The 131,158-nt window shown below is 39.4% G+C and overlaps 3 protein-coding genes and 1 pseudogene across 4 annotated transcripts; 3 read left to right on the top strand and 1 right to left on the bottom strand.

The window, feature by feature from the left end:
- The first annotated feature begins 3,648 nt into the window (after window positions 1–3,648).
- Window positions 3,649–13,692, top strand: LOC121854778 (CUE domain-containing protein 1-like). Its single transcript, XM_042349555.1, has 5 exons — window positions 3,649–4,202; window positions 4,813–5,008; window positions 8,516–8,629; window positions 8,912–9,063; window positions 13,081–13,692. The coding sequence occupies exons 1-5, from the start codon at window positions 3,915–3,917 to the stop codon at window positions 13,123–13,125; spliced, it is 795 nt and encodes a 264-aa protein (XP_042205489.1). The 5' UTR covers window positions 3,649–3,914; the 3' UTR covers window positions 13,126–13,692.
- Window positions 13,693–27,021: 13,329 nt separating this feature from the next.
- LOC121854807 (superoxide dismutase [Mn], mitochondrial-like) lies at window positions 27,022–42,042 on the bottom strand. The gene is made up of 5 exons (XM_042349599.1): window positions 41,936–42,042; window positions 40,301–40,485; window positions 38,482–38,595; window positions 37,613–37,770; window positions 27,022–29,347 (listed from the first exon to the last, which is right to left on the bottom strand). Exons 1-5 carry the CDS (start codon window positions 41,968–41,970, stop codon window positions 29,183–29,185), a joined length of 657 nt encoding a protein of 218 aa, XP_042205533.1. The 5' UTR covers window positions 41,971–42,042; the 3' UTR covers window positions 27,022–29,182.
- A 308-nt stretch (window positions 42,043–42,350) lies between these two features.
- Window positions 42,351–93,824, top strand: LOC121854805 (pre-mRNA-splicing regulator WTAP-like). Of its 2 annotated transcripts, none has more exons than XM_042349598.1 (6): window positions 42,351–42,620; window positions 53,026–53,535; window positions 54,545–54,674; window positions 71,517–71,692; window positions 87,863–88,017; window positions 90,811–93,824. In XM_042349598.1, exons 2-6 carry the CDS (start codon window positions 53,027–53,029, stop codon window positions 91,350–91,352), a joined length of 1,512 nt encoding a protein of 503 aa, XP_042205532.1. In that variant the 5' UTR covers window positions 42,351–42,620; window position 53,026; the 3' UTR covers window positions 91,353–93,824. The 2 variants fall into 2 exon arrangements, with proteins under 2 accessions (XP_042205532.1, XP_042205531.1); XM_042349597.1 differs by having other exon boundaries at window positions 53,026–53,540; window positions 54,547–54,674.
- A 31,950-nt stretch (window positions 93,825–125,774) lies between these two features.
- LOC121854819 lies at window positions 125,775–125,854 on the top strand (annotated as a pseudogene).
- The last annotated feature ends 5,304 nt before the right edge of the window (window positions 125,855–131,158 follow it).

Here is a 131,158-nt window from a genome sequence, read left to right as displayed (position 1 = left end):
TATATGCTGATAACCACAAGGAAAGAAGAAAACACGAAGTTCCCAAGCGCTTTCGTGTAATTCACATCTTCAGGGGTGAGTACAGACTAGAGAGAGTAATACAAATCAAGGTGTATATATACAGAGGAGGGTGAGACCAGGTCCACAATGGTCAGGTATTAGGTAATGACCCTACTAATCTTAAAATAGCACACAACGGTTGGTGGTCAGGTCAGATGGTCAAGTGACCCGGCCTTCTCACCTGATCACAAATCTTCTTAATTACAAAATTGTCCAGCTTGTACATGCCGTTACTCAAATTCATGTTGAATGTTTCGGTATGTTTAATAAGACTAGATTCTATGATGTTCCTACTGTCAATTGACTTACATGGTAATATTGAGGAGGCATTATCCCAGTCAATGCAATGCTTGTTATCCCTCAAATGAACAAACAGAGCATTGGATTCCTGGCCTGTCCTAACACTGTATTTGTGTTGTTTAATTCTAGTTGCAAGATCTTTACCTGTCTGGCCTAAGTAAAACATATTACATTCCTTGCAAGGAACTTTATAAATGCAACCAATTGTGTTGTTGGGGGAGTTCTTGATTAACATTTGTTTAACAGTGCATGAGTTTTTAAATGCCACATTGACGTTCCAGGTTTTTAGCAGTGCAGGAATGTGAGAGAAATTTTTGTGAAATGGTAATATTAAGATATTCTTATGGTCATGGGTGGGCTTGGGATCAGTTCTATAAAAAGTTTTCTTAGTAATGTTTAAGCATTTGTCTATGAAAGATCTAGGGTATTTAAGGTTTGAGCCAATATTATATATATATTTGTATTTCTCATCGATGAATTCCGGACTGCAAATTCTCAAGGCACGTAAAAACATTGTTGAAAATACTGACTGTTTGACTTTATTATGGTGGGCAGAATAATAATGAATGTATGAACACACATTAGTTGGTTTTCTATAAATACTGAACTTAAAAGTGTTACCTATTTTGTGTATCAGACAGTCTAGGAATGGCAATTTACAGTCTTGCTCTAATTCCACAGTGAATTTGATCGAGGGGGCTAAGTTGTTAAGTTGTGGCAGGAAAGCTTTTAGGTCCTCATTACATGGCCAGAGACATAATACATCATCAACATACAGTGATTTACTTGCATATATATATATATATATATATATATATATATATATATATATATATATATATATATATATATATATATATATATATATATATATATATATATATATATATATATATATATACACATATATATACACTTAGAGTTTTGTGAAAGCATGTATCAAACTGAGTGGTGTGGGATATCTTTCTCTCTCTCGTTCGTTGCGTTCATTAGTGTGGATGGACATGAGCTGCCTAACATATGAACGAGGGCAAGGTAGGGTACCTAACACCACCACCACCACAACTACCACCAGCATCATCACCACCACCACCACAACTACTACCATCATCACCACCACAACCACCACCACCACCACCATCATCACCACAACTACCACCATCATTATCACCACCAACTACCACCATCATCATCACCACCACAACTACCACCATCATCATCACCACCACAACTACCACCATCATCATCATCACCACCACCACCACAACTACCACCATCATCACCACCATCACAACAACTACCATCATCACCACGGTCAAAGTGGATATTTCATCATGAACTTTTCCAGGAATGAAAATCAAGTGTCTGTTTTTTTCTCTCATAAGAATATATTAACCACAACCTATTTTTATTTTTTCTTACAAACAAACAAACATTAAAAAAAAACCTTCGTGTTGACTGATTGACTGATAGATGTATTAGACCCATTATTGCGTTTTCAGTTGCAGGACTTCACTAAGTGTGTGTGTGTGTGTGTGTGTGTGTGTGTGTGTGTGTGTGTGTGTGTGTGTGTGTGTGTGTCTAACCTTCATGCTGGGGGTTCATAACAGCTTTTGCTGCTTCCATATTTTTCCTTTCTCATCCTTGTCGTCGTAAGCTTTTTTTTTGGTATTGGTGTGTATTAGTCAGCACTATGTCTGCCTTATAGGGCCTGGCTTTTGTGAAGGTTTGAGGTTGTGAGAGGTTGTTTTTTTTTAAGGGCAGTTGAAGGTATTTAGTGTTGGTTGTGTTTTGTTTATATTTTTGTGTGTATGAGAGAGAGAGAGAGAGAGAGAGAGAGAGAGAGAGAGAGAGTCCACAACACAGCCTTCATTAGGTTAACGAGAGAATTAATTTAGTTCTCAGTTTATTACTGCAACACACACACACACACACACACACACACAACAAAATAGGCTTTATATATGCCAACAATATGATCCAAATAATAGAAATATCCCACATGAATATGACTTTTATTATAATTTTTTTTTTGCTCGTGTGAATGTCGGGGATTTAACTTTAATTGTATATATAAATAAGGACCTGTGTGTGTGTGTGTGTGTGTGTGTGACGCTGCTTTATAAGGGAGGTGGGGAGGTCTTCTCTTCTGGGTACAGGTCTCGTGGTCACTATTTCCGGGTGTCCTGTTTACTTTGTGTTCCACCCCCCGCCCCCTTCCACGTACTTCCTGCCTCCCAACAACCGCTCTCACCCTTCCCATCACGAGGGAACGGGGCCGAGTTGCTTTTACTTTGTGTGTGTGTGGGGGGTGGTGATATGCCTGTCTCCTCCGCACTTATGCACTTGGGGTGATGTAATAATAATAAATAACAATAATAACTATTAACGGTTTATTGAAAAGGTTTTGCAGCCCGACGGCTGAATATATGCATCGGACAAAAATGACTTATTACATATAAAGACAAGGGGTAGGTGGGTCGTTTAACAAAAGCTTTCATGACTGAAAGAAGGAACAATGGTGTGTGTGTATTATATACTTCTGACTACTGAGACTAGGATACAGAAACAGTTACTTTTACGCCATTGCTTTCATCACTATCACCCTCACCATAACTCGCCTGCACCATCATCACTACCATTACTAAAACCACCATCAATACCTTCACCTTTCACCATCATCACCCTCACCTTTCACCATCATCACCCTCACCTATCACCATCATCACCCTCACCTATCACCATCACCCTCACCTATCACCATCACCCTCACTTATCACCATCATCACCCTCACCTATCACCATCATCACCCTCACCTATCACCATCATCACCCTCACCTATCACCATCATCACCCTCACCTATCACCATCATCACCCTCACCTATTACCATCATCACCCTCACCTATCACCATCATCACCCTCACTTATCACCATCATCACCCTCACCTATCACCATCATCACCCTCACCTATCACCATCATCACCCTCACTTATCACCATCATCACCCTCACCAGCACCACCTACAGTAGGGGAGGAATATCCACCTGATTTAGTAGGTGTGTGCTTTCAGTGGAATCTTTAATCTGCTCATATATTAGAACATGTTTGTAATATATCTGTTGTTATCTGTTCTTATAACAGGGGGGGTCTCTCTGAACCATTTAAGTATGCCTTATGGTTGCAGTAGTGCGAGGATGATAATATTTTTGTTTTTACATTTTATTTCCAAAGTGAAACAGTTATGGGAAAAATTGACCATTGTGGGATAGTATTCTTTGCTGGTTATGAGTGAGAAACTATAAAATGGATGTTAAATATACATATATCCTCAATGCAATATAATTTTTTGCTCATTTAAAATCTTTGCATAAATTATACAGGGATACTCAGGTATGGTTAAATTACTAAAAGAAAAACAAAATCTAAAAGAAAATTGTGTATTGAGAGATGAGAAAGTGTTGTAGACTGTAAAGTGACCCCTAAAACCATGTAAAAAAAAGTAATTCACAAAAAGAACTTGAGTTTGATACACAGTTGCTAACACCGGTGAATGATGTGTGTCGGAGCTGTGTGTTCTTGGCTGCAGGCGTGGCTGAAGCAGGCTAAGGCCAGATTCCGTCACCGCATTGAAAAGCTGCGCGCACATCATGCCAGGAAACAATGGATCAAGAGGGAATTTGGAACCATTTCCTCAAAGCACAACTATCGCGAGTATGATTTCTATACATACAGCCCCTCCGCCCTTAACATCCAGCAGCCCCGGCACCCATACATGCCCACGACCTACCACGATGATGACACTGTCGATGAAGGCACTAGTCACTCAGATACGGAACAGGTGAATCACTGGTTTGTGTGATTATAAATAATTTTATAATACTGTACTTTAATGATGAATGTGTATTAAATATTAAATATTCTGGTTATAATGTTTATATATAATTAGATAATATTTGTTGAGTAGTGATATGGAGAGGTGCGAGTTGAGGATATGTGCCACCAATTTTGTTAGATACCACACAAAGACTTTATTGCTCACTGAATGATTATTACCTTAATTCATTCTTAGGAGGTCCTCTGGTAGTACAGTACTACATGTTGTATGACACACACATGCACACACACACACACACACACACACACACACACACACACACACACACATAGTATACAGTACAGTACTGTTAACAGCAGTCTTCAGTATACAGGTGTAAAATACTGATCACTCGAGTTCAGAAGTGCTGCATGTCAAGTTTTTTATCTAGTTCTGTACTGAGTTACCTAATAGAAAAGTGGTTGAAGGCCTCAAGCTCCAGCTCTTCAACTGCTTCTCCAACATAAGTTAATGCTCATGGGGATAAGCCAGAAACTGTAGGAGTTAGTGAGCAACATCAGGTACTGTACAAATAAATATATGTTGCCTGAGTAATAGTATAAATTGTTTACAGGGTGTTGGGGTGCTGTCTCCTCAACGATTAAGTCAACGACTGAATGAGAATGCTCTGGCACGAGAGGCTGTGGGAGAGAGTGATGCTGAACTTGCCCAGTACCTGAAAGATGAGAGAATTGCTCTCTTCCTCCAAAATGATGAGTTTATGGATGAACTCCGAACCAATCGTGAATTCATGACAGCTTTACAAGAAGGTTTGTAACTGTGTGCATAAAGAGATGAGCAATGTTCAAATTTACCAGTACAGTGCAGTACTTAACATTCTGAGAGCACTCAGACCATTGAAGATTTTTATTTTCTGACATTATTATACCCCCTGTTATTGATTAAGGGGGGGCGGGTATGTAGCAGTCTTATTTTAATTGGTCCATCTGTCTGTCTGTTCATTCATTCATTCATTCATTTCATCATTTAGTTATTCATTCCATCATGTACAAGAGATCTCGTAACTGGTTGGATGGACATAGTCCAGACATACACATGCACAATAGACACTACGGTACAGTACTGTACTTATAAAGGCCTACTAGACCTTGTCTGGTGGTCATAGATCAAATAGAAAGGTCAAGGTGTAGAGTACTGTATCTAGAAATATTTGTGTACATATAAGGTATCATAAGATAGAAGGTTCGATATTGACCTGACTTTGAATAGAGTTTATTTATGGTAGTGGGATGTGTGTTTGGTTTTGGTGTGTGTGTTTGTGTGATAACTAGACTTAGGGTTTGACAGGTATGAGCAGAATAGAAAAGGGCTGTTAATATTGAGCAGTGTTTTTTGTAGGTTTTCGTCAGTATAGTAGCTGGTTAGGTTACATTCAACATTGTATGGTTTACTTGATAGACATAGTTCATGAGAATGTTGAAGTGAATGGGGCCAAGTAAGGTGTATCTAAATCAATGGATTTAACAGTTGAGTAGTGGCACCAAAAAAGACTTCCAGGTAATCAGAAATATATGTAACAGGGTTACCTGTAATGTCATTATGCATGAAACCCTTATGGGTTATATCACCATTGGCTTGGTTGAAGGCATCATGGGAGAGAGATTTGTAGGGTTTTGTATTTTCTGAGATAATGGGTCATGCAGTGAGAAGTACTTTTCCTTAAGTAGAAGAAGTAGAAGTCAGTGTGCAGACGAGGTTCATCTTTCCAATTAATTCAAATGAAGAATCATTCACTACATCGTCTTGGAGAAGCAGCAGAAGAGTGATGTTGTGTGATATTTCTTGTCCTCACCTGGCACGGGATTGGGATAATAGCAGTTTTTCTTACCAGGAGAGATCACAAGTGCACACAGGATGTTGTACATTTCCGACAAGGGTGTCTGCTGGGGGTGCCTGCTGTGGTGTCTGCTGGAGTGTTTGCTGGGGTGCCTTCTGGGGTGTTTACTGAGGTGTCTGCTGGAGTGGTTGCTGGGTGTTTGGGGACGTCTGCTGGGGTGACTATGGTGCATGAAGTGCATGGTACAGGGGGCTGGTTGGGCACTACAGTTCAATATACAGTACATTATTAATATACTGTATACAGTACAGTACTTAAACATATGCTGCAATGTTCACTGCTTAATGAACTTTGGGTCTTCACTTAATTTGTTTTTATTGGACTAACTCTTTACAGTACATGCTTATAAAATGCCATGTGCAATTATTAAATTGTTTTGCTCTACACCAGAAACTAGTTCATTAATCATAGTCCTGTCAACAGACACTGTTTCTCATTGATCAACATCATTATTATTATCACTTTTTATTATTTTCTTTCTTTGGATTCATCACCACTTGTATGATATCACCATCTGTTAGGTGGGGAATAACAGAGCATCACTCTCTACATTTAAACACTCATTAATATCGTTTGTCTTCAACCTTCTTGCATCATCAGAGGACATGGTTGTAATATATTATGACAAGGCAGACACTAAATTAATTAAAAAACAAAAACCAAAAACCAATCAAAATCAGTTTTATCTAGTTGGAATTTTGTTACAGTACTGACCGTGAGTTATGCCACCAGTTTTTCAGAATGTCTTGATCAGTGTTGTTCTAAGCATGAGTCACACCCCAAACTCTGTCCTTCACATTGAATTCCTTTGTGTTCTCTTAATTCCAAGGCTGCAGTTGTAGGTATTCAGCAAAGCCTTCCTGAACTTTTCTTAATATTTATGCATCATGGAATGCCAGATATTTTGCCCAATCATTCAATCAATCTCACAGGAAATCATATGACTCCCTTAAAAGCCTTCAGATTTAAACTTTTCCTAATAATAATCCATTCCTGTCGTATCAGAATAAGTGGATGTACTTAGCCTATCCTTGGGTCCTTGATTCCCAGTGGTGGCATCACACCTGGTGTTTGTAGTGTTTCTCTGGCAACATAATTAAAAAAAATATGTCTCAAGACCACCATATACAATACACCTGTATTGTCTGTAGATATGTTGAAGCATATACTGTACTGTACCTGCATTGCCAATATGCATGCAGAACTGTACATCTACATTGTTTATGTATATGCTGAAGTACTGTACAGCTACTCCCCGACTTACGACCTACTCAACTTACGACCACCCGGACATACGACTGCCTCAGTCGTACCAAAATTTTGTCAAATTACGTATTTTCGAGCCCCAACGTCGGTGATTGCGCTTGTTACTGACAAACTTTTCGTTTGTAATTCACTTTAAAATAGCTGGCAAGCTTAAAAGTGAGAGTTTTGTTGTGCTGAGAAGAAAAAGAGACACCCATTTTAGATTTTCTATGTACCGTATTATTTAAGCATTTTCGACTTACGACCATTTAGACTTACGACCTGGATTTGGGTTCCTAACCCCGACGTAAGTCAGGGAGCAGCTGTATATACAAGTACAGGTACCTGCATTGTTTATATACATGCTAAACTGTATACAATAACTGCATTCTCTATACAGGTATACATGCTGAATTAATGTTTTATGATGATTTGACTCAATAAATATATAACTTATCCATCTACAGTTAACCCTCACTTTACGCGGTTAATGTAACCCGGAGGATCCCGCGTAAAGTGAATAACATAACATATGGGATTAATTGAAATGGAGTCCGGGCCGATCCCCAAACTCCACTTTTTGACGACACACAACTATGTTGTAGTAAAAATATTATCTTAACTTTATGATGGTATGCACACACAATTAATAATAAAGAGAAATATAAATAATATTAGGTTTTTTAACACTTACATTAGTAGAAAAAATGGCTGGGCACACGGGGATGGGCGGTTGGTTCCGAGGCAGAGGGCAGATTATTGGCCCTCACCTGTGTCACTTGTATCAATTGTATCACTATCCACCACAGAGGCTTGCAGGGCCTCTTTGTCAAACTCCCCAAAGTCCATATAAGTCCATATCCTCACCATAATTATCACTATCACTGACTTGGGCCGGCTGTGGTGGGTGGCGGGTGAAGAACTGGTAATGTTTTGATGACTGGGCGACCTTGTGCGCACCATGTTCGCGCAGCTTACACAACATGGCGGATGGCGGGAGGTTTGGATCCAAAAATGGCGCGGCTCGCCAGCCGCTCTCCGCGTAAAGGGGTACACGCACCACGGAATGTGAGCATCCTGGGTTCCGGCAGGGCACCGCGTAAACGTGGAAACGCGGAATGTGGGACCGCGTACAGTGAGGGTTAACTGTATTTAATACTATGATATATTTCAGATTATGAAAGTGAGGCTGGAGATGATGATGAAATAGAAGGAGCAGAGGGTAAAGGGCAGCTGGCTCAGCTTGATGATGCAACACTCAGAGAAAGAATTGCTACTATGGGAAAAGGTGAGTTAGAGAGTCTTTGATGGTATAGAACAAAGACTACCATGGCAGAACACAGTGTTACAGCAGGAAGCAGCGGTTAATGAAGAGAGAGTCTATGAATGCTTATTATTCTCACCACCTTGCTTCATAGAGATAGAGTTTGCAGCTTAAAGATATACACTAAACACCTGCACTGTATAATGATAACACAATAAGGTTTCCAGATTAACATAAGGTGGTGGGTATGTCGAGGATATATTGGAACTTATTGATAACACATCTAATTTAAATTGAAAATTTCAGCTTCAAGAAAGAAATTTGCACAGATAGCGAAAGTTTTTTCACGTCGTAAACGCACGAGTGGTCGTAGTCTACTGCCAAGTGCTGGACGAGATCAGTTGCTTATATCTGCGGATCCACTAATTGAGGATGAAGATGATGACAGACAACCACAGGTAAAACAGTATCTTTATAAACAAACGTCTGGAATTTAAAGAAAGGCATGATAGTAGAGAGTGAACTTCCTCTCTAGTCAGTGACCTTGGAGGGAACAAGCACCTTGGCATTTAAATCTTGGCTTTCACTTAACAATCACAAAATTTACATAACAATTTATTAGTTTAAAAATTTTTATTTATTTATTTATATTTATTTATTTATTTATTTATTTATTTATTTATTTTTATCAAATAGAGTAATATTGTTGTAATAACTATCATTACCATCAGCTATTGCCAGCCCAGTTTTCAAGACAAGATATAGGAATTATCAGGCAACAACCAACCCATCACTTTAACTTTATGTACAATATTTGCAAGAATTGATCATATGTAACAGACTGACTCCTCAGGCTAATATTTTTCACCAGGTTGTGTTGTACTGTATATAGATTTCTCAAAGGATGATTAGCCATGAAAATGCATTCCCATGAAATCACCATTGCAATGTTTGAATAGTATAAGCCGCAGGTAAAAGACACATTAGATGTTCAGTGGCAATATGTTCAGAGTGGAACAGCCTTGTTAGTCATACTGTATGTATTTACACCTTTGAATAAAAAATCTGTATGGTTGCAGTTGATTAAAAAAAAACTAAAAAGGGTAGCAACAGAAAAGGTCATAGCATCAATATATTGTAGAACAATTTGTAAAACTTTTCAAGAAGCTTAATGGTTGTGTTATATAACAGTTGCACACTTTTCAGGAGAGGCATGATAATCTCATACAGAGAAACAGACAATAAATTTATTTGATAAGAATACGCAGTACTGTACGTACTTGGTTGTATTTTTGTCTGTTTAACCTGATTTGAACAAAGTTACATTTGTTTGAATTATCTGAAATTCAAATAAGTCAGGTTTTACCATAATTTTATTAAAAAAGCAACTTTGTGTTTTACTACTCAGTGGTCCCTCGGTTAACGAACACAATTCGTTCCAGAAGGTTGTTCGTTAACCGAAAATTTCTTTAACCGAAACCATTGTTTCAATGGGATTTTGGATAATTGGTTCCAGCTCACCGAAAATTACATAAAGTAAAAAAAAAATGCAGTAAAGTACACTTACTTTGAGATGTGTATGTAGAAGGCTCCTGGTTGATGATGCTGATGTGAATTTGAAGTGGGAGGTGGAGGAGGAGAAGGGAGATGAGAAGGAAGTGGGGGTGGAGGAGAAGCATTTTACTGCTTCTTGGTAGGCGAGTCACCTTCCATGAAAATGTCAGGAACCTCTGGACTGACAGATTCTCCAGCAGGAAAATCCTCTCTCCTTTTTGAAGTGGAAGGCTGAGGGGTAGCATCTTTCTCCCGCTGCCTCTTAGAGAAGAAACTGTCGATTTTTGTTTGTGGGGCATTTCTCCTCCTGATCATTAACTGATTTTTGAAGAAGGAGACCACTCTGTCCTCAACATTACACAAAATAGCTTCTGTTGTTTCCACATCAGGGTGCCTTGAAGCCAGTTTCCTGAACATCTCCCAGTGGTAAACAACATCCTTCAAATTTGAAGAAGACATATGGTCATCACTTTCCCTTTCCTCCTCACCACTGTCAGCTTCCAACATCTCATCCAGTTGCTGCAAGTCTTCAGGAGTAAGTTCCTGCTCATGAGACATCACAAGCTCTTCCACATCATCCTTCTCCACTTCGAGGCCCCATGACTGACTAATGGACATAATCTCCTTGTCCAACTCCGCTTCTTCCTCAAATCTCCCAAAATCATGGACTGCTGATGGCCACAGTGCTTTCCATGCAGAATTGAGGGATCTAGTGGAGACTTCTCGCCATGATGACACAATCAATTTTACAGCCTCCAGGATGTTAAATTGTGTCTTCCAGAACTGTACCAGTGTTAGATCAGGATCAGTGGAAGTTGCCTGATGACATATCCTGAACATTTTCTTCATGTACAGCTTCTTAAAGTTGCTGATCACATTCTGGTCCATTGACTGTATAATTGATGTAGTGTTAGGAGGCAAAAACAACAATTTGACAAAGTCAAATCGAGCCTCCAAAGTTCTGGCAAGTTCAGGGTCATGACCAGGGGCATTATCCATAAGGAGAATAGCCTTTAAAGGGAGTTTATTGGTGGTTAGGTAGCTCTTCACAGAAAGGCAAAACACCTCAACAGCCCATTCATTAAAGAGCTGTCTTGTCACCCATGCCTTACGGTTGGACTTCCAATAAACTCCAAGCTGTCCTCTTACCACTTTTTGTTGCTTGAACACCCTGGGGTTCTCAAAGTGGTAGACAAGCATAGGCTTCAGTCGGAAATCCCCTGAAACATTGGCACCAAGCAATAGAGTGAGACGGTCTTTCGTTGGTTTATGCCCAGGTAAAGCGGCTTCATCTCTGGTGATGAATGTCCTTTTGGGCATTTTCTTCCAGAACAGCCCAGTTTCATCCACATTGAACACTTGCTGTGGAAGATAATTTTCTTCCTCCACCAGTTCTTTAAATTCCACTACAAATTTTGCTGCTCCTTCTTTATCTGCATTGGCAGCCTCACCATGCCTAATAACACTGAAAATGTCACTTCTTTTCTTAAATTTTTCAAACCAGCCCTTGCTGGCCCTAAACTCTTCAAACTCTGTGCCAGAAGAACCAGGTTGATCTTCCTTCAAATGTTCGTAAATTTCCTGGCTCTTTCACAAATAAATTCTTTCGAAATTGAATCACCTTTCATTTGTTTTTCCTCAATTCAAATGAGAAGTAACCTCTCTGTTTCTGCAATTAAGGATCTACCTTTAAACACTCTGGTAGATTTGTCTCTCACTTTCACTTCCTTGAACTTGTCTTTCTGTGCAAGAATTGTCGACACAGTTGATGCCGACATACCATAGTCTTTACTAAGCACATTTGTTCTAATGCCTGTTCATGTTTCTTTATTATTTCCTGTTTTACCTGGATTGAAATCGCCTTTCTAGATTTCTTTGGACCCATGCTGGATTCAATTTCAACACTAAAGTTTTAAGTTTAATTGCTGTAAATAAAGATTATTTTCTTTAAATCAACACTGCACTGCGCTATATATTATCAATATGTTAAAAAATTTCAGAATGACCAATAATTGGTACTGTAAAAATAGTTTATTCAAGAGAGCCACAAGCAAGATGTTACCTCCACTGACCAGAGATACAAACTGACGCCTTTGTGGGTGAGTCAAGTGGCTGTTGGGCACACCAAAAACTAGTTTCCTGTACTCCAATTATGTTAAATAACTGTTAAAATGACTAAAAATGTTAATATAAAACTTGGAAAATTATTGGATAGTACAACCTTCTTGATATTTACTCAAATGGGAACGAATTTAAGCCCTAGAACCGATTACTGTATTGGCGGACTAATATTCCAGCTGGTGAGCAAGCGAAAACATGTTGACACGATTTTGTAAGAATTTCGTTAACCGAAATGAAGATTCTTATGGAAGGTAATTTGTTAACCGAGGCGTTCGTTAACCAAGGGACCACTGTATTTAGTTTTTCAGGTGAATTGTGACTGATTTATGAAGGGAGAGAAAGAATGATGTGTAACATCAGTATAAAGTGGATGCGAGGGTTGAACATTTGTTCTTTCCTTTGGTCAACTACCAGTTACACATTGGAAAAAATTGACAAAGATTTTAAATAAAAATGTCGAAACACAAATATAAGTTGTTTAAATTGGGAATTTTTATTGATGATACAATAGTTGTTTACTTGCCTCTTATTACTGCACCCAGGTTCAACCCCTGGGTCGGATATGAGAAGGGTGTTTTCCTTATCCAGTGTAACTCTACCTGGTATAGTACCAAACATTGCAGGTTTATCTTGGTACAATACTCCAGTTTCTCCTGCACAAACACTGGACAGTAAAGGTAGAACAGTAACAGAGAATAGACCAACTGCCAGATTGGCTAGTAAGCTGACTACAGTATACGTGAAAATGAATAATTAAATTGAATTAAATTAAAAAAATATATTTTCTTTTGATTCCTCAGCAAATGGAAGGAGGACTGTCATCATCACCAAGACACTTACGGTAGAAAAAGGCAACTTGACACCTGTGATGCGGCTTAAGGATTTTTTTTTAATTATGAATATGCAACTGTTTATCAGTTGAGGCACAGGAGGTTCACATAGTGTATATTTGTACGTGTGTGAATTACTTGGCATATTATTTAAGTAATGTATCCCAGACTAGCAGCAGCAGGTAGTCTTGTCTGTTGTTTTTTTTTAGGTGTGATCATTATCAACACAAATGAAAATTGATGCACTGTATAAAAAGAACTTATTCAGCAAGTGTGTTTCTCAGATCTGTGAAGACAAATGCTAATTGTTTAGAAGAACTCATTACTTGTTAAGTCAGCTAATACTTATTTTCCTCAAGCTTTATTCATCAATCTTAATACATGTACAGTACTTAAGACACATAGTATATAATGTTTATGAGTTTAGTTTGTATAGTGTAGTATATTTTATACTCTCTTTATATTATCTTTATCATGATTTAGATACCTTGAGGCAGAATATTTTTGCTCATATAAATCCTACTGTAGCTTTTGTTTATACTGACTGTGTATTCAACCAAGAAAGACAGTTTAACATGTACAGTATATGTTTTTTAAAAACCCTATTGTTTTACTGGTTGTTGAATACTACTTCATGTAGCCATATGCTGTTCATTTCATAGAAAAACTTATCAGCTAAGAAATCTCACATTGTAAAAATAATGTTACCTATTTGTATAGGTGTTAATAAAACCCACAGTATACTGTAAGTTGAAGGTCAAATTGCCTAAATATTCTATCCTGGAAATATCTAATTGATTATTTTTCATAGCAAAAGTAGTACCGTAATTATGAAGGGTGATGCAGTATGACATTTTGCACAGCTCTGTAAAGGAAGACTGATTCTTAGGTAGTGATAATTAATTCACAGTTTGATCCAGTATTTTTGTTTCACCCCTGCAGGCTCTTTACCACTACAGGTTGTACCTCTCTAGTCCGGCATTCTGTGGTCCGGAACGATTTTAGTTTGTCCAATAGGTAGTTAGGCATTTTTTTTTTTTTTTTTTTTTTTTTTACTTATCTGAATTATTATTATTATTACAGGAGTATTAAATTTTTGCCCCTCAGGCCCCAATGTGGGTCAGTGACCTATGCCCGGGTGGGCTAATCCCCTTAAAAAAAAAAAAGCCGCGGGAAATTAAGGTTTGTTTACATCCGGCAGTTCGGCTGCTCTCTCTCTCTCTGCTTGTCTATACAGAGTACAACATTTAACCCTTCAATATATATGAGCAGTAAATAAGTGTTGCTTTCATATTCTTATGTAGAGTAATGACGATATATTTTCACATGTGCGCACTTACATACGAGCAGTCTCACTTTTTTTTTTACCATTAATGGTTAGCTACTTATATTGTTCCATTTATTAACATTAAATAACATTACAGGTACTTCAAGCAACCATATTCATTTTTTACATTAATTTTACTACAGCTAAACTCAGGGTCTTATTTTCTTCAGTTTTATATGTAGAACCAATCAGTCACTGGTTTCGTAAGCTTTAACATAAACAATGCCGGCAGCCGTCTCGTCTCCTCTAATATTCCACGTATTATTAATAAATTGTATTGTTAATTTTGCACACACGTACATTAATTCAATAAAAACAAATTCAGAAACATTAATTAAAATATATATGAACAGTAAATAAGTGTTGCTTTCATATTCTTATGTAAAGTAATGACGATATGTTTTCACGTGTGCGCATGCGCACTTACATATGCGATCTCTCTTTTTCTTTACCATTATCGTTAGCTACTTCTATTGTTCCATTTATTAACATTAAATAACATTACTTAAAACAACCATATTAATTTTACTACAGCTACAACCAAGGTCTTATTTTCTTCAGTTTTATATGTAGAACCAGTCAGTCACTGGTTTTGTAATCAACGAAAACAATGCTGTGTCATTTCCTCGTGTGTTTTAATATTCTACGTATTATTAATGAATTGTATTGCTCATTTTGCACACATAAACATTAATTCAATAAAAAAGACATTCAGTAATAAACAATAATGAATCTTTTGTACATAAGAGAAATGACGCTGTTTACACGATTATGCACGTCGTCTGCACGTTGGCGGGCCGTTCAAACCCGTCGAAATTCAAGTTTCCGCCGTCAAAATTTTTATTTATTTATTTTTTTTGTGTTCCAATAAAATACGTTAAGAATTAAAAACTCGCGAAATTTGAGAAGCTACTATACGACATTTAACCCTTCAATATGTCTTCAAAGAGACCATGACGCAGAGAAAGTGGTGCTAGTGCTTCCAGGCATAAGCACAAGTCACTATCTATCCAGGAAAAGGGTGAATTTCCATGGTCCGGCACCGGTCAGGTCCCGAGGTTGCCGGACTAGAGAGGTACAACACAAGATGGTCAGTACCAAAGGCAACAGAGTCCCTTCCATTACTGTCATTTCTTTATCCTAATTGCCTTACCAGATATATTATGTTATCATGCTCCTAGTAAATAATGATGCTAAGTAATGAAGCCAAAGTAAGCTATTGTGATCATGTTGCATAGGAAAGACATTTTCACACTATTAATGCACCTATAATATCATATCACAAAAGAGACATACCGGTATATGTTAGAGTAAGAAAATAAAAGTAGATTATGTATTTAAGAAAAAAAAATATTTAACAAATTCCTACCATAAAAATTTGATAAGATGCTCATTAAAATATACATTATATAAATAGTTATAATTCTATAAGATTGTGTGTAGCTAAGATGATGACCAGTCATTTACACTATACTGTGTCTTTAAACCCTTTAAGCTTGTGGCTGTATAGTGAGCAAAAATGGCCTTCCTTACCATGTTAATGATATTGAATTTTTTTTGTGATTTCCTTTATACGAGTGACCGTATGATATGCCAAAAAGCTTTGGTTAATTTATGACCTGATACCCTACTGTTTCTTGGCTCTTGTAATGTGTCAAACATGCCATTGGGTCAGAATCCAAGAGACCCTTAACAAAAGTGAATGAGGACTAAACACTGTGTATCCTTATTGACAATTTTTTTTCATTAGAAGGGAGATTGGAAGCATTAGTTGCTCTAGAGAGGCAGAATGTCTAATCAAAGCCACACTAGCATGATGCACTTTTTGCCTTGGCTGATAGGGCCACCATCTTGAATTCTAGGATTAACCTCCATTTCATTCATTGCCTAATTTCTTGGCTACTCCCACAATGAGTGTCATTTTGGGGTTAGTTGAGTGAATTACAGAGTTTTTGGTGTTGTAATTATGGTATGGTGTATGACTGGCCTTTATTTATGTCATTTTGATAAGGTTGTATATGTGCTAGCAACCCATCTGGAGGTTTGGGTTGTTTATCATTGCTGTTGGAGCGTTCTTTGGCTTACCTGTGTCATGAGGAAAACATCTAATGCACTTAGAGGTGTGTTATTCTGCATGCTGTCAGTGTCTAACTCTGGGTATGGTTCTCAACTCATAGGATGCAGGAGAGTTACCGGTGTATGGTTCTCAGCTCATAGGATGCTGGAGAGTTACAAGTGTATGGTTCTCAGCTCATAGGACACAGGAGAGTTACTGGTGTATAGTTCTCAGCTCATAGGATGCTGGAGAGTTACAAGTGTATGGTTCTCAGCTCATAGGACACAGGAGAGTTACTGGTGTATAGTTCTCAGCTCATAGGATGCTGGAGAGTTACCAGTGTATGGTTCTCGGCTCATAAGACACGAGAGTTACTGGTGTATAGTTCTCAGCTCATAGGATGCTGGAGAGTTACCAGTGTATGGTTCTCAGCTCATAGGACACAGGAGAGTTACCTGTGTATGGTTCTCAGTTCATAAGATACAAGAGAGTTACTGACTTATGGTTCTCAGCTCACTCAGTGACTAAACAGGCCTCCATCCTATATATATCTCCAGGGGATATTGTATAATAGTTCTATGGCCTTGCATGACTAACTGTGGATAAATCCTTAGGGGGCCATCTCAGCTAAAATCCCATATTATGACTGTACCCAGTACTAGGTTATGCAGATACTCCCTCTCCAGTTGGGTTGTGAGGCAGCTTGTTAAAAACTGAATGATGAGTGATATGTAGTGTTAAGGTATTTAAATACAAATCTGTACAGTATTTGTTTTCATCATATACCTATGCATGTGTCCAACCTCATCACTGATCTTATGTAATGTGCACTTACTTGTATCTCTTTCAGCACATTTCAATTAAAAAAAAAATTAATAAATTTTTTAAATTACTATTTTTGTTCAGTATAATATATATTTACTATTGGATAACCTGAGTATTTTGTTGTTCCTGGACACACATGTGTAGAGTCTCACCACTGTGTTCACATATACTTCCAGTACTCTGTTGTTATTATTCCTGTGGTAACTTTGCTACTGTATAATTGCCATAGAATCTCCGATCTAGTCTTGTGACATTCTGGATGTGCAGGTATCAAGTGATTTTATGTACTACTGCATTTGCTTCTCTCAAAGAACAAGGTTGTTCCAGGTCTTTTTCCTTGTGCATTTTCCAAGGTTATGTTCCATCTCATACCAGAGCTTTCCTGTTTGATCAGTGATGCATATTGCTAGGTCACTGACTGTTAATGATGATGCTTTATTTAGAGGTTAAGGGTTTTCATCTGAATTGATGTTAGACAAATACTCTTTCTCTGGGTTTTAATCCTACGGTTGATTAATTTAATCACCAGCCCAGAGTCCTTGGCCCCTATCCCCCGAGACTTCCAGAGGAGTAGATGAATTCTCTTTGGGGATGGGATTATTCTGACCCCTTCCTTCCCATGAGTATTTCAAGATCATCCTCTCTTGTTGCATCTTTTTCTGAACCATAATCCAGTTTTCTCACTGATTTTCTGCTCTTTTCTGCTTAATGAGCGTCTTGTGTGGATTTTAGTCTTAACATGATGGCCCTTTGGTCTCTGCTGAATTTTGGGTTATTGTACCCTCTCTCCCCAACTGATGTGCATGGTAGTAGGTCTGAATTTCCTTGGATTTGGTTTCACAATGACCTGTTCTGAGAGGTCTTGTGATGCTGGAGAGTGATTTCCCTAATATTCAGGATATCACAGGAGAAATTTGTGACAAGGGAGTTTGTGAACCTATCCTACCTGTGTATCTGGATTAACTCCCCTGTTAAGGTGCAGGTCTCATTAGCACTTGGAGTACTTATAGTATTGTATCTGTGCCTCCTTTTTCTAGCTGGCTGCAGATACATGAACCATGTGTAGTAGTATTAGGGCATCAGGTCATAAATGGAGGACTGATCCTGATATCCCGTCTTATAACTGAGCCCATAGCTAGGTAACTCTGACATCCTCCCTCCTCCAGGTGGCTTGCTGAAAACATTGATAATGAGTGAAATGTAGGGATGAGCCTTGTCAGGTGAGACATGAAGTTCATCATATTAATAAGGCATGGTTTTAATTAGCTTCCTGCCTCTTGAGAGCATCTGTTTCTTCTAATATCCCAATTTTAGGTGATAGATATGATGGGGAGGGATGGAGAATTACAAGAATAGCCCCAGTCACCAATAAACAAGTCTCCTGGGTCCCAACCTAGTGATGCAGTTGCCAGTACAAGAGACAGCCAGCTATGGACTTGATCATAAAATGGGATTTCAGGATCAATCCTCCATGTATCATTATCATTACAGTGTTCATTATTGCTACATGATGCAGACTTATAGAATACCGTACAATGTTGTCTTACATAAGCCCACCGAATGCGCATGCGAATGATTCTTTTTAAAGGAGAATGTGATCCAGTTAAATCACTTGTTTTTATTTGAAGTACTGCATTGTCAAACTGGAGGTGTATTATTTCATTTGCAAGATGGCAATTATTTATGTACAATGAATGTACTGGCATAGATAAGACATGGTGCAACTGCAGTGTTATCCATTGTTGTAATCCAGTGTGCTGTATGCAACATTTAGTATAGGATGGCACCTACTGATTCTTGCCAAAACATATTGGTCACTATACTTGATGTGTTCTCTAGTGAAGATGTAACTGCAGTAATTGAAACACATGGAAGAGAAGCATGGGCATCCATCACTGGGAACAGGGGATTGTTTACCATAGCTCACCATGGAGGAGCTAGAATAACATCTTACCTATCTTCCCCTACTTGTCTACTTATGCTCTTCCATACTCACACCTGGGATAACATATATTACCTCTTAACTTGTACAGTATGTATTATGTTTTCATTCTTATACTGCAATCATGTTTTTATCAGATATTAAAGTGCATCTACATTGTCAAAATACAATAATGAATCCCAAGAATATCTATTATAATTTTGGTTATAAAGCTCTCCTCCTCCTCTTTCACTGGGGGTGGATGCCCGTGCATAGAAATAAGCGTAATTGTTTGAGTGAAGCAGTTACCATCTGTTTTCATAATGGAATAGGAAACAAAATTATTCATCCCTTGTGCAGGAAGTAAATATAGTATTGTAGTGAGATCAAACCCAAGATGCTTTAAAAAGAAGTACAAGATCAAGACAATAATGTTAACTACTTCATTAATGATATAAGACCAACAGTAGAAATTATTACTAAGTACTGTACCAATTTTTCATTAGATTTTCAGAACTAAATCCCCCTGAAGTTATGATATCATAAAGGAATATTTTTTTTAATTATTTTGTATGACTATAGCTAGTCATAGATGATATAGTTGTGTGGTTAGAATAAAATTTGTGGGAATACAAATAATACATATTTTATCTAGATAAGGGAGCCAGTGGTAGACCATTTAGCTTGGTGGGTTAATTACTTACTATTTACTGTACTGCACTTATATATTGAAAATGTTGCTATGCTAGTTTGAAAAGGACTGCCTAGTGTTAGCTCGAAATATCTCAAAACAGTTTCAGCATAATTATTAATATATTCACACACAGCCTGTAAGATACTGTATTAATTTTTGAGTGTGAGAAAATATCAGTTTTGGCATTAATAGATAACAAACACCTTGGAAATGTTATCACATACATTATATCCAGGAAGTGTAGTTTGTGTTCATGTAGGATTACGGGTCATGAATATTATTCACACTGACACCGAAGCTTTAAGACTGTACTGTATACATTATCAGGCCAGGCGACAGTGACATTTATAAAGGAACATTTATCAAAATTAATCTGTATTGTTTCATGTGACTCACTTTTACATCTGAGGTTTTATATAAATATTTTTTCATATACAGTGAGTGTGTACATATATACAGTATATAGCATATGCCATGTTAACTGGGGATACCAATTGTCCAATTAAGCTTTAGAAAGCAACTGGCATTTTTACCAAACAGGGATGATTTCATGTTAATATCACTGTACTTTATTATCACTTGATAGAAATTAATTTACAATTGATAAAATATACTGTTTCATTACAGACTTCATTTACAATCATAAAATAGGCAAATTATACTTAAAGTAGGTTAGTTTAGGTTAGATTAAAATAAGTTATTTTAGGCTAAGTTAGGGTTTGTATGAAGTTATTCATTTATATATATTTTCATAGTCTGTATGATCATTTGTAGTCAGTCAGACTACAGGGGGGGCCCCCCAAGTTCACGGATTTTTATTTCACTGTCCGCTATTATTCACGGATGACACCCTGGATGCACCCAAGAATGTCTGTGGCTAGTTTTAAATATGTCTACATTTTTGCAGCTGGGACAGGGAGCCATTCATTCTAGAGACAGTAATATCCTTTACCTGTATTGTAAATATATATATGCGCGCACGTGTGTGTGTGTGTGTGTGTGTGCGTGCAAGCAAAACACATACAAATAGATAATAATTGGAAAATCCTCTCACAAATAATCAGAAACAAATTTATTAAAAATGTGAGTCTACCCTCAAGTTTGTGCTTTATTGCTTTATTAATAAAGCACCGACTTGAGGGTAGACTCATATTTTTAATAAATTTGTTTCTGATTATATTTGTGAGAGAATTTTCCCATTAGTATTTATTTGTATGTGTTTTGTGTGTGTGTGTGTCTACACACACACACACCTGTATACAATACTGTACAGATAAAAGAAATAATTGTCCTAAGGGCAAACACAAAAAAGGAATATACATTTCTTCTTTGTACATAAGAAAAAATGTACGCCCCCCCCCCAAATGTTGTTCGCGGATTTGGCGAATCGCGGCCATTTTGAGAACCTAACCCCCGCGAATTTGGGGGACCCCTGTACATTGAAGTTACCCATTAATTGGCAATTATCCCTATTCAGTGTAATAATAATAATAATAATAATAATAATAATAATAATAATAAACTGTTTATTGAAAGAGCATAGCAGCCAGAAGGCTGAAAATATACAGTTACATAATTGGGGGTTTCGATTTACAAATAATATACAAGTATCATAAGTGATACAAATAAGATATACTGTATAATAACTAGATGAGGAAAAGCTCAAACTACAGGGCATTTCAACATAGTGACAGTGCAAGTAGTAGTATTTACTGGGAGTGAATACACTGGTTTATTACAAGTTACTGATAATTTTTACAATGGTTGGGACTGGGCTGTTCTTATAGTGATCAGTTCGTGCACGTATTGGCTGGATGCGGTTGTGGTGTTTGTGTGCCTTCATTCTCAATAAGTTCTCCACTATCCAGAAAGTTTTCTTTTAACCAGAAATATCTTAACAGAATGTGCCTGCATGTATTCTGTTATATTGGATCTTCTAGTAATAAGATGGTGGACTGGCAGCATTGGTTGGCTGCTGACACAACTCCCCCAGGGGCTACAGGTATGTTGTTAATGGCTTCTTCTTTCCTTTTCCTCTTAGCTATGTCCCCTCTAGATGAAGAGTGACCATTGATGATGTGAGCTATGGTAAGGAAAAGCTGAAACAGCAGTCATTAAAGTCTTTACAAAGACAGTTGAAACAAGTTAGTTTAAATTAGGACAGGAGAATTAAAGTTTGAGAAGCTAACATTGCAGTCTGTGGCTAGTGGTATACCACTGGCCGGTGTTGATGCCTAACCACACTCAAAGACTTGCCGAGACAGTGGATGTGGTCGGCTGTACGAGTTCTAATGGTGAGTATGACACTTTACTGTACAGTACACTGAACCTTCACTAATTTCTTATTATTAGAGCTCTGGGTCGATCAAATTAGACCAAAATATCTAACTATCCCAATACTCTGTATAATGAAATTACCCAGGACCTCAATTTTGGATATTTGCTACAAGTTGCCTTACAATTCGAGAGAAATTCGTTATTTTTACAGGACATGTGTTTTGATGTTTGATACTGGGTAGCCTGGCATGACAAAAACCTATCACTGTTTTAAGACTACTGTATACTCTACAGATCAAACTAACTTTGATAATGATGTGAATATATAAAATACAGTACCCTGTATAAGAATAGTTGACTTGCATGTTAATTGTCACCTTGGAGTGAAGAGTTGTGCTGTGATGCTGACCCCAGTGATGTAATTTTCTTTAAACTAAAACTTTGTATACTTTTTGAGGTGCTGAGGCTCTTGGGGGTTCTTGGAAGCCATGGCTAACAGACAGAATGAGTTTTAACACAGGTAGGGTCGGTAGATTGTTCAAACGCTATGCCTGCGGTATTGCTACTGATGCCACGTGGGTGTCTGATTGCTTTGTGTAATGGGTGCACAGTAATATAATACAGTATAGTACTTCTCTATTGTGTTAAATTATTATACTGTACAATACTGTATATTATTAAAATACCCTTTCAACAAAATCAAAGTTTCGTGGAAAGTGACTGTTTCGTTACCTTGTGTTTATTATTGTTTCCATGGTGCATTTTATTTATCATCAATTGAATCATTTCCTTATAAATACAAGTTCCGCGTTTTGTCTTCAAGTGCACCCCGCTCTTTTTAATCTTGTTTCGTTGGCACCAGTGAATTGTTCATGTCTTTCGCTTTTGAACCCTTAAAGAACTGAAACATATGCAAGATGAGTGGAAGTCACACTGGTTATTTAGAGATTTTTTCACTACATCAACATTTTATCCAAAATTGTTAAATCTTCTCGTTAATTCTATCTTCACAAAAAGTATTGAATTATCCCGAAATGTGTCATTTTAAAAAGCAAGTTATTGATGGTTCAGTGTGTTGTGGTTATCCTTGAGTCCACTACTTGTAATTTTCTTCTTTATTTACCATCATGTTTGCTTAATATTGTATATTTTCTACTTTGTTTATTTTCCAGTTCTGGATTATTATTTTGATGAATGTTTAATTAAAGTCTGGAAACTTGCATGAGTAACCTGAAAATCTTCTGGTTTAGTGAGAACTTTGTCTGGTCAAGATATTCATGACTACAGTACAGTACTGTAATGGGAGTTGTCTGTTGCCAAGAATGACTGCACAACCATTAATCTAGTTAAGGGAGAACTATACTGTGTGTATAAACTGTTAAGTATTGTACTGTATATATGTACAGACCACTATACTGTATACTGGTACTGTACCTATATACTTTACTTCAACTTAAATTTAAGATTTTTTTCTGTCTTAAAATCGGAAGCTTATATATCTCTAATACAGTAGGTGTCTGTTATGTAGTAGTTGGGAATGTTTTTGCAAATGTTGAATATTATTTTAAAATTTTATACCTTGTATTATTAAATGTTTATTTCTTTATTTTTTTTAGTAGTACTATTATACTTAAGATGAATTTGGCTGTGGTTATATTGATATCTGTAAGGCAGACAAATTTTATTATGGAGTGAACCACTTAAGAGATAAGGTAAAGTTTGTGACAAAATCAATTTGGTTCTGTTAGAGGAAGGTAAAACTGTAGATTTCTTATGGCACTGAAAGACTTGAGACATAAAGAAACATGTTTACTCATAACAGGGAAATATCATGGTGATTGTCTGCAACAGTGAGCTAGTTTTTGAGTAATTTTTGCTACAACTGCTGTAGATCATGATAGTTATCACCAAGTTAACAGGTTACTGTACAACCTTTGAAAATATATACATATGATATCCTTCCAGTGGAAAGATTTTAGAATCTAGTATATTTACCAAGCAAGTTTTTTTTTTTTTTTTCCACTGTGAAGAAAAATAATTTTTTTTATTATATTGTTTGTATGTTAGTAGAATTTTATGATAAATATACTGTACAGTGGTACAGTTTACAAATTCGCTATAAACTTAGTACAGTATGCCAGAAGAAACAATACAGTAGTAACTTCCTTTTTCTGGGAGAAGGTCTTGTGGACTCCCACAGTCAACAAGACCCAGTGTGTGGGTGTGAATGGAATTACTCTAAAATTGTAATGACATCATTTTGCTAGCAATTGTATTCTCTGTAATGAATTTTATTGTGTGGGAAAGCATTACAATAGTTCCCCTTCCAGTTAATGGTAAATAGATTTAGAGTTTGTTGGTTGAAATATGCTGTATGTTACAGTAGTTATAGCTCCTCCTGCATACATGTATACATATACAGTACCACAACTTTCAGTTGTGTTTCACCCAAAGATATGAAAATAGAAGAATAAGATTTTCTACAGTGGCATTAATAAGGAAAGAAATTTGTTATTTTACTTTTTATCATATATTTTATTGATGCTTTATTGGTTTATTGTCTCATGTCTGAAACTTTCCTCCCATGGGGAGCTGCCCTTTATTCCCTCCCATGTTTTCACCATAATGTATTGCTTCACTTTCCCTCCACACAATACTGTGAGGCATTCTTCTTTAACCTGACTCTCTTACATTACTTCAACTCATCCATCTTAGAGTACCTCTCCCACAGTTCACACCCTCAGCCATTCCAAACCTTCCATGCAATTTACTCTTTCTGTCACTGCCTCCATTCAGTTAACACCAGATGCAGCCCTGAGGTAGTTCATTTCTTTAGCTTGACTTTTAGATTAGAGTAGACTGGTGTGCTTCCTTCATTCCAGGTCCATGTTTCACTGCCATCTGTCAAGGTAGGAAGGATTAAACTATCCCTGTTCCTTCTTCACCTCTAAGCTTACATTCCTTCCCATAACAATACAGTACTAATCAACTCCTCATTCACTCTCTTCCTTCATATTATCCTCTCCTAAGTTTCACTTCCATTGTACTGTGTTTAATTTAAATACTGTACAGTAAAGGAAAATGTTTAGTCTTAAAAAACTACTTTAGCTATCGTGTTCATTAACATTAAGCAAGCAAAGCTTGTGATTACAGTACAGGTAATACAGAAAATGTGTTAGTCTGTATAAGAGTTTATTCTAATACAGTACTTTAAAAATGTTATGTAAGTACAGTAATAGGTTATGAAGAATTTACTTTTGAACTGTGATCAAGCTAAATGTAAATTAAATTATAGAATATATTATGAACACTGATTATTTATAGTCTGACCTTGTTGCAATCAAAAATGTAAATTTTAAATGCAAATGTAGCAGTTTTCATTTTGTGCATATTTAAAATGATGTATCTCATACCAAATACAGATTGTAATTCAATTGTATTTGCATTTATAATTTTCTTAAATAAAATGAGACTGACTAATTAAGATATCATAAGACAGATCATCGAGTTTTTGCATCTACTGTACTGGCTGACAGCCGATTGGGTCATTGTGGCCAAAATCATATACTGTAGCTCTGTACAGTAATGTAAAGAAGTAATGATACTGTATCTTTACATACCGGTAAGTTCAATTAAATTTCTGATGTCTGCTGCAAGCACATCAGGCTATGACTTTAATACTGTACAAATCTGTGTATATATATATATATATATATATATATATATATATATATATATATATATATATATATATATATATATATATATATATATATATATATATATATATATATATATATATATATATATATATATTCCTCGCTTAACGTCGGAGTTACGTTCCTAAAAACACGACGTTAAACGAAACAACGTTTAGCGGATCAATTTTCCCCATAAGAAAGATAAAATATGGGAGTTATGTTCCTGAGCCTCCCTTTGCCCCATGAAATACATTACATATATACAGAAAATCATTGCCATTTCTATAAAAAATAATGAATACATATACAACTGCTAAGTTTGTATTGGTACTCACCGATGGGCGGATGTGGTAGAGCAAGTGTGTGGTGGGTAGTGAAGCAGAGGAGGCGGATGGCGGGAGCGGAGGAGGGCGGGGAGTCACTGAGACTGCGCCAAGCCGAGAGAGCATAGTGCAGCCAGACGAGAGAGGGGTGATGCACCATAAAATGTAGTCCGTGACGACGCAAAACGACGTAGTATCGGATCACTGGAACGTTAAACAAATTTTTTGGTCTCTAAAGTTTAGCGACGTAGTACCGTAACAAGGTTAAGTGCTGACTTACTGTACAGCCACACCTCGACTTACGACCGCCTCAGTTGTACCAAAGTTTTTTCAAATTACGTATTTTTGAGTCCTGACATTAGTGATTGAGCTGTGTACCGACAAAATTTTTGTTTGTAATTCCCTTTAAAATGGCTCGCAAGCTTAAAAGTGAGAGTTTTGTGGTGCTGAGAAAAAAAAGACACCCATTTTAGATTTTCTAGTTATTATTTTCGTATTACGACCTGGAATTGGATCCCTAACCCCGTCGTAAGTCGGGGACTGCCTGTATATATATATATATATATTGATTGCTGAAGACGGGTGCAAGATTATATAGGTAAGATATTGCAATTTCAGCTCCATGTCATGCTTTATTGATGGTTAATAAGTGAACTGAATGTGAAGGATTTTATCAACACACAGAGCTTTGAAGGATTACAGTATATATAACATTCTTACACAGCACATTTATTATGATGGTGATATGTAGAGATAGTGTGAGGGTAAGGTGAATGAACAAAGTATAAATAATGAAAAGATTTATTCAATACTTGTAGTACATCATCCTAGCTAATTCTATTGAATAATGTCACTAATGTATGAGCAAAGCAGGAATCATAAAATTTGGGCATGACACATATGTATTGACTGGATGTTATTCACATCAAGCTTCAGTAAATTTTTGTCAAAGAGCCACCAAAGGGTGAAGTGTTATCCAGTGTAAGGCCTACAGTTAGCTCTTCACTTATTAGGTGATAAACATCATGAATGCTTTATGAAATGCACCCTTACTATTTTTCATTAGACCTATCAATTCTTTGTTAACCTAATTCACTCTACATCACTATGTACTCATGACTTATGTATAATTCCATAAATTTCATTTGTAGTTTACATAAATTCTGTTTTCTATCCTTCAGTGTTATACAGTATACTGTACAAGAATCCTTACTTGAATTTTTATGAAGTTGTAAAAAGTTTCTGCTGCATTACTCTACTTGTATTTGCAATGAAAATAGTTGTCAGCATTTTAAGAACAAAAACCAAAACTCATAAATGTATGTTAAGGCCACATAACATACACTGTATAATATTATCCTTCATGCTACAAAACAGTGTCAACATATATTTTCAATATACAAATGAGAAAGCATTAAATGTCTTGAATTGTTTTAAAAAAAGATTACAGTACAGCATGAAATGGAGATACAGGTCATAATTATTGTAGAAGGAGAAATCGAACTCTTGGAAACTGTCTCAAGAGGAATTTTACTGCCTTTTAAAGTTACTGTAACATAAATGTTGAAATTCATGTAAATTCTTAATGATATTTTTTAAACTACTGTTATGTTTAAATTGTTTATCTTTCATTACTATTAATCATTTTACCACACTCATCAAGCAGAGGAATGCAGAATATGTATACATGTACAGTCAAAGACAAAAGTCGTGTCGTGAAATTTGGTGAAAACATATGCCGAGGGCTAAAACTTTTGGTGCGCTCTGTGTTGTGGTAGGGCTCTCATAATGTTTCACGAGTTATATTTAATCTTCGGTCAAAACCGCGACATGACTTTTGTCTTTGACTGTACATGCATGCATTTCTCTACTTGATGAGTGTGGTAAAATGATTAATAGTAATGAAAGATAAACAATTTAAACAAAACAGTAGATTAAAAAACATCATTAAGAATTGACATGAATTTCATGTGCTCCCTTGCAGATGTTCTAGGTAAGGTATGAAATGGGGCCACACAAGAGCAAAGTTGTATACAGTACAGTATGAGCAAAGGTAACTTCTTATGTGAAATAGAGTTAAGTTCAGGTTCTTCAAAAACATGATCCCACTCAAAATACAGTTTTGAACAACAGTATTGTACAGGTATATATGTTTTTAATGTACTGCATATACATTTCAGTTTTATATTTCAAACTAAAATCAAATATATTCACCTAATAAATATTGTACAGTACTTTTGAAGACAGCAATTGAGGCAGAACATTGGCATTGTGTGACAGCCAGCCGTGGTGGGCAGGCACGCTCTTAGTGTAGTGAGATTCATTATGAATGAAGCTTTCTCATTTCCAGGGTGCTGGTTGGCTGTGGCTGTTTCTTTCTAAACTGAAATCTTCTTTAATGGCTACAGTATCACTGAAAGGCTGTACAGGGCACTTGAGAGCCAATATCATAATGTGTACACAGAACTAGTACACTTCACTATAAACTGTCCTGTGTAACATGTGATATAGGGAAACATGGCTGGTGACTGGGAGAGAACTCTGCCTGATAACACATACTGTACAGATAATGCCTAATTGAATTACTACCGAGTAGCACATTAGTGGGGGATCACTGTACGTGTAGCATTGTAAGTTACTCTTAACTTACTTGTAAAAGACCTGTTATAACAGTTATATACTGTACTGTACAATAGTGAAGTACAATTGAAGGATCATTGAAAAAATACATGAGCATTAAAGCATTTTTATTCGAATGAAAATAAATTTTTCAGAAATTTCCATCTTATAATGAAGCACAGCCAGATGACTTTAAACAGCCAACAGAATATTTGTTTTTTTCAATAATTTGAATGTAAACTACTATGTACTACAAAAGGGATTGATAGAATTTGTGGCATAATATATACAGTATTGGAACATATGTACCAAACCTTCACAGCACAAAATTATTTGGCTGAATTGAACCTGGCAGAGATGTCTTTCCAGTCTGCAACTTTCCAGATGGCATTCACATAATCAGGCCGAACATTTTTGTACTGTAAGTAGTATGCGTGTTCCCACACATCTATACCAAAGAGAGGAACAAGGCCAGTAGTTGCTTCCAAGGGATCCTGAAATTTTTTATTCTAGTTAGTACACAAAACAATACTGTACAGTATTCAGTTTAGTCAGTGTTATGCCCACTGACAGATATAAGTGACTTTCTAGATTAATTTTAGAGCATAAATTTATGAAACATTTTAGGTTAAGGAAATGTGGACATTTGAAAAGTAATTGTAAATGCAGTAAAATGGAGAAATGATTCTAAAATCAATCTTTATAAATAAGTGAAGGATGACAACTCATAAATAGTAACAAAAGGTTAAGGGGTGAAATCTTATGTCTCTGGACTCAATTTGCTGATAAAATTAAGTTTAACGAAAAAAAAAGTTTATCCTCCCAAAACACGTCCTACTCCTCATAACAACAGGTTTGACATTCTTCCTATGTGGGGGAGAAAGGTTTTTGCCACCACACACATAAAAAAACAAAAAACGGGTGTGTGCTCTGGAACCTTAATTTATTTAGTTATAAGAGCAGATATCAGGATGAAGACCTTGGTTCCAGCTTACTTCAGCGCCCAAAAGGAATAAGAAAATCTGAGTTGCCCAATTCTTTGGTCAGTTATGAAATTGTATTTTTCAAATAATATTCCATCTATAACCTGATAATGTAAGGGAAAAGGCAGCTTGTGTACAGTATATAAAAGACAGCAAGAAAAGGGAGGTAGGAGACAAATAAATCGGTGTTATGCATAGCCCACGCCACATTGCATGGCTCCCCGGGAAGTAACGACAGAAGTGCAGCTCTGGTAGGTCCCAAGGGGCCACAGTCAGCACTTTCACTGGGATGAAGGGTAAATCTATGGTCTATGGACCTATCAGATATGGCCTCCCATGTTGGAGATCTAAGGCGATGCTGTACTCAGTACCAGCAGCGAGCCATTAAGGACTGCCAATGCATATCCAGCACAAGACTGTAGTATTGGGGAGGATCTAAAGACCCATGTGGCCAAATGGATGTCAGCGTGACCTAAGGCGGGGAATCCAGATCATTCTCCTATCTACCATCAGGCCTAGGAAGCGTGTCTCTTCCACCACCGGAATGCGGGCACCATATAATATTAATTCGGTGTCAGGGCGGAGACCCTGGAGCTGGCAGAAATGCATGACTACAGTCTTCGAAGTTAAGAACCTGAAGCCACACTCCTCTGCCCACCAGAACACCCGATTCACTGCTAATTAAAGTTGTTGCTCAGAAACACACAGATGGCATTACCACTTTCAAAATTAATGGCAAAATGCTTTATACAGGTTGACAATCCTTTATCCGAAATCCTTGGGGCCAGAGGCATTTCGGTTTTCGGAATTCAGAATGGTTAGGTTTTTTTTTTTAATGTGTATAAGCCCACCCGGGCATAGATAACTGGTGCAGACGACACTTGGGGTGGTTGGACAGAGGTGAGAACGGCAGCGACTATCTGCGTCACCGGCAGATTCAACCCAGCAGTCATAGTCAGTATCTAGCTACCCTGCTGTCCGTCAAATTCTGGCTGTGATCTCATCATAGGTCCTGGACTCGTGGGCTGTGTTCCCAGACCTTCACCTATCAACTGCCAACTCTCTGGTCATCTACCACTACCGCATACCACGACCATCAGTTCATCACATTCCGTCTGTGCCCCGGTGTTCTCCTGCCATTACAAGACGTAGCTCGAGTGTGGAGTTGAAGGACGCTTCCCTACCCTGAGTGTGCATCACCGTGTTCCAGAACCTTCCCCCAGGGCCACTGCCGTAGGAAATATTTGTTCATGGTTTGATTCTATAATTGTTTGATTCCATTAATTGCTGACTCCCCTTTATTGTTCGATTCTATCAATTGTTGACTCCATTTAATTGTTTGAATCCATTAATTGCTGACTCCCATTATTTGTTTGATTCCTTTAATTGTTTGCTTCCATTAATTGTTTGACCCCATTATCTGTTGACTGCCTTAATTGTTTGACTCCCGTAATTATTTGATGTTTGTTGAGTGGTGTCAGAGTTTTGTGTTATATTTTTATAGTAAAGAGATGCCAATCTCAAACGGTTGTTTGTTATTCCTCGGAAAACCATGGTCCTTGACTTTCCTTTATTAAGATCCTGATTAGCCTGGTAAGGGATTTCTATCCCTAAGTCCCAGGCCTTTACAAGTGGCGACCTTGCCAGGATTGTCTCTGACCTTTGGTTTCTGAGGTTTAACATTCGTTCCGGTGTTGTTGTAAGTCGCCGTGAGCGCGCCATCTTGCTGTCTGTGGCCCGGAAGCAAGTGTTGTTCAGTGGTTATCCCTTCCTTCTGTGTGCTAATTTTGTTGCTCTCCCTTGTACTTGGGGAAGTTAATTAGTATTGGTTGGGGTGCACTGTGGATGCTGTCATAGCATTTTTGTTGTTGTTTCACCTGGTGCGGTTTCGTTACCCTGAGGTGATTCAGCTGGGTTGGGTGCGGAACGAGGTTCCCTCCAGTCGGATCAAATCATTTACTGGTCTGATTGAGCCACTAGGTGAGTTACCTTTGGCTATTTGCGGGGTAAGTCGTTCGTTTTTTTTCCTTTGTTCTTGGCCTTTCGGATCATTATGTCTGCTTTTGAGGTGTGGAAAGGTCAAGCGGTGGCCCTGGGTCTGACAGGTAATGACATTGGTCAGTATGTGGTCACCCAACAGAATGCCGGGAGAGAGGAACGTCAGAGAGAGAGAGAGAGAGAGGCACGTCAGAGAGAAAGCGAGTTCGAATTAGCTAAGTTGCAGGCAGAAAAGGACCTAGAACTGGCTAGGATTAATGCTTCAAGTAGACCAGAATCCTCTGGCCATATACAAGACAATGTGGTAAAACCCAGCTTGCCTGTGTACCGTGAAGGAGAAGACATCGCCTCCTACCTTGTTAGGTTTGAACGGGTAGCTGAGCTGCTTAGTGTAGAGCCAAATAGCTATGCTGTAAGGTTGGGTAGCCTACTGAGTGGTAAGCCGGTAGAAATTTACACGTCCCTGTCTGCCGACATCACCCGAGATTACCTCCTGTTGAAGCAAGCTCTCTTGCGAGGATTTTGCAAGACTTCTGACGGTTATCGTGCTGATTTCCGCAGAACGAAGATTAGAGCGGGAGAAACGTACCAGCAGTTTTCGATTCACCTGGGTCGTTTATTTCAACAATGGCTGGAGACATCAGGGGTTGAAGAAACCTTTGAGTCTCTCTCTAACTTCATGATATTAGATCAGTTTTTGTCTTCTCTACCTCCAGACTTGAGAATTTTCATCAAAGAACACCAGCCAGCGACGCTTGGAGAAGCTGTGCATCTTGTCGACAACTGGGCGTCTGCTCGCAACGCCTACCCCAAGTCTTCCCCTCCTGTGGTCAAGAACTGGAAGCCTCCGACCTCCAAGGAACCTTCCCCAGGAGTACAGGAAAAGTTCACCAGCAGTGCGGTGCCACAACTGCGGAGAAATGGGGCTCATTCGTTCTCGGTGTCCCAAGAATCCACACGCCTACAAATCTACGGGCATTCATCCGCCCAGCTTCGAGGTCGGGTTCTGTTTCGAAGACCGGAGCTGTCCCAGCTATTGTGTCAGTGGAACTATAAATGGGTCATGGGCATCTACGATCATCAGGGACACCGGTTGCTCATGTATTGTTGTCTCTGAGGAAGCCCTGCCTGATGCTGATCTCTCCAGCTGCTCGAAGGTTAGTGTCACCGATTATTTGGGTCGCGTTGACCAGTTCCCTGTTGTTGGGTGCTACCTGCGTTGCCCCTATTTTACTGGTTGGTCTAATGCGGTAAGAGCTCCCATTAAATTTGCCAGTGTTCTCATTGGTAATGTTCCCGGTGTTCGTGACCCTAACGACCTGGAACCTTTAAAACTCTCCTCACCACCAGCACCAGTCTCTTCGCCACCTGCTGACGTCGCCTCGCCACCCTCTCATGCCACCTCCCCTCCAGCAAAGATCCTAGCTGTGGAGACACGGTCGGCGAAGGTGAAGCGCCTGCATCCCCTGGTTCTGCCGAAATTGCAGCCGCTGACTGTGACTCCCAAGGAATTTGCCAAGCTTCAAGACTCGTGTACCACTCTGAAGCGGGTAAGAGAGAGGGTAACTTGCAGGGAGGAGGATCAGGCTAGAGATGGGTCTGTATTCAAGTTCGCACGTGTTAACGGTCTGTTACTTCGATCGTGTGTGTCATCCAAGCAACCAGCCAAAGTAGGTCAGTTTTTCCTTGTTGTTCCGGCTGATTGTCATAACATCATTCTCTCTGTAGTTCACGAGAGCCCCCCTAGCAGGGCACTTCTCTCATAGAAAGACATATATGAAGATTTCTGATCAATTTTACTGGCCAGGAATGGGAGCGGATATTAGAGCCTTTTGTAGGAGTTGTGATCGGTGTCAGCATATGTCCGCCAAAGGTAGAGTCCGTCCTGTTCCTCTTAAACCCTTACCCATTATTACTGAACCATTTTCTCGGGTAGCCATAGATTTGGTTGGACCACATTCACCCACTTCCTCTGCGGGGCACAGGTATGTACTCACGTTAATTGATTTCGCCACCGGGTTTCCAGAAGCCTTGCCCTTGAAGGAAATTGATTCTATTTCTGTGGCCGAAGCATTGCTTGTGATCTTCTCTCGCGTAGGCATACCACGGGAAATTCTGTCAGATAGGGGGACTCAGTTTACCTCTCAGTTGATGGCGGAGCTTCACAAGTTGCTAGGAGTTAAGCCTTTATTACCACCCCTTTTCACCCTAGTGGTAATGGACGAATTGAGAGAATGCATGGGCCCCTGAAAGCGTCGCTGCGGAAATTGTGTGCCGACAAACCCAGGGAGTGGCACCGGTATCTTGTCCCCACTTTATTTGCGCTGAGAGAAATTCCTAGCGACCGGACCGGGTTCTCGGCATTCGAGTTATTATACAGCCGAGCCGTGAGGGGCCCGCTCTCGGTGTTAAGGGAGCTGTGGGAGGACACCAGTATAGAAGACGACGAGCGGACTCACTACCAGTATGTCCTTGAATTACTGGACAAACTTTCACAGTGTGCCAAGATCGCCGCGCAGAATGCTAACATTAGTAACACCAAATATAAGGCCTATTTCGACGTCAAATCACAAGATCGTCAATTTATTCCGGGGGATGAAGTGTTAGTGCTCTTGCCTGATAAGAAGAGCAAGTTGCTTGTTTCCTGGAATGGGCCTTACAAAGTCCTAGAGAAGCGGAGTAGGGTAAATTACGTCAATGACGAACCTAAGGGGCCTAAGTTATATCATGCTAATTTATTAAAGAAATATCATCGCAGGGCCCACCTTAACTTTGCTCATGTCCTAGATAACGATTCTAAGCTAGAGTCAGTCGAGGCACTACCCTGCGAGGGGTCGGGAATAATTCCGGCACCAGACTCGGATGATCTCGGTTGCCAGCTACCGATAACACCAGATGGTATAGTAGAATCCCCTTCGACTGATGATGGGCTCGCACTTAAACCTGGATTGGAGAGGAACCAACGTGCTGACATTGAGGACCTGATTACTAACTTTGAGGATGTATTCTCAAACGTCCCGGGATGCACGTCCACTGTACACCATGACATCCTCCTTACAACCACTCAGCGAGTGCAGGCCAAAGTTTATCCTGTCCCTATTCATCTCCAGAGTTATTTTGAAGAAGAGGTCGACAGTCTACTTGAGCAGGGAATCATCCAATTGTCGTCGTCCCCTCACTGCTCTCCGGTGGTTATGGTGCGTAAGCAGGATGGTACTTTTAGGATGGCCATTGACTACAGGGCGTTAAATGCGATAACTGTCTTTCATGCCGAGCCCGCCTGTTCTATGGAAGAAGACTTGCATAAGTTCTCAGGGGCGAAGTACTTTTCGGAGTTGGATCTATGTAAAGCTTACTACCAGGTACCCTTAACTGAACGCGCAAAACCACTAACTGCATTTCCTACTCGTAGAGGATTGATGGAATTCTGCCGACTTCCATTTGGGCTGGTGACTGCCTATGCCACGTACATCAGGCTGATGCACCTCGTCCTTGCCGGTTTGCCTAGAGTTTCTTTTTATTTTGACAACATTTTCATATATTCCTCAGATTGGCAAGAACATCTTGGCAACGTTAAAGCTGTCCTGGAGAGGTTAAGGGAACATATTTTGACGACAAAGCCATCTAAATGCCGGTTTGGATTTGAGTCTATTCATTATCTTGAATTCTTGCTAGATGGTCGGCATCTTCGTCCCCAACCTGAGAAAATACAAGCCCTTTGTGAGGTGTGTCCTCCTACTACTAAGAAACTCCTCCATAGTTTTCTCGGTATGATCTCTTTTTATAAAGCTTTCATTCCCCAGGCATCTGAGTATACCGGACCCTAATCTGACCTGCTAAGGAAAGGCCACCGGGAGCCTCTTGTCTGGAACAACGACCTGCTGGCCAGATTTAATCGTCTCAAGAATTCGCTATCCACGCAGCCTATCCTCAAACTGCCTGATCAACACTTGACCTTCGTTCTTAGGACAGACGCCTCCAGTCATGGCTTAGGAGCTGTCCTCCTCCAATATGTTCAGGCATGTCCTCACCCAGTGGCCTATGCCAGTAGGAAGTTACTAGATAGGGAGAGGAGGTACTCCACCATTGAACGTGAGTGTCTAGCCATTTTGTTTGGGGTTTTGAAATTTGATTATTATCTGAGAGGAAAAGAATTTATCCTAGAGGTAGACCACAAACCCTTGTTGTATTTAAATACATTCAAGGGGGCAAATGACAGATTGTTACGGTGGGCTCTAAGTCTGCAGGGGTAGAGGTTTCGTGTGGTCCACGTCGCCGGAAAAGACAACCTTGGGGCAGACCTTTTGAGCAGATCCACTGTATAGCATTTGTTGTAAGATGATTATGCTTTGTGTACTAATCTTAAGTTTTAATCTACCTTACAGTAGATTTTTGTTGGGGGAGCTGTGTAAGGGCGGAAATGATCCTCCAGCTGGTTACCGCTGCTAACTCGCTCGTTTGCTGGTGCAGACGACACTTGGGGTGGTTGGACAGAGGTGAGAATGGCAGCGACTATCTGCGTCACCGGCAGATTCAACCCAGCAGTCATACAGTCAGTATCTAGCTACCCTGCTGTCCGTCAAATTCTGGCTGTGATCTCATCATAGGTCCTGGACTCGTGGGCTGTGTTCCCAGACCTTCACCTATCAACTGCCAACTCTCTGGTCATCTACCACTACTGCATACCACGACCATCAGTTCATCACATTCCGTCTGTGCCCCGGTGTTCTCCTGCCATTACAAGACGTAGCTCGAGTGTGGAGTTGAAGGACGCTTCCCTACCCTGAGTGTGCATCACCGTGTTCCAGAACCTTCCCCCAGGGCCACTGCCGTAGGAAATATTTGTTCATGGTTTGATTCTATAATTGTTTGATTCCATTAATTGCTGACTCCCCTTTATTGTTCGATTCTATCAATTGTTGACTCCATTTAATTGTTTGAATCCATTAATTGCTGACTCCCATTATTTGTTTGATTCCTTTAATTGTTTGCTTCCATTAATTGTTTGACCCCATTATCTGTTGACTGCCTTAATTGTTTGACTCCCGTAATTATTTGATGTTTGTTGAGTGGTGTCAGAGTTTTGTGTTATATTTTTATAGTAAAGAGATGCCAATCTCTAACGGTTGTTTGTTATTCCTCGGAAAACCATGGTCCTTGACTTTCCTTTATTAAGATCCTGATTAGCCTGGTAAGGGATTTCTATCCCCAAGTCCCAGGCCTTTACACCCGGGCATAGATCACTGACCCACATTGAGGCTTAGGGGTCGAAAATATAATACAAATTATAATAATAATAATAATTCATAGGTCTAGGTCGTGTTTCTCACTTTTGATCTTTTTTCATTCTTGTATTTCTTTACTGTGTTATTATTTTATTATTACAGTATTATTGTTGTTATTATTATTATTATTATTAATTTTATTATTGTATTTTACTATTATTATTATTATTGTAATCATTATTATTTTATTTTGGTGTATTATTACAATTTTATTTACTATGAATAATTATTATTATTATTATAATTATTATTACTATTAAATTTTTGCCCCCCAGGCCCCGATGTGGGTCAGTGATCTGTGCCTGGGTGGGCTAATAATCCCTGAAAAAAAAAAAAAAAAAAAAAAAAAAAAAAAAAAAAAAAAAAAGCTGCCCCACAAAAAACTTTCGGTTTTTAGAGCTTTTCGGAATTAAGGATAAAGGGTTATCAACCTGTATATACAGTACAAGAATATAACTTAAACCATAATCCTATAATTAATCGTTCTTCTCACCTGATTGGGACATGTAGCAATCTGCAGAGCCCCCTTCTGTTTGTTATATCCTAGCCAGCCCCAACCCGAACCCTGTACAGCTACTGTTGCTGCTGAAAGCTGACTCTTCAAGGCATCAAGGCTTCCAAAGTCACGGTTGATGGCTGCCAGCAATTCCCCTGTAGTAAGAAATTCTTTAAAGCATATACAAACACAATACAGGGTACTGTACTGTACAAAGAAAAATCAGAGAAAAATGAAATCCTATTTCGTGGTAAAAAATAAGAAACAAATGATCGATGGGCCAACCATGTTCTGGAGAGATTTTCTCGGAAAATGCCCTGGTTTTCAACCTCGGAAACTCGTTCACAGACCCGGAATTGAGAGAAATTTTCCAGAATAATTCCGAGCCAATTTTATTTCCGGGTAATGGAGAGCTCCAGCTAACGGATATTACTGCACTGTATATCAAAGTTCATACTTTATGGCCTAAGGATAATTTATCGTCAGTGAACCAAATACAGTAGACATCCTTAATTAAGACTGTTCTCACCTCAAAAAGTAAGGAGCCATTTCCCAGTGTTCCACAGAATGAGAGAAAGTTCTTCCAACATTTTATGAAATTCTTCAAATGCTGTACAGTACGAACTCCCTTAAAGTTAGTTTCTCTCTCTTTTGTTTGGTTATAGAGATAAGGGGTTACCCCCATGACTGGGGTCTGGTAACAGGAATCTACAACTGCTAAAGAAGGTTTGTTTAATAATTTTTTTATGCTTATTTCTTTTGCCACTGTATACGATTAATTTATGGATATAAATTTATTTCTTATGCTGAAAGGCCAGTACTGTAGTGAGAGGGTTCAACAATACTTATGGGCTATTTTGCCATACCTTCGGGTTCTCCGCCATCTGGTGACAAGTTCTTCCAAAAAATTGTGTGGTTTATGTGGCCACCACCATTAAATTTCAGGGCTGCTGCAAGTGATATTACCGTGCTCACATCACCTGTGAAAATAAAAATAAAATATATACTGTATTTGGATTTCTAACAAAATACAATATGCGTATGTTACACTCTGATTGTGAAATTGCCTAGTTCACGAACTGGACAATCATTTTGCCTAGCTCATGAAATGGGAAACTGATTACCCAGTTCATTACCTGGGCAAGTTGTATGCAGGAAAAATTAAATGAAATTGATGTACACGAATGTATTAGGTTCCTGAAAAACCATATAAGGACATATGCTACAAAATAGATATACAATAGACACTGACCTAGATTCCTTACCATCTGCTGTACTTGTGTATTTGAAAACAATGACGGGGAAAAAATATAGGTTACCGAGCTTGATTTTTTGTAAACATGTTAAAAATATTGCCCTTTTGTCCATTTTCGTTTACACCCAGTACACCAAAGCGTGCATTTATTTTGTATTTTTGACTTGAAAAGGTTACCCGGTACCACTATGGTAGCAAATGAGGGGTATAGGCCTATGTGATATCTGCTATAATAAAGCTGCTGGTGAATAAGCTTACATTTGTTTACATCTTTGTCAGTATATTAACACCTAAGTTTAATTAAGCATGTACAGTGGTTCCTCAGTTAACAAACGGTTTGATTAACGAAATTTCGGTTAATGAATTACCTCCCATAAGGATCTTCCATTCGGTTAACGGACAAAACTTTGAATAACGAAATCTTACGAACAACATGTTTTGTTGTGAGCATCAGCTGATGGTCTAGTCTGCCAATTCAGTAATCTGTTCTATGTTCACATTCATTTCCAGTGGAGTTAATATCAAGAAAGTTGTGCTCTTTAATATTTTTGCATTTCTTATATTAAAATTATTAGTCATTTTAAAATTTAGTTAACATATTGATATTATATGCAGTACAGGGAACTAGTGTTTTGTGCGCCCATCAGCAACTTGACTCAGCCACCAGGCGTCAGTGTGGCTTTTGTTGACAGTAGAGTGAACATCTATTTTGTTGGTGTCTTGAACATTTTTGCATTTTTACATTGAAATTATTGGTCATTATGAAATTTAGTTAACACATTGATAATATATAGCGCAGTGTTGATTTAAATAAAATAATCTTGAATTACAGCTAGTGAACTTAAAAATGTATTGGTGAAATGACGGCATCAAGCATGGGTCCCCTGAAAGGTGATTTCTCCTCCATCCCCGCTTCCTTCTATTCTCCCTTCTCCTCCACCCCCACTTCTAATTCCCGTCATCATCATCATCAACCAGGAACCCTCTACATACACACCCCAAAGTAAGTGTACTTTACTGCATTTTTTTTACTTTGTATGTACTTTTCTGTGAGGTGGAACCAATTACCCAATATCCCACTGAAACAATGAATTCGGTTAACGAACGACTCTGTGGAACGAATTGTGTTCGTTAACCGAGGAACCACTGTATTAGTAATGACCAAATACCTTACCAAACTGATGTAAGTAAATAATATATAATTTTTCATTATATTATTGTGGGAAATGCTGACGGATGCAATACAAAATAAGCAAATTAAAAAAAAAACAAAAAAGGCCCGCCCACTAAAATATTCTTCGGGGTAGGCCTTTGTATTAGACTTGCCAAACATTTCTGTAAAATATCTACAGTGAACTTTATAATGTGCGAGGAGATCGTACTAGTACGTACCGTAGTACAATTTACAAACTGCCTGACTTACTATTCACCTTTAGCAGTGGCTTCTGCTAATTTCTCTTCAGCAACATTAAGATTGTTGACATAGGTTTGGTGATGCTTGGAATGATGGAGTTGCATAATATCAGCACTAATAACTGGTTCAAGGGCATTGTAGTCATAGGGCAGGTCAGGTAGTGTGTGCTTCTGACAGCATCTTACACCAACGCCAGCCAATCTGGGAAAAGATATGCAAGTTGAAAAGGTAATAATTTATGAGAGTGCCCATTTAAAAGGAGCTACTTCAGGAAAAGAAACCTATGGCAGAGAAGGACCTAGTAGTTGACATAATAAATTTACAGTTGAGACACATAACTAGGAAGAAAATAAAATTGCAAATGAGATGATGGGATTGATCACATCTTTCCAGAATTTTAATAAGAACAATGTCAGGTGTTTATATAATACACTAGTGAAACCACATTTGGAGTAACTGCCTGTACTCACAATCATTTTGGAGTCCATTAAGGAAAAAGGACTTAATAGTGTTAGAAAATATGCAGACTATCAGCAAAACTGGCACCAAATGTGCTGTGATGAATGACCCAGACATCTTAAAACACCAACCCTCAGCTATAGGAGACTTCACAGTGATGTAACTGAAGACTATAAGATTACATTGTATATGGACTCCAGGGCAAAGAAGTAACACTAAACTTACTAAAGCCACCACACCAAGTTAGTCATCTGAGAGGGCATGACAATACCAGCTTACCAAGGACTGTTGATATCTGGAATAGCTTACTAAGAAATGTTGTGAAATCCCATTTGGAAGAAATCTTTGAGAGTAGTTAAACATTGGGGTAAAAGTAAGAACATGAAGCCAAGTACATACTGTACAATGTATGTACCAGGGTATTGCTTCACCCAAGGACTATAAATTAGAACAAACTAAAGATCTGGTACCAGATTTGGATATAGTATAGGAATCATGTGTCCAGACAACCTTTAATTAAAAGTAAATCCGTAAGAAACATATTTCCGGACCTATTTGACCAACATTCATTCATTGGTGATAACATGATCTCGATTATAGTCTTTGTGACCAACAATAGACCAGGTTCAGAACTGTGCCCGATATATAACAACCTTTACATTAGTAGCCTGTATTACAATCCTTTTCTCCATTTTGTATTAAGAGTAAAATACTGAAAGGGAGGTAAAAAATGGTTATTCCTCATAACAAATTCCAGTTATAAATTAGCTAGAGTTGATGTCCTCAGCCTTCACCAATCAGTACATAAACAAGACAAACAGTGTAAGGATCCGTGAAGGGACAAATGTACACTATTTCTCTACAGCCAAGCAGAGGATTCCAGAAAAAACCTGCCCCTGGGCCTGAGGTTGATACACTGGCCACTAAAGGAAACTGACATTTCATGAAAACGATTCTTAAGAAATGTCTTCAATACTCGTATGTCAAATACGGTAACAGTCCACTATAAATAACGACAAGCATAATGAGTTATTGTGGGGGAACAAATACGGCACCGTCATCCTCCTTCACCACTATGCAGTATATCACAAGTACACTCAACAAATTTCAAACAGAGTGAATACTGCACGATAGACTTATTCATAAAGTGCACTACACCCTGTAACAAGAGGCGTGACAGTTTAAATCATACCGGCGAGTGATGAGAGCCCTGTGTAGGAGGAACATGGCAGACGACGGTGGACCACAGCACAACACCCCGGGAGGAGGCGCTCGTTCCAACACTTCCCCACCATCATGTATCACCTGATGCACTCTCATTCTTTAATTTTTTTCAGTCTCTTCATAGTAAAACTCATAATAATTAGCGTTTAAAGCCTTTTAGTGTGTTAAATTCGTTACTACATGAGTTTGAATACCCGGAAAATGAAAAGCATATTTTTTTAAATTTAATTTATCTGGTTCATTATTACAGTAAATATAATATAAAATAGGTTTATAAAACTAAATATAGTAAATCCTTAATTTTATTATATATCAAATATCAAGAATGAATTAAATAAATGTAAATTAATTTTTTTAAAGACTTAAGATAGTGCAGAGTTAAAATTAGTAAAGTTTGGTTAGTGGTAATATGTGGTTAAGGAGTCATTAATTATTATTTTACCACTTTATGATACATTATAACGGAAGACTTTAGTCATTGCCATAAAATTAGGAACTTATGGATTTTAGTGAGTGCTAGAAGTCGAGTGTAGTGCCAATAGAAATAAAAATATATTGGAGATGACATATTGAGTCCGGCGGTGAGGGAACATGGCGTCTCTGTGTACATGGATATCGATATAACCGACGATAAGGTCCGACTGTGAGCTCAGGTGAGGCACCAGCGCACTCTGCCATAACCGCTAAGGTTTTATCTAACTATTTATTAAATGTCGTGGGAGAGTTGTCACGGTGAGCATCGATAACGCAAATGGCAGGGATGGTGTAATGAGGGCAGCTGTTGCCGCCCCCACAGCTGACCTGACCTCCCTCCCTTACACACACTCTTACATATTGATGGGTTACATGTAAAGCTGCCACTATAAATTATACCCATGTTAATTTTTTTGTCCGTGGTGAGGAAATATTTATGAATGGTTTTGCATCAACTGTGTTGACAAAATTTATATTGTTCCAAGTCAGAGCATTCAAGTTATTATATGGGCTGACATCCTGATGATAAATCTGTTCATGTATTACTGATCACAGTTCAAATAATGAAACTAACCCAACATGATACAGGGGTATTACTTTTATTAGAACATAAGAAAATAAGGAGTCTGCAATAGGCCGGTTGGCCTGTGCATGGCAGCTCCTGTCGAGAGTTACTACCACTCTCTATCATCCATGAATCTATCCAGTCTCCTTTTAAAACTTTCCAGCATTCCAGCACTTACTACAAAGTTGCTAAGCTTGTTCCACTCGTCCACCACCCTATTTGTGAACCAGTTCCTTCCTATCTCCCTCCTAAACCTAAACTTATCCAACTTGAATCCGTTGCTCCGAGTCCTATCCTGCTCGGATATTATAAGAACTTTATCTATATCCCCTTTATTGATTCCTTTCACCCACTTAAATACTTCTATCATATCTCCCCGCACTCTTCGTCTTTCTAGGGAATGCAAGTTTAGTTCTTTAACCTATCTTGATATGGAAGGTTTCTATGTCCCGGAATCATTTTCGTCATTCTTCGCTGCATCGACTCTAGTGAATTGATATCCATTCTATAATAGGGGCACCAGAGCTGAACAGCATAATCGAGGTGCGGCCTGACTAGCGCAAGATATAGTTGCAATAAGACCTCTGCACTCTTATTACTTATACTTCTAGATATAAAACCTAATAATCTGTTTGCCTTATTTTGAACATTAACGCACTGTTTTCTAGGCCGTAAGTCCGGGCTTACAAGTACCCCTAAGTCTCTTTCACAAGTCGACTTCTCTAGGTTGATGTTGTTAAGTCTGTTATGTTACTAGTGGTCCCAAACTACTAACTGTGGGATATGTCAGTGTCACCATAGAAGATAAGTGGATAGTTCTTGACGAGAGAGGTCCAGCCAACTAGTCTGTGTTTACAGATGAACTCTTGTAGACGGTCTTCATCCTCCACAAGGATAATTAACTTTCAGTATGACAGTGAGCAGCCATCACAAGACGGTTTTGGACATGAAACTTATGTGTTTCCAATGGTTTTTGATGTGATTTGAATGGTTCTGACCTTCATTTCTGTCGCAAATGGGTAATTATATAAGACTAACCTGCAAGTGAAATTGATTGAAAAAATTATTAAAACGCCAGATTTTCCCTGTTATATTAGTGGACACTATTATAGTTTGTGGAAATATGTGAAAAATTGAATACTGTACCTATTTTGAAAATAAACTTTTAACTTAATATTTGTGGGTATGAAAAACAGACCTAACCAAACAAACCTACCTAACCTTACCTAACTTCCTTACCAGGGGGATCTGCCCCCGAACCCCTTGGTATATTAAACAGAGAGAACTTACTATAATATGGTGAAATTTGTGTCATTTTCTGGACGTGAGATGATACGGCCCGCATGGGCGCTATGCACCCTAGGCGGCAGAGTGATTTACCGTGGTGGCGGGTTCCACAATAAATGATTATCATATCAGAACTCACTGATCAAAATAATGTTACAAAATATACAGGAATAAACCAGAAAATAAACCAGGAATGGTTACCGGGTATGCACTTAACTTCTAACATATTATTTTTTAATTATTACTAACACTGCAGTAGACTGTACTGTAGACTACAGTAGACTGTACAGTAGACTGTACTGTAGACTACAGTAGACTGTACAGTAGACTGTACTGCAGACTGTACAGTAGACTACTGTAGACTGTGCAGTAGACTACAGTCTACTGTACTGTAGACTGTACAGTAGACTACTGTAGACTGTACAGTAGACTACAGTCTACTGTACTGTAGACTGTACAGTAGACTACTGTAGACTGTACAGTAGACTGTACTGTAGACTGTACAGTAGACTACTGTAGACTGTACAGTAGACTACAGTCTACTGTACCATAGACTGTACAGTAGACTACTGTAGACTGTACAGTGTTCTACTGTAGACTGTACAGTAGATTGTACAGTAGACTACAGTAGACTACAGTAGACTGTACAGTAGACTACAGTCTACTGTACTGTAGACTGTACAGTAGACTGTACTGTAGACTGTACAGTAGACTACAGTAGACTGTACTGTAGACTGTACAGTAGACTGTACTGTAGACTGTACAGTAGACTGTACTGTAGACTGTACTGTAGACTGTACTGTAGACTGTACAGTAGACTGTACTGTAGACTGTACAGTAGACTACAGTAGACTGTACTGTAGACTGTACTGTAGACTGTACTGTAGACTGTACAGTAGACTGTACAGTAGACTGTACTGTAGACTGTACAGTAGACTGTACTGTAGACTACAGTAGACTGTACAGTAGACTGTACTGTAGACTACAGTAGACTGTACAGTAGACTGTACTGCAGACTGTACAGTAGACTACTGTAGACTGTGCAGTAGACTACAGTCTACTGTACTGTAGACTGTACAGTAGACTACTGTAGACTGTACAGTAGACTACAGTCTACTGTACTGTAGACTGTACAGTAGACTACTGTAGACTGTACAGTAGACTGTACTGTAGACTGTACAGTAGACTACTGTAGACTGTACAGTAGACTACAGTCTACTGTACCATAGACTGTACAGTAGACTACTGTAGACTGTACAGTGTTCTACTGTAGACTGTACAGTAGACTGTACAGTAGACTACAGTAGACTGTACAGTAGACTACAGTAGACTGTACAGTAGACTACAGTCTACTGTACTGAAGACTGTACAGTAGACTGTACTGTAGACTGTACAGTAGACTACAGTAGACTGTACTGTAGACTGTACAGTAGACTGTACTGTAGACTGTACAGTAGACTGTACTGTAGACTGTACTGTAGACTGTACAGTAGACTGTACTGTAGACTGTACAGTAGACTACAGTAGACTGTACTGTAGACTGTACTGTAGACTGTACAGTAGACTGTACAGTAGACTGTACTGTAGACTGTACAGTAGACTGTACAGTAGACTGTACTGTAGACTACAGTAGACTGTACTGTAGACTGTACAGTAGACTACTGTAGACTGTACAGTAGACTACAGTGGACTGTACTGTAGACTGTACAGTAGACTGTAGTAGACTGTACAGTAGACTGTACTGTAGACTACAGTAGACTGTACTGTAGACTGTACAGTAGACAACTGTAGACTGTACAGTAGACTACAGTGGACTGTACAGTAGACTGTACTGTAGACTGTACAGTAGACTGTACAGTAGACTGTACTGTAGACTGTACAGTAGACTACTGTAGACTGTACAGTAGACTACAGTAGACTGTACAGTAGACTACTGTAGACTACAGTAGACTGTACTGTAGACTGTACAGTAGACTACTGTAGACTACTGTAGACTACAGTAGACTGTACAGTAGACTGTACTGTAGACTGTACTGTATTTACGGAGTGGATATTTTGCCGTGACCGGCCAAATTTCTACTATTGCTATTTTACCATGGCTAAGTGCTTTCTGTTTAATGTGATGGGGGTCCACACTACGGCTAGGAAGTTAGGTAAGGTTAGGTGGGTTTCTTTGGTTGGTTAGGTTAGGGTCTATTAGGTTCAAGTACATGTCACCTCTTATAATGATAAGTTTCTATGCACAAAAGAAATATGGTTAGGTATGCTTACAGTTACACATCTATTGACTCATGGCTAAATAAATGCCAAATGCCGGCAGTCACGGTCAAATAAAGTTCGCGCGTTGTTTGCCGGTAATGGACGATTAGCCAGTCAGAGCACACTCACAGTAAAATAGCATTAGTGGGAACGTAGCCAGTCATGGCAAAATATCCACTGCCTATTATTTAAGGTTAGGTTTGGAACTGTAGGATAATTTGCATTAGATTATATAGTTTTAGTTTGGTACTGTATATAATGTATGGTAAGATCAGTGGGAAGTGTTTGTCAACATTTGAAGTGCAAACGCGGTATCCTCAGTTGACGAAACGTAAGGTACTGTAAGATGGGGTGACTTCTAACATTAGTGTTTGAGGGTTTTTTAAACTGCAGTTTAAGTTTGAAGGCTAAAAGCATATGTTAAGTATGCTATCGGTGCATAAACTAATGGGCTATACAGTACTGTAAACACATACATGTTAACAGAAATTCAGGAGCAGCATACGTTTTTTATGAAGAGAAGATTTATAAGAGTCTGAAGTCACTCCAGAGATTGACATAATTTTCACTAGATACCTTAACAGGTCCCCTTTCTACCAAACTATTAGTTGTCCTAGTGTCCAGTAAATGTAGCCAGTTTGCCATAGATCTTCATCAGCCTGCCCGTAAGTGCCGATAGAACTGTCCATTTTAAAAATCTTAGTAACAGTGGGGTATGCTATAATGAATCTAATTGGTTCTAGAACCTCGTTTGTTATAGCATTCGTTCGTTGTAGGATTAATCCGTCCCAGGCCCCCAAATACAACCACTTAACACTGAAAATTTTCTGTGGAAAATGTAAAAAATACGGTACTTTATCTTACTTAAGTGTTGTTCAGGAGGCAGAGGGGGAGGAGAGAATTATGGAGAGGAGGTGGAAGGAGAGGAGTCATCCTTCCTCGCCCTCTTTGGTGACTGTCTTACAGGCACTTTGTCTGTAGGGTCTTTTGCTACTTTTTTAACGAAGGAATCCAGGGTTGGCTGCTTCAACCTTGATTTCTGGACCTTCCAAAAGTAGTTCATCACATTGTCATTAAACACACTGATGGCCTTTTCCACAGAACCAACATCAGGATAATAATCCTGAGCAAGCTTAGACAGTTTGCTCCAGCAAAAGAACACATCCTTGAGATATTTGGCTGGAATGATGCAGCTTTCCTCCTCGTCCTCATCCTCCCTTGACTCCTCAGAAGTTAAGCTCCGCTTCAGTGTCTCATTTTCTTCTTTGTGAAGCTCAAGCAGCTCCTCAGTGGACAACTCCTTACTGTGCTCTTCCACCAACTCCTCAACATCATCATCATTCACTTCCAGGCCCATGGAATTGCCCAGAGACACAATTTCATGTACAACAGCCTCTTCCTCTAACTCTTCGAAGCCTTCAAAGTCTCTTTGAAGCACACATTCAGGCCACAATGGCCTCCAAGCAGCACAAAGACACCTCATAGTAACCTCTTTCTAGGCTGACGCAATTAAAAACACAGCGTCTGCTATATTGAAGTGTCTCTTCCAAAATTCCTTCAAACTAACATCACTGGAAGAAGTGGATGCAAAACATTTTCTAAACAGTGCCTTTGTGTACAGCTTCTTAAAGTTAGAAATTACCTGTTGATCCATGGGCTGGATGAGAGGTGTTGTGTTGGGTGGCAAGAAGTGCACAGTGATGGAGGGTGGGCTGGTGCATTGTCCATCACCAACAAAGCTTTCAGTGGAAGATTATTCTCCCTGAGGTATTCCCGAACACTGGGTCCAAACACCTCAATCACCCACTCAGAGAAAAGACTCCTGGTCACCCAAGCCTTTGGGTTTGACTGCCACATAACACCAAGGTGGTTCTTCCTAATGTTTTTGAAAGCTCTGGGGTTTTCTGCATGGTACACAAGGAGTGGTTTTATTTTGCAGTCACCAGAAGCATTAGCACAAAGAAGGAGGGTAAGTCTGTCTTTCATTGGCTTATGGCCAGGGACAGAAGTTTCCTCCCTGGTAATGTATGTACGGCGAGGCATTTTTTTCCAAAAAAGTCCAGTTTCATCACAGTTGAATACCTGCTGAGAAACAAAGCCTCCCTCTTTAATCACATTCAAAAAAATGTCATGGTGTTCCTTAGCTGCTTCCTTATCTGCACTAGCAGCATCACCATGTCTCACAACACTATGTAATTTATTTCTCCTTCTGAAACCAGTAAACCATCCCTTGGTATCCCTAAACACTGGCACATAACTATCACTTCCACTGGAAGTTTTGGCTTTTAAGATCCTCAAACAATTGTCTGGCCTTCTCACAAATTATAGCTTCACTAATGCTATCACCTGCCATTTCTTTCTCCTTTATCCACACTAAGAGTAAATTTTCCATCTCCTCAATCACATTACACCTTGCTTTGCTAAGTCTAGAGATTCCCCTAGCCACTTGCACACTTTTCAACTCCTCTTTATTCTTCAAAATCGTACATATAGTCGATTTAGCCATCCCATACTCATCACTAAGTTTCGCAATGCTTGTTCCATCCTCATGTTTCTTTATGATTTCTTTCTTAGTTTCAAGAGTTATGAGCTTTCTCACTTGCTTTGGACAATTCATTGTTACAATTGTACACTTGTATAACAAAATATTTATACAAATAACTCGTATTTCCACATCAAAAGACGAAATTTCAACAATAACAGTGGTGCACTGGCTAGACAATGATGGCACCTGACGCTCTTGTTGTGGGTCGCGGTACAACAATATTCATGCGCCAGACGAAATAGTCCCGCATTCATCCGCGTTTGTTGTAGGAGTTGTGTTCGTTATAGCATTCTCAATTTTATAGGTAAAACCGTTCGTTATAGGAATATTCGTAATAGGATCCGTTCGTTATAGCATACCCCACTGTAGCTATTTTTGTTTTGTTTTTGTACTCTGTAATGTCCTCTATCTTAGCTTGAACATGACTATCACATTTGCTCAGATCTTTTTTGCACTAGTTTCTGAAGTTTTGAAGAACAAAATTTACATTTCAATTTCTTCACTCTTCCTTTTCTTCTGCTTTTCTCTGCACCTGTGATGTATTTAATGTATCTGTCTAACCCTGCTGGTATGAGGACTGTGTATGATAGTAAAAGAATGTACTGTATATCCTAATTTCACAAAACACAAATCATGGATAACTGGATATTCAGAGAGCACACTAAAGAATGACGTTTTCAGTCTGGACTTTCTATTTTTGTAAAGAGGCTGTGTAAACCGGGGACTCCCTGTATACAGTAACTACCATATGTGATAGTTTGTAAAAAGAAAATACATGGGTACAGTTGTGAATTTTATTACAATAGCCACATTCCAGCAAGTTTTAGTTTTATACGGAGATTCTAGGTTACTCTTGATCATTGAAGATGGGCCAACGGTACCTTTGCTATCAGGCGACCTATGGTGTAAGGGTCAGCATGCTCGCCTAGCTAGCGAGCGGACCCCGGTTCGATCCCGGGCAGGGTGAGACCATGGACAAGTTTCTTTGTGCCATTTGCCTCTGTCCACCCAGCAGTAATTGGGAACCTGGATCTTAATCGATTTGCGGATCGTGTTCCGGGGTAATGGTTAACCAGTGGAGTTGGCGAGTTGTCAGGAATTCTCGGACTATTCCTTGACGCTGGGTGTTGCAGCTCATTAACTTAGGGTGTGGTTGATGTGTTGGCGACAGCTGCTACACCTTAAACAAATTCACAGCCTAGGTGGCCCTTGGGACGGCCATCCTCGTTACACGTGGGGCAACCATTATTACCTTTGCTATAAACACTTTCTAGATTAAATATGATAGAAAAATGTGGGAGGTTCTGCAAAGTTTTGTTTAAACAATTTGGTCCAAAATAAGTAAAATAGGATCAGTGTATTAATTATGTTGAGTGAGGGAATGTCTTGTTGCCGGGGTAATGCCGTATTTTTCTGTTTCATTTGCACGTTTGGTTCTGTAGTTTGTGTAATCAACGCCTTTATTTTTCATAAACATCTATTCCTGAAATTTTAAGAATTTTTACAGACAGAAGATGTACCGTATAGTCAACAAAAATTTTTTTGCACCTTTGCAGTGTTAGCTATACAGTATGACACAATGAACCAATAATTCTGAACAACACAGGTTTAAAATGAATTCCTGTTAATTTTTCTGGAATAACTATACTGTACAGTGCATGATATTATATGGAATTCATTGTATTGGTTACACAATGTATCACACAATCAGAAGTACCAACCTTACCAAATGAACATGGCCTCAGTCAGTGATCGTTGCACAAAGCTACAGTATCAGACCCAGGGGTGCAGAAAATATTTTGGTTGGCTCTACATGGAGTTGTATATATGTCCCCCATAAAAAAAAATCATAAAATTTGAGGTTGTGACCTGTGCAGATGATACTGCTCTTATTGCAGATAGTGAAGAGGCATTGGAAAAACTCATTATAGGTTAGGTATCCCTTATCCGAAATTCCCAAGTCCGAAATTCTCTGAAATCTGAAAGTCTATTTCATTATATTTATGGTAGATAATACACTGAATATGGCATATGCAGTATCATAATTTTTACTAGGGTAAGTCTGCTGCAGAATATAATATGTATCCATAAGCTACCCCATTATACAGGTTCTGTATACAGGATATAGGTATTCCCAAATCCAAAAAAAAATATTCCAAATCCGAGACCCTTAAGGCCCCAAGCATTTTGGATAATGGATACCATACCCAACCTGTAATAGATTAGCTAGTGAAAAAACGTGAAAGAAATATGGTAGAAGAGTTAATGCTGTCAAGATAAAAATAGGGGTAGTTTCCAAATTGGGAATAAATCCTAAAATGCAAATTATGGTACCGTAGGCAGCAGGAAACTTACACAAGTGGATAATTTTGTGTACAGAGTATTTGGGAAGTAACATTATGCTGTGATGATAGATGAATAGAACATATCAAAAGAAGAATAGGGCGAATAAAAATGGCAATTAATAATCTTAAAGACCTTACGAAAATGGACTTTAACTTCAATTTGAGAAAAAAGCTGCCGATATGCTTTAGAAACAGTACAGTGGGCCCTCGGTTAACAAACGCCTCGGTAAACGAAATTTCGGTTAACGAATTACCTCCCATAAGAATCTTCATTTCGGTTCATGAAAAAAAATTCGGTTTACGAAATTTTTACGAAAATGTTTCGACATGCTTTGGTTTGCTCACCAGCTGGAAGATTAGTCCACTAATACAGAAATCAGTTCTTGGGCTTACATTCTTTAAAATTGGAGTAAATATCAAGAAGGTTGTACTATTCAATAATTTTCAAGTTTTATATTAAGTTTTTTAGTAATTTTAACACTTATTTAACATAATTGCAGTACAGAGAACTAGTTTTTGGTCTGCCCATATGCCACTTCACTCACCCACCAAGGCCTCAGTTTGTATCTCTATTCAGTGGAGGAAACATCTTGCTTGTGGGTCTCTTGAACACAGAGTATTTTTACATTTTTACAGTACAATTATTGGTCATTCTGAAATTTATTTAACATATTAACAATATATAGTGCAGTGCAGTGTTGATTTAAAGAAAATAATTTTGAATTACACCAAGTGAACTTAAAATTTTATGGGTGAAATGACGGCATCAAGCATGGGGTGATTTCTCTTCCACCCCCACTTCCTTCTCTTCTCCCTTCTCCTCCTTCCCACTTCTAATTCCCATCATCATCATCATCATCAACCAGGAGCCTTCTACATACACACCTCAAAGTAAGTGTACTTTACTGCATTTTTTCAGTTTTTTACTTTGTATGTAATTTTCAGTGAGCTGGAACCAATTACCCAAAATCCCATTGAAACAATGGTTTCGGTTAACGAACGACTTTCTGGAACGAATTGTGTTCGTTAACCGAGGGACCACTGTACCGGTATATGGCAAAGACTATTGTATGGGTTACATGCATGGACAATTTCAGAAGACACCAGAAAGAGGTTGGAGGCCTTTGAAATGTGGTGTTATAAGCAAATGCTAAGAAAATGTGACACTGACAGGAACACAAATGTATTAAGATTAACAAAAACTTTATAAGAAATTCTTGAAATGCACAGAAAAAGAAAAATGAGATGCATTGATCATATAATTAGTGATGAGGGGATAATAACAGAAATATTAAGTTGAGGGTAGTTGGGCCAGGGGAAGGCAGAGACTGAGATGGATGAATAAAATTCAAAACTGAGTCTCCAGAGAGATTCAAAACATTGGAGGACTGTGGTCGCCAACCCTCAGATATAAGGATACTGTAGTACTCTGATTGATTGAACATAGTTTATCATCAGTCTTTTTTTTCCCCACATGTTGCAGCTTTAATTTTCTAAAACATTTAATGCTTTGATTATAGAACATAGTTGTCTTCCTGACTGTTAGTACAGTAAAGTACAGTACAGTACTTGGTTTCTTCCAGTATGAGTGGAGACGGGGTAGAGGAGGACCAAGTGGTGAAAGTGGAGGCCACGACTCCTGCCTCTACCAGTACAACCACAGCCACTGTGACTACCATCACCAACAGTACCTCCAGCACGCGAGCATCAACACCACCAGTAGATTCTGTTATCCCATTAACACCACCACATTCAACCACTACACCAACACCAACCATCACCACTAGCACCACTGATACACCAATATCAGTGTCAGCAACATCAATAGCAACACAGTCAACAACAGTTACAACTATAGCAACTACAGCAGTGGTAACACCTGTAGCAGCAACTTTAGCTAGCAAGGAAAAAACTGAGGAGGAAGAAGTGGAAGAGGAAGAGAGCACAGCAGATGAACCCAGTAGTTCTCCAGAACAAGTTCACATCACTACAGAGCAGTTAGCTTCTCTGTCAAAGGAAGAGTTGGTAGAAAAATGGTTTCAGCAAGAGAAATTTGTGGAGAGTCTACAGAGCAGGATGGAAGCAATGGAAAGAGAAGGTCAGTGGACTGTTGATAGTAGTTACATGGTATTTGCTATTTTAATAATTTCAGCATTAATGTTTAATTATTTCAGCATTAATGTCTTTGTATGCACTGACATGAGGTTGATATTGATTAGTGAACACTGAGATGATGTTTAAAATTTTCTACCTGTAGCTCTACTGTCTGTCTTTCTACACTTCTATTTACATATCCATCAAAATCTTATGATCTTTGTTTTGATAGCTTGGGGGTAATCACCCAGTTTCTTTTCTTTCTGAAAGTTGGATTTTCTTTTCAGTGTTAAGGATTTTGTTTCATTTAGCTGACTTATTTCCTTGTTATAAATGAATTTTTACTCGTATGTCTAGTTGGCTTGGCAAACATACGATATCATCTTGGAACCCTCCCCTACCTTTGGGCTGGTGTGAAACTATGCTAGAACTGTATGGTAATTGGCACCTTGCAAACCAATTTTGTAGGTAGGTGGGTAGTCTATGATTACCTCTAGGAGTTGTAACCCTGCCATGCCAGCTGTTTCCACTTTTGGTTTGGGATTCGGAAGGGCATCCAGCCATAGAACTTTGCCGCAACATGTCTGAAGGCAGGCGGGTCACCAGAGCTGTGTCCATCTCCTGGTCTCTGCTGCATTTTCTGGGCTGGCTCCCTGGGTTTGCAGTGGCGAGTGGGTGGGACAAGTCATTTTGGTTTTACCCAGCAGCTGCCATCAGGTAATTGTGCCTGATCTGCACACCAGCTGATGTGGTATCATGTGCTCATTCAAGCCTTCTTCCACTGATGTTTGTGAGGGAGAACCTCTTCCTTTAGGGGTAGCTAACTTCAGGTTTCTGGGGTCCAGACCATTGGCTTAGTCTTGCACTTATTCTAGAGCTGCCCAGTTTCAGGTTTGACCATAAAATAGGATTTCAGTATCATTCCTTCATTTCTTCTTCATTTTCTAATTGTTATTGCATTCTTGAACTGTTAACTTCTTGTTTAAATAGCTGTTATCTTGGGCTTGCAGTGGAAGAACTACGTAGCGCAAGAGAAAATGAAGAGCGATTGAAGGGGCAGCTAGCAGAATTGCAGCGCAAGGAGCAATACCACATTATGAGACTCTCCTGTAAGGAACATGAACTACAGGATATGGGGGTAAGTACCATGTTCATGATATCTCATGTATTGCTGCACCATCATCAGCTACATGTTCCTGCTCTCTCAGACAAGATTTCTATAGAATAGTGTACAAATTAAAAAGAACAATGCATTTGTGCCCACCTGAGTGCATACTTGTGCACCTGCATGTGTGGGCTAACATTGGGCTGTGTGCAGTAAGTTAGGCAGCTGGCAGGTAATTAAAGTGCTTTGATATTTTTGTATTTATTCTAGTTATGGTTATATTCTATAAACACAAAGGAAAGCTAGTAAGTCCTGTGATTTGGGTATACTGATCTCTGTTGCTGTACTTACGAGTTTTATAGATTTCATAGCTTTTGGGTAGGCATAATACAGCATGTGACAACCCTTGTGCCTAAACACTATGGTTTGAATTTTATTGGTGTGAATGTATGTGTGTGTACAGTACTGATGTGTGTGTCTGTGACTTGTATGTTTGCATGCCCAGGCACAAGACTGTGGGTGTATGCTCATTCAACTGTATGTACCCATTTGTCTCTATACAGTATAACTTTAGTTTCATACGGAGTAATGGATTTGCAATACAACTTTGTGTTTGTTCTCTAAATTAAGGATTTCTTATTTTTTATTTCTCTAGGTCTTGAATATCCCATACTGTACTGTATGTAGTTTTATGAGAGTTGCTAGAATGTTCATGAAGTTTGCAAAGTGAGACCACAACTTAATAGAATTAATGTGTTTTGATGTGTAATGTTTAATGATGGGGTAGAATATTGTCTTCTTATCAATTTATCTTCTCTTGTATTATAATTGATATGCTCACCAAAATTGGGGGAGCAAAAGTGTTGCCATTTTATCCTTCTGTATACCATGCGTCTTTGTTCAGACTATAACTTTGAAGCGTTATAATAGATATTGACATTTTATGTACCCGGTAAATAAAAAGAATCGCCGATGATGTGTAACACAAAGGATCCATATTACTTTTGTGAAGGTCAGGATCAGAGGAAGGGGTTAGAGGTTACATTGTTAGATGAAAAAATCCCAAGTTTTTCAGACAATAGCCGTTATGTCAATGGAAGACACCATACAACTATAAGCTGATCATTATGTAATTTTCACAACCAATCGGCATTGGTAACAGGTCAGCGTTGAATTTTATTTTTTTGTTTTTTTATTTTTTTATTGGACATACAGTAAGTCAAGGGCCGAGGGCACATTCCTGATTTAACATCCACAGTACAGTACAGTACTGTATTACAAGATATACTGTAGTATAGAACACGATTTACACCGGTGTAGTGAACAAATACACGACTTTTCTTCTTTTTATACGGGTTTCTATACATCAGCACAGATTCTGAGCCAAAACTTATGCAGTATACTACAGCTGTTACAGTACTGTAACACAACCAAATTCATTATTGATGGATTCCATGGGGGAGTGAGTGAACGTTAATCACAGAGAGGATGTTTTTGGTGTGGCACACTGCTGGACGGTCCCTTGTGTCATGTTTTAACATAGTTTACTGTATTTATATGCTGATAATTTTTGGAGGGCTATGTTAATAATTTATTTAGTCTTTTATATATTCATATACAGTTCTGTATACATTAGTGTTGAGGACACCTGGTAAGCCCAGAACAACTGTGGAGAGTGTTGGGTTGTGGGGCATCACACTGTCCGTATTTATAAAGTGTTTGATTTGTCAAGTAGTAAATCCTTTTCTGTCGAATTCTGCATTTTAATGTGTAATGATTACATAAAAGTTCTAGTCATGGATGGTCACAGTGGTTCTTTGACCATGATTTTTATTTTCTCATTACATAATGTATTCTCAATTATGTAATCTTGGGATACCTTTAGGAACACAAGTTTACTGTACATATGTTTTTATGACACTATACTGTACTGTAATGGAGTAAATGTCACCAATGGTTAAAGATTAGAATGTAAAGTTTAAAGATCTCATGTATGTCATAACCTTGTCTAGAGGATATTGTTGATACAGTATATATTTTGAAGAAGCCTCTCACATATTGGCATTGTGTAGAACACTAGCTTTCAAAGGTTAAGGTCAATGCTGAAGGTCAAATGTCATTAAAACCTTTTCTAGAGTATAACTTTTACATTCATATAGCCAGTTAAGATGTTGTTTTGAAATTATGATGAATATTTGTCATCACTAGAGAAAGTGCAAAGTATACATTACTAAATTCTGGTGTTTGTTGAAATATCACCTTATTGAAGTCCTCATACACCTGTATCAGCCACCTCCATTGATAGCTGCATTTCCCATTTAACCTTGACTTGACCTTAATCTAACCTTGACCTAATTTTGATGCCATACATCCAACTTAGTCACAAGGGACCATAAACAGAGCTCACTGAAAAAGAGCATCAGAGGAAGCATATGCCAAGTGTCATTGTTGTATGTCCTGAACTTTTTACATTAAACAGCAGTTTTCTGCCACTTTTTATTTTCTGGGAGTGTTTGACTGTTCCAACATCTCTGGTAATGATGTTATTCATAACCATGACTTTGTATTCACCTTTAGAGTCATAGTGTGCCAATGTTGTGTATGTTTTGAAAAGTGTTAGTAGATGTTTGGTGCCACAAATTAGTTTGAGTGAAGGGAATACATGCTGAGTTTAGTTTACCTGAATTTAATGTACAATATTAAGTACTTTCACTATGTAGTACAAAAGTATATTCCTGCAATATTTTTTTATGTGATTGTGAGAAATGGAAGATTTTTTGTTTTCTTTCATTTTGCATATGATCGTAAAGGAGTCTCCATTTGTATTATTTAACGTATGAGTCAACAGTTTGAAAATTAAATGAAGAACTATACAATACGTACAGTACATATAAAAGAATACTGTATACATAAGGATCTGAAACATGAGAATAATATTGTGGTTACAAAATGTGGTGACCCAAGATAAGGGTGTACCGTACATACAGTATATAATGTCTATTTCTGATGTGAAAGGAATGAGCCAGTTGAAAATACTAAGTGAAACAAGATAAATACAGTATGTATGTTTGATCTTTCAAAGAACTTTGATGTGATAATCAAAATAACTAGTGAACTAAATTGAAAATAGAAGTGAAGTAATTTTCATTTAAGGCAATTTTTACCCTACTGTACAGTACTGTACTAAGGCAGTGAAAATGTCTTCTTGCAATGAAGTCGTCTTGAAAGCAAAGCTGAAGTACTGTACTAATACCTCTCATATGAAGTCCTTGGATGGGACACAAAAAAGAACGATGGAAACATATGGCCATATGGTTCATCAGGCTCACTGCTGCAAGGATTAATGTTTCACAAATTTCTGTCCCACTTTGATGGTGGGTAGTTCAGTGAAATGGAAACCTTAGCAAAAATGAAGGAAAGGATCAGTGAGATTATTATGAAACAAATTTATAAAGAGACAGGGAAGGGCTAAGACAATAAGTAGAAATACCCACACTTACTTAATGATGTAATTTAGCTTTCATATGTAAGGCACCATTTGCCTCCATTCTGTATCAAAACATAGTACTGCACTGTACCTGTGCTGTGCATACCAACTTTATTATTTAGGTTGTCCTTTGCCATGTTTTTTTTTTAGTACCTTTCATATACAGTTATTCAAATACCTTACATGAATTTACCATTCCTTAATACTGTTTCCCTGTAGGTTATGTCTCCCGTCACCATCGTCTGTCCTCTTGCAATTCCTCTTCAGAAATTGTTAACATCTTTGTGAAGCATTTTATGAGCTTTATTTTCTCCAAATTGCCTTTATTCCCATACCCATTTTCAGTTAAATTTCGCTTGTGATCCAATCATATTTAATTTGATTCTGTTTGTATCGACTCCAGTACAATTTACTGTATTTGAATTCATTCCATTAGTGCAGGGATGCACAACCTGCGGCCCTTCAGTAGCTCTGTTGCGGCCCTCGGTGTCTTATATAATCAAGACTGGAAATACAAAATTAATATGAAATAAAACTGGGACTTGAGGCAATGGGAACAATCTCTACCTTCATTCAGTTTACCGTACACTTACAATTTATACCAGCTATACTGTAAAGCTTATTTGTCTTAAATTTTTTTGCATTGCATTTTACTGAAAGGTAATACAAATTTTAAATTGACTAACAGTTTGGAGATCAAAGTCAGCAGCAGGTCCAAGCTGGACGAGAAGTGAACGTGTCGATCGGAGAGCCAGGCTGTCTAGGCGGGAGCACTGTTGCCGCTAAGCCAGTTATGTTGATTTGATCTCAGTATTATGTCTTCCTCAACATATCTAACTTTTATCCATGAGAAACCTATAGAAATGAACGAGAAAACTATATGGTTCATATTTTACGAAAATAAATGATTACTGTCATGGTTTTGGTTTTTCGTGGTTGTGTATGAGTGGATTATATTATACTGTATAGATTATAATATGTCGTATTTCTTATTTTTTACCGTAGAGTTTGATACCTTCACACTGATTACTTACAGGGGATTATAGCGTATCTACGTAAAAGTTCACTCCACCACTCGACATTCCATGATTTATACTTGATAAATGATGACTTAATGAATTCCATTAATTTTCCAACATCCATCTAAGTTATTGGTTATACTTTGTCATAACCAATCAGTCATTACCTTGAGTAATAGTAAGATAGGATCACAGATACGTGCAGATAATTGCACTTACATTTGTTTGTCAAGCTTCCATACAATGATTTACAATTTGCATGGATATATGAATCACTCACGTTCATGCTGTGATAAAATTAATCTTCTAAAAGAGAATTTTCAACTTGGGGACACATGTGATTACTCTACTATGGGTATGACTTAACAGAGCCTTAATTCTTCTAGTGTTACATTTACTGTCAGCCTGGATTGCTTTTGTTGCAACCAGGCTTCCGCACAAGAACTTCTTTCTACGGGCAATAACAACAAAAAGTACTCTTGGGTTACCACACATTGTCCCGCATCACTGACAGTCACTGTAGACGGTTGTCGCAGCCAGGAGAACTGGTAAGCGTGACTTGAATTAACCACTTAGGTGCAATAGACCAGCCTGGATTACTTTTGTCGCAACCAGGCTTCCACACGTGATATTTCCACGGGGATAACAAACCTAGGTTAACACGCTTAGTCTCGTGTCGATCACAGTCACTGTAGACGGATGTCGTGCAGGAGAACTCTAAGCGTGAATTGATTAACCATTTACTGTAGGTTTGATAGACCAGCCTGGATTGCTCTTGTTGCAACCAGGCATCCACACGTGATATTTCCACGGGATAACAACCTAGGTTAACACACTTAGTCTCGTGTCGACGACGGTCCACAGGGCGGAGTGGAGGTGGAGGACTCTGTGTGGTGTGTTGTCCTGCTCCCTTTCAGGAGGGAGAGGATGGAAACGACGTCTTAACTAACCCATGGCCAAGGGGATACTCCTTAAAATGAGATTTTGGGGTGTGAAGCGATGAACAGTACAACACTGTCTACTGCCCCCCCAAAGGCTGGCTAACATAACACTAATGGGAAATATATGTCCCAGTTATGCTTCGCCGGGTGCCTTATCTCTAGTAAAACAAACTTTGGAGTTGGTTGCATGGGTAAGCCTAACGCAACCCATGACAATCGCCCCTACTAAGAAAAATATTTCTTTGGAGAATAAAAATTTCAGCACCTGTATACAATCAAGAGAATGCCTAGCCTAGGCACACAATTCGACATTCACACTGTGGGGTGCGTGTGACACTAACACTGCAACGGAATGTAGTCTCCAATCGCCACTGAGGGAAAACCTCAACATTTACTTTAGATTTTCAGGCTGGAGGAAAACTCCGAGGCGAGGGTGATAATTCCCGAGCAATAGTTCATGCTAAGCGTAAACACGCTACATTTATGTTACAGCAACGTGTTGTGTAGTGTAGGGTATGTAGACATTGTTTAGGTGGTACAGGTGTCGTGTTATGTTCTCAAGTGTAGAGAGGTGTGAAAAGGTTTACATAACATTTGAAGAGTCGTCAGATGCATGGAGGTTCGAGTTGACCGGAACATATGGACACTCCCACACATAGGTCAGGTCCTAGACACGCTCTGCAATGTCGAATGAACTTCCCCTGGTGGGTGAAGAGAAGGATTCCTTCAGCCGGCTGATGTGGAACTGGGTCCCTCTGTTGCTGAGGACCCCCAAGGTGAGGGTGTACTCTGCCCATCACTCACCCTTGGGTCTACTGTCCACCGCCTCACGCTGAAGTCCACCAAGATGAGGATGTAAATCTGTCCATTACTCGTCCTTGGGTTTACTGTCCACCGCCTCGTAGTGAATCGGGAGGCTGAGGTTGAACTGGGTCCCTCCGTTGATGAGGACCCCCAAAGGTGTGGAGGTACTCTTCCCGTCACTCACCCTTGGGTGTGTAGTCCACCGCCTCGTACTGAATCAGCTGGCTGATGTGGAACTGGGTTTACTGACCACAATGTCCGCCGCCACCCTCTCAAGGGTTCGGGGATCACTGTGAGAGGCCACAGGGGTGCAGGTAGAACTCGCCCTCCGTTGCTGGTTCTGGCAAACATCACAAGTCCTCTTCTGTTTCTTTATTTTCCACCTTTAACTTCAGATTCAAAATTTCTTAGGGTCCCCTCAAATGTACTAGTAATCATTTCGTTGTACAATACAGGTGCTCCCCGACTTACGACGGGGTTAGGGACCCAAATCCAGGTCGTAAGTCCGACATGGTCATAAGTTCGACATAGATAAAAAAAATAAAATTAAAAAAAAAAAATAAAATCTACAATGAAATACAGTACAATACAGTAAAAGTAATAAATAATGAGGAATGGATACAGTGTGACTGAGCACTTACCTTTGATGTAGTCAGCTGAATGCACATGGGGCCCCCATAATTTTCTATTTACAGGATACATGGAGACTATATTAATTGGATAAAGCAGAGGAGGAGACAGGGCTGGGTGGGTCATCAATGTCACTTCAGACAGGTTTATGTACTGTGGAAACTTGCTGGTTGAAGGTATTGGATCATGTTGAGGGAGTGAAGAGGCAGCACTGGTGGGGCGTGAGGAGACAGCACTGGGGGACTTCTTAAAATAGATATCCAATTTAGACTGCACAGTTTTTTTTACTTTTCATTATAAATTTCTCTGTAGCAAGCAAGTGCATCTTGGATCATTCTGTCAACTTTGGCATAACGCTCATAATTTTGATCCATGCCATCAAACATTTGCATTCCTTTATTGATTGTAGCAAATGCCTCTGTCATTTGTGTCATTGAAAACTTTTTGGGGGGTGCAGGTTCTTCTACATTTTGTCTCTCTTCTTCCTCTGCAATTTTCTGTGCATCTAGTTCAATAAGATCCTCGTTACTGAGCTCTTCTGCTACACTTTCAACCAACTGTTCAACATCTTCATTATCAATTTGTAACTCCAGCTGTTTACCTAACTCCACTATCTTGTAACTAATATCCGAAATAACTTAATTTTCATTAACTCCTTTGAAACTGTATGTCCGCTCAGGCATGCGCTTCCACAATAATCCAGTCTCATCCACATTGAATATTTGCTTAGGCAAATAATTCCCTTCCACAATCACTTCATATAACTCCTCCTTAAAAGCTTCGGCAGCACCAACATCGGCACTAGCTGCCTCTCCACTCACCTTAACATTGTGTAGACTGTCGCGTTTTTTAAATCTATCAAACCACCCATGACTTCCTGTAAAGGTTTGATCACATTCATCTCCTGCCTGCTCCTTCAGGCTTTGGAACAGGCCTCTTGCTTTAGCCTGTATGGTTAGAAGGCTTAAGGGTACACGCTTCTGTATCTGGTCTTCTATCCATATCACCAATAATTTTTCCATATCGTGAATAGGACCTTGTCTTTTCTTTGAAATTATAGTTCCCTTTATTGGTGTTGTTCCTTTCACTACATCACGAATACGTTCCTTGTCCTTCAGAATACAGGTAGTTCTGCTATAACGCGATAATTGTGTTCTTGTAAAATATCGTGTTATAGAAAATCGCGTAATAGAAATAACAGGGCTTATGGAGAAAATAGGGTTAGGTGCAGATTACTCGAAATCGAAAAAATTTAGTAGTTAGCCTAACACAAAGGATAACACAGTCTAAATAAATGTTACATTCATATCTAATAATGAAATCATACAGTAAATGTAACACTTTACTTGATGGGGGAGAAGGGTGATTTTGAAGTTGATAAAATCGAGCTTCTCTTCAAGTGTTATATCCTTTCTTTTACGATCATCACCGGGAATTCTATCACCAGAACGCTTCTTGTTGATATTCTTCTTTACTATATTCACAGTTAATATACCACAAAATTGGAGAAATAGTAAGCAAAAATCGCGTTATAGCAAACAAGCGTTCACGTTATACAAATATCGTTCCTAATTCATAAATCGCGTTAGAGCAAATTCGCGTTATCAAAACACGCGTTATAGCAGAACTCACTGTAGTGGATATGGTCGAGTGTGAGAAACCCAGGTCACGTGAGATTGTTGCTACAGTCTTTCCATTCTCATGCTGAGTTATTATCTTCATTTTCATCTCAAAAGTAATTGCCTGTCTCCTTTTCTTTGGAGCACCACCAGCACTCTCACTTTTACGCTCTCCAGTCATTATAAAGTCAATTACTGTGGTCTCTCGGTTAACGAGCACAATCCGTTGTAGAAGGTTGCTCGTTAACCGAAAAACTCGTTAACCGAAACCATTGTTTCAATGGGTTTTTGGGTAATTGGTTCCAGCTCACCGAAAATTGCCTGAATTAAACAAAAAAGGTAGAAAAGTACACTTACTTTGAGGTGTGTATGTAGAAGGCTCCTGGATGATGATGTTGGGAATTAGAATAGGGGTGGAGAAGGGAGAAGAGAAGGCATTGGGGTGGAAGAGAAGTCACCCCATGGCGCCATTTCACCCATAAAATTTTAGTTCTCTTGGTGCAATTCAAGACTTTCTTTAAATCAACACTGCACTGCATTGCATATTGTCAATATGTAAAATAAATTTCAAAATGACCAATAATTTGCTTGCAAAAACAGAAAAAAGGCATTTAGTTGAAGAGAGTCTCAAGCAAGATGTTACCTCCACTGAAAAGATACAAAGACTGACGCCTGTATGGTGTGTTGAGAGGCTGGATGGCACGCATTAAACTAGTTTCATTACCTTCAATTATGTTCAATAATTGTTAAAATGAATATAAAATTTAATATTAAACTTTTAAAATTATTGAATAGTATAAGCTTCTTGATATTTGCTAAAATGGTAAGGAATTTAAGCCCTAGAACCGATTACTGTATTGGCGGACTAATACTACAGCTGGTGGACCGCCAAATGCAAGCGAAATCATGTTCAGGTTGGCTCGTAAGAAACTCGTTAATCGAAGTTAGAATCTTATGGAAGGTAACTCGTTAACCGAAATCTCGTTAACTGAGGCGCTCGTTAACCGAGGGACCACTGTAAATACGATTTTAACGAAAGTTCACAGCGCGATCAGTATATAGGATACGAGAGCCAAACACCAACTAAGCGCTCTACTGAGTGAGTGCACCCACGCTCTCGCCCGGGACAGAAACGTTTCGGTATAGAAAATGCGCACGTCATTTGAAAATATTTTTGGTCACGACTGCCGCGGTTGTATATCCCGACGGTTGTAAGGTCAGAGCAGGTCGTAAGTACCGATGGATGTAAGTCCAAGCAGTCGTAAATCGGGGACTACCTGTATACGCGTTTGCACAAACTGCTGACAAGAGTGCAATTATCCGCGGTCTGTGTCCCTGTTCGGGCGCCAATTGTCATGGTTTTGGTTTTTCGTGGTTGTGTATGAGTGGATTATATTATATAAAGATTATAATATGTCGTATTTCTTATTTCTTACTGTAGAGTTTGATACCTTCACACTGATTACTTACAGAGGATTATGGCGTATCTACGTAGAAGTTCACTCCACCACTCGACATTCCATGATTTATTCTTGATAAATGATGATTTAATGAATTCCATTAATTTCCAACATCCATCTAAGTTATTGGTTATACTTTGTCATAACCAATCAGTCATTTCCTTGAGTAATAATAAGATAGGATCACAGATATGGGCAGATAATTGCACTTACTTTGTCAAGCTTCCATACAATGATTTACAATTTGCATGGACATATGAATCACTCACGTTCACGCTGTGATAAAATTAATCTTCTAAAAGAGAATTTTCAACTTGGGGACACATGTGATTACTCTACTATGGGTATGACTTAACAGAGCCTTAATTCTTCAAGTGATACATTTACTGTCAGCCTGGATTGCTTTTGTTGCAACCAGGCTTCCGCACAAGAACTTCTTTTTACGGGCAATAACAACAAAAAGTACTCTTGGGTTACCACACATAGTCCCGCGTCACTGACAGTCACTGTAGACGGTTGTCGCAGCCAGGAGAACTGGTAAGCGTGACTTGAATTAACCACTTAGGTGCAATAGACCAGCCTGGATTACTTTTGTCGCAACCAGGCTTCCACACGTGATATTTCCACGGGATAACAACCTAGGTTAACACACTTAGTCTCGTGTCGATCACAGTCACTGTAGACGGATGTCGTGCAGGAGAACTCTAAGCGTGAATTGATTAACCATTTACTGTAGGTTTGATAGGCCCGCCTGGATTGCTCTTGTTGCAACCAGGCTTCCACACGTGATATTTCCACGGGATAACAACCTAGGTTAACACACTTAATATCGTGTCGACGACGGTCCACAGGGCGGAGTGGCGGTGGAGGACTCTGTGTGGTGTGGTGTCTTAACTAACCCATGGCCAAGGGGATACTCCTTAAAATGAGGTTTTGGGGGTGTGAAGCGATGAACAGTACAACACTGTCTACCCCCAGGCTGGCTAACATACCACTAATGGGAAATATATGTCCCAGTTATGCCTCGCCGGGTGCTTTATCTCTAGTAAAACAAACTCTGGAGTTGGTTGCGCGGGTAAGCCTAACGCAACCCATGACAATTAATAATAAAAATAAGAAGAGAATTATGGCATCACTACCACTCATCCCGTACTTGCGATGAACTCCAGTACCTGTAGTTTTGGCTGAGGCTCAGTTGAGGTGATTGATTGATTGGCTGAAACAATATCCCCTGGCACTCGGTTGAGACAGTTACCGTTATTGGAGCGTTATTGAATATTTTTCACCCCTCACAATGGCTAGTAAGTCGACTGGAAAAAACACATTACGGAAGAGAAAACTTGATGACGAGAACAGAATTTATGTGGGAAAGAACTGAACTTTGAAAGTGTAATGAAAATTGTAGTTTTAACAGTCAACTTCATAAAGTCACAAGCTTTGAACCATCGCCAAGTATGGTGATATAGTGTTTTTTACTGAAGTCAGGTGATTAAGTTGGGGAAATACACTGCAAAGATTCATCAACCTCCTGGATGAAATACTGTAGTGATATTTCTTAATGAAAAGGGTAAAGTGGTTCCACAGCTTGAAAATTTAGTGTGGCTTTGCGATCTGGCATTTCTTGTTGATATCACCAGTCATTTAAATAACTTGAATGCCAAACTTCAGGGGAGTAGCCAACTTGTTTCACAAGTGCAAACCATGTGTCAGCTTTTGAACAAAACTTAAGCTGTTTCAGTCACAACCCATTAAAGGAGAGTTGGGACACTTTCCAACATATCAAACTATGCTTGAAAAGCACAATGTACATTACAAAGCTGAAAGCTATGGAACAACAATTGGAAATCTCTGGGAAGTGTTTGATAGGCGATTTGGAGACATCAAGAAAGAGCAGAAAAATTTGCAACTGTTCAGCAATCCCTTCTCTCTATTACATGAAGATGTCGAACTAGAGGCCCAGTTAGAACTGACTGATCTCCAGAATAGTGACAGTCATCGTGCAAAGTTTATGGAAGGGAACTTACTCAATTTTTACATGTGCTTGCCTAAAGATCAGTATCCATATTTGAGAAATAAGGCTGCTATTTATGCATTCTTATTTGGCTCCACGTACATCTGTGAGCAAACATTTAGTCTGTTGAATCTTAACAAGTCGAAGCCACAAAGTTTGACCCAAACATCAAGAAACTCATCTCAGAGTCACAATGTCAAACATCACATTAAGAAAAACTTGTCACGTGATATGCCAGGTAAACACATTTTTTTTAATCATTATTTTTTATGGTATAGGTAATTGGCCTTTTTATAAAGTTACAGATTAAAATTAATTATGTGTGACAACAAATTCGTGGTTATCTCCAGTGTAAGTAAAAGCATTATAGTTGATTTAAAAAATAATAATATATGTGCATTTGAGTAAAGAATTTGAATATGTAATTCAAACATTTAATTATGGTGACTCATAAATCTTGCAGCCCTCGCTTACGAGTTAGTTTGGTGATGTGGCCCCGGAAGCGAAAAGGTTGTGCATCTATGCGACTCGTATTTTAATTTTTTCTCTTCAAGTCTTCACTCCAACAATATTAAAATATTATTTTATTCCTATCTTTGGTTTTACTACAGTACTGTACCCTAAATCAAATTGAATTTATCCAACTGTTCTTGATTTCCAAAGTTTCATCCTGACTACCAGATTAAAATGTAATTCCTGTACTCACTTACTGACAGTACTATTTACACTAACCTAAGGGTGATTCCATATGTAATGGTAACTAGTGTGTTTTTGAAACCTTGTATACTCTACTGCTGTACAATATTTGCTATAATCATCTTGATTTCTTTACAGAAGTCAACTAACCTTTCTCCTTTTTTATTTCTATTACCCAAACCTTGTGGTCCTACCAGTTTAGCAATAAACTTGACAAACACTTTGACACTGCCTAATATCTTTTTACACAACTACCCAATGTCTGGTTTACAAGAATACTAACACCTCTAGCTTTTCACCACCTTTATGTATAAAGTAATATTCTTCTTCATCATTGGCATTTGAACCTGTCCATCTTACTTATCACAATCCAAGTATGTCTTCAGCAGCATTCTGAAGGTCTCTAGCATCCTAGGGCAAAATGTATTTGTAGTTTATGCATTCTCAATTGATAAGTTTTGAATTTTCATGTACCATAGTTTCCAAGACTTAGTTTTGCACAATGCCTGAAAATGCAGTAAGCAACGCTGTTTGACCTTCAGTTAAAATGAGTCCAGTAATAATGCTTGAAAATTGTATGTATTGTCCATCCATGGTTGTTGAAAGGCCATACTGTACTGTATATGTCTTCAGTAAGGATGGAAGCCTCTGGCCATACCTCAGCAGAAGAATGCTGTACTGTATAGTGAAATAGATAAAGGTAGTACTGAGTTATAGTGGGCAGAAATCACTTATACCTCACTCTGATAAAGGACAAGGTCAGCACATGTTTGATTTTAAAGGAAGAAAACTACTAAAACCTTGAAGGTATGGTAAGAATTATGTATGACAGACCTGTCCCTCTATAACTGTGGTTGATAGTTATAGATAAGGGAAACTATAAAGTCCTGAAGATATGGAACAAGAAATAAGAATTCATCTTGGCTCCAAAACTGAAGACAGAGAACATCTTTTTATCTTGACTCCTGAGTAATATCCTTAGGATGCCATGTGAATGCAATGCAAGTAAACACAATACCAAGTGCATGGCATCCGCTGAGGCAGTTGACATCTTGCATAATGAATGGCAGCCATCAGACCAAACCAGTACAGTATACTGTATTATTTGTATGTGTTGTTATATTTAATAATCTAGTAATCTTAGAATTTTTTGGGTAGAGTCTGAATGCATCATGTGGTACTGATGTAAGCAAGTGTAGCTTGGGCTGATTTTTGAAAAATCATAATATTTCAGAAATTTCTGATATTTCCCCTAAAAAGTATGAATGGATCAGACAAGGGTCCAGTTTATCCAGGATTCTGGTGAACTGAGAGGGTTACTGTGCCTTAAAATTCAAGAGTTAAAGAGAGATGTTGTGTTGCCGCAGTTGATATTGATTGTTGTCACTGATGAAGAAATCAGCAGTTGCACAACTAAATACTCATAGAATGGTTGTTGTTGTGTACACTAAATTACTGTTGAAGCTAATTAGCCATCATTGTAGTGTAGAGAATAAGTTACCGTACTGTATATGATATATAATGTTAATGAGATGGTGTATCAGTGCGTCAGTGAGGTCATGCCAGAGCACTTAAAGCTTGAAAGTTCATCCATCCATCCCCTAATTACTGTGTCATTGTTAGATTTGAGCATACATTACTTATCACTTAATATATTGAGATTATAATGCTGTACTATACATTGTGAATTTCTGCCATATTAATGAGGATGACTAGTGCAGTGTTTAAGCAAGTCTTAGTGCTTTTGACTCAGCAGTGCTTTCTCTTACTCACCATATACAGTGTGGGACTCAGTCTTTTGTGTCATTGATATGAGTAAGTTGATGAATCTTTCATCTCACAAAAAAACTGATGACTAACTACCTACAGAAAACACAGGTATGTTAAAATAAAGTGAAACAAAGTATAAATTCTGGACCACTTTTTAGACAGAAAGAAAAATGCATTGAATTTGGTCATAGATGTTTACAGTGTTGGCTGGAAAATGTTTGTTGTCCGCATCGTAACGCTTTTCTTCTGTGGAACCGATCCTGTAGGTTACTCGTATTATATTATAAATTAAATTCATTTGCTCAAAGCTTTGTCCTTTTGTCTTTGAGATGAACTCCGTATATATTATATAGAAAACTCAGGTTGTAAGAAAATGAAGTTTTATTCTGGATAGCATTTAACTACGTATACAGAAAAATAAAGTGCGTGGATAATTGATTCAGAAAATTCATTTAATCATTGGAAGCATGAGCTTGAAATTTATGGAACAAGTGTTTGTAAGAAACCTGAAAATGAAGCTGACAAGATCTCCTTGGAAATATTGATGGACAAAGCTTCAGTAGCTGTGTGGGCATCCAAGTCTCATACGGCTTGAGGACTAGGTATCGTACGTAATATAATGCAGCACTGCTATATGGTGTATTTGAACCTAGTCCTCACGAATGAAGACCATTAACCTTGGAACCCACTTCTTTAATGAAACAGGTAAGATTTCATCTCTGAAAACAATTTTTTTCTAACAGTTCCCAATAAATGGACTAAATCACAAAAGCTTTGGGAAATTCAGTGTACCGTCCCAAGTCATCTACTGGTAATTTGTTGGGAGCATTTTTGTAGTATCTAAAGGCCACAGGATTAGAGGGCATGTGCAACAGACCCTTTCCTTATCGAGTTGGCAGTATTCCCAGAATTAAACAATAGTTAAGCAGATACAAATTGTCTAAAGAGTTTAAAAAGAGTAGACTTCCCAGATTACAAAGGAAATATCCAATGAGGCCCTGTACTTGCATTTTGTCTTGTAACATGTACGCTTGACTGTAATTGCTTATGCAATGCCTTTGATTAAAATAAAGTTCAAGCTACGTGGTTGAGGGTACTGTATTCAGTATATTAAGCGGAAAATTCACTCCTTGACTTTTAATAGAAATTGCATAAATGTTACTAAATATATGTAATATTGCAGATGTGTAAAGTAAGTGAAAGTGTCATGAATATGTTATAGAAACAATCTATAGTACAGTACAGTATACAGGTACTCCCCGACTTATGACGGGGTTAGGGACCAACATCCAGGTCGTAAGTCGAAATGGTCGTAAGTCGGAAATGCTTAAATAACACATAGAAAATCGAAAATTTGGGTGTCTTTTTCTTCTCAGCACCACAAAACACTCACTTTTAAGCTTGCCAGCCAATTTAAAGTGAATTACAGATGAAAATTTTGTCTGTGTACTGACTTTGGGACTCAAAAATACATAATTTGACCACATTTTGGTACGACTGAGGCAGGTCGTAAGTGCGGGTGGACGAAAGTCGAGTCGGTCGTAAGTCGGGGAGTACCTGTATTACAAAAGACAGACTTAATATTTTACCTGAAAGTGTAAAGAGCACCCAAGGTTAACCAGTGGATGTATTCTGCAATGGGTATTACTGTAATTGTTTTACAAATTGCGCAGGATAAGCCTGACTGTAGTTCACATGCTGGCACTGCCAGTAATAACACCACCAAGGAAAAACACAATTGGAATATAACCCAAGGAGTAAATTTGAAAATGCAGAAGTGGTAAAAGTGCATTTAAAAAAACCTCGCAGTGTATTATATATAAATATTTTTACAAGTTTTAAGTGGTTTCTTAAAGGAGATGTATAGTATCATTATGATGTTAATGTACTTAGATAAGAGGTGTGGAAGATTTGAGTGAAACGTGAGTGCAAAATATTGGAATCTGGTCCTCGCGAGAAGGTTAAAAAAAAACGTACTGTATGAGAAATATTTGTAAACAATAATACTGTATGTATGAAAGTGTTTATGAAAATGGATATTTGTGGTGAGGGTTTGTGATAATAGAACTGACTGGTGTAGTTGTTTTATGGTTTGTTTTTCATGTATACCTGTACCAATTGGATTAGAGATTATGAAAGTTAATTAGATTTACTCTTTACGTTTTTGCTTATTGGCAATTTAGTGTTTTTGAATGATTGTGCAATACTGTATATCATATGTTGATTCTTGTTGTAGATTATCTAGAATGATATGTAAAATGAGTAGTACTTGTTTGATGTTTACTGAATTATATGGTCATTTTTAATCTATTTGTCTTTCTTTTCCATGTATCTGAAACTAGTAAGAATGAAACTCTACTGCATTGTATTATGCAATAATCATACCATAGAAGATGATGAATTTTAAACACTAATACTGTACTGTTTCTGTTGTTCAGGCGCAGGTACAGGAGCTGAAGACTATGTCTGCGGGTGTAGGAGGCCTTAAACACTGCCTGCTGGACCCAGCCGTCAACTTGCTGTTTGAGAGGCTCAAACGTGACCTGGACTCAGCTCGCACCAAGATGGAGGAGACCCAGAATGAACTGTCGGCCTGGAAGTTCACCCCCGATAGGTGTGCCCCCCGTGCTTAGTTTATTCGGCCACACTCGCCTGCTCCCAAATATCTTACTCTGGCAACTATCATAAACAAAACAGTGACTGTTTATTGGATATTGGGGCTGAGCATTCCCCCGTAATCAGGCTCTTAACACTAAATACCCCCAAAACAGTGACTGTTTTATCAGTCAAGGAGCCGATTGCTCCAATATCAGATGGTAGCAATTTTAGAAAGTGACTGATACAGTAGTTGGTGAATCAGCCACACACTTCCTATTACCTGACTCTTGTGACTATTTACCATGTGCTTCAGGCTGTCTGAGAAACATGCCTCTTTCATTAGCGGTCAAGGGGCTGAGCATTCTTCATTACTAGACTTAAATTTTGCAGTGACATATCATGGGACATAAGCTCCATACAGTACTTAAAAAATATTGTAAATTTTAAGACAGTGGCTGTTGGATTTCAAAAGGATGCAAAGGACCAACCCAATCATTATGGCCTTTATTCAGATGCGTTAAAAAGTGACAGTCGCCGTCTTTTGGAACACATAAAAGACCATTGGCCTCCTATTCCCCAAATTGACTTGTATGTGGATTGGAAAAGTAATCCTTGGTGGGGCTGAGACTGGTTAATAGACTAATGAAAACAAGATAAACACATGGGCAGTAGAAACACTTTTGGGTTATAGACAGACAGACAGTTCTTGTGGCCGATGCTTAGTGTCTGTGTTGTCAGAAGAAGGAGAAACATGGGTGGCACAAGTCGGAAATGGCCCTGACTGTAGACATTCCGTTGAACTTTTATCATAAATGCAGAGACTTTAAAATAGGTTTCGTCATTCCAAGTAATACTTCTAGTCCTCTTCCTTTGGAAAGTAAGTGGAAGGTTTTTAATTACTTTTTCAGTGTGTGCCGGGAAGGTTACTACTAATATTTATCCTTCCTGGTGGTCAGCAGTCAGAAATTAAGCACTTGCTAAACTGGGCATCCTCAGCGGGGTTCCTTCAACTCTAACAATGTCACTGGTCTGTAAATTATCCAAAAGATCCCAACAGTTATAAGAATAATGTTAATATGGACAGTATTATGATTCATCTTACTCTATAGTCTTACCCTAAACAACACCATCTGGTGGACTTGGCTGTCGAGGATTATATTAAAAAGATGTCCAGTACAGTAATATGATAGTGGTAGGTAACTAACATAAGATTTTGAATGGGATCTTAATACAGGAATTACATTCAAAATGACAAGGATTGGGTATTTTAGAATTGTTCGTTGAAAATTAAGATTGGTGTAAAAATCTAGCATTCATACAAGTGAAAACTCCTTCAGGTGAGTCCTGAGACACACTTTCTTATTTGGTTCATCTTTATAGTTGTATCTTGAATGAAACAATTTATTTAATAATTTAGATTTTAATAGATATATTGTTTTTATATGAAAAGCATGATGCATAACAGGTCTTCTGCATCAGTGTACTAGGTATAATATGCACCTAAACAAGCATATTTTATATATTCTTGATAACTGTGTTGTACTTAATGAAATTTCTTCCCAAACAGGTTCAGGTCTTCCCAGTTTGAGCATTTTGTTGGTAACTTTAGTTTTGTAATTCAGTCGATTTTTGTTTTAGTTTGTAAAATGCCACATTGGGTGGACACATACTGAGATGTAGCTTCTACATCCACAGTAGATCGCTCGTATATATTAACCTGTTTTATATACTTGAGTTCAGTATTGTGGTTTGCTGTTTATGAAGTATTAAGAAAAATTTGTGACTGTATTGAGGAAACTTTTGAATGGTGCTGCACTCCTCTTTTATATTTTTATTTTATTATCTAAGCATCTTTTGTTATCTTAGTCTGTTATTGATTTGTAATTATTGCTCACATCATGAAAGGAAATCCCTTCTTCAATTGTGATTGTTTTTATTTTATTTATTTATTTTTTTAGATTATAATATGTCACTGCAATGTGTGATGTTATAGTAGCTGGTAGCTATTGCTCTATAAAGGTAAGTTATAGATCTAATTTACCTCTTGATTAATTGCTACATTTCATGGTGTAGATACATACTTATTATGAGATGATGTTTATGTTTTTTTCTGGCTTTAAAAACTTTTGGTACTGATAGCATGAAAATATTTTATTTATACTTTCTCATTAAGTTATTCTCAGTGGGTGTTTGTACTCTTTAAGGAATACACACACTAAAAACTTCTTAACTTTTTCTCACTTAATGCAAGGTTGCTGGAGACAAGTAAAAAAGTACTTGCACATATCCCATTTATTTCCTGCCATTATTTCATTTTCACCTGTTGCTTCACACAAGCCAGCATCACCCATCAGTTGCATGCCCTTCCCCCCAAAAAATACTTGGTCATCATGCTTTCTGCTTATTCATTCACACTGCTGCTTCCTGGATATCCATCTCACTCACTTCTAACTAGTACATCTTAGCCCTAACCTTCCATCTCCTAAGTTCCCCTCTTCCTTCTACCATACATAACTGAATTTTTCACTCTTTATATAACCTTACATCTGGATCTAGCACCTTGACAGGCAGCAAATTTTATGTAAGGGGTGAAAACCAAAACTCCAAGGTTCTAACTTGAGTGTGACCTTAGAAAGTCAAACAAGTTATTTAATTAGATTACTCACCAACTGCACACAGGGTTGCCAGTGTGAAGATTCCCTAAATAAGGAGAAAGATTAAGAGAATGGTTATCAAGAATAAACAAAGGTGCTCCAATCACCTCCTTTATTGGTATTATTTATGCAGTACTTTATAAAGCCTCTGGTATCCAAAGTTTGTCTTTCAAATTTTGTGATAGATATTGTCTTGTGTTGAAATTGATCTTCTGTTCTGTGTTGAAACACATTAGTACATTATAATAATTTTTTTCGTATTCTGTACATGTAATGCTCTTTTGTATTATTTTTATGGTATTGTAGTTATTTTATTGCATTATATGGAGTGTACCTATATATTGAAGAATATGTTGCTATAAAATAAGAAATATGAAGAGTGTGTGTGTGTGTGTGTGTGGGTGTGTGCGTGCGTGCTTGTGCGTGCGTGCGCGTCGCCTAGTTAGATTATCCCTGTAGTTACATCCCCCGAGTTCTTCTCCCAGACAAAGCTGTGTTATTGTTATTTTTCAACTCATAATTTCGAGTAGATATGCATATTTTTATTGTTACATGCATACACAATCGTTTATACAGAATGTGCAAAAAATAAAAGAAATTATTATCATAAGGTCAAAAACATAAAGAGAATAATAATTTCTTACGACCGTGTGTGTACGTGTATGACCATGTGACATATCTTGTCACATGGACTGCACAGAGGGTTACGGGAGAGATACCTTTCTATTTAAAAATTTTCATTATGTGAGAAGATTGTATTATTTAAAGTGCTATTGTCAAGGTCAAGGCCAATGTCACAGCTGTAGGACATGGAGACAAGTCATTCCACTGAGGGTTCAGTATGTAGTTGGTATAATTTTTGTGTTACTTATTGAAGTCGGGTTTCCATTATACCAGTTTGCTGGAGTTCAAAAGTAAGTGTTGACTAAACCATGACAAGTTGTCAGTACAATGTACAGTAAAACCACCATAATGTGTATCACTCAAATTCGGAATCACTCATAATTCGTAATGTTTTTTAGTTATTACAAATTTTGTAATGCTTGGTAAAATTTTGAAATATGAGGTATTTCCAAATATTACAATATACAAGTGATATCTCTTTTAGCGGGAACAATTGGTGCAGAGCACTTCCTGGAATGAGAGATTTCTGGGCAACAAGATGACTCTTTTTAAAGGGGTCATCTGGCTTAGATCGATGAAAAATAAAAATAAAAATCATAAAATATGAAAAAAAATTCATGAGGAAAGGTATTGTCTATGGCCGTGTGTGGAAGGAGTTTTATGGCAATATTCATAATATTTATGCAGTTTTGTGTGGGTCCCCCAACGCCCCCAACCTTCCTACGTCCCCTTCGGTAGACATGAATGATCGTGGTAAAGTATTTTTCCCCGAAAATATGGAATAAATAGCACAAAAAAACCTTAGAAATTCATTTCAGGCAACTCTCTTCTTCTCTGGCAAGTATAGGGAGGTAGAAACAAGTGTCATCAGTTGGTCCTGGAGCTTGTGAAGGAGAGGTGTGTACTCTGCTGCACCTCACTTGTACTGCTGTACCAGGCTTCTCTCCTCGAATATCAGGATGGCATGTAATTCAAAACATAAAAGACAACTAAAGGAAGCACGTGCCAACATTGCTAAATCCAATCGGATGAAAGAAGAAAATATTTGCTAAAACAAACGATGGTAACAGCTGTCTCGGGGACGCCTGAGCCCCAGCCTTCCAACCCTCCCCTCTACCTTACATAAAGAATATAACTGGAGCTTAGTTAGAGATGTAGAAATACACACACACACACAAAAAAATGTAAAATTGGCTCAAAATGAGCACTTACATAGGGGAGAAAGGTTGAGAAACCTTTTTGGCCTATATCTCAAAATGAATTTTTCCAACACTCAGATTAAGTTCTCTGCCAGTTTCTGACCGATTTCAATGAAACAAACACTCAGCACAGGAAGAACCTTTCCTCAACATAACAACAGATTCTAATTTGTTCTATCTTGTAATATTTATTTTTGGTTGAATATTTAATTTCGATATTTTGACAAAAATTTCAACCAAATTTGAAATTTTTTTATCTTTAAAACCAAAGACAAAAACAAACATATCCACTTGTAATATTCAATGACAATACTAGATCTCATTGTACTATCAATTTCAAGGCAAGATAGAAAGAGGTAATGGTGAAATTTTACCTTGAAAATTTAGAAAAATGTGTAAAGGATTGAAAATTTTGAAAGGGCAGAAGGGGGTTATGGGGCTAGAATTGAAGTACATATTATCCTTGAATGATGACAGGAATATCATAACAATCGACAAAAATTAAAAGCACCTACACCAAGAACCAGACTCTCCCCTTAAAGCTGGGAAAAAATCCCCCATCCACATAACTTTCCGTACACCGGAAAAATTTTCGCGGAATTTCCGGAAAATGCTCTTAATTTTTTATCTCATGTCCAGAAAAAAATCCTCCCTCCCCAAAATTTTCTGGGAAAAATTTCTCGTAATTTCCAGAAAATGTGCCCTTCGGAAAATCGTTCCCAAAGCTGTAATTTTCTGGAAAATTCTGGCTTTGAGAACGATTTTCTGAGAAAATTTAAATTCAGGCTGTCAGAGAGTTCCGATTAAGGGGATTCTAGCTACCGGAGATTTTACTATTACAATTTTCATAATACAGTTCAGTATTTGGTAAAATTTTGGATTATGAGAGATGCATATGTTACCCTGCTAGCCTTGTTTCAAGCAAATATGCATTGCTATCTTGGTTTAAGGTTCCTACTTATTAGTACCCTTAAATCTTTCTTGCAGTCGGATTTATGTATATACTGTATCAAAGTTGTTCATCTGATATCTGATTTCCCTATTTACATGACCTATGCTAAGTTCTTGACAGTTTTCCCACATTAAATTTCATCTGCTATTTTTCAGACCCTGAGAAAAGTTTGCTTAGACTTTCCTGTAAATTTTTGGAGTTCTCATCAGATTTAATTACATGCCCTATTTTTGTCATCAGCAAATTTCCTTATGTTGCTGTCTATGCTTATATCTATGTAATTAATATACTAGAGTCATAGAGATGATAATAGATATACTGTACGAGTGTATTGACCATTATTGGGAGGTTGGGTCATGTGATGATAACTGAAAAATTCCATTATCGGAAACACCAATGGTCCCACCCATTTAAAATAAAATGTGAAAGATTGGCTAAAACAAGTGTCTAGTTCAGAGATATATATGGCATCATCAAACAGGAAGTTCTGCACCTGAATTGTAGTTCTAAGGTTCTAAGACATGCCTAAGTGTCTGCTCCTAATTTTGAAATGATAGAGAGAGGGGGATGAACTTTGATTTGTTTGTGAATTTTGAGGAGCTGATCATCAACGGGTGATGAGTCACATACCAAAGTTAGGGATGTATTGTCTCTAGTTCAACTTTATCTGTGACGTTTGAGCAGATTTTGTGTGTGATTCATATCTAGGGAAACATTAAATGGCCCTTTATGTGGTAAGTTAGAAGATGGGGGGGAGGAGGGGGGGTGTCTTGAGCAAGGCATTATCATCATCAAAAAATATTTACTGTCTGTACGTTCTTTAACCGTCAGATCCAGAGCTACAGTATATAGTGGTTGTGTAACTTTTATAAATACTGTATTCTGATATTTTGTCAGAAGGCTTTTATTTTCAGTATTTATTTACTTAAATTTTATCATCAGTGTTGCAAGCCTTTTATTGCTTTGTTGGAGGGCTCGTCCTTCAGTCACCCTCATTCTCTCACTAACAGCAGTTTTGTCCCCCAAATCCCACTTGATGCTATGGTCTCATATCATTCATATGTGCTACTGCCTCCTGGATGTCTGTCCTTCTGACTTCTATCTACATATTGCTTGTTTTATGTCATTTGCAAAGGTGTCCTGAAAATTTCTTCTGTACGGTATTGAACATTAGCTAACTCGATTATCCATTATATTTCCTCACCATTAAAAAAATTGCCATTGTTTTATTATATTAAATTAATATCACTGGCAAATTAGAACAACAACACATTCTACCTCTTGCATTTAATGCATGTTTATTACCATATTTAAACACAATTATCCATTTGTAAAATAAAATCTTGTTTTTGAGGAAAAAAAATTTCCGGGAAGCTTTTTTTTTTTCTTTTTTCTTTTTTTATGAGAAATTTTAACTTGATCAGGAAAAAAGCAGAATTTCTTCACCCAAAATGGTATATTTGTTCATGTTTCAAATTAGAAAAGTTGTGATGAACACACTTTGTCAAGCCAGCAGTCACAGACATACATGGCCTGCTACAAATTTTTCATTAGCCGTTTGTTCGCTACCCACGAAAAGTATTACAGCTCAAAGTTTGTGAAACATTGCTCTGTACTGTACTTTTTTGTTGTCTGAAGTGTAAAAGTGGAGTGATATTATTCAGTGTTTCTTCAAGTAGTGGCAAAGGATGCAAGGGATTGTCAGCTCCAAAGAAAAAGGGCAAATCCTGTAGCATTCAGCTGAAACTCAAAGTGATTTCTTCATCCAACATACTCCAGAAAGCTGGTGAGTACAGAACATGGTTGATTTGACTGATTATTAACTGGTTTATTTTTAAGGTTTTATATTTAATTTCAAGATTTTAATATGATGAAATTACCCAGAACCTTTGAGCATTAAGAAATTGGTTACCTACTGTATATGGAATAACAAGAAAGTTTATTTTCAAGGAAAAATAATTGTTGTTTGAGCAGATCTTCCCACCAATTAGTTCTTAAAAACAGGATTTTATATATCAATTATATAATAATAATAATTTATATTTCACATATCCACAATCCTAAATCCCTTTAAGTGAAAAGTAGAAATTACCAATTCAGTATTGCCATTCATTGGAGAATCATAATTTAGCAAATTGGTTGTATGTATTTTATTGTGACTGCAATACAGTACTTAAAAAAAATTCTTTCCTTGGATGACTTTTGACATTTTTGGAATATGGGATAGGTTTTAGGAAATACTAAAAGTTTCAAATGAAAAACCTTAATTCCTCATAATTCCATTAAATTTTTTTTATTAATAGTTTGTGCTTTGTGAAAACATACAACAATACTTATATGTGAGATAAAGATGTAGAACAGTAGTATTTCTGGTTCACACACCTTTGGAACTGACCATTTTGTGAATGTGAATTTTGCAAATTGAAGAGTGAGTTACAACATGGATGTAATGGACCTTAGCATGTACAGTACTTATGTTTGGACCCAAAGACCACAAACATCCAGGATACAAATGGATTATTCTTGCATAAATATCTAAGGATTTGTTTTCACCGTTGTTGATGTTCTAATGTTCAGCTGTGAAATGCCACTTTGTTTGATACATGTCATGTTCATATAGTGATCATGTCATGCTGGTAAAGTGACTATCATATTGGTACAGTATAGAGTGACACAAACATGTCACTATTATAGAATTATACAAACATGTTGTACTATTACACAGTGACACAAACAGTATGTGACTTGTATCATCCTTGGTTACAGGGGCAACACTATTTTTCATATATATCGGTACTAGAATGAACTCATTTTGTTGAATTTAATGAAACCAGAAACACACTGGAGCTTTTGAATACTGTAGTCATTTGTCAGTGAAAGTAAGTTTAGTAATGTACAGTAGTACCATAATGTTTATAGATTGAGGGCTTACTGGAGGTCATGGGAAACAATAAGAACAAGAAGAGAAGATCCAACAGCCTTGCTGGAAAATTGATAAACCTGACTATATTTGTGTTAATGGAAATTAAGTCATTATTGTATAATAATTTCTGGTGTGCAGGAAGATGAGATGGATCACTAGAGAAGGGGACATTGAGTGAGGGAAATGTTTAGACTGAGGAGTGACATCAGAGGCAGAGTAAAGTGGTCAGTAATGTAAATGATAGGAATAATAATGAGGTGCAGTGAACGTTGGTAATCTACTCTGATGGGACAAAGCTATCGCCGGTTTTTGAAGTTTAATAGTTTTTAGGTAGTAAATTGTACTGGGGCCTAGAATGTTAAATTTACTAGTGTTGTTTTATGTACAGTACTGTACATTATATAGAGATACTGTAGTGTAATTTGTTAGCACCTTATCAGTCATTTACTATGCACATTATTAGAATTTATCAATATATGTACTCTCAAACCTTGTTCAATGTGGGCTTCTTGAATATTGATTTGATTATCCATTCTAAAAAATGCATTATTAATATACTGACTGCAGAAAAAATTTCATTATCTTGGAGTCTGAGTTTGAAGTTAGTGTGCACTTGGTCCCCTGCCCTGCATGGCGCTTCCTACCATCATCTGTTGCTTACACTGTTGACCCCAGTCTGTCATGCTGCTGCACTGCCTGTTTTCCACCCATAACTGTACTGTGAGACAAAGATGTAAAGACATCCAATGGTAATGCAAAGTAGAGAGCAAGGATGATTATGACATTAGGACATTAGCCGGGAAGAAAGTGATTTTGGCAATCTATTTGGCAGTATTGTATTAGTGGTGCATGTGTTAGTTTGGAGTACAAAGCTATTGAGCCAAGTACAGGTATATGTACCAATAGTTCAAGTGAGGGCAAGATATGTGCCGACATGTTGCAAGTACTGTACCCAGCAAAAATAAACCTGGAATAAGTGAAAAAGCTTTCAAGTAGAGTTTGATGGATCAGCTATAACTTCTCACCTTCCCAAGCCAATCATCGTCAATACAAGTATCATTTCATTTGTCAGTGAAACATATTCATTACTGTACTTTGGTGTACAAATATTTTGTGTGCACCAGTCTTCACTCTTAAGAATTTTTTTTAGAAAGATGTCTCAATATGTTACCATCTGGATCCATCTCCACAAACCCTATATTTACTATAGTTTGTCCAATGCACTGTTAATGAGACAACTAATCCCTGTGTTTGATGAGATTCTTCTTTAATGATTTGGCATGTGTTGCTTTCTTACAAACAAATGACTCCACTCTTGTAGTTAAACTCTTTTGACTGCATGACAATTGCCTGTCATAATTTTAACTGCACGAGCATGCCAACAGGTCTATATGCCACTTGGTTACTCACTCAATAATTGGAATTTATAAATTTGCTTTTACAACAATTTATGTTTGACTTGTGAAATATATATATATATATATATATATATATATATATATATATATATATATATATATATATATATATATATATATATATATATATATATATATATATATATATATATACAGTATATATATATATTTTTTATTTGATATGCTAACTTTGTACATAGAGAGCTAGAATTTGAGAAGTGGAATAAATTGAGTTAATGCATCAGCAGATACATTACTTTGAGGAAGATATATACATAGTGTACAGTATAAGTATTGGGCTGGACAAGCACACAATAGTGAGGATAATTCATTACCAGCACCAGCTTTTTACTAATTTAGGGGCAAAAGTAAGTGATTGTTCGACACACGTGAGTGCAATGAAATAAATGCAGGCTGATATATCAAATCTTGGTATGCTTGCTGGCTGCTTTTGCACTGAAATAACCTAATTACTGTATCAGAGTAGAAAGCAATTTTAGGCTTATCTCACCCTCACCAGGTATCACTGGGATGTACCCACAGCCAGGTAAAATAGAGTTGATAATTTTTGCAACAATTCCCCCTGCTTAAAACATGAGTGTGTTGAAAGCATTGTTTGAGTTGTTTGACCTCAATTGATGATTGAGTATATTTGAGGCATATTATCCCCATTGATCCTGCAGGTGGGGGACAAAGAAATGGCTGGTATCTGTGTGTGTGTGTGTCTGCCTAACTTTGTGAACACAGTTACGATACTTGAACAAATATGAATAAATTTCAATCGTGTTGATTGTAACTACCATAACAAGAGCTCTGTATCAATAATGTTAGCCATCCTTATGCGGGGGTATGGGTGTTAGGGGGACTCTACTTCCACCTTTAGCAGTAAACACTTCTTGCCTTTGGTTTTGGAAAATGTTAATACCGAAATGAGTATCATGTATTTTGTAAAGAATGTTGGCGTTTGCAGCAGGTTAACAGCTAACTAAAACATTATTTAAGAGGTGGTAGGTTGTAGTTAACAAAGTTTATTTATTGAAGGCATACATAGTGTTTCACGGAGCATCTAAATGTTTTGCTTCATATGTTAACTTTTCTAGGGCATTTGGTGTTCTTTTTTTTTTTAGTTAAAATAATAATTATAAAATTTTTATTGTTGTGTACAATACTATTTTATAATTATTTTTTAATTGTTTTTTGTTATTAGAGGATATTGCATTTATTATTATTACAGTATTTTTATTATTATTATTATTATTATTATTATTATTATTATTATTATTATTATTATTGTTGTTGTTGTTGTTGTTGTTGTTGTTGTTATAAAAAATCGTTGCACAAAGAGTGTAAACACTGCCAATCATCAAAAATGGATCATATACAAGTACTTATGAAAAAGAAACATTTGAAGAAGGAGTGATAAAATCATATCACAATTGCTTCATCTCAATATGATGCTTAGATATAGAGTATACAAGATATAGAAAAGGTTACACTGCAGTGTAATGGTATTGCCAAAGGTCACACACATTAATGCTTATGATGTACTTGTAATATATAACTGTAACCATGGCTCACCATAACCACTGGAACTTCAGGAAACTTGTGTCAAAATACCAGTACTTTTGTGTGTATCAGGAAAACTATATATTTATTTTTTATTTCCATTTTCACATGTTCATTCAGAATTCACTTATCTAACATCTAACATCCACAGAATGTATACACAGTATTGTGCCAGTATAATTTAATTATGTACCGGTATTCACAATCTCTGTTAGACTACATTACTTGTAGCACATAATTTGTATCTGGTATTTACCAGGACAAGTAGCATAACTATATCCTCACTGGGTTCTTGTAACAATATCCAGGTTATTTTGGGAGTCATGCCAATACTGTACTGTACTCCCCGTGTGTGAAATCAAGCTCAAAGATGCCATTGGAAAGTCTCATGAATTCTATGATGTACTGTACTAGGCAACACTTGCTTGACTACATATGTATCACAGTATCAGGTTACATCCTTTCTAACTTCCTTTGTCCTTAAGGAAAGTCATAGTGCTAATGCTCTCGTTTTGCTAAGTAAATTACTTTCCTTTCTACTAATTCATAATATCTTATTGTTAATTCTGTTGCCAATATTTTTCATATTTAATTTAGGTTTACAAATATTTGATTTTACAAAATGACACCAGTTTGGAACGACAGGTGAAATTGCAGGTCAAAGATGGTGAGATTTTCCAAGTAAATCCCTTTGCAGTGTATGGCTGGTGGCAATCTGCAACCATTATTAACATATGAGAGATTGGGGGGGTCGCTCTCTGTATTTAAGAGGTGGAGGCAACAAGTCATGATGCCATGTAGCTAAATTTTTCCATTGTATACTACTACCTATTTCATTTGAAAATGTCGTCAACTCGGTTTGCAGTATTATTTTCGACACACCAGTTCCCAACCTCTGAGGAAATGATGTGTCTATCCAAGTCTCATTAAGAAATAAGTGCATTCAATTCAGCACTAAGGTTGGACTGGTCATAGTGTTTCATCATTTTGCAAGTGTTTATATACAGTACAGCTCCTCCCCGACTTGTGACCTACTCGACTTACGTCCACCTGCACTTACGATCTGCCTCAGCCGTACCAAAATTTGGTCAAATTACGTATTTTCGAATCCCAAAGTCAGTACACAGACAAAATTTTCATCTGTAATTCACTTTAAAATGGCTGGCAAGCTTAAAAGTGAGTGTTTTGTGGTGCTGAGAAGAAAAAGATACCCCCATTTTAGATTTTCTATGTGTTATTTAAGCATTTCCGACGAACGACCATTTCGACTTACGACCTGGATATCGGTCCCTAACCCCGTCATAGGTCGGGGAGCAGCTGTACTGTACTGTATTATGATAAGCTAGCAATGGTGTAAGGTTAACAGATTATTCTCATCCAATGTTGTGGGTATCCTCTTCTCATAGTTGTAGTCCAATCCAATGTTTCTATGAGTGTCCTGGAAGGCTGGGGGTAGCATATAGGTTATTCAGTATCTTTATTTTTGTGGCAGTAAAGTTTTACTGTATTCCAACATCTTTCATTGTTTGGGCAGGTGGTAGTGGTGTAGCTTACATAGCAACTATGTTTATTTATGATAAGATTGGGATAGTTTAGTGCAGTAGTTCTGAGCGTTTCTTTGCCTACCCCGTAGTCATATTGTGAGATGTGATGTAGTACTCCCTCGCAATAGTGACTTAAGTCATTGTTATTTTTATTTCTTTAATAAACTGTTTGTATCATAAAAAGAAAAATGATGCAGATGGCCTACTAAGTATACGACCAGCATACCTTTGGCTCCTAGAAATGTATCTCATGTACCCCTGGGGGATCATGGACCCCAAATTCAGACCCCTGGTTTAGTGAGTTGTGGATTGTCTCCAGATTCACACTGCCAGTGGAGTTTACTGGGGAACTGCACAAAGTTTTGGTGCATATATTTATACGTCTCCTCACTGATTCTGTTATATAATGGCTTTTCAGGATCAAACCTTCGTAATTGTCTGTGTTGCATTATTATACTGTATTTTTTTTTCTTTAGCTATACCCCATGTACAGTACAGTACAGTACAGTATATGAAAATGAAATGTGTCTTATTAGAGTTCATGGTATGAAGTGGTAAACTGTGTTGTTGTTATCATTTTATCATTAGTGGCCAGTGTTAAGAGTTTTGGTCAAATTCATCAGTAGATGACCTTAATTGTCTTATGACAACACATGTTTGCTGCTGCAGCCTCTAAAACATTTATCTAGAGAATATCGATTAATGACTTAAGGGGATTTTAATCAAGCTCAGATAAATTTATTAATCAGTATTTTTATTATTGCCCAGAGTTACAGCCTCCTGAAATTCACTGCAGTTTGTTAGGGAATTTGTTTCCTATAGTGGCACTCACTTGTTCCCTCATATAAAGTGCAGTAATATATATTTAATTACATTTAATACTGTATCTTGGTTACATAGCACTAAACATGCTCCCTTGATATTTTTTATTCATGCTTGAACTATTGTATAGTAATGCAGGCCAATGTGGCCAGCTTACCAAGCATCAAGTGAAGTTTCCTCTGTAGACCCCAGGATATTTGAAAAGTTTACCTTTCTACAGCCTTTTGGTGCTCTGGATACATTAACTTGTTCATTGGGCAAAATTAATTGGTTACTTTTCACCTTTATTAGCCTGTCACTATTTTGCAGAGTAGAAATATGAAGGGTACACTCATTAATGTACAGTAGTTAGTTTTGTTATTTATTTTTTTTATTTTTTAGATAAGAATTTTGTGTAACAATTTCCTCCCTGCACATTACAGTACATGGATCATTTTAAACTACAGTAGCATATATTTTTCAGCATTAGGGTTAGGTTAAGTCTTGTCATTTGTTATTGCATTAGTTCATCAATGTCTTTGCTTTTGTGGATTTTTATTCATTTTGAGCATTAATGACAAACAGGTACCTGTACTATGTAGATGATAAAACAGCTATAATTTTGGTTTAGTTGTTACAAAGATGAAGGAGCTGCAATGTGCATGTCATAATAAGCATTAAATACCATGTGCAGTATCTTCAATATAAACCAAATAACATGTGTTTTTGTTAAATTTTTTCAGTAGTTTATTTTTATTTTTTTTATGAAACAAATTCAAAATCAGTGACTTGTATTGAAATAGGATGTGGGAGAGGCAGACTCATCATCATTGATTTTCAAAAGGAACATTTAATAAAGTTTTCATGAGTCATAGCATGCACTTGGCTTAGAAGATGGCTGTTCCCAAGGCTGTGTTGTTCATTAAGGGAAAAAAAATCCCTCACTGAAAAAAATAAGCCTCTGTCCTTTTCAGATTAAACACTCAGAAACTCAGAAAAAAAATCTAAATAACATGTTTATCAGTAGGGTAATATATGAACAGTTTCAGATTCTTGTATCAGGTGAAACTTTTTACTATAGTATTCCTCTTCTGTTTGGTGTGACAGTAGAGTGTGTGCACTTGTTGTAGTTTGTCTGTGTGCAGGTATTGTACTGTACATTATTTGGTGGTTTTGTCTGTTCATTCCACTTTTTCCTTTATGTGCTACCTTTGCACCAAAAGCTTTATGTTCAACAACCTCTTCCTCATTTTTCTGTTATATGTGTATCATGTAAGTCTTTTATGAATCTTCAGCTTTTGGATCTTTTCATTAAGCTAATTATTATTATTGATATTATTATTATTATTATTATTATTATTATTATTATTATTATTATTATTATTATTATTATTATTATTGTTATTGTTGTATACACATTTGTATGCATTCAGGCCAATATGCACATGAGACAGAGAGAGAATATTGGACCCCTGTGTTACACTTTTCATGTGTCCCACAGAATTCTCAAATGGAGGAATCTACCTTAAAAATCCGGGTTCTTCTGTTTTTGCCTTTGGGTAATATAATTATTGTGACTTGAGTGTAAGACAACTCAGTAAAAACTAAGGTTTGGCAATTATTTGGCATCTGGTAAATAGTCGCCTTTTGCTTTTGAATGGCACAACAGAGAGATACTCTCATGGTCAAATAGTCAGCTTTTGCTCTTAGATGATACAACAGATGGAGATACACGTATTCCCAAACAGTCAAGTAGTGACACATGTCTGACACTGTGAGTAACCCCTTCTGTACATGATTTGTCCCACCACAGCAAAAATTGTCAGTATTGACCTCACTTGACCTGCTGCAGCTTTATCCTCCTTTCTGACCCGTCAAGGCCTATCTCACTGTGTATAGTATATGACATGAGGTAGTGGTGGTGAACACTTTGGTATCAGAGCAACCTGGTCAGTTATGATTATGGATGACATTAATTAAAGGGAATTTACAAGATTGACTGGGATTCTCTCTTACATGGGCCGAGAGGCACATTATGCTGGACACATGGAGTTCTAACTTCATAATGGTGCTTGGTAAAACGTCCATACCATCTTGGCAAAATGTTCATACAAGCTTGGCAAAATGTCTCTGCAGTCTTGGTAAAGTTTCCTATAGTTTGGGCAAAATGTCCGTGGATCATATAGAATACATTGGGGTTTTCGACCGAGTGTATGTGTGTGTGTGTGTGTGTGTGTGTGTGGGTACTCGCGTGCATGAGTTAATTATTCTATCTTTGCCCATTCTACTGTGTTAATCATATTGCTACTCATCTTTTCATTAGCTTTTCTTATATTGATGTTAGGTCTTCAAATTTTGTGTGTTGACATCCTGTTTATTTGGCATTTGATAACATAAGTTTTGGTATTACAGGTCTATGTTATTTGTTTCAGGACAATAAATCTTGGGACTGGATCATATCCACTTGAACTATAAATAGACTTGTGTCTTTTTACCTCTCAACAGTAACACGGGAAAGCAGTTGATGGCCAAATGCCGCTTGTTGATAAAAGAGAACGAGGAACTCGGGCGCATGATTACGTCTGGCCGTCTGGCCAAGCTGGAAGGTGATCTGGCTCTTCAGCGGAATTTTAGTGAGGAACTGAAGAGATCTCAGTCAGGTGAGTCCCATGGCATACATTAAGAATATTCTCATATTTTATCCTTGCCAATGTATACCCATTCCCTGTACAATAGCTCCTTGATAAACCATACATGTAGTATGGCAACCTAAGTTACTCGCAATTTTCTCTATTATTTGGTCAAATTCCATTATTGGATAGAATAAGCTCAGAAAAATTAAATTATAGTAAATGGACCACTGCATTCATCACTTGACAAGAAGTGTTTACAGGGCTCAGTATTTTGTATTGTGACTGAATATACTTTGAGCAAAAAGAGAAAAGAAAGTAAAATAAAAGCTGTTATATCTGTTTGTATTAAGAAAGAAAGGCGACCTCCAAGCAATAATTTCTCTTCTCATCTGGAGCTACCCATTTACTGTATGCTAGTAAGATATGATAATTTTAGGTTAGAAACCCTAACCTGGGGCTTAAGGGTTAAACTCCAGTCCATGGTTTAGTGATATCCACAGCTTTTTATCCCTTTTCAAAACACTGTACATTCATTTTTACATTTCAACTAAGACTTGTAGCTTGAGCAGTTGGTCATTTCTCTGATACATACATATTGTTGGCAAGTGCTGGGCATGCATTGGCTCTTGAATGTACCAGAACCTATGTCAGTGATGGTCGAGTCTGTCCTTAAACGAGTTCACACTTGGTGATGTCAAAACATTCTCTGACAGGTTATTACAATAGTTCACAACTCTCACTGTCACAAAATTTTCATGGGTTATTGCAACAATTAATAACTCTTGTTTCAAAGCAGTTAGCTCTGACAATTTTTTGTACTTGTGGCTTCTTTAACTTGAGGCTGTGACCTTTAGTGTAAGAGGACCATTTAATATGTTTTTAATGTTTAATACGACAGAGAAGAATGATATATTTTTAATGTTTCATCAAATATTTTTTTTAAGGTTTAAGATCAACTGAAGACAATTGATCAGCTGATGAAAACTTAAAGTTTCCCCTACCCTCACTAGATGGCAGCACGGTTACTTCGTGTGTTATCACTGGCCAACATCATCTACGCACATCATGCACGATTCCCTACTTATCCAAGTTCTATTGCTCCATTCCTTCACCTTGTGTCTGAACAAATTTATTCCAAGAAGCAGTTGTTCAGACACAAAGTGATTTATAATTTGTTAAAAACTGTTTATAAAAGATGGAGTTAGTGTTGAAATGAGAAAAGATGGTCTCTCAACCCCTTCACTGTAGGGATGCCACTTTTTAAAGTTTTATTTAGCTAACACCAGATTATTTTATTCAGTTTAGAGGAGATCCCTTACACAAGGGGTTAGCAAAATTTTTCCACTAACTCCTTCTTTTTCTGGGATGCTTTTAATATTTTATTTGGCTAACCCCAGACAATTCTGTCCACCTCAGAGTGGACATACATAAGGTATTAAAGGAATGTTTTGGTGTATTTTGTGGGCTGCAGTCCCATACCTAATTGAAAGACATAGAACGATATAATGCGATTCTCTTTTACACAATAAGTACAGTAATTATCTCTCCAATTCTCCTGGTCAAAACTAGCATCTGATAGGTGTAAGGGTGCCAGGTTTGACAAGTTTAACTTGTTGCCCTAGATATCTTAAGGTCTCTGGCAAAGTTCAGAATGAGATTAATATGTAAAATTTCCATCAACTGGTCTTTTATTTTTTCACATCTATGACTGTTTCAAACAAATTCTTTCCCTTCTCCAGAAATATTTAACTCGTGCTTCCTTAACTGAACCTATACTCACTCTACCCTTAATGTCCTCTCAATTTTTGCAATAAGTCTTTCAAAAACTCTACCATACACTTTACCTGGTACAGTATACTTAACAGATATACGGTACATGTATTCTTTTATAATTTATGCACTCGGTCTTAAAACTTTTTCCTTTATACTTTACCTCTGGTCATGCATAACCACACACTGTTGTCATCTATTCTGTTAGTGTTCCATCTCTTATCTTTATCATCTCCACTGCTTACTGTACAGTATTATATAGAATGCAACATACTTAAAGGCTGGAATGAAACAAAAATGGCACTGTAAGTCCGTTTGAACTTTTCACGTTCGAGAAACTCCTGGCCACTCTAAGTAGGAAAGGTTGTTACATGGCTTTGAATATGTAACAGTGATTGAATATGAAGGGAAATAAATTAATCCCAAATATGGTGACAAGGCTTGATATAATAGATATAATGCACTGGTAATCCAGGAAAATGTTTCTAGTCTCACGGAAAAAGTTATGAGTCAAACCACCTCTTATTGTTTTATCATAATTTACCTCCTTGTAATTACTTTCATTTTTGCCTTTCTCTATCAACAGCTTGCAGTCATACAATGTTATGATGCCTGTCATCTGCCAAACATCTGTGTAAATTTTTCCTTTAACTGGTTCTTTATAAATTATGTTTTTGATTTTGAATAGATTTTATTCTAACAATTATATATAAAAAATAAAATAGTTGTAGGCTTAACTGGCTTTCATAGGCAAAAATTTATTCTGTGATGGCAAAATGATCATTATGCATAAATTTGATATTCTGCAACTTTTAATTATTTATACATAGATTGTTCAAGATCAAATTGTCTATTCATTGATAATAAGGTACAGTGCAGTTAATGTACTTTATTTATAGGTAGGTCTTATTTGTATTAGATTTTGTAATTAACTAGTAATAGTTAAAGTTCTGACCAATCAGAGGCAATGGATTACGTTTTAGATAATTAGAATCATAATTATAATGTTACTTGGTATGACTACAGTAGTACTGTTTTATTACTTTTCAGAGTTGGATGAGTTTTTGCTGGAAATGGATGAAGATACAGAGGGTATGCAGGGGACCATTTACTACCTCCAGCAGCAACTGCGACAAGCTAAGGAGCGCATTGCTCAATTGAATGCTCAGTTAGCACTTACTCAGACCCCAGATACACAGCCAACTGATGAGGGTAGTGCCCAGGTAGTTTCAGAAGGAGGCAGTGAACTAAATAATGAGGCAGAACGGACAGAAGAAAGGACATTGGTGCCTCAGCCAAATGGAGACGCTTCACATGATGAGCCTCAGACAAATAGTGAATCCTCAGATTTAGACACGACAGCAGCAACTCCACTAACTAATGGCCGTAAACGGACGCAGAGTGAAATTGATGAAGGGGCAGAAATGGCTGAGGGGGGTCAAGACACTGGGGAGGAATTTCTTAGTGAGGCTGAGGGTGTACCACCACGAAAACGGACCAGAACTGACGGTGAAGAGGAGGTTGGAGGAGAAGGAGGTGGAGAGGAGAGTACAGTACCGGTAGTGGAGAACGGTGTATTAGAATCAGAGTAGGGGATGCAGGTGGCTTACTTGCATTTTTCTCATGTAGGGAATTGGTGGAGTGTGTAAGTTCACCAAAGGAACAGATGGCTCCCAGCCAGACCTCTCACCCACAACCTCGTGTGGTAAGTCATACTGGCACGCTGTAGTCTGCCTCCCAGGCCCAGTGGTCTTTATCATGCACCACAGTTACTGTCCAAATTTTGTACAGACAATTCTCTCTTTTTTTTGTATAGCTAATTCTAAAAAAGTTATCAATGGCAGCAACAATGTATATAGGCATTGTTGGCCTCTTGGATTACCTTGGCAGTCATGTTTAATACTGTAGGCTGCTATGGTGCCTAGGTCTCTACATTTGGAATTCAGGCACACTGCAGACAATAATAGTGAGAATTCAGCTGTTAATTAGTGTGTGCCCAGTCTTTATCTTCCCCCACAACGTGCTGTAAATCCCTTTATAGAAAGAATTCCACATATTGTTTGTGTACTTGAAGGATTGCCTCTCTCTTGTTTTGTTTTATCCCATGCAGGACTAACACACTGGTAACATTGTTTTCTCTTCTACTTTATGTACATTTTTTTTTTTCATTGTATCATTTTTTTTTAATATTCAGTGTGCCTTTACCTTTATCAATTAGAAACAGTTGTTCGGTGGAGGCCAATCCCTAACTGTTGGCCCTATGTTATTGTATTTTTTCATTTATGAAATTCTAATTATGTTTTCAAAGAATATGCTTAATGTGTTTGTTCCTTTTGTATTCTTTGATCCTCTTACTGTGTATCATGTGCGTCAGAGCCATATCATATACAGTACAACTGTTCATGAGTAGACTACTGTCCTTGATATCTTTAATTCTGTTATCACAATTCCTCCTTTAGAATAAGCTTCACTCTGAACAAAGTGACTGTATATTCCCTCCGTCCTATACAGCCATTACAAGATTTATGTAGTTAACGAGTAAGACTCAAAGATGTGGGTGGAGTATAGAGGGGTTGGGGCACTTGCTGATACATACAGCTGGATCTCTCATCAGCCTCACAAGTTTGTTGTGTCACACATACACAAATTAATTTACAGTGATGTTTTAATATAAAGTCAATCAAGATGCACATTTCTGGTTCCAGCATCAAAACCATTTGTTCCCAGTATCTGTGTCAAAGCTATTTAGCTTAATGTTATGTGACATTTGTGAATCCTTTATGTTGGAGAAAAAGCTGTTAGTTTTGAATTATTTTTTTATGCAATAACACAGACTGTAATTTATTTTATGCTTTTTTATCATTATTTTTTTTATCTTTTTTTGTACAGTTTCAGAAAGTGTTTGCTGATTGAGTTTTTCAGAACAGATATGATTTAACCTCAAACAAACAGTTGGTTACCTAGATGTATTATATTTTCATAAATGTACGTATGAATTAGAATATTGAACCTCATGTTGTCAGTGGTGCAAGAGACAATTTTGCTTGTTATATTGACCAATAAAAAATTGTACATAGATGTTTTCAAGATGTAAAATGTCTTCAAGGAATTGCTCCATTATGGATAATAGTTGTATCCATTAGCATCAGTGACTTCATAAAGATTAGTATTAATTTGGATACATTGAACTGAAATTTTATGTTTATTAATATGATTTTTTTGGAAGTCGTGTTTGCTTTCAATTTCATATTTATTGTTTTCCATTTTGTTAGCAATAAATGATACTTGGAAGAGGTTGATAGAGAACTTTCGTCATGGCTGTGAGGACTAGAGTGTGTGTAAGTTTTTAGGAATCTCTTTTCTCTCACCTCTCTTCTATCCTCCTCCTCTCTCTCTCTCTCTGGTCAAAATGCTTCCCACTGATGATGGATATTCTTTATAGAACAGTATTTGTACACCTTCTGTTGTCAAATTTGGTGTTGATATTTAAAAGCAATTATACATATGTGTCCAACAAGAGAATTTCATCTAGTGTATAAAAGTAGGGAGATACATATATTTGGAAAAATGTCACATAAAGTGTATGTCCAAAATTATAGGTATGTATATACACAAAGAATTGGCACTTGTGATTGGGTTCTGTTTGAAGCTAGAGACTGGTCAGTAGATTAAATTATAATATACTAAATTGGTAGCTTATTAAGATCATTTAATGTTTGTTGAGGATGATGTAGGAATGATATGGAATGTTTGATGTAGAAAATGAATGATTACCATAAATAACATCTGTTGTAGGAGAAAGTAGCTGTCATAACAAGCGATGGTTGAGAAGAATGTTTGGCTGAATGGGAACATAAGTTGGTTTAAGTAATAAAGGTGTGCAGTTTTAAGAACATGTTTTTGCCATGAATGATTGGTTGGAGAATGATGCTGTTGCTACATGTTGTGGTGGTTAGAAACATGCCACTGTTCATAGTCTTCAGTTTACACTCCAGTTTTTAGTTAAGATTTAAACCAGTACTGAAAAAATGCAGGTACAAATAAATATTTTACTTTATTTCTAACTGTGGTTTTCCTTCTAACCCTCATGATAATCTTTTGAAACAGTGGTAATGATTATGATAATATTTTGGGATTAACATGATATTGTATTTCACTTTTGCCAGCCATTTGTTGTAATAATAGAGGATGTCTTGAATCCAGAACAGGAGATTCTGCAATATTTCCTGTTATTTATTAATTTTAGCTGTCTTCCTAGACCTGTTCTTTTGTTATTTCCCTCCCACAATAAGGCTCCAAGATACTCATTAGGTTTCTGGATGTCATTTCATAATATCAACCCAGCATCACACACTAGCAGTATGGCCAACTCTATAAACCCTTGACCCTATACTCATTGATCTTGCAGGTACACTGTTCCTTATCTGGTATTCATCCTCCTCCCATATGTTGTCTCACTTCTTCATTGGTTTACTCTCTCTTTACTACCATTCACTTCTAATGTATATTTTTTTATGAATCCATCACTTCCCAATCTCAGTGATCATACTACTTTAGCAAACCTAAGTCAGTTTTATGTAACACTGCTTTCGCTTCCATTATCTGAATGACGAGTAGATATTTTAAGATACTAAAGTGGCTATGCTTAAGGAATGGATAAAGATATAGGTAAGTTCAGTATGTTATTTAAACTAGTTTTAATTCAAACTAAGAAGGAAGCTTAGTGATTGTGATGGGGAAAACCGATTTATTTTTAATATTAATGTTCTATGTAACATGGGGTAAGGTAATAAGCTCTGGCATTAAAAAAGGCTTCTAGGGAAGGTCTGCCAGGGGATTATTAAATATCCTAATACTAGTTGGGGTATATAGTTGAGCTAGTTGGGTTACATTAAACTTCTTCAGGTTACATTGAGTTTGGCTAAATTAGGTTAGGTTAAGTTAAGCTTGATTAGGTTAGGTTAAGCTAAGCTAGGTTAGGTTAAGTTAAGCTGGATTTAGATTGTTAGGTCAGGTTAGGTAAGCATTGAAGTGTTTAATTATCAGTGTTGCCAGGTTTGGAAATACATTGCTGCCAGTGCCAAAACCTGCCCCATAGACCAACCCAAAAACTGCTGGGACCAATTTTTTTCAGTAATCATTATATATACGCTGGATTTAGGAGTGTTCAGTGTGCGGACGAACAGGGCACCCACATTTTCCTGGCCTTGAACTTTAGATGTTGAAAAGAAAAATAATAAAAGCTAGCTTCTATAAGATTATTTTTATTGTCACTGGCTAGTAATTTATTCCATTGGTGTATGTAATCAGCAACTTGGGGAGGGGGGCTACAGTATCTAAGCTTGGATATGCCGTTGTTTGCCAGAAGCTTAAGGTGAAAATAAATTTATTTTAGGCCCCTTTATATTTGTCAACGACTTATGGTCGTGTGGTGTTTCGTGATGTTGTCTCACACTCAGGATGGGTTCGAGAAAGGAAACTCACAATGCACTCTCTGTATATATATTGTATTGGATGTACAGTGCAGCTTGGTGCTGGGAAGCTGTTGTGTGGTTAGGAGCTTGCTGGTTCAGGAGCATGGAGTAGAGAGAGCTGGTTGGCGAGGAGCTTGCTCGGAGGAGGTGTTGCGTGCTGCGTGGCTGTAGGTAGAAGGGAGGTCATGGCAAGGTGAGGTCTTATATAGCGGAGGTAGTCATGGCTTGGTAGCTGACCTCCGCTTTGTCAGATGTCGCTAGAAGCCGACCTTAGACCACGAGGCGTTGGCTGGGAAACTTGAAAAGGGATCGGCTCACTCGCGTAGCTAGGGGGGGGGCGGTCCGCCCCGGGCGGCACACACTCTAGCTACGCCACTGGATCGGCTAGTCAGCGACAAACGGCAGTTGTAGTTGTAGGGGAAATTTCCACTACAGGCGTTTTATTAAAATCAAGTAGTGAATTATATTGTGATTATAATAATGTTTTGCATTGTGCAAAATATGTACTGTGGGGTATGGGTGGTTTGTTCGGACTCAGGATGGGATGGAGAAAGAAAACCCACAATGTGCTCTCTGTATACATGTTGTATTGGATGTACAATGCAGCTTGGTGCTGGGAAGGCAGCATGGTTACAAGCGTTGAGTAGAGAGAGCTGGTTGGTGAGGATGCTCAGAGGAGGACAGGTTGTGGGTCGCCATGCTCACCGGCGGGAGCGAGGGCCGCCAGGCAGGAGTGGAGGAGGAGGTGTTGCTGGCTGGTTGGTGTAAGTAGAAAAGAGACAGGTCACCACGAGGTCAGGTCTTAAATAGCGGAGGTAGGCGTGGGTAGATAGTTGACCCCCGCTCCGTGGGCGGCGCTGGTTGACCTAGACCACGAGGCATACACTGTGGAATTCGCGGGGTCGGCTACTCAGCGACAAACAGCGTTTGTAGGGGAGAAATCCACTACAGTACAACCTACAATTAAGTAAATTGCTCTAGCTAATTGCAAAATATTGTAGTTAGGCCAGTCTTGATGACAAGTCGTCGCGGGTTCAAATTGAACTTCAAATTCAAATTCAAGGTTATACCCCTGTATATAATCTCAGTTTTTTTTAGTAATTTTGAGTAAGGACAGCCGACAAAGCCATGAGATGCGCATTTCCAATAGGGCGGCTACCATCCAAGTACTAAGTTTACTAACCAGACTCAACATTGCCTAATAACTTGATAATGTTTAAATTCCATACTGATGGTGTGATTTATTATTTCTTAGATAAATCATCGCTCGTATTGGCGAAAGTCGGGCGAATGTGTGTCTGATATACCTTCAAGCAAAGTCTATAAAAAAACCTGTACAAGGTCTGCTGAACTGATTCAACTGATTACGCATCAAAGGAAACGAAGCCTCTGAGCGCCCGTAACGTCACTACTCACGAGTCGGCAACAACAACAACAAGCATGCTGAATACTTGCTCAGTTATTGGGTGTTAATTACAAATTAAAAATAGGGGTGATGTAAGTTTCCATCGCTTTCCGAAGGATAAAGATCTGAGAAGAATATGGATTCACATGTGCAAATAGAAAAGACTTTAAAAAGTGCTGAAAATCCACAAATATTCAGTTTGCATTTTGAGGCCAGTGCGTTTGAGGAGAACTTGAAATATAAACTTCTTGGATTACTAGTACCAAGAAGACTTGTGAGGATTGAAAATGGCGCAATATCAACATTGCAACTGCCATGTTCAAAAGGTAAGCCTATATTATTTCAGCTATAACAAAAATAGTGTTATAAGAGTGTAGCCTGTTGCGTGTCAAAAATTAAACGTGATACTCCCAAAACAACTAAGAGTAGCTTTTATATGTTTCAAAGAAGAAGCAAAATACTAAAGGCCGCTTCTTTTGAAGGAGTGTCAGATTTACTTTCTTATTTCACAAGTTTTTAAATGACCGTTATCATTAGATACTGTTAATAGAATGTTGGAAGGAGGTGTAAGCTGCCGCGAAAGGAAGGGACAAATTCATGTTTGCAGATAAAATTTTCTTGTACAGGTACTTATTTTCACATAAATTGGTTGTCAGTAAACGTGAAGGTAACAAAACCTCTCGTTTTATAGTGTGATACGGTTGTTTGCCGTCATGACCCTCTTACAGACTATAAACATCAAAATATTATATCAGTAATTAGGTGATGCTAGTACCAAGATCTAAAGAATACGATGTATGCCTTTTTTTTTTTAAGAAAACGCATCCTCCACACAAGCATTAAAGAATTTTGGAACAAAATCGCAAAATCAGTAAACTAGTGAAATCCAAATAATATTTCCAATGATACCACATAAAGAAATCACTACTGTTAAATTGTTTATGCAACCCACTTTTATTTTCCCAGGTCACACTGAAATAATTGTACACATATATAAATAGCCACTATGAAAATTGTTTGCAGACCTTAAATAGTGATGACAATTACTGAGTGAGGTTAGTGACTTCACGAGTTCTGAGAGGTTCCGTTTTCCTTGATGATGAGCAAACCTTTCCTTCAATAAGCGTCGTGACATGCGAGGACAAGCGGTGGTGAGCGCTTATGCTGAAGTTGTCATCTGCCTCTCTGATGTTAGGCGGAGGCGAAATTGTAGGAATGTTGAGTGTGTCGAGATGTTACCTGTGTCCTTATTATGTGTAACCTGTTTCCCCCATCTCTCTCTCTCATCACAATAAATCATTACCTCCACATCCGTCTGTCCGTCCGTCTGTCCGCCCTCTGTCCCTCCTCCCGGTAATATAAAAATTCATATTCTCAACAAAAGTGAAATTAAAATTGTGGTGAATTTTGTTAGTTTGTTTGTGTGTGTGTGTGTGTGTGTGTGTGTGTGTGCGTGCGTGCGTGCGTGTTATTCTTAGCTCCCGCATCTGCCTCTTCAGTCACCTCAGAACTCTCCAACCTAGGTGACATCCTTAATAAGTCATATCATTGTATAATAGCTGGATGATCGTCATACTCAATTCCGAGTGACAGCAAAGTAGTAGTAGTAGTAGATTCTTAGTGTGCATGTGTGAGTGTTTATGGACGTTATTGCTACTAATAATTCTACATCACGACTACTACTCTACTTATACTAATACTACTACATAAACACACACAAACAGCAACAGCAATACACACACGAACATGGCCACATCTCAAAATATTTCCTTGCAGTATTAGTTATTTTAATAGCTCTTAACGGCACTCCTCCATTAAGATTATTGGACCTGAACGAACAGTTGGATTATTATTACGATATAAAGTAACTGCTGTTGGAACGATAATGCCGAAACTGGTTTCCTGTGTTGCCCAGTCTCGATGCTGAGTTGACGACGCCATATTTAGTCACATCTGGGAATAACAATACAGTATTTACCAATGTTAGCCTCAGTAACGTAACAGTAACAGTAACAATATCACCTTGACTATTTCTTATCAATAACGTAAGAGTAACACTTTCACATGACTGTGTTCCTTATCAGTGACGTAACAGCCTTAACCGTGCCAGGACAATGCAATAATTTAGTAAGAATTATAGTTGGTAATTCAGGCATTAGACGGCGTTAGTTGAATGTTTATAAAGGAAGACTTGGCAACCATTACACTCTTTACATAGCGGGGTAAATGTTTATGGTTTTAGATACAGTTGGCAGTCTTCTTTTGTATATGTGTGTGTTTGCAACTTTGGGTGCATAATATCGTGTGAGTTTTTCTCTGCTCCATCAGGCATCTGCATTATGAATTGTTGTGGTTAAGAATTGTACTTTAGAAAGAGTTTAATGTTGTGTTGTGATAATATACATTAAGAGTAAATAATTTGTTAGAAAAAAATATAATTTATATTTTCGAACCAAAAAGTTGTTTTCAACGTGGATAACTCGCGTGATGTCAGTCACGGTTTAGTAAAGGGTCGCCACTTTATAACTTTTGGGGGAAAGTGTTTTACGAGAACTGCCCTCACGTGTTCGTTTTAATATATACAGTGTAAACATGATAGTAGTGGGTGGAAGGGAAGGTTAAAAACGAGTGTAAACTGTAAAGAAAATACTAGTGTAGTAAACTGTAAAACCTCCATAGGAACGACAAGAACAACAACAATGTGCACAGTGTGTTGACGATCACACCGGCGGCGATTTGTGTTAGCAGACATCAACAGACGGTGGTATTTTCACCAGGATCCACATTATCGTGTTCTCTGAGTTTGGTGAGTACTAACATATTTAACGAAGACTAATGAACATTAAACTATGTCACCAAGATCTTGAACGAGTAAAGTAACTAAACCTTAATTAATATTACCAACTCCAGCCAAATCCTACTTAAATGAGTTAGTGTAAGGTATATCAGGCGGTAGTTTAGGATAGTTTAAGTAGTTGTAGTACTTAATAGTCTGAGGTATTGGAAGGGAGACAGAGCATCAGCGTCAAATTACCGGCCGATTAGTTTGACGACAGTAGTGGGGAAATTTCTTGAATCAATTATAGCAAATAGCATCCGATCGCATTTAGAGAAAAAATAACATTTTACGACTCTCAACATGGGTTTACAAAGGGAAAATCTTGTCTAACAAATCTGCTGACGTTTTTTAGGAAAGTCTTCGAGGTAGTAGATAATGACGAAAATTACGCTGTTATTTACTTAGACTTTAGCAAAGCGTTTGACAGTACCGCATCAGAGGCTTCTGAGAAAAGTTAAGGCTCATGGTATCGAGGGGAAGTTTTAAATTGGATAAAATCATAGCTCACCGATAGAACACAGAGGTCAGCGTAGATGGTGTTAAATCTGAGTGGGGCTGTGTAACCAGTGGGGTTCCCCAGGGGTCAGTACTGGGCCCACTCTTGTTCATAATCTACATAAACGATCTAGATACTGGGTTCAGCAGTGACACAAGCAAGTTTGCGGATGACACCAAAATAGGGCGGCAGATTAATTCAGGGCAGGATGCAAATGCACTACAGGAGGATTTAAATAAACTGCAGGAGTGGTCAGAAAAATGGCAAATGATATTCAACTCCAGCAAGTGCAGCGTACTTAATATTGGAAGAACAAATACTTGTGAAAGAGACTTAGGGGTACTTGTAAGCCCGGACCTACGGCCTAGAAAACAGTGCGTTAATGTTCGACATAAGGCAAACAGATTATTAGGTTTTATATCTAGAAGTGTAATAAAAGTGAGGAGGTCTTATTGCAACTATATCTTGCGCTAGTCAGGCAGCACCTCGATTATGCTGTTCAGTTCTGGTGCCCTTATTATAGAATGGATATCAATTCACTGGAGTCAGTGCAGCGAAGAATGACGAAAATGATTCTGGGACTTAGCGACCTTCCATATCAAGATAGGTTAAAGAAACTAAACTTGCATTCCCTAGAAAGACGAAGAGTGCGGGGAGATATGATAGAAGTATTTAAGTGGGTGAAAGGAATCAATAAAGGAGATATAGATAAAGTTCTTATAATATCCGAGCAGGATAGGACTCGTAGCAACGGATTTAAGTTGGATAAGTTTAGGTTTAGGAGGGAGATAGGAAGAAACTGGTTCACAAATAGGGTGGTGGACCAGTGGAACAAGCTTAGCAACTTTGTAGTAAGTGCTGGAACGCTGGAAAGTTTTAAAAGGAGGCTAGATAGATTCATGGATGATAGAGAGTGGTAGTAACTCTCGACAGGAGCTGCCATGCACAGGCCAACCCGCCTATTGCAGACTCCTTATTTTCTTATGTTCTTCTTATGTGAAGTGTATGCTCGTGTTGGTGGTTGAGAACTTGACGGTAAGTTATATTGATGTCAGAATTGGTTAAGTGGTGATTGTCTAATTTCGTATGACGTAAAAGAAATGCGTGATTGTTTCCTCACACACTCCACCATCTCTTGTATCACACATTAATGGTTGCCCCTCTGTAACGAGGATGGCCGGCCCAACGGCTACCTAGGCGTGAATTTGTTAAGGTGTGGAAGCTGTCGCCAACACAACAACCACACCCCAAGTTAACGAGTTGCATGACCCAGTGTCAAGGAATAGTCCGGGAAGACCGGACAACTCGCCAACTGGACTGGCTAACCATTGCCCCGGAATACGATCCGCAAATCGATTAACATCCAGGTTTCCATTTACTGCTGGGTAGACAGAGGCAAATGGCATAAAGAAACTTGCCCGTAGTTTCACCCTGTCCGGGGATCGAACTCTGGTCCGCTCGCTTGCGAGGCAAGAATGTTGACCATTACACCACATTAAACACACACTCACCACACACTCCACCACACACTCACCACACACTCCACCACACACTCACCATGCACTCACGACATTCATCACACACTCATCATCATTCTCACATATTTACACCTTCATATGAATAAATTAAACAAATATTAAATAAACAATAGTTGTCCCTTAACACTAGCACCTCAAGGGGTCTCACTGATAGCTGTACACCCTGCTACTCCACTACACACACACACACACACACATACACAGGGAACTCATGTAACTAAGTATTTCACGTAATCTCTAAAATGTTCTGGGAAACTGTGGAACTAAAGATTTCACCAAATTCGATATATATTTAAGCTAGGTAACCTAACCTAACCTAACCTAACTAGAGGGGCTACATTCACCATACAGGAGCCACAGTCACAATACAGGAGCGAGTCATCATACAGGGGCCACAGACACCATACAGAGGGCACAGTCACCATACAGGAGCCATAGTCACCATACAGGGGGCCATAGTCACCATACAGGGGGCCACAGTCACCATACAGGGGTCACAGTCACCATACAGGAACCACAGTTACCATACAGGGGGCCACAGTCACCATACAGGGGTCACAGTCACCATACAGGAACCACAGTCACCATACAGGGTCACAGTCACCATACAGGAAGCCACAGTCACCATACAGAGGCCACAGTCACCATACAGAGAAGCCACAGTCGGACAGTCATATACAGAGGCCACAGTCACCATACAGAGGTCCAGTCACCATACAGAGGCCACAGTCACCATATAGGGGCCACAGTCACCATACAGAGGCCACAGTCACCATACAGGGCCGACAATAGTATAGGCTTATGCCCTAGTTTGAGTTCAGTATAAAAAGTATTCGTAAAACTGAATAACGGAGAGGACAGCTTTAAGCGGTGGGTGGAGGGGAAAGGCTGTATTAGGAAAGGTGGGGTGGGTGGAGGGGGAGGAAGATGGGCGGAAGGGGAATTAAGTGTTGAGCTCAAAAGAGGAGGTTGATGAGGGTGGGTGAGGTAGGTGGGTGAAGGAGGGGGTAGGGAGGAGGAGGAGGTAGATAGGTGAAGGGGATAGGGAAGAGAGGAGGAAGGAGAAGGAGGAGGTAAGTGGGTATAAATTGAGTGGAAGACTTTAGTTAATACTGTAAAGAAACAAAGAAATACCAAGAACAAAAACCTCCACTACAGTATAACAACACAGCCTGGCACAGCAACACAGCCTAACACAGCGCTGTGAGATTGTCCAAACACCAAGGCAGACTCGGATTATTTTATTTTATATATGTATATTTTTTTTACTAATATCACTCGTTTAACTTTGGGAAATACTGAAGTAAGAATCACGAACAACAAACAACTTCCACACTAATCTGTCATCACTATAATTATAACATCTGTTTTGTCGTAAAAAAAAATCTATATATAAAACAAAGAAGTATGTCTGTGTGTTTGTTTGTGTGTGTGTCCGCACGAGAATCTCGGAAACTACTTTACCGATCTGTAGTGATGATGGGTGGTGTTATATGTAGTGATGATGGATGGTGTTATATGAAGTGATGATGGATGTTGTTATAAGTATTGATGATGGATGGTGTTATATGTAGTGATGATGGATGGTGTTATATGAAGTGATGATGGATGGTGTTATATGTAGTGATGATGGATGGTGTTATATGAAGTGATGATGGATGGTGTTATATGTAGTGATGATGGGTGATGTTATATGTAGTGATGATGGATGGTGTTATATGAAGTGATGATGGGTGGTGTTAAATGTAGTGATGATGGATTGTGTTATATGTAGTGATGATGGATGGTGTTATATGTAGTGATGATGATGGATGGTGTTAAATGTAGTGATGATGGATAGTGTTATATGTAGTGATGATGGATGGTGTTGATGGATGTGTGATGATGGATGGTGTTATATGTAGTGATGATGGATGGTGTTATATGTATGATGATGAGTGATGTAGTGATGATGGATAGTATTATATGTAGTGATGATGGATAGTGTTATATGTAGTGATGATGGATGGTGTTATATGTAGTGATGATGGATGGTGTTATATGTAGTGATGATGGATAGTGTTATATGTAGTGATGATGGATGGTGTTATATGTAGTGATGATGGATAGTGTTATATGTAGTGATGATGGATGTTATATGTAGTGATGATGATGGATGGTGTTAAATGTAGTGATGATGGATAGTGTTATATGTAGTGATGTTGGGTGATGTTATATGTAGTGATGATGGATGGTGTTATATGAAGTGATGATGGGTGGTGATGTAGTGATGATGGATAGTGTTATATGTAGTGATGATGGATGGTGTTATATGTAGTGATGATGATGGGTGGTGTTAATGTAGTGATGATGGATAGTGTTATATGTAGTGATGATGGATGGTGTTATATGTAGTGATGATGGATGGTGTTATATGTAGTGATGATGATGGGTGGTGTTAAATGTAGTGATGATGGATAGTGTTATATGTAGTGATGATGGATGGTGTTATATGTAGTGATGATGGATGATGTTATATGTAGTGATGATGGATGGTGTTATATGTAGTGATGATGATGGGTGGTGTTAAATGTAGTGATGATGAATAGTGTTATATGTAGTGATGATGGATAGTGTTATATGTAGTGATGATGGATGGTGTTATATGTAGTGATGATGGGTGGTGCTATATGTAGTGATGATGAATAGTGTTGTATGTAGTGATGATGAATAGTGTTATATGTAGTGATGATGGATAGTGTTAAATGTAGTGATGATGGATGGTGTTATATGTAGTGATGATGTTATATGTAGGGATGATGGATGTTGTTATATGTAGTGATGATGGATAGTGTTAAATGTAGTGATGATGGATGGTTTTAAATGTAGTGATGATGGGTGTTGTTATATGTAGTGATGATGTTATATGTAGTGATGATGGATGGTGTTATATGTAGTGATGATGGGTGGTGTTATATGTAGTGATGATGATGGGTGGTGTTAAATGTAGTGATGATGGATGGTGTTATATGTAGTGATGATGGATGGTGTTATATGTAGTGATGATGGATGATGTTATATGTAGTGATGATGGGTGGTGTTATATGTAGTGATGATGGATGGTGTTATATGTAGTGATGATGGGTGGTGTTATATGTAGTGATGATTAGACAATAAAATAAAAAGTTTAATGCTAAAAAATTATATTTTGCTGTACCGTTGTAGTGAAAAAACATAGTGGAACTTACATACACCGTTAATGAACTATTGATGGAAGAAGAAGTTTTGAGACCAGGACAAACTTCCTTCATATGGCCTTCCTACATGTCAAACTTCCACTTATACACACACTTGCCCCCCACTCCGCCAAGTATGAAGTGAGGTGCTGTATCTATGTTCAGTAAGGGAGTTGGGTTCTTCTTGGCGCGAACCAGCAAAATCCTCAGGAGGGTGTAGGCGAGCGCTGTTATTTACTCTGCAGCCGCACCCCTGTATAATAAAGAATCAGTTAAAGTGAGCAAGTGATCAGTATTCACCCTATACCTTCCACCACCCTCCCTGCTGCGGCTGCCTCAACACTACTGCTACACTGCCACCAGCGTTATGGCAACACTAAGCTTACAAATAATAACTCTCCCTCGCCTGCAAGACAATACCTATCATGAACAAGAGGCTGTCTCACCAACTTACTTGTATTGTGGTCGAGGGCTGTGTGTTGTACCCTTACTTCCTCTCGACTTAACACTCGTAGCTCACACAGAGGCTCTACAGTAGTTTGTTTTTTGTTTTACCTGTATACCTGTTGACACCTTTCACCAGTACTTGTATGTTCAACCACTTGTTTTTCTCTTCAATAATAATACGTCATAAGTCTCTTGCCTCTGAAATATACTAAGACACTGTTTTATATTACCGTCACCCTGTTCCTCCTCCTCCACACACCACGTAACAAATTTATTCGTCAAAGTTTGCAGGTGTTGGGTAGTTTGTGAAGCAATACTAAGTCGTCTGCATACACTTCTGTTTTCCTCCTCAGTTTTTTAATAAAAATTTGTCCTCTGCCTGAAACCTTGAACCAGATTGCGCTGACATACTAGGTAATGCCTCGGTATATATTCTATCTTTCCTCCGTATCTTTTAACACATTTCCAATAACCTAAACAAGAACAAAACACGTACGTACCTTTAATACTCAAGTCTGTATTCTAACCTGAAATGACCAAGGATTTAATAATTAGTTAGAGGAGGTGCTTAACATGACGTGCATCCAACCAGCCAGCCAGCTCGTGCACTAGTAAGACCTCCTCTTGCCTACACAAGCTAGCTATTAATTCTGGCCCACCAACTCCTGCCTTCCTCAACTTACACCAGCCCGGGTTTAATAAGGGACGCACAGCCCTTGTACAAGTTACATATCAAAGTGGGCGATTCCTCAGCAGTGCTTCAGATCCCCCTTATGAGTGGTCTGTGGGTGTGGTCTTTAGTGGTCCGTGGGTGTGGTCTTTAGTGGTCCGTGGATGTGGTCTTTAATAGTAGTCCGTAGGTGTGGTCCGTGGATGTGGTCTTTAATAGTGGGCCGTGGGTGTGGTCTTTAGTGGTCCGTGGATGTGGTCTTTAATAGTAGTCCGTAGGGGTGGTCCGTGGATGTGGTCTTTAATAGTGGGCCGTGGGTGTGGTCTTTATTGGTCCGTGGATGTGGTCTTTAGTAGTGGTCCGTGGGTGTGGTCTTTAGTAGTGGTCCGTGGGTGTGGTGAGTGTGGGGAGAATGGGGGGGTGTTAGTAAAGTGATAGCGAAGCAGCCGTGAGCCACTAGGCCACATATTGCTAGCGTACTGCACCAGTGTTTACCTTCCATCACAGCTGACTGACTTCATCAACATACGCCCGCCTCCTCCACAACAAACACACTGGGGTCCACCTTCCTCCCGACTACTGTACTAACTCAACAAATTATTCACTATTTTTAACTATGAGAGAACTTTACTGATGGTGGTATTTTTTTGTAATTTTTATGACGCGCGCGCTTGTGTGTGTGTGTGTGTGTGTGTGTGGTCCTGGTAAGAATATTAATATAACCTGAGACACTAATTCGCTGCTTGACGATGGAATTCCCAAAAGTGAAATGTGCAAAGGTGGCAGGTGGAGGCCATGCACACACACACACACACCCACACACACACACACCACACACACACACACACACACACACACACACACACACACACACACACACACACACACACACACACACACACACACACACACACACACACACACACACACACACACACACACACACGGACGTACCTGGATATACACACGCTTTTCCTCAGCCTTCCCTCACTTACCCTCACCGTCACCCTCTCTCTCTCAGCACCACACCAACCTCCTCACTCCCTACCACTACACCTCACCACCACACCAACTCTCCCTCACTACCACTACCCCTCACCACCACACCACACTCTCCCTTACCACTCGTCACCTACACTCACTGTCCTCACACTCTCCCTCACTACACTCACCCTCACAACTACACCTCACTGTCCCTCACTCCCTCACCTCACCCACAACACTCTCACCTCCCCTCTCCTCACCTCCCTCACCTCACTGTCTCTCACCCTCTCTCACTCCTCACCTCACCCTCCTCCTCACCCTCACTCCCTCACCTCACAACTACTCTCCTCACCCTCATAACTACTCTCCCTCACTCCCTCACCCTCTCTCTCCTCACTCTCCCTCACCCTCTAACTACTCTCCCCCTCTCCCCCCTCTACACTCTACTCATAACTACTCTCCTCACCTCCCTCATCCCTCACTCCCTACTCCTCATAACCTACTCTCCCTCACCCTCATAACTACTCTCCCTCACTCTCCCTCACCCTCATACTTCCCCACTCTCCCTCACCTCTCCTCACACCTCTGCATAACTACCTCCCTCACACTCCCTCACATAACTACTCTCCTCACCCTCATAACTACTCTCACCCTCTCTCACCTCATAACTACCTCACCTCATCTCCTCCTCATAACTACTTCCTCACCTCACTCCACTCACTCTCTCCCCACTCACCCTACTCTCCTCACACCTCCCTCATAACTACTCTCTCACCTCATAACTACTCTCACCCCTCATAACTACTCCTCACCCTCATAACTACTCTCCTCCCTCCCTCATAACTACCCTCATAACTACTCCTCCTCACAACTACTCTCCCTCACACTCCCTCATAACTACTCTCCCTCACTCTCCCTCACACTCCCTCATAACTACTCTCCCTTACTCTCCCTCACTCCCTCATAACTACTCTCCCTCACTCTCCCTCATAACTACTCTCCCTCACTCTCCCTCACCACTACCACTCCTTATAAGTGAAATAAGAAGTGAGCTTTGGCTTAAAAAGATCACTTTACATCTTAAGTCGCAGGTTAACGAGCCCTTCATCACCTGCCCAGGTAAATTTACATTCTTAATTACACTTTGGCTCCATTAGCGTCAGGGGTAAGAACGTCAGCCCAAGATGTCTTCTTTGGCTATATTCGTGTCAGGAGTGAGTGTCAGCCCTTAGTCTCTTCTTTGGTTATATTAATGTCAGTAGTGTCAGCCCAGAAAACCCCCCCTTAACACTATCATTAACTAACCACCGCTATCACCACCACTACAACCACCATAACTACTACTACTATCACCATCACTACTATGACCACCATCACTATCAACCAGCAACAACACTAATGTAGGTTATGGGCCAAAATTGAAATTCAGTGAAGCAAGAACCACACTGCCTCTCCTCACAGAAATATAAAAATGAGGTATGGCAGGTAGAGGCCCCTCACCTCACACTGGTAAAAACCTGGCCATCAGCCCTTTAGAGAGGTGTGTGTGTGTGTGTGTGTGTGTGTGTGTGTGTGTGTGTGTGTGTGTGTGTGTGTGTGTGTGTGTGTGACTTACTACTATTTAGTGTTGTGACTTTAACACCTGTTACAGGTTAATACGTGATGTTGTTCATTTAGCAACAGGTTCACAGCTGTTGTTCACCTTCTATTATAAAACACCGTTTACTGTGAGTAAATGGATAACATATTTATATATTGTGTTTAGTGTAAGAACCTCAACTGCGGTGAGTGACGTGTGTGGTGGGTGGCACTAGCTTCTGTGGTTAGTGACGTGTGTGGTGGGTGGTGTGTGTGGTGAGTGGCACTAGCTTCTGTGGTTAGTGACCACCAGGTACCTTTGATGTTAAGTGAGGCAGCTCGGCGGTAAGCGGCGGTCCTTTGGTGTGTCATTCACTTTGACAGTAAATACTGATGGTGGTTCCTTATATACACCGGGACAACTAGTGACCACCACCCACTACGTCATCACCAGCACCTAAGGTTCACAAGTCACATACTGTAAGTCACATAAGACTGACAAAGAGTTTGCTATAAACTGAGGGTGTGAAGAGACCTTGAGGGAGCGGTCAGCAGTGTAGGTTGGAGGTGTCTGGTGACTGGGCTAGGGAAGGAAAGTTCTCTCATTGGGTGAGTGAGTTTAGAAAGTTCCCCCGGACACAATAGCCACCTCCTCCACTGATGTGTCCAGCTCACTTATAACACAACAGCACAGAGTTGTTCACTGTTCCAGTACCTTGTTGGTCACCTAACCTGACCTTCTTTCTTCGAGGACTGCAATAAACAAGGGAGGGTAGACATGACGCTGCCATGACAGTGACAACATAACCTAAACTAACATATAACACAATCTCAGCTAACCTAACCGTATTTAACCTAATAAACATAAACTAATCTCCTGAAACTTACCCCAGCCTTATACCTAACGTAATGTAATATAATCTAACGAAATATAACCAAACCTAACTCTAGATATCCTAATTTTGCAGTTATCTAACCCAACCCAACCTTCCTAACCCAACCCAACCCAACCTTCCTAACCCAACCCAACCTTCCTAACCCAACCCAACCCAACCTTCCTAACCCAACCCAACCTTCCTAAACCCAACCCAACCCAACCCAACCTTCCTAACCCAACCCAACCTAACCTTCCTAACCCAACCCAACCTTCCTAACCCAACCCAACCCAACCTAACACAATATTTTTTACTTTTTACTTTTATCCTCTTCGCCACTGATTTGCTCGTTTAGCCGCTTGGGCGGTCGGTCACGTCTCTGTTACGCACTGTTGGCAAGTACTGGGCAGGTATTGGGTCCTGAATGTATCTGAACCTGCTCCAGTGTTGGTCAAGTCTGGTCTTGAAACCGCTCACACTCAGTGCCGTCACAACACTCTCTGGCAGGTTGTTCCAAGAGTTCACAATTCTCACTCCGAAAAAGTTTACCAACTTCACCCAGCACGATTCAAAAAACTCAAGACACTAATGGTGATGTTCTTTTGTTTAAATCATTATTCTAGGTGGCGGGATTTTTTACAGACCCAAAAATATGTGTTGGGATTTTGTGGAGGAATACTGTGTGGTGGGTGAGCTGCGGGCAGTGTATTACGTTCTAAACACTTCCGTACACTTAACATGCGGTGGTGCTAGTGTAATGTTGCCTCCAGGGTAAGGTAGCTGTAAAGATGGCGATATTTATACCGCTATTACACCTTCCACAACTGTTGTACTCGCCCCCAAAAAGTATCTTCACTGAGGGGTCCGACCGATGAATTTTAAAACGAATGCTGCGACTCTTGTTGTCTCGGTAGGGTTGTCAAAATCCTTCGTCCGTTGTGTCATATTGTTTCACACAATCGTAAAGATACTTTTTTGGAGTGAGACCCCTCATTACCGGATAAATTAGAGCTGTGTGGTGTCACTATTGGGAGGTTTTCCGTTATCTAGAGGTTAAATATTCCGGTATGTCGTGGAGGAAATTAAATGAAAATATCACAGGTATATTAATGTAGTAAACGTGTACCTACTTGGTCTCAGGAGCCTTGATGTTTATAGATAACAAATATAATCATTCTTATCTTTGTTACTTTGTCATGACCTACAGTATATTGTACCTGGAGAAAACCTGTTATGTTTGGGTGTGTCACATTCACAGTTTTTAGTAGTTGTAGTCGTGTTACCATTATCATAACAAACTGGTAACCTTCAAAACCATAATTTCCTGCATAGATATTTCACACACACACACACACACACACACACAAAACATTACCACGTCCATAAGAAAACAAAAACAAAAACGTAGGTCATTTGTATCGGTGACTATGAAAAAAAAAACATCAACAGGAATTCGCAACTTTCCTGAAAAAGATCTAAAAACGCTGCCATCATTAACACGACATCGTCAAATTCTTCATTTTTAAAAGTTGCTGTCGACATGTAAATTACTCCGAGTTGCCTGAAAAGTGAAGACATTTTACCAACATTTTAACTTGTATCATACTGTAGGTGTTATATTGGTGATAGAACGTGTCATTCTCCCTTCATTCTTCACTTTAATGGCGTCTCTTTAACTGTGTACGGTGATTTAACCTCTTGAGCATAATTTAACCACTTAAGTATGATCATTTAAGTCCTTAAGTATGATAATTTAACTCCCTGAGCATGATAATTTAACTCTTGAGTATGATGATTTAACCCTTGAGTATGATGATTTAGCCCCTTGAGTATGATGATTTAACCCTTGAGTATGATGACTTAACCCTTGAGTATGATGATTTAACCCTTGAGTATGATGATTTAGCCCCTTGAGTATGATGATTTAGCCCCTTAAGTATGATAATTGAACCCCTTAAGTATGATCATTTAACTCCTTATGTATGATAATTTAACTCTTGAGTATGATGATTTAACCCTTAAGTATGATAATTTAACCTCTTAGTACGATCACTTAATCCCTTGAGTACAATCACTTAACTCCCTAAGTACGAGGGCTTAACGCTTTGTGTAAAATGTCTTAATCCCTTGAGTACGATCACTTAACCCCTTGAGTATGATAACTTAATCTACCTTTGGCTAACCTAACCTAACCTGCCCTTACCATAACTAACTCAACGCAGCACACCTGTTATTTTGGTATGGAAATTCAGGTCAGGTTCCAGGGATTAGTTTTGCCTCAGAGAATTACCACAACGTAAACAATGTGCCATCCACTACACTGACACCATAGTATACTGTATTAGAGGTGCCACACGCCACAGTATACTAATGTAAAGGTGCCACAGTATACCCAGGTGAAGGTGCCACAGTATACTCAGGTAAACATACACAGGTTCAGATAATCAACTCTGGGCATCACAACACGCACAGGTGAGTTAATTCTCACCAGGTGGGTTAAAAAGTAGATTAAGAGATAAACAAAAGTCACACAGGATACAAACCCCTTATAGCTCTAAGTTATTATTGAAGGTTATAACTAAAGAGATAAAACAGTGATCATTTTATTTCTCTGTAATAATACTTTAAAGACATAAAACTTGGTGAGTGAGGCGAGGCGTTGAACTGCGACGCACGCTAGACTTGTTTACTGAGCTGTGTTCGTATCCTCTCTCGAAACCTCTTTATCACCACAAATAACTTAAAATACTAATATTTTACAAGTTTCCTACACACACTTATCAATCATTAATTACCTATGATGAACCAACAAAGCACCAACTAGCTTATTTACGCTATAATGTTAAATATGGGATGTAAAACGAAGACTAAGATGTGGACAGGTGCAGCGCCTCGAACACATGTTTGTAAACAAAAGCCATCACGGTGAAGCTTCTTAACTCGCTGGTGAAGATAATGGTTCCGTGATTTTATTTTGTTTTACTGATAACTTTATTGTTTTATGTCATATTGATAAAGGATAAAATAAATATCTTTAATATAACGGTTCATCACTTTTAGGTATGATGGTTTACTCTACTCATCCAATCTATCCACGTTTTATCCATCTACGCTTCTAATCTACTCCCCTCTCTAATCATCTACCCATTATCATCTACTCTCCTAATCTCACTCCCGTATTGTTTTAATCTAAACCCTAATCAAGTATGTAGTCTGAGTCCTAATCCTCCCCACCCCCAATCTTGTTAATCTAATCCCTAATCATCTGCAGTCCTAAGCTAAACTCTAATCTTATCCAATTCACTATTCTAATCCCTTCCTCATCTAATCCCTAATCATATAGCCTTTTAGTCTAATCCCTAATCATGCACACCAGATACACACACACACACACACACACCAAAATATTCTACTCACTGGACTTGTATTTTTCTTAGTAAAAGTTTACCCACATTGAAGGCTCCAAAGTTTTAAAAGGAAAGTTTGTAAAGTGAAATATAGCCAAAACAGTTTATAAAGTAAAATATGGGCAAAAGTATTAAAGTGAACACCTCTTGTGCTGAACTTTTACGTGTAAAGTTATAATGGACGTGTACTCTTATATACGTGTTATATTTTATTTATATATTTTGGGCTGAATAAGGTAGTGTTATGAGTAGCTTCATATGTAACACTATTCAGGTGTAACAAGAATATTCAACCTACACCTGGTCACCTAGTATGGGCAGTGTTGGTAGGCCTGGTATGGTCAGTGGTGGTAGGTCTGGTATGGTCAGTGGTGGTAGGCCTGGTATGGTCAGTGGTGATAGGCCTGGTATGGTCAGTGTTGGTAGGCCTGGTATGGTCAGTGGTGGTAGGCCTAGTATGGTCAGTGTTGGGAGGCCTGGTATGGTCAGTTGTGGTAGGCCTGGTATGGGCAGTGGTGGTAGGTCTGGTATGACTGCAAGTTGTAGGTCTGGTATGGTCAGTGGTGGTAGGCCTGGTATGGTCAGTGGTGGTAGGCCTGGTATGGTCTTTGGTGGTAGGCCTGGTATGGTCAGTGGTGGTAGGCCTGGTATGGTCAGTGGTGGTAGGCCTGGTATGGTCAGTGGTGGTAGGCCTGGTATGGTCAGTGGTGGTAGACCTGGTATGGTCAGTGGTGGTAGGCCTGGTATGGGTCAGTGGTGATATCGTGTTTTCTCTGGATGCTAAAGTCTTGTAGTCAAACATGGGCGTGGCTTGTGAATCTTTAAAAGCTGAGGTAACGTAACATAATTACTAATACCTTTACCACTAATTATCCGAGTTTAATGTTTGCTGTACCATAAGATTTACAGTAAAATATAACAAATTATATACAATACTGCCCCGGTTATGAGGTCGCTACGGGTCTAAGCTTTACTGTACACGACAAAGTGTTTAAATAGCCATCATCATGAGATTAACTACAGGGCAGTGGTTATGTATGGGTTGATTATGACCTCTAAAGTGATCATAGAGGATGGGCGGTAAAATGTATTCATTATTTTGAACCACTAATCCACGGCAGTGATTAAAATATTGAGGGTAATGTTATTAGTTAAAATGAAAAAAAAAATCACAGGTGAAAGAGCATCAGTCATTATTAAGTAAAGTCTTTTATCTGTTATATTTGGCTACATTTGTCTCTAAAGCATCCTCAGCCTATAGTGCTTGGGCTTTGGTAATCTTCATTTGTCATGCAGACACGTGTTAGTGTGCCAGCAAGATCATTTATCCCGCAGGAACAGTCTCTGTGACTACTCACAGTAGGTTCTGGTTTCTTCGTCTTCAGAACAAGTTACACAACACCATCTAAGATGCTACAGCCATGATCTTCGGGTGTTGGCAGTTTGTCTGGCCTCCAGTGCCTTCCTGAACATGATGGATCGAAAGTTAACTCGCTTTATATGCTGGAGGAGGCTGCCAGATGTTGGAGGTAGTCCATCGTTCTCTTGCCCTTCTGCCGGAATAACCAGTACCTGACGTCAGTTTTGCTGCCAGACTTCTCGTTCTTTGTGTACATATTGCAAACAAAGGCTTCACATGCTGCTTGTAATGGAAGTCTGGTGTCTGCTCCCTCATATTGTCCTGTCATCACTATGACTGCTCTCATGCCGTCCTTGAATCCAGTGTCAAGAACAATTTACTGACCAATTTGTAGATCCTCTTGTCCCATATTTCATCAAAGAATTCTTGTTTTGTGGACTAGCAATGTATTTCGACCATTGGTTAGAAATTGGTGTTGCGAGCCCTTGGAGTTTAACGTTTTGCTCGCTCTACAGCTTTGCTAGTCTTGGTCCTTGTACTGATCACAGACCTCATCAACCCACACACACCCATGTTGACCCAAAGGTAGTAGTAGGTGGCAGCACTACACCACCAGTTTTTAACTTCTGCATCGAAGCCAATGTGTCGTTGTCATCCCAGGGGACAACGGTAAAATTTTTACTATCATATTCATTATTCACCCTCTTCTCTATTTCCGACGGAAGCGCACTTTTTTAGTTCGTCCTGTTTCTGCTATCCGAATATGCAAGGGGGCAGGGGACTGTTGAGAATCCATAGATGAACCTCTTTCAAGTGCATATTCCTTGACCTTCCTTAGATCAGCAGCCAGTCAGTGGTCAGCAGCAGCAACAGTGAATATCTTGTCGTGGAATGGGTGAGGTGACGGACTGACATCGCTACAGTAACATGTTAAGGCATTTTTTTTTGTGAAAATGAAACGCACAGCGAACAACATCTTTGGCTAACATCACAATTCGTCTTTCATCTGTCTCATTGTTGCTTTCAGGAGGAGTGTATTAATCTTGTTCCTGTTTTATTTATGGTTTACAATCTTCCACTGCAAGATCCTTTACAAACTCCTTGATATTAGAGAGACTGAGATTACCAAAGTGAGATCACAGACACCACATGATTCAACTTGATATACCTTGACATTCGTTGATTCCTGTTGTACGATGCACTAACCGGAAATCCCCCCACCTCCCCTCTCCTCCCTGTCGAGTATTGTTGGTGCTCCAGGATCGTCAGGTGGCTCTTGTGTGTGTGAGAGAGGAGATAGCCTTCTGATTAGGAGCATTGATCACGTCCTGCGGAGAGATTGTGCTGGTAGGGAAGGTCTCAGACTTGGGGCGGTCACATGACTGATCAATGCAAGTATTATGCTGAAGTTAGGGTGTTTAATTATCAGGTGATCCTTCTCCTGTCAGAGAATATTAATGAATTACTAAAATATAATTAGACAGAAGGCGAGACAGTTTATATTACTTACTGACAAGAACCATTTGTCAGCATCGTCAACGTCAGCTACAAGTAAACAAAGGACTTGAGGGGGTTAGCTGACATTTTTCTCTCCTGACGATATTAAAACGTAAGTCATGGTCAGAGTGTAAACATCACCTCAGCATCTCAGGTGTTAGCTTGACGTAGACCCAGGTAATGGAGTATTATAACAGCATAGATTAATACTAACTACATGAAAGGCTTTTGTTAGTATTCTTTGAACTATTGTTTCGACATCATAACGACACAAAGATAATTTTGTTCCAGTATCAACCATATTTTAAATTAATACTTTACTCGTAATTATCATACTTGATATACACTCACAGGTAAAAACCAATTAGCGGAAGAATACCAATGTAATTATGTTTTAGTAGTTTACTTTCTAAAAAAATGTTCTTGTACTTAATAACGTGTTTGGTTTGGTTGGATTTGTTTTGTTTAGATTAGGTTTGGTTAGGTTAGGTTAGGTTAGGTTAGGTTAGGTTAGGTTAGGTTAGGGTGATTAAAGTGAAATCAACGGAGGGGGTAAACTTCAGGTGATCACTCGTATAGTCACCTAATAGCTCAGAAAATAATTAATCGGCACTCTGGATATTCTCTGTTATTGATTCGGATTATGGCGACTCACAGCTCATTTGTCAGGGGTGGGAAGGTTCACTTAGTTTATCCAGGTGGCACACGGCGGCAGTACCTGTGGTCACACTCTTCAAGTAGGTGATAATAATAATAATCGGATCACCTGAGGATTAGAGTCCTCAAGTTATTTCACCTGATGATTAAACTCCTTAACGCTACCTAGGGGTTGGGTTAAGTTATGTTAGGTTAGATTAGGTAAGGTTAGATTAGGTTGTGTTATGTTATGGTAGGTTAGGTTAGATTAACTTTGGGGTGATGGATCTTAAGATGAAATAAGGTGGGGGATAATCTTCAGGTGTTGCTTATAAGAGATTAATAGATCACAGAGTACAATGATGTGAGGTATTTATTATGCCTGGTAACATTCCTTGCTGCGTCTGTGCTAGCCCGAACCAAAACTGCACAAATTGTGTTTGTGCGAGAAATAACCGACCATGTGTGAATTGCAGGAAGCTAGACCAGTGTCGGAACCCACGTCGCAGGGAGCCGACACAGGCGGCCACAGTGGATATCGCCGGGACCCAACTACCCGATGATATCCGAAATGATAGCAGTGAGTCTACTCAACCCGATAATGTAGTACTAATAAATGCTGCTCCCTCAGTAGCAGGTGTCCACGAGGAGAATGAGAGACAGCCGCCTCAGTGGAATGGCATGTCGATGGAAAATGCAGGCGTATGGGTCAAAGAAACCTACTCAGAAATTGTCAAGTGGTCGCCCGCTAACTTATTTGAACCACCCAAGTGTGCGGCCACCAAAGAAATGATTCGGGAGATGACTCACTTCATGACTGATTACACTCAGGACCGCTTCCTCGCCCCCCTAGCTCTTCAAATACTGGCAATAATACCACATCTATTTTGTCAGAGGACACACACAAAGGCTAAGCACAAAGAAAATGTGGCAGCAATGAAGAGAAGGTTGACAATGTGGCAGACTGGGGCCCTAGATGATCTCCTATGTGAAGCAAGAACACTGCAGGAGAGACTAAAATCTACGGGTGACGGAAAGCAAAACACCGATGACGTGGCAAGACAATTTGGAAACAAAATGCGTGTGGGAAAAGTGTCTCTCGCGGTAAGATCTCTCACACATGAATCCTCCGGTGGAGTGATGCCAATAAACAGAGCGACATTAAAACTATTGAAAGAGAAACATCCCCCTGCAAGCGAAGATGAAGGCATCAGGCTCCAGGGTGCTTATATCCCACCAAACGCTGTCCTGTTCGAGAAAATAACAGGAGAGATGGTGTGGAAAAAGGCACTGAAGACTCGAGGCGGAGCCGGCCCTTCAGGTCTGGATGCAAACGGTTGGAGAGTCATCCTCAGCACAAACAAGTTTGGCCCTGTAGCAAGCGATCTCTGCACTGCCATTGCCACCCTTGCAAGAAAGCTTGCATCCTCTTGCTGCCATCACCTCCAGGCTCTGACGGCCTGCCGCCTTATTCCTCTGGAAAAGAAACCAGGATGTAGACCTATAGGGGTGGGGGAAGTGCTGAGGCGGATCATCGGAAAGTGTATAATGGAGGTGGTAAAGGATGATGTCAGGGCAGCAGCAGGGAACCTACAAGTGTGTGCTGGCCACCAGGCTGGTGGGGAGGCGGCCATTCACGCCATGAGATTGATATTTGAGCAGCGTGATTGTGAGGCCGTTCTCCTGGTGGATGCTTCAAACGCATTCAACATACTTAACCGCAAGGCGGCACTGCACAACATCAAGATCAAGTGTCCTAGCTTTGCGATGTATGTTGAAAATTCGTATAGGAATCCTTCAGACCTCTACGTAGTAAACAACAAGGCTCTACGAGGTGATACCATCCTACAGTCGACCGAGGGAACAACACAGGGAGACCCCGTTGCAATGGCAATGTATGCAATAGGCCTATCAGTGCTCCAACAAGAAATAAAGTATGAAACAACTGGGGTCAAACAAGTGGCATATGCTGATGACCTCACAGGAGCAGGAAAAGTGGAGGACATCAAAAAGTGGTGGGACCTGGTAACATCGCGAGGTCCACAAATAGGGTACCACCCAAACGCCAGCAAATCCTTCCTCATCGTGAAGCCAGATCATTATGATCGGGCTGTGGAGGTTTTCGGCGAAAGTGAGGTCAAAATAACTAAGGACGGCCAAAGACATCTAGGCGCAGTAATTGGCACTACGGACTTCAAGACCCAGTACGTAGGGGGAAAGGTGAACGAGTGGGTTAGCGAAATCCATGCTCTATCGGAGATTGCTAACACAGAGCCACATGCGGCCTTTGCAGCATTCACACATGGAGTCAAGCATCGTTGGAACTACCTGATGCGTACCATCCCTGAGATCCGACCCCTCCTCCACCCTTTGGAAGAAGCAATCAGTGTCAAGTTCATTCCCAAACTAGTGAAACACCACGACTTAACCCCAGTAGAAAGAACACTTCTTGCACTTCCACCAAGACTGGGAGGGATGGGACTAACTAATCCAGAGGAGATTGCTGACTCTGAACATCAAAATTCACTTAAGCTCACGGCAGCCCTCACTGACCACATAATAGCCCAGAATGCAACAGGGGAAGTGGACACCAGCGAAGTTAATAAGATCCGTAGATCCATTACAACAGATCGGCAGCACTGCCAAAATGACATGTTGCAGCAATTATTGCTGCAGGTTCCAGAAAATCTGACAAAAAAAGTAGCTATAGCGCAGGAGGTGGGCGCCTCGAACTGGTTAACTACGTTACCGATAAGGGCAAATGGTTTCAGCCTTAACAAACAAGAATTTACAGATGCCATTGCTCTAAGGTACGGTTGGCCAGTAGATGGTTTGCCCTCCCAATGCGTGTGTGGCTATTCCTATGATGGCGATCACGCCATGGTTTGCAAGAAGGGGGGCTTCATATGCATGAGGCATGACGAGGTAAGGGATCTCACAGCAAATATGTTGAAGGAAACCTGCCGGGACGTCATGGTAGAACCGACCCTCCTTCCACTGGATGGCGAGATCCTCCAACACAGGACTTCAAACACATCTAACGAAGCCCGTGTGGACGTCAGTGCTCGAGGATTCTGGACGCGGGGACAGCGAGCCTTCTTCGACATCAGGATTTTTGATCCCATGGCCGTTTGTCACCGTAACCTAGCTCTCGATGCTGCACATAGGAGGAACGAGAACGACAAGAGAAGGGCATATGGGGAGAGAATTCAAAATGTCGATCAAGGCAGCTTCACTCCGCTAGTGTTCACAACCTCTGGTGGGATGGGCCCAAGCGCAAGATGTTTCTACGCCAGACTCGCGGAGCTGATCTCCGAACAGAAGCAGCAGCCCAGAAGTTATGTCACAGCCTGGATGAGATGTCGACTGTCCTTCTCTCTCCTTCGGTCGGCTTTGCTCTGCCTCAGGGGAACGAGAGCTTCTGCCCCTACTCCGTCAACTGCTGCAGATATCGACTATGAGGCTACAGTCACCGAATGCCGCATCGATCTGCGGCTCAACTAATTTAACACAGATAGGATAGTTGCTTATGTATTAGGATATTTAATATTAAGGTAAATAAATGGTGGCGAAGGTGTGGCTATTGGGGGAGGCTGGAGGCCACTTAAAAAAAAAAAAAAAAAAAAAAAAAGTAGTAGTAGTAGTAGTAGTAGTAAGGATCATCATCATTCTCCAACTGTTCATCTTACACTAAACCAGACAGCTCTGAGTAGGTCGTGGAGACTTCACGTTGAGGTTCTTCACGACAGGATATAACAGCCACGAGAGGGGGGGGGGGCGTGTGTTTGGCAGTAATATGAGTAATTTGTGAGTAAGATGGCGAGTGGCTGAGGATGTGGTTGTGGCGGGAGGGAGAGTGGCTCTGTGGCTCTTACCTACAGTATTAGTGTGGTGGGGCTGGGGGGGCTGACTTAATTACGAGTGATTACTTATACTGGTGAGGTATGGCTGGCTGGTGCTTTCTCCACTATACCCAATAAGTACACTACATTCTAGATGTAAGTGTACTTTTGGTCGTGTTAGGGATTCTAGTTGTGGATTTTCAGAGATTCATAAGTTTGTTTTTGTCTCGTTATCTAAGTGAGAGAGAAGTTGTCTTGGTGAGGGAGTTTCATTGTAACCAGTAGTGGCTCAGTGATATTTCCTAACTACTGCTGCTGCGTCACCTAAGCATCCACTTCACCTGAGTTCCCGTTTCATTGGGCTCCCGTTTCACCTACGCTCCCGTTTAACCTGGGCTCCCACTTTACCAAGGCTCCCACTTCACCAAGGCTCCCACTTCACCAAGGCTCCCACTTCACCAAGGCTCCCACTTCACCAAGGCTCCCACTTCACCAAGGCTCCCACTTCACCAAGGCTCCCACTTCACCAAGGCTCTCACTTCACCAAGGCTCCCACTTCACCTATACTCTGTTCAGTCCAAGCTTGTAATTGGGCCAAATCCGAGGAAGCACGTGATTGGTCGACTCGTTTCAGGTGAATATCCACTGCAGGGGGTTGGCAAAATAATAACAAGAGTCAGTGACCATTATAAACTTTATCCTTTTTTCACTTTAACACATCTACACAATGTACAGTATCTCCTATGTTAATGTGCAGTATCTCCTATGTTAATGTGCAGTATCTCCTATGTTAATGTACAGTATCTCCTATGTTAATGTACAGTATCTCCTATGTTAATGTGCAGTATCTCCTATGTTAATGTGCAGTATCTCCTATGTTAATGTGCAGTATCTCCTATGTTAATGTACAGTGTACATAAACATAGGATATATAAACTACCACAACATCATACTAACTACCACAACATCACTAAACTACCACAACATCACCTAAACTACCACAACATCACCTAAACTACCACAACATCACCCTAAACTACCACAACATCACCTAAACTACCACAACATCACTTAAACTACCACAACATCACCCAACTACCCATCACCTAAACTACCACAACATCACTTAAACTACCACAACATCACCTAAACTACCACAACATCACTTAAACTACCACAACATCACCTAAGCTACCACAACATCACCTAAGCTACCACAACATCACTTAAACTACCACAACATCACTTAAACTACCACAACATCACTTAAACTACCACAACATCACTTAAACTACCACAGCATCCTTAAACTACCACAACATCACCAAACTACCACAACATCACCTAAACTACCACAACACATCACCCTAAACTACCACAACATCACCTAAACTACCACAACATCACCTAAACTACCACAACATCACCTAAACTACCACAACATCACTTAAACTACCACAACATCACTTAAACTACCACAACATCACCTAAACTACCACAACATCACCTAAACTACCACAACATCACCCTAAACTACCACAACATCGCTTAAACTACCACAACATCACCCTAAATACCACAACATCACCTAAACTACCACAACATCACTTAAACTACCACAACATCACCTAAACTACCACAACATCACCTAAACTACCGCAACATCACCCTAAACTACCACAACATCACCCTAAACTACCACAACATCACCTAAACTACCACAACATCACCTATACTACCACAACATCACCTAAACTACCACAACATCACTTAAACTACCACAACATCACTTAAACTACCCACAACATCACTTCAACTACCACAACATCACCTAAACTACCACAACATTTACCTAATGTACCAACCTCACTTATACTACCACAACATCACTAAACTACTACAACATCACCTAAACTACCACAACATCACCTAAACTACCACAACATCACCCTAAACTACCACAACATCACCCTAAACTACCACAACATCACCTAAACTAACACAACATCACCCTAAACTACCACAGCATCACCCTAAACTACCACAACATCACCTAAACTACCACAACATCACCTAAACTACCACAACATCACTTTAAACTACCACAACATCACCTAAACTACCACAACATCACTTAAACTGCCACAACATCCCTAAACTACCACAACATCACCTAAACTACCACAACATTACCTAATGTACCAACCTCACTTATACTACCACAACATCACCTAAACTACTACAACATCACCTAAATTACCACAACATCACCTAAACTACCACAACATCACCCTAAACTACCACAACATCACCTAAACTACCACAACATCACCCTTCAATACTTTTTCCAACTAGATTTGCCCACCCCACCACCCCCCCCAAAAAAAAAAAAAAAAAATGTGAATAATCATAAATTTCTGAATATATATATTTTTTTCAACATCAAAATAAAACCTTTACATTAGGGACATGAATCAGTATTTCCATTTACTCATTTAACCATCAATGAGTCTCAGGTTAACAAGAGTGAGTCATTAATTATTCAGGTGAGTTCTGTAGAGGTAAATTTGGTAGTAAGTGTCATATCCACCTGAGGTACTGAATGATATCATCCCTTCATATGTTTATTCATAGTGGTATACATAGATATTGGTATGTAGACTCGTATGATTTGATAAGATTGTATGTATGTATGTATGTATGTATGTATGTATGTATGTATGTATGCATGGTGTTATTCATATATATTCGAGTATATAATGCATGACAGTATACCTTTGAAGGATATTGAAAGATTTGAGTGTGTTAAAGTTGATTGAGTTTGTTAGAGTTGATTGAGTGTGGACCATTAACTCACCAGGACCATTAACTTAACAGGACCATTAACTCACCAGGACTATAAACTCACCAGGACCATTAACTAACCAGGACCATTAAATCACCAGGATCATTAACTCAGCAGGACCACTAACTCTACCTCACCAGGACCATTAACTATACCTCACCAGGGCCATTAACTCACCAGGACCATTAACTCAACAGGACCATTAACTCACCAGGACCATTAACTCACCAGGACCATTAACTCACTAGGACCATTAACTTACTGGGACCATTAATTCAGCAGGACCATTAACTCTACCTCACCAGGACCATTATCTCAGCAGGACCATTAACTCTACCTCACCAGGACCATTAACTCTACCTCAGTAATATTCGACGTTTAGTGGTAGTAAAAATTTTATTGGTCTTCAAATGTGGACGATCTCTCTAGTAGCTGTTGGAGTGAGGGAGAACTGTTGGAGTGAGGGAGAACTGTTGGAGTGAGGGAGAACTGTTGGAGTGAGGGAGGACTGTTGGAGTGAGGGAGAACTGTTGGAGTGAGGGATGACTGTTGGAGTGAAGGAGAACTGTTGGAGTGAGGATGACTGTTGGAGTGAGGAGAACTGTTGGGGTAAGGGAGGACTGTTGGAGTGAGGACTGTTGGAGTGAGGAGGACTGTTGGGTGAGGCTGTTGGAGTGAGGAGAACTGTTGGGTGAGGAGAACTGTTGGGTGAGGAGGACTGTTGGGTGAGGAGACTGTTGGAGTGAGGATGACTGTTGGAGTGAGGAGAACTGTTGGAGTGAGGGATGACTGTTGGGTGAGGGAGAACTGTTGGAGTGGGGGAGAACTGTTGGAGTGAGGAGGACTGTTGGTGAGGAGAACTGTTGGGTGAGGAGAACTGTTGGAGTGAGGGAGCTGTTGGAGTGAGGGAGAACTGTTGGAGTGAGGGAGAACTGTTTGGGTGGGAGAACTGTTGGGTGAGGAGGACTGTTGGGTGAGGAGACTGTTGGAGTGAGGAGAACTGTTGGAGTGAGGATGACTGTTGGAGTGGGGACTGTTGGAGTGGGGAGAACTGTTGGAGTGAGGATGGTGTTGGGTGAGGGATGACTGTTGGGTGAGGGAGCTGTTGGGTGGGAGAACTGTTGGAGTGGGGAGGACTGTTGGAGTGAGGAGAACTGTTGGAGTGAGGGATGACTGTTGGAGTGAGGAGAACTGTTGGAGTGGGGGGAACTGTTGGAGTGAGGAGGACTGTTGGAGTGAGGAGAACTGTTGGGTGAGGAGAACTGTTGGAGTGAGGGAGGACTGTTGGGTGAGGGAGGAACTGTTGGGTGAGGGAGAACTGTTGGAGTGAGGAGGGAGCTGTTGGGTGAGGATGACTGTTGGGTGAGGAGAACTGTTGGAGTGAGAGAACTGTTGGGAGGGGACTGTTGGGTGAGGGAGAACTGTTAGAGTGAGGAGGACTGTTGGGTGGGAGGCACTGGAGTGAGGAGAACTGTTGGGTGGAACTGTTGGAGTGAGGAGGACTGTTGGGTGAGGGAGAACTGTTGGGTGAGGGAGGAACTGTTGGAGTGGGGAGGACTGTTGGAGTGAGGGAGAACTGTTGGGTGAGGGAGAACTGCTGGGTGAGGGAGGACTGTTGGGTGAGGAGGTGAGGCTGTTGGAGTGGGGAGAACTGTTGGGAATGAAGGAGGAACTGTTGGGTGGAGGAGGACTGTTGAGTGAGGATGACTGTTGGAGTGAGGGAGAACTGCTGGGTGAGGGAGGACTGTTGGAGTGAGGGAGAACTGTTGGGTGAGGAGGAGCTGTTGGGTGAGAGAACTGCTGGAGTGAGGAGACTGCTGGAGGAGGAGAACTGTTGGGTGAGGGAGAACTGTTGGGTGAGGAGGAGAACTGTTGGAGTGAGGAGAACTGTTGGAGTGAGGGAGGACTGTTGGAGTGAGGAGGACTGTTGGGTGAGGATGACTGTTGGAGTGAGGGAGAACTGCTGGGTGAGGGAGACTGTTGGAGTGAGGGAGAACTGTTGGAGTGAGGAGAACTGTTGGGTGAGGAGAACTGTTGGGTGAGGGAGGACTGTTGGGTGAGGGGAACTGTTGGGTGAGGAGAACTGTCAGGTGAGAACTGTTGGAGTGAGGGAGAACTGTTGGAGTGAGGGAGGACACTTTTAGTCAAGTACCTCGTAAAGAATAATATGTATGAAGACATCTTCAGAGGTAAGGTCCTGAAGATGTCTCATGAAAGATGCGAAACTTTGGCCGCTTTGTTTATATTATCTTCTTGGTCAGGTTCTCACGTAAACAGTAAACACAGATTAACTCAAGAATGACGACAGTTTATTACTAGAAACATTGCATTATTCTGTCTGGCTTCTGAGCTCAACATTCAACGTATAGTAATTTAATTTTATAAAGACACTTGATGATGAGACCCCCAACTTAATTCAGGTAAAGATTCAATACCTTTACGCTAACCTAACCTAACCTAACCTAACCTAACCTGGGAAGATATTGGAAGCATAATGTGTTGTCTAATGGTAGACCCTGATGCCATGTGGCATCACAATGTGACCAAGACCCAGGTTGCTCATCTGACTTTCTGCCTCATTTACACACAATTTCAGGGTCTCAGCTGTTTCTCTCACTTTGACAACACAACATACATAAATCATTTATCACTCTTGGTCTTTTTTCATTTTGTATTTCTGTATGGTTCTTTATTATTATTACAGTATAATAATAATTATTATTATTATTATTATTATTATTATATTATTATTATTATTATTATTATTATTATTATTATTATTATTATTATTTTAAATTTTTATTATAATAAATTCTATTTACTTGAACTAATTATAATTAAATTTTTTATTAGTTACAGATTTTACAGATTGCCCCGGAGAGCTAGTTTATTGGGCACCCCCTTACATCCTGCAGTGGCAGTATCGTAACCAATGAGTTTTATCCGAGGTGCGATTATTGCTAGTTGAAAACTTTTTTTTATTAGTATTACATTTTCGCCCCAGGCCCCATTGTGGGTCAGTGACCTGTACCCGGGTGGGCTAATCTCCGTAAAAAAAAAAAAAAAAACCTAACCTAATCTTCAGAAGTCAAGTGATGAGAGGTTGAGCTTTAACATAAATCACACAGGTACAGCTCTTAATTTCCTTGGTTATATTCAGCGTACGAAACTACGTTAAAAATTTGTCCTAGGGCTGCCGTGAGTCTCTCTCTCTCTCTCTCTCTCTCTCTCTCTCTCTCTCTCTCATATACTAATATTGTTGTTCTACGCCACAGGTTGGTTGGCAGCCCATGAAGTGATGTCTCCTCAACCAGCGTAAGAGGTTAGTAGCGTCAATTGAGTTGGTTTTATAGTTATTTAAACTTTCTGTGGCATGTACTGTACTCTCGTCTTCCCTTCTAACATTGTAACCTCCCACCCTTCTACCCTTTCCTTATGCATTAGTGTACATCCTTCCCTCCTCCGTCCCTCCATTCATGTGTACAGTATAACTCTCTCTCTCTCTCTCTCTCTCTCTCTCTCTCTGTACTACACTATATGAATGTTATTACTGGATGTCATTAATAAATTACGACACGTACAGTAGGTTTCAATACCTTTCATTGGCAGCTTTGAACGTGAAAAATGCAAATACATCACGATTGAAATTATTTGATATTCTATTACTTTTTACTGCCGAAGAGTGCGTGATTGGGTGAGTGAGTGCGTGGGTGAGTGATAGGGTGGGTGTGTGAGTGGGTGGGTGAGTGATAGGATGGGTGGGTGAGTGGGTGGGTAGGTGAGGTGGTGATAGGGTGGGTGGGTGGGTGGATGGGTGGTGTGTGAGTGGGTGGTAGGTGGGTGTGTGGTGGGTGGTGGTGGGTGAGTGATAGTGTGGGTGTGTGGGTGGGTGGGTAGTGATAGGATGGGTGGGTAGTGGGTGGGGTGGGTGGTGAGTGATAGGGTGGGTGGGTGGGTGGGTGGTGGGTGTGTGAGGTGGGTGGAGTGGGTGTGTGTGTGGTGGTGGGTGGTGGGTGTGTGGTGGGTGGGTGGGTGGGTGGTGATGGGTGGGTGTGTGAGTGGGTGGTGTGTGGTGGGTGGGGTGGGTGGTGAATGGGTGAGTGGGTGGGTGTGGATGGTGGAGTGGGTGATGATGTGGGTGGGTGGGTGGGTGGGTGAGTGATGGGCGGGTGGGTGGGTGGTGGGTGGGTGGTGGATGGGTGAGTGGGTGGGTGTTTGGTGGTGGGTAGGTGGGTGAGTGATGAGGCAGGGTAGGTGGGTGAGTGAATGGGTGGGTGGTGGGTAGTAAGTACAGGAGAAAGGAGGAGGAGGAGGGAGAGGACTGGACTGAGGAATGAAACCTCCTCCACACCACACCAACCACCACACACCCCAACACCACACCACACCACGTCACACAACACCACACCACACTACGCCACCCAACACCACACCCATAACACCACACCACACCACGCCACACACCACACCACACCACGCCACAACACCACACCACACTACGCCACCCAACACCACACCCCATAACACCACACCACACCATACTAAACACCACACCACACCACCACACCACATCAAACATCACACTACACTACGCCACCCAACACCACACCCCATAACACCACACCACACCATACTAAGCACCACACCACACCATACTAAACACCACACCACACCATACTAAACACCACACCACACCATACTAAACACCACACCCACACACCACACCCACCGACCACACCACACCATACTAAACACCACACCACACCCTACTAACACCACACCACACCATGCTAAACACCACACCACACCACACACCACACCACACCATGCTAAACACCACACCATACTAAACACGACACCACACCACACCATGCTAAACACCACACCACACCATACTAAACACCACACCACACCATGCTAAACACCACACCACACCACACCATGCTAAACACCACACCACACACCACACCACACCATGCTAAACACCACACCATGCTAAACACCACACCACACCACACACCACACCACACCACACCACACCACACACCACACCACACACCACACCACACCATACTTAAACACCACACCACACCACACCATGCTAAACACCACACCACACCACACCACACCATGCTAAACACCACACCATGCTAAACACCACACCACACCACACACCACACCACACCATAACACCACACCACACACCACACCACACACACACCACACCACACCATGCTAAACACACCACACCACACCATGCTAAACACCACACCACACACCACACCACACCACACACCACACCACACCATGCTAAACACCACACCACACACCACACCACACCACAACACCACACCATGCTAAACACCACACCACACCACACACCACACCACACCATGCTAAACACCACACCATACTAAACACGACACCACACACCACCATGCTAAACACCACACCACACCATACTAAACACCACACCACACCATGCTAAACACCACACCACACCATGCTAAACACCACACCACACCACACCATGCTAAACACCACACCACACACCACACCACACCATACTAAACACCACACCACACCATGTCACCTTCCTTTGGTGTGCTAATGCCACCTCACACAGCCAAGAACTCCTGCGGGTAACACCGGAGATAATACGCCCCTAACACATTATTACACGGCTGTTTCTCATGTTGCTACCCGGCGTGTGGAGTAACTCAGCCTGTGGAGTAACTTGTGTTTAGTTAATCGCCATGTGGAGTAACTCGTCGTGTGGGGTAACTTATCGTATGGAGTAACTCAAGTGGAATAACTCATCGTGTGGAGTAACTCGTCGAGTGGAGTAACTTGTCGCGTGGAGTAACTCGTCACGTGGAGTAACTCGTCGCGTGGAGTAACTCGTCGCATGGAGTGTTCTCATTGTGGAGTAACTCGTCGTGTGGAGTAACTCGCTGTTTGGAGTAACTCGTTGTGTGAGGTCCTGCTGTGTGAGTAACTCACCGTGTGGAATAACTCACCATGTGGAGTAACCTGTCGCATGGAGTAACTCATTGTATGGAGTAACTCATCATGTCGAGTAACTCGCTGTTTGGAGTAACTCGTTGTGTGGAGTAACTCGCTGTGGAGTAACTCGTTGTGTGGAGTAACTCGCTGTGTGAGAACTCACCGTGTGGAATAACTCACCATGTGGAGTAACTCGTCGTGAGTAACTCTATTGTGGAGTAACTCGCTGTGTGGAGTAACTAGTTGTGTGGAGTAACTCGGCGGCCTGAACATTATCATTGGCTGTAACTTGCACACAAAATTACAGTTTTTCATACAAACTTTGGAGCGTATTTCATGTTAGTATTCATAGCGAACACACTCTTTTCAACTCGGCCACTACGAACTCTTTTAACGCGAGGCCAGTACACACTTTTTTGACTCGAGGCCACTACGCACCTTTTTAACGCAGGCCAGTACACTTTTTTGACTCGAAGCCTGTAAACACACTCTTAACTTGAGGCCACAACACACTCTTTTAACGTGAGGCCACAACGCACTCTTTTAACGCGAGGCCAGTACACACTTTTGACTCAAGCCTGTAACACTCTTAACTTGAGGCCACAACACACTCTTTTAACGTGAGGCCACAACGCAATCTTTTAACGCGAGGCCAGTACTTACTCTTTTGGCTCGAGGCCACAACACTTAACTTGAGGCCACAACACAGTTTTAACACGAGGCCACAACATACACTAGGCCACAACATAACACGAGGCCACAAATAACACGAAGCCACAACACACGAGACCACAACCCCTCTAACACGAGGTCGCAACGCACTTCTAACACGAGGCCACAACAAACTCAACACGAGGCCCCAACAAACTCTTAACACGAGGCCACAACAAACTCTAAACACGAGGCCACAACACACCTAACAAGAGGCCTCAAAACACGAGGCCACAGCACGAGGCCATAACACTCAGGCCACAAAACACGAGGCCACAACACAGAGGCCACAAACACACGAGGCCGACATAACACGAAGCCACATCACACGAGGCCACAACGCACTCTTCACACGAGGCAACAACATAACACAGAGGCCAACACCTAACACGAGGCCACAACAATTTCTGCTTCCATCTATATGCTGAAATATTCATCAGTGTAACACTCATCACTAGCCGTAATAACCATCTGTTTCACTACCACCACCTGTACACTGACCACCACCAGCTGTCACACTGACCACCACCACCACCTGTACACTGACCACCACCACCTGTACACTGACCACCACCACCTGTACACTGAACCACCATGTACACTGACCACCACCACCTGTACACTGACCACCACCACCTGTACACTGACCACCACCAGCTGTACACTGACCACCACCACCACCACCACCTGTACACTGACCACCACCACCTACACTGACCATCACCACCATACACTGACCACCACCACCTGTACACTGACCACCACCACCTGTACACTGACCACCACCACCTGTACACTGACCACCACCACCTGTACACTACCCACCACCACTCTGCACTGACTACCACCACCACCACCCCACACTGACCACCACCACCTCTACACTGACCATCACCACCTGTACACTGACCACCACCACCTGTACACTGACCACCACCACCTACACTGACCATCACCACCTGTACACTGACCACCACCACCTGTACACTGACCACCACCACCCGTACACTGACCACCACCACCTGTACACTGACCACCACCAGCTGTACACTGACCACCACCACCTGTACACTGACCACCACCACCTGTACACTGACCACCACCTGCACTGACACACCAGCTGTACACTGACCACCACCACCTGTACACTGACCACCACCACCTGTACACTGACCATCACCACCTGTACACTGACCACCACCACCTGTACACTGACCATCACCACCTGTACACTGACCACCACCACCTGTACACTGACCACCACCATCTGTACACTGACCACCACCACCTGTACACTGACCATCACCACCTGTACACTGACCACCACCACCTGTACACTGACCATCACCACCTACACTGACCACCACCATCTGTACACTGACCATCACCACCTGCACACTGACCACCCCACCTGTACACTGACCACCACCACCTGTACACTGACCACCACCACCTGTACACTGACCACTACCACCAGTACACTGACCACCACCATCTGTACACTGACCACTACCTGTACACCGACCACTACCACCTGTACACTGACCACCACCACCTGTACACTGACCACTAC

This window comes from Homarus americanus, unplaced genomic scaffold (genome assembly GCF_018991925.1).
Source record: "Homarus americanus isolate GMGI-L3 unplaced genomic scaffold, GMGI_Hamer_2.0 scaffold53233, whole genome shotgun sequence".
NCBI classification, from domain to species: domain Eukaryota; kingdom Metazoa; phylum Arthropoda; class Malacostraca; order Decapoda; family Nephropidae; genus Homarus; species Homarus americanus.
This window is presented reverse-complemented; position numbering and strand designations above follow the sequence as displayed.

What these genes read in the sequence shown, in the direction of transcription:
- LOC121854805 (XM_042349597.1), top strand. Translation starts at nt 53,027, where the DNA reads ATGAGTGGAGACGGGGTAGAGGAGGACCAAGTGGTGAAAGTGGAGGCC. An exon ending in ATGAACTACAGGATATGGGG is followed by an intron (nt 54,675 to 71,516) that starts GTAAGTACCATG and finishes TCTGTTGTTCAG; the next exon opens with GCGCAGGTACAGGAGCTGAA. An exon ending in ACTGAAGAGATCTCAGTCAG is followed by an intron (nt 88,018 to 90,810) that starts GTGAGTCCCATG and finishes ATTACTTTTCAG; the next exon opens with AGTTGGATGAGTTTTTGCTG.
- LOC121854807 (XM_042349599.1), bottom strand. Translation starts at nt 41,970, where the DNA reads ATGTTCCTCCTACACAGGGCTCTCATCACTCGCCG. An exon ending in AGCAGAAGCCACTGCTAAAG is followed by an intron (nt 38,596 to 40,300) that starts GTGAATAGTAAG and finishes TTATTTTCACAG; the next exon opens with GTGATGTGAGCACGGTAATA. An exon ending in TTGCTACATGTCCCAATCAG is followed by an intron (nt 29,348 to 37,612) that starts GTGAGAAGAACG and finishes AAAAAATTTCAG; the next exon opens with GATCCCTTGGAAGCAACTAC.
- LOC121854778 (XM_042349555.1), top strand. Translation starts at nt 3,915, where the DNA reads ATGATGTGTGTCGGAGCTGTGTGTTCTTGGCTGCAGGCGTGGCTGAAG. An exon ending in GTCACTCAGATACGGAACAG is followed by an intron (nt 4,203 to 4,812) that starts GTGAATCACTGG and finishes AATTGTTTACAG; the next exon opens with GGTGTTGGGGTGCTGTCTCC. An exon ending in ATGATGACAGACAACCACAG is followed by an intron (nt 9,064 to 13,080) that starts GTAAAACAGTAT and finishes TTGATTCCTCAG; the next exon opens with CAAATGGAAGGAGGACTGTC.